General features: G+C 40.1%; 5 protein-coding genes across 6 annotated transcripts in view; 3 read left to right on the forward strand and 2 right to left on the reverse strand.

Moving 5' to 3' along the window:
• The window catches only part of LOC114661841 (zinc finger protein 585A-like), a 12,045-nt gene extending 1,880 nt beyond the window's left edge, over positions 1–10,165 (reverse strand). The window contains exons 1-2 of the mRNA XM_028815055.2: positions 9,635–10,165; positions 1–1,507 (exon numbers count right to left, since the gene is read on the reverse strand). The exon at positions 1–1,507 is cut by the window's left edge and continues 1,880 nt beyond it. Coding sequence (XP_028670888.1) covers positions 312–1,507; positions 9,635–10,037 — 1,599 coding nt within the window. The 5' untranslated portion in view covers positions 10,038–10,165 and the 3' untranslated portion in view covers positions 1–311. The remainder of the gene's footprint in view (positions 1,508–9,634) is intronic.
• Positions 10,166–12,472: 2,307 nt separating this feature from the next.
• Positions 12,473–22,627, reverse strand: LOC114661838 (zinc finger protein 391-like). The gene is made up of 3 exons (XM_028815051.2): positions 21,968–22,627; positions 17,677–18,021; positions 12,473–14,257 (listed from the first exon to the last, which is right to left on the reverse strand). The coding sequence occupies exons 1-3, from the start codon at positions 22,413–22,415 to the stop codon at positions 13,197–13,199; spliced, it is 1,854 nt and encodes a 617-aa protein (XP_028670884.1). The 5' UTR covers positions 22,416–22,627; the 3' UTR covers positions 12,473–13,196.
• Positions 22,628–38,072: 15,445 nt separating this feature from the next.
• Positions 38,073–106,940, forward strand: LOC114642878 (interferon-induced very large GTPase 1-like). 2 transcript variants are annotated; one of them, XM_051934551.1, is made up of 2 exons: positions 38,073–38,208; positions 99,030–106,940. In XM_051934551.1, exon 2 carries the CDS (start codon positions 99,030–99,032, stop codon positions 106,278–106,280), a length of 7,251 nt encoding a protein of 2,416 aa, XP_051790511.1. In that variant the 5' UTR covers positions 38,073–38,208; the 3' UTR covers positions 106,281–106,940. The 2 variants fall into 2 exon arrangements, with proteins under 2 accessions (XP_051790511.1, XP_051790512.1); XM_051934552.1 differs by lacking the exon at positions 38,073–38,208 and adding an exon at positions 91,784–91,902.
• On the forward strand, positions 45,639–53,430 carry LOC114662274 (interferon-induced very large GTPase 1-like). The gene has a single exon (XM_051934901.1). It carries the CDS (start codon positions 45,639–45,641, stop codon positions 52,863–52,865), a length of 7,227 nt encoding a protein of 2,408 aa, XP_051790861.1. The 3' UTR covers positions 52,866–53,430.
• LOC114642886 (interferon-induced very large GTPase 1-like) lies at positions 69,526–73,978 on the forward strand. The gene is given in 4 exon segments (XM_028791637.2): positions 69,526–71,893; positions 71,895–72,622; positions 72,624–72,676; positions 72,679–73,978. Coding segments are annotated over 4 exon segments (4,239 nt in total). The 5' UTR covers positions 69,526–69,592; the 3' UTR covers positions 73,836–73,978.
• Positions 106,941–124,020: the final 17,080 nt, after the last annotated feature.

A 124,020-nucleotide genomic window follows, 5' to 3' on the forward strand; every position in this document is an offset into this window, starting at 1 on the left:
AGTAGCCTTACGATTTCAGGTTGGTCGAAAGTGTTGAGCTCTAGTTCGCTGTCCAGATTTTGCATTTAGTTTCTTGGGGGTGGAAACCATACTCTGGCATGGACTGTTTTGTTGCAGAACATGCAAAGTGCCACAGATATAAAAAAGCAGCTAGAAGATCTTCACATTTCTCCAGTTTCCGAAATAGTGTCTACCACTGTAAAGGGTGAAACCAGATCCTTGGGTTCTACAAGGTGGTCTTCAGAAAGCAGCTCTTCTCCTGTCAGCTGGGTTTTCTCATGTAACACGTAAAGAGTACAAAACATAAGTCTTCATTCTGTCTCACTTTTGTGAGTCAGCAGATGCTCTTGCAGGTGAGACATCTTAAGAAAGTCTTTAGAGCAGTTGGGGCAGGTGTAAGGCTTTTGTCCGATGTGGGTCTTCTGATGTCGTTTAAGGTCTGAATTACAACGAAATCCTCTCCCACACTCCGGGCAGGGAAATGGCTTCTTTCCCGTGTGAACTAAGTCATGTCTTTTAAGAGCATACAGATATCTGAAATGCTTCCCACAGTGGGAACAGAGGAATTGCCTCTCAACCTTATGACTCTTTTTACGGCCTTGCTTCACCGTGCCCGTCTCCTCACAGTCCATGCGCTCATGTGGTTTCTCTACAGGTAGAACTGGCTTTTCTTCTGGGGGACTGGATATCTCGGCATCAGCAACCTCAGAGGACAGACCACTGGTTGGCCACTCTTGAGGGTCAGGATTTTTAGGTGGGGATTCACTGACAGAAGGCACCTCACTTTTAGGCTGCGGCTTAACACTTGACTGCTCTTCCATGTGTATCTTTTGGTGTTTCCTCAGGGTTTCAGCGGTCTTTAACCACTTCCCACACTGAAAACAGCTAAACATTTTCCCATAGATGTGCGCTGTCTGGTGTTTCTTAAGGTGGCTCAGCCGGGTAAAGCGACCATTGCATTTGTCACAGTGAAATGGTTTCTCTCCAGTGTGAGACTGCTTGTGCCTCCTCAGTATTTCTGAAGTTTTGAATCTCTTCCTGCATTCTTGACATTCAAATTTCCTTTCTTCACTATCACTGCGCTGCTTATTTCTGTTCCCTTTGCTAAGTGGTTCCTGAAGGTTTGTATTCTCCAGTTGTGGTTTGTCTACCAGCTCGTCTTTAGGTTGAAATTCCTTCTCACTGCAGGTCCCCAACATATTTTCCATGAAAGGAGCAACAGTGGAGGGATTTTCAGACAATGCCTGCATTTCTAACAAAAAGTGTGGTTTGGGGGCCTTATCTTCAACACGCTTGTATTCCTTGTCTAGATAAACAGTAACCAATTCTGACTTTGTTCCAGACTCACTTGGCAGAGAATTGTCAGCTCTATAAATGCCCCTGGCACGCTGCTCTGGACGCTCCAAACTTACATCTGGTGTACCATTGTGAGTCACCCTTTGTATCTTCTCAGGAATTTCAGCTGTGAGGTGGGAGTTAGATCGTTGAGACTTTGTCTTATCTGAGTCTGGGCAAGCAGGGAAAGAAAAAAAAAACATGTGAGAATGCAATTAAAACCACCAAACAGAAAAGATAGACATATTTCATACTGAAAATGTAATAGGTTTAGTCTCAACCAAAAATTAGACTGAATTGTTTAATATGAAGGGTTGTTTGGAAGTGATTAGTTTATTTTTTTTTCCAAAATAGGCCCAGAAAGCATATTTAATGACCAAACTGCTGTGGTTGCTCTGAGGCTGAGGATTTATGCTGCTACCTGGAAGGTTGCTGGTTCAAGTCTTGCTACTGCAAGAAGGGATCCTACTTCATTGGGCTCTTAAGCAAGGTCTTTAACGTGACAATTGCTCCATGGGCGCTGTACAATGCACTGTGACCCCCAAAAGTCTTGTGAAAAGACAATTTCCCCTTGGGGATTAATATAGTATATCAAATCAAAATAAAAAAAAACCTAAGGAATTCCTCTAAAATGGCAGGTGAAACCTTTCACATGTAGCCTTAAAGGCCAAGTCATGACGACTTTTCCAGAGATTTTCAGTTGTAGCCTTCATTTACATAACCTTAGCTAGATGGAGGCAGTTGGCATCACACTCCTGTAATGGCCTGTTGGCTAGTCTGACATGCCCGGCGACTTACTCCCAATAATGACATAATGGGCAGAGTGGGTAGTGGATGCCACTGTGACGAGGGTGTTAGTCTTTTAACCTCAAACCTAAATTCTGTGTCACCCTGACTCGGATCAGGCGGCACAAGTAACTTGTTTATAGTCATATAGAGAGGGGGATGCTAAGACCTTCAAAGGTCCACTACCAACAACAGTCAGTCAGTCAGTCAGTCAGTCATTCTCCAACCCACTATATCCTAACACAGGGTCACGGGGGCCTGCTGGTGCCAATTGCAGCCAGCACAGGGCGCAAGGCAGCAACAAATCCTGGGCAGGGCACATGCCACATACCAAGCACACACTAGGGACAATTTAGGATCGCCAATGCACCTAACCTGCATGTCTTTGGACTGTAGGAGGAAACCCACGCAGACGTGGGGAGAACATGCAAACTCCACGCAGGGAGGACCTGGGAAGCGAAACTGCGAGGCAGCAGCGCTACCACTGCGCCGCCCCTCCAACAACAGGACATACTGTAATGCTGAAATAGAAACTGAAATGGAGCCCCTGCAGATTTTGTTTTTTTTCTCCAGATGTCTGAAGCTGTTTTTTTTTTGTCCTCCCTGGCCATGTGACCTTACTTTTATTCTATGTTAATTAGTATTGCCAAATTATATTTTTATATTTTGTCTTTTTTTTTCTCTTTCTTCATCCTGTAAAGCACTTTGAGCTACATCATTTGTATGAAAATGTGCTATATAAATAAATATGGTTATTGTTGTTGTTGTAAACAAACTGAAATAAGAGATAAAACCTTCCCAAAAGTCAGGGTTGATGCCAATGATTGATCCTCACTGTGTTGTATCTGATGATCGCATTTATGATTTTTATTTTAAGGTAAGTGTATATTGTCATTCATATTTTGTAAAAATCACATAATATTTCAACATTATGTTGTGTGCTTGTTGTATTTATTGTAGAGCACAATAGGAGAAGTGCACATTAACGTGTGCATTCTTTTTTTTATATATAAACAGCAGCACTATAGACTGATAACTGAAATGAGCAGAGACTAAATTACAGTCTATGCTTTGATTTGTTTTCACCTCCTTTGTATAGATTGCAATTTTGCAATAAAGGCGGAATACGTTCTGACAGAATTTATCTTGGTTTCATTTTTTATTACATAATTTTATTATTAGCTGGTGGTGGATTTTAGGAGGCCCAGGCCCCTCACAGACCCCGTGATCATCAGAGGTGACTGTGTGCAGAGGGTGCAGACCTATAAATACCTGGGAGTGCAGCTAGATGATAAATTGGACTGGACTGCCAATACTGATGCTCTGTGCTCGGTTCACGAACGTCTCGGTACACGTACAACTCGGTTTACGACCAAAAAGTTCGCCAGACTTTTGCCTCGGTTCACGTCCACACACTCAGTATAAGAACAAGCCAGGTTCCCTTTCGGTTTGTTCATGTTCAGTCTCTCCCTGTGCATTTCCTGTGCAGAGAGCGCGACACGCACACACACACACACAGAGGCAGCGCCAGAGACAGAGAGCCGTGCACACACCCACAGGAGCGCTCTAGAGACACACTGTGAGCTGCGAAGCTGATCGAACCCCCAGAGAATACAGACGCCCCTGGGAAAACCCCTACGAAACATGAACAGACTACCTTCACATTCCTCCTTTCCCTTCTGGCCGGCTCTGTCGTGTAATATGCCTCTCGCGCGGTGCTCCGCCTTCTTAAAAAGCCTGCACGGACTTCTTTCAGTTTGTTAAATTGGTTGCTTGCTACTCCTTTCTCTCTCAGACAATCTCTGCTCCTGGCGGAGCTGTCATCTCTGACTTGTCATGGAGCACGTTTAAACTGTTGAAAAGAGACAAATGTTTGTTTGCAGTGCTTTGAATAAAGTTCCTTTTTTTCTACAACCTCCTGTGTCTCTGTGCAAATATGTGACCCAAGCGTGACAACACACACAGGCGCTCCAGGCTCGCAAAAGAGAGACGCACGCACACACACACAGGCGGGGGAGAGACAGGCGCTCGCACACACACAGGCGCTCCAGGCTCGCAAAAGAGGGGGAGGGGGGTGGTGGGGGTGGGGGGGTATGGGGGGTTAGCAGGGGAGAGAGAGAGAGAGAGAGAGAGAGAGCGAGGGACGCATAAGGTAGAGAAGGCTTGTTTTTGTTTTCAGTTCTATTTACAGTGATCGGTTCGTAGCCTGCATTGTTGCAATGTTACTTTTCTTGGTGGTTTATTAAATTATGGATTTTTTCAAATGTTCATTTTTTCCCCTGTGCTTAAAACTCATTAAAAAAAGTGTTTTTAGCGAGCGGCTCCTAGCACTATAGCGCGAACTATTGCAGTGTTAGTTTTCTCTGTTGTTCAAGGTTTTCTCAGTGTTATTCAATGTTTTTACATTTAGTTTACCATTACGCTGTGCATTCTATGGTATAATTAACTATATTTGTGCTTAAAAACTAAAAAAAAATATATATATACATACAGTTTGTAAGGTCTGGAACAGATTAATTGTATTTACATACAATCCTATGGGAGAAATTGCTTCGGTTCACGACCAAAGTTTTGTACTTCCTTAGAAGGCTGGCATATTTCAACATCTGCAATAAGATGCTGCAGATGTTCTATCAGACGGTTGTGGCGAGTGCCTTCTTCTACGCAGTGGTGTGCTGGGGAGGCAGCATAAAGAAGAGGGACGCCTCACACCTGGACAAACTGGTGAGGAAGGCAGGCTCTATTGTAGGCACGGAGCTGGACAGTTTGACATCTGTGACAGAGCGACGGGCGCTGAGCAGACTCCTGTCAATCATGGAGAATCCACTGCATCCACTGAACAGGATCATCTCCAGACAGAGGAGCAGCTTCAGCGACAGACTGCTGTCACCGTCCTGCTCCACTGACAGACTGAGGAGATCATTCCTCCCCCACACTATGCGACTCATCAAATCCACCATGGGGGGGGGGGGGGGGGGGTAAACATTAACATAATACAAAGATATTGTCTGTTGTACCTGCATTCTTATCACTCTTTAATTTAATATTGTTTTTTATCAGGATGCTGCTGCTGGAGTATGTGAATTTCCCCTTGGGATTAATAAAGTATCTATCTATCTATCTATCTATCTAAAACTCTGGTTTTGGCAGGGGTGTGCAGACTTTTCATATCCACTGCACAGGATTTTTTTTACTTCTTGTCAGTAAACATTTTTACCCTTTACAGATTAGTTTAGTTTTAGAAGCACACAGTACAATATTTTATAAAAGCAATGGCGCACTGCACAATAACGTGTAGTGAATACACTTGACTTATATAGTTTTCATCCTCTTTCTCTGTATGTTTATCATTCGTTTGCTCAGAGGTTGATGCGCTTGCCGCTTTGTGAGCAGCTCTTCTTTCTTCACTCTAGCAGCCCACTTCTTCTCTTCTTTCGTCGGCATCTTTTCACGTTAAAACTGATTAAGTCAGAGTTTGTGTTGCAATTACTTAGTATGTTTGTCTTAGTTTTTCACTTAACCTGGCACTTAAATCATTCTTGAGGCAGATTGAACACTTAAGATATGAAGAGGTAGAGGAAGTGATGCCAAAGGTGGTAGGGAATGATAATGGCGCCCGTACACATGCGCTGCATGGCCGCCCTACTGCCCGCTGCCAAGAGTTGATTCTACAACAAAGTAAAAAGAGGAATAACCTTGGAGGTCAATCATCACGCGAAAGTGGATAGTAGACATCATGTAGTATGTGTGTACCAAATTTCAGGTCAACAGGTCAAATGGTTTGTGAGCTACAGATGATTTTAAATCCTGGAAAGACAAATGAACAGCCACGGTAGCATATTACATAAGATGATAATCATACAGCTATGAATGTCAGAGTAATCAGTTTTCTTTCAGACTGTCATAACTGAAATACATTAACATTCTCAAATAAAAGATCAGCTCATCACCAACAAATAGCAGGCCTTGGCAAAGGCAACATGGGCTTTTCACCATTAGCTTTAAAGGCAGGCAGTGTACTTGTCTGTTTGTTTTCCTTTTCGATTTTACTTTGATCCAGTCTTACAATGTTCTTGTCGCTGAAATAATGAAAGAAAAAAAAATATTGGGAGTGGTCTCCCCTCGACTTTCTCATATACTCAGATATGGGGATGGATATTTGATAAGTAAACCACAAGACAAGGATTATATTTTTATATTACGTACATTAAAGAACCTTTAACAACAGATTAATAATATATTGAACATTTATTATATAAATAAAGTTGAATAAATTTGATTCCGCAGCTGCAAGAATAAAAGGTGAAGTACCACTTCTGGTTAGCGGAGATGGCCCAAAAGTTGATAGAAAGCTACATCTTGTACCTAATAATTGTAAGCAAAATTTGGTTGAACGAAGTAAAAGCATACTCAAGTTATCGTGTTTACATACATACATACATACATACATACATACATACATACATACACACATACACACACACACACACACATACACACACACACACACACACACACACACAGACTGGCAGAAATAATTCCAGAAATGGTATTTTTGGACTCAAGGAAGTCTAAAACATTGAGATTCATCAAAATCTCTAAATGGAATTTTTGGAGGATTCCAATATTTTCCCTATACTTTGTATACGAGAAAGTCAGGGAGGTCTAAAACGTTGAGATTCATCAAAATCTCAACATTGAATCTTTGGACTTATGAGAAAGTAATGACTCCTGGGGCCACTAGAGGGTGACACTCAGGACCCAAGTTTTGTAAAAGCAGGCAGTACTGTGTCACACTGACTAGCACTCCTGTCTCATGGACCCAGAGTCCTGGATTGGAATTTGGCACCCAACTGATTAATCCGTGGATTGTTTTACTTGCACACTCCCTCTGTGTCTGCGTGGCACATCTCCAAAGTGTGGGGTGGGTGAATTATCAATTTCATTTTAGCCCTTGAGTGAGTGTGGATCTTGAGATGGATCTGTTCAAGGATTACTCTTCTCTTGTGCAGGATGCTGCTAGGATGGGCTTCATCCACTTACATCCTTGAATTAGATTAAGCAGGTTTTAGAATGTTATACAATATGTTGAGGTCCACAGATGTTACTGGGTATGGCCCCTCACCTTTCTCTAGTCATTAGGGGATTACTGATACTGTTTGTGAAATTTTGAATTCTGACAATTCAAACTATACTGTACATACATTTCCTGTGAAAGGCACAACCACAATATATCCAGTGTTACAACTGCCTGCCATAGATGGTCAACTAATTTGACAAGTACAGTGGATTCAGAAAGTATTCAGACCATTTCACTTCTGCACACTTTATCGTGTTTTAGATTTAGATTTAAATGGATATATTTTGCCATATTTACCCATCAATCTCCACTCAATAACTCACAAAAAAGTGAACACATGCATTCGCAAAAGTTTGCAAGTTTATCAAATGCACAACTTGAAATCTCTCACTTATAAGTATCGAGATCTTTTGCTGTGACACTCCAAATCGTGCTCATGTCCATACTGTTTGTTTTCATGATCCTTGAGATATTTTTAGAACTTGACTGGGGACCCCTGTGATAAACTGAATTGAATAGATTTTGTTTTGTTAGAGAGGCACATTTGTACATATTACAAGTGTATATATTATAATGTCTCACAATTAACAAAAAAATAAAGTCACAAAGTCCAAGAAACTCTCTGTAGACCTCCATTCTCAAATTGTGGTGAGGTACAGATCAGGGCAAGATGATAAAACCACTTCTGAAGCTTTGAGCATTCCTCTGAGCACAATGGCTTCAATAATTGTGAAATGGAAGAAGTCTGGAACCACCAGGACTCTTTCTAGAGTTGACCATTTGGCTAAACTGAATAAACTGGGCAAGAAGGGTCTTCGTCAGAGAGGTGAGCCACAACCCAATGGTCCCTATAAACATTCAGAGATGACAGAACTTGTTGGATGGATGGCCACCATAGCAGCACCTCACCAATCAGGTATTTATGGTAGAGTGGAAGCCACTCTTTAGTAAAAGGCACATGACAGTTTAAAGTACTTGGAGAACATAGGGAGAAAGACTCCCCTTATTGAACATTGAACTGTTTGCACAGAATTCCAAGAACTATGTCTAATGAAGACCAGACACTCCTCATAATCTCACTAATACCAGCAGTATGGTGAAGTATGGTAGTGGTGGTAACATCATGCCATTGAGTTATTGTCAGCAGTAGGGACAAATACAGTAGCCAAATACAGACAGGTCCTTGAAGAAAATCTGCTCCAGAGTGCTACTGTTCACCTTTTAGCACAACAATCACACAAAGCATACAGCCAATATAATGGCGGAGGAGCTTTGGGACAAGACTCTGATTGTCCTTGAGTGGCCCAGAACATCTATGGAGAAACCTGGAGATGGCAGTTTACAGACACATCTCATCCAGTCTAACGGATCTGCACGGAGTGTACAAAGTTTGTGGAGATTTACACAATAAGACTTGAAACTCGAATTGCGGCCAACGGGGCTTCTACAAAGTACTGAATTTAGGGTCCGAATACTTCCATGAACGAGAGATTTTTTTTTAAATTTATCATAAGTTTTCTAAGCTTTTTGAAAACTTTTTTTTCACTTTATCATTATGGATGGGAGGAGTGGTGGCTCCGAGGCTAGAGATCTGCGCCGGCAATAGGAAGTTTCCCGTTACGAATCCCGTAAGCGCCTACTCCGGTGGGCTCTTGAGCAATGCCCTTAACCTACAATTGCGCAGGATTGGTACTCCAGCCGCCGTAAAAATAAATAAATAAACAAACAAATAAATAACTAAATAAATAAAACTCAGACTGTTCCAGTGTGGTGCTGAGGTGTCACCCACAGCATTCGGATCGCATTCCAGGTGGTTCCTCGTGTGGCGGGTGCGGCAACGAGCTATCAGCGCATGCTCTCAACCTCTCTCTCCTCTCTATCATTCTGGGTTATTCAGGGTAGATTTTATGGGCCGCAATAGAAAAATATATCTATGTAAAACTGAATCTACATCACAATAAAGTGTACAGAAAGCCCACTATATCTCTATATTTTTCGGTGAAAGACGCTATATATAACATAGGCAAACAATATTAACTCGCATGAAACGATAAGAATGGCCGATTAAATACACATTCGCAAAACAGTCTCCATTCACCTAAATAGCATTAAGTACAAGTACACAAAATCAAGAATCAATCAACACTCCGTTAACGGGCAGGACAGTGTTAGAGTAAACCGAAAGCTACACGCCCAGCTGGTGTTTTATGCAAATCGTGCAGCTGTTTTTCTTTTGCTTATTCAGGATTCATTTTGCATTCTATTTACGCACCTTCATGTGCCTGTGCGCGAGCATGTCCTTGGAAAAAACGGCGCCCCTACAACTTTTAAGATTCTTATTTTAGGCATTTATTTTACATTACGAACCAATTTGAAATGCATGCTTTTCGTTACTTTCAATTTCCTATTCCCAATGTGGTGAGCAGCGCTTACCTTTTACTGCCCCCTCGCCCCTCAACATGCGCAGCTGTTTCTGGAGCTCTGCACGGACCCTCGGCGCCTCCTCCACAGGATCTGTGGTGTCGCTGCTTGCCTCCTTCCCTTGTCCGTTATCCTTCTCCCCCTGTTCCTCTTCTTCCTCATTTAAGCCTGCACTCGTCTTCTTTTTTTCGTCCACGGAACTCAGGTACTCGTGCATTGCCTTCAGCTCGCACTGGGAGATTTCCAGGCGCAGTTTGAGCCCTTCGATCTCCTTCCCTTTATTTACGATCTCGCGCTCGAAGTCTGCGAACCTCCTTTCCACAAAAGCTGTCAGGTCGCCCAGCATCCCTTGCACTGCCGACTTCATTGTATCGAACTGTTCTTTAAAGCCAGGGAGAGGGTCTGTGCCGGCCATCGTGTAGCGATTCTCCGCAAAAAGAGCGGTTGTGTAGCGTTCTCCACTTTCAAACTACCTTAGCGGGACCACGTGGAAAAAAGACAATAAAAAAGTGGCTGCAGCGGCTGGACTCGGCAGCGGGCGGGTAAGCTTGAGCCACGTGAGGGTGTAACCATGGTCACCATCAAGCGTGCCCTGCTGTACCGCCCCTCTGAGTATGGTGGCTAATTTGGACCAAACTAAGTTTGTTATGCGTATCAGACAACTGAGATTGTTTTGACAATTGAAAACAATGAAACAAGTGCTAACATAATACTTTACACATCATACGGAGATTAAATCATGTTTCTCTGCTCACCCCGACGTCCTGTCTTTTACTCAACATCGAGTTCGTTCTGTGAAGAATTTAAACAATAAATAATAGATGTCCGTGCTTTATGAAACATTTAAAACAAGGCCATTCTTTTCCTTGCGAATTCTTTTTGGCTTCTCAGCGAAACAAGCTTTATTCTCTAAAAAAATCACTCAACAAACTTCTATATAAGGGAAAGATGCTTTCACCTCTTTGCTCAGCAATGGGAGTCTCATATGTTTGGGTTTTTAGTATTTCTTGTGCTCCAAAAAATCAGTTGCCAATTTAGCCAGATTATTTACTGTAGTTTGCCTAAAATCCCTGTGAAGAAATGCCTGCTTATCACTAAAGCGAGTGCTGTCCCAAAATATTCTTCAGCTGTCTTAATGCGGTTTGTCTGTTGTGTTAAATCAGCTATATGCCGATTTTATTGTTCACAGCCTGCAGCCAAGTCTTTGGTCACTAAGTGCTTAAACCTCAAAGGTACCCTGATGGATGCTACTGATAGTAAATCAATGAAATGTGAACTGTGCCACTACTGACATTACATATTATGTCCATTTATGATAGTTTAGGCTCTTGATCCCTACAACCTTTAAATAGATATACAGTACTGTACTGCATAAGAAGTATGGTGAAGGACCACACCAGCTTTGGAACGTCCAGCCTTCCCTAATGTAACCGTTTGCATTGGAGATCTAATGTTTGCCTGTTCATATACTTTGAAAGTCAATTATATCCATGGGGTGTATTTACTTTTCACATACATTTTACACCTAGAGTAAAGGGGTCAATGTCACTTAACTCTGTAAAGGGTATTCATTACAGAAAGGCACTACATAAAGTAAAAGGAAGGGTTGCTATCATGGTATTTTTCTTTTTTAAAGATAAAATAAAATGTGTAAAATGACAATAAATAGAGCTCATCATCATTCGTGCAGCCTTTGTCGATTTTCATAAAGTGTTCCACTCATTTCATCAAGTTGCCCTGTTCGACATCCTGAGACCTCATGGGATCCCCTTGAAGTTGCTGGATGTCATGGCTGGCGTGTACACCAATACTGCGAGTGCTGTGTACAGTGGAGGCAGAACTGCTGCATTCTTCCCAGTTGATTCTGGGGTTCATCAGGGATTTGTTCTTGCTCCTTTTTAATGTATAAATGGACTGGGTGCTGGACAGGGTTATGGGGTTCAGAGGCTGTGGGGCATCTGTTGGTGAAGAAAGATTCACTGATCTTGACTTTGCTGATGCTGCTGTGACCTTCATGGAGTCAATGAAGGCTCTGTTCGGGGCTCTCGAGAGACTGAGCGAGGAGTCTGAGTGACTGGGCTTGTGAAAGGCCTGGATAAAAACTAAGATCCAGGCCTTTAATGACCCTTTGGGCACAGCCATCAGCAGTTTGTCTATTTGCAGAGAGAGTGTCGACCATATTGGGGGCTCGGCAGTGACATTCATGTCTCTGGTCACTCTTCCTATGAAGTCAGTAGATGGATTGGGAGAGCATGGGGGTCATTATGTTGCTGGAAAGGGGTGTGTGGTGCTCCAGCCGTCTTTGCAAAAGGACAAAGGTCCAAGTCTTTAGAGTCCTGGTACGTCCTTGAGTGCTATCTGATCGCAAGACATAGACTTATCCAGTAACCTGAGACAAAGATTGGACTGCTTTGGTACTGTGTCTCATTGGACAGTCCTTGGGTACTTCTGGTTTGACTTTGTGTTGCTCACAGAGTCCCAAATGAGACAAACTACCTGCATTGTGAGGGATCATCAGTTACGACACTACAGCCATGAGTTGTGATTCCCCCGTGGGTGATCCCGCTTGTAGGATCCTCATTGTTGAGGACCTGAGCAGCTGGACCAGACCACAGGTACTCTCACGTAACACCTAGCTGTGGCAGATAGATGGTAAATTCTGGAGGGTGGGGATGGACTGCATGTCTGCCTGGGGGGTCGCCGACCAGGATCCTGTGCTGTTTCGTCAAGTGGTGTTGTGTGGCAATGCACTGTACTGGTTCATGCCCCTCAACTTGACCTAACCTGATCATTATTCTTGTGTGAGGCAACCTATAAAAATGAAAAAATCTAACACTTTAGAGTGGCACATAAGAAAAACACATATGTATTACTGACAAATAAGTACTAAGGAAAACAGAAATCAGGCACCTGAGACAGACAAAACATATCAGTAGAAGGCACACCTTTCAGTGATATCTTGTCTCAAATCATCAAGATTTTCTGAAGTTCAGTTATGTTTAGTTGTTTAAACCAACTCTTTGGGGGTCATGAGGTTGCTGGAAAGGGGTGTGTGGCGCTCCAGATATCTATGCAAAAGGACGAAGGTCCAAGTCTTTAGAGTCCTGGTGTTTCCGGTCTTACTATATGGTTGTGAGAGATGGACGCTATCCAGTGATCTGAGACGAAGGCTGGACTCCTTTGGTACTGTGTCTCTCCGGAAAATTCTTGGGTACCGTTGGTTTGACTTTGTCTCGAATGTGTGGTTGCTCATGGAATCCCAAATGAGGCACATTACCTGCACTGTGAGGGAGTGTCAGTTACAGCACTACGGCCATGTGGTGTGTTTCCCAGAGGGTGATCCATCTTGTAAGATCCTCATTGTTGGGGAACCGAGTGGCTGGACCAGGCCAAGGGTTTGCCCATGTAACACTTGGCTGCGGCAGATAGAGGGTCATTTCCAGAGGGTGGCACTGGAGCGTGTGTCTGCCTGGGGGGTTGCCAACCTGGATCCTGAGATGTTTCGTCGTGTAGTGGGTGCGGCAATGCACTGTACCTGCGCATGATCCCCAACTTGACTTGACTTGACTTTGCATTAAATGGGGTTTTCTAAATGAATCTGATAGTGTCTTTGAAGTACAGACAACTGACTGAAGGGTTTGCCACATGTTTCACAGGCATATGGTTTCCTTCCAGAATGGACCTGCATATGCCGCTTCAGATTAGACAGCTGTTTGAAGGTGCTGCTGCAATGGGGGCAGCTGTATGGCTTCTCTCCTGTGTGAATTCGTTGGTGACTCTGGAGTATGTTCAGTTGTCTGAAGGCCTTTCCGCATTCAGAGCAGTTGTACGGTCTTTCCCCTGTGTGGATACGTTGGTGCGCTTTTAGGTGTGACAACCGATTGAATGAACTTTTGCACACCGTGCAGCTGTATGGCCTTTCCCCAGTGTGGATCCTCTGGTGTTGTTTGAGGTGGCTCAGTTGGTTAAATGCACTGTTACACTGGCCACAAACAAATGGCTTCTCACCTGTGTGGATTCTCTGGTGGTTCTTCAGTGTGCCTGACGTTTTGCACTTTTTTCCGCACTCAGAACACTGAAAGTTCTTTTTTCCCATGTGAGTTCTAGCATCTGATTTCTCTGTTAAATTCCTATTTCCAAATCCACACAGTTGCTTTTTATGATTGTTAAGCCAGTTTCCAAATTGCTCATCTAAATGGACTGTATCTACACCTTCCATGCAATGCATTTGTTCGTTTTCCATGAAAGGCAGACTTCTGTGTAAGGACCCTGACATAATATGTTTACCTGGATCATTAGCAGAGAAGTGCTCAGGGGTGCACACAAATTTAGCAGTCTGTGGCATAAAGGTTAAAACCATGCCATCATTTCCATAACTCTCCTCTTTGATTTGACCAGATCTGTAATCATAGGCTTCCAAGTTATTAGGATCACATTCTCGGTGTGCGTCATCACTTTGCAGATCACCAGACTTCACATTCTCTTCTGAAGAGTGGCTGACCTGCACAAAGACATCACTCGTTTTCTTAAAATGTTCATTCTCTATGCTTCTCTTTACTGCAATGTTAAATTCCTGGCTGAAAGTCTCCTCTGAGTTTGATTCTTCAGTTTCAACGAAAGACACAGCTTCTGTTCCTGTGTAGGAAGAAATTCAGATATGTAAAGGTTTACAACTTGTGTATAAACTGTGATTGTTCTCAATTTATATAACATTTCGAAAAAAAGTTGCATCTAGTAAAAAATAAACAACCTTTCCCATATCCAATATGGATTCCCGTGCAGAGCTCTGCTGAGATCTGCCATCATTCACCCTGTCACCTAAAAAAGCTAGCCCATCCAACAAGGCATGACATGTTTTAAGGTCAGATTTATACGTAGTGACATGCTGGACACCTCCGCACAGCCCTCACAAGGCAAGGAAGCTTCCAGACCCTAAGAGACTCCCCATCAGTTCTTTACAAAGCCAGCCAAATGTTTTGGTCAAACAAAACAGAGAGAAGCTGCTATGTAACGTTGCATCGCATTGTGTGACATTACAGGAAGAAGATGTGCGCAGTGATACTTGAAATCTGCCAAAGATGCAAGAAAGAGTTGCATCATGATAAGAAAAAGAAAATAAGTAAGCAATACTCAAAACAACCCTTAAGCTATACCTAACAAAATATCTACAGGAGTGGCCAAAAATATTTGCTTTGCTACAGTTTTATCAGATAATGTACCAATTCTTCCATAAAATGTATGATATTATAAAATTATATTTCACTTATTTCCATTGGAAGAACACAAAAACATCTGGGGAAAAAGTCAACTCTAATGTTACTTCATACAGAACCCCAAAAAGGGTACTAATTAAATCATTGGCACTCATGATTTAATATTTGGCGACACCCTCTTTGGAAAGGGCAACTGCAGTCAAGTGCTTCCAGTAGCAATGAATGAGTTTCTTGCACCTCTCTACTAGAATGTTTGACCAGTCTTCTTCTGCAAAATACTGAAGGCCTTCCAGATGTGATGGGCGCTCCAAAATTCCTTGGGAACCTTTGGATTTCATGGCGGTTTAAATAGATTTAAGGCAACCTGTGCCATAACCCTTTTCGATCAGGTTATCGATGTGTTGAGTCATGGGATACAAGACCAAATCCCCTGGTGCAGGCTTTCGGCTGATGACATTATGTTGTGTAGCAGCAGAAAAGAGGAAGTGGAAAGGATGTTGGAAGAATGAAGAAGCACTCTATAAGACAAAGTGCCAGAGGCAGCAAAGCAACCCCAAAACATCAGTGATCCACCTCCATGTTTGAGTGTAGGGATACAGTAGTTTTCTTTGAAGGCTTCATTTTTTTTTAACTATGATGTGCTTTAGCAAAAAAAAAAAAGGTTTATTTGGGTCTCATTTGTCCAGGGTACCTTTTCACAGAAGGATTTTGGCTGGTTCAAATGTGTTTTGGCCACTCTAGCCTGGCTTTTTTTATGTTTCTGTGTCAGAAGTGGGGTCCTTTGGGGTCTTCTACTATAGAGATGGTGATAGGTATTGCGAGTTGACATGGATGAACCTTGTGTTTGATGATCAGCTAGTATCTGTTTGGCAGTTGTTTATTGTTTTTTCTCCACCATTCGTGCGATCCTTCACTGCAATCTTTCATAAATTTTTCATTTACGTCCATATGCAGGGAGGTTGGCTGCAGTACCATGGACCTTTAAACATCTTGAAAATGTTGTGTACAGTGGACACAGAAACATGAAGGTCTCTGGGGATGGACATGGAGCCATTCAATTATTTATATTTTTTTTACAATTTTGTTTCTCACCTCTGCAGACAATCCTTTGCTTCTCTGTCTTTTTCTCTATGCTGAATGGGGTACACACAGAACACAAGCCAAATCATCTTTTCTCTGGTGATTTTTAAATTGTTTAAACTTATCACAGGTGATTTGGAATTACCTGCTTAAAAGATACACGTTTGATAAAGAGCCAGTTATTTTATTTCTACCCTTTACAGGATTTCTGTACAAAATAAGATTAGATTTGGCCTTTTCACAGTTTCTTTGTGTTCTTTCAATACAAATAAATGAAATACATATGTTAACACCGATAATTTTGTAGCCTCATACATTTTGTGGAAGAATTGGTGCTTATCTGATAAACCTGCAGCAGTGCCAATATTTTGGCCACAACTATAAAGGATAAGAAATTTCACAAACAAGAAGAGACCATTTAGACCATCAAGCTCATTGTTTTAGTTAATAGCTAACGCTGTCCCAGTATCTCCTCCAGATACTTCCCAAAGGTCAACAAGGCAACTGCAGGTCTTGGTAGTTTATTCCTAATTCTCACAACTGTTTCTCTATTATATTAAAAAATCCTGTGACGAGACTAAACTTTTTCAAGAGATTTTTTCAAGTCCTGCGAGACTTTGGCCATGAGATTTTTTCAAGTCAAGCCCTCCTCTCAACCATATTCAACCACGCACACGGTCCTCTCACTTCTCATTCGTGTAAATGCTTTTGTCAGACACAGTTCCTGTGCTCTCAGCTTTTATAAATTTTAATGTTTTCCTCACTTTAAGTTCCCAATTAAAGAAGACGTATTATGTCCAAATCTTATTGAAGAATTTCATCACAAAGGGTTATCAACAGAAAAACGATGAAGTCAAAAAATGTTGATCAGTTACACCGCAAATTGGTTAAATGCATATTGATAGACTGTTCTGAAACAGTTGGTGGTGATTGTGCGGAACACTATCCTGAAGAATATCTACAACCGTTAACACCATCTGGTCTTCCACCAAACGAATTAATGTAGAAAGAAGGATGTATCCAGGAAAGGTAATGTAGTACATCTTCCGCGGATAACATTGGACAACAAAGGAGATCTTGATATGCCATTCATATTAAAACGTTAACAGTTTTCCGTTGCTTTTGCAAAGACAATTAACAAATCTCAGAGCCAAACATTCGAAAAAGTAATTTTATTTAATAGAGAGAAAGAAATGAAATTCAAATCACGGGCAGTTATACGTTGCGTTGTCACAGTGAACGTCCAAACACAGAATCAAAATACAATGCGATATTGACGAAACTGTAATTCAAAAATTGTTTCTACTGAAGTTTCACAGTAAAAGTGTAAGTTTAAAAAGTATTTCTGTGTTAATTTCAAAGCCAAATGGAACAAAATCGTATTACTCAATGAATAACTCTAATGCAACATAAAACATAATTTACTTTCAAATTATTACGTTTTACTATTTTTTAATATGGTTAATTACTCGCTATAATGTAAAAAAGTTAGTCCTATTATGCATATGTAACAATTCCCATGAAAATAAAAATCTTTTTAAATTGTACATCCGCATCCCCATACGCGAGCAGCAGAAACGCAAAGAAACAGGGGTTGGCGAACGAAGCGAGTAGGGGACAAAGCCCCCTCATTTGTGTAAAGATTGATTTTCTGGTTTCAGTCCAGAAATAATATTTTATTTATACAACACCTTTTCCTTGCTCAAGGCGCATGCATTTTTAGACAAGTGAGTGCACAAGAAGTAACATGGATTTATTTACCTTGATCACGGGTGGAGTAGTGTTCAGGAGCACAAGCAGAATTAGAGGTCTGTGAAATAAAGTGTGAAACTGCACAGTCAGCTCCATAACTCTCCTGTTTGATTGGACCAGACTTCTGTGAATGGGCTTTCACCTTATCAAAGTCACTTTGCTGGTGTTTGTTATTAATTTGCCAGTGGCTCGACTTTGTACTGCCTTCAGAAGCGTGGCTTATATGCACCCGGACACCTCTCTGTCCCTTAAGCTCTTGTTCTAAACTCCTTTCTCCTGGGATGCTGCATTTTGGGTAGAAAATGTCCTTGGAATTTGATCTTTCAGTTTCAAGGAGAGCTGTAACTTCAGTATCTGTGTGAAGGAAATTCGGACAAGGGTTCAATTACAGTTTAAAACAGCAGAAAAACCTTAGCTCAAGTATTTAGAACAGTGTCGTTGTTTCTATATCAGATCAATCACTGTATGCAAATACGTATTACAGTTTGTATATCTGGTTTCAAGTTTGTGGTCAGTTATGTGGCATCTTAAATGACAATGCAGTATCTGCTTTTCTCACAATCTGACTTGACTGTATTCGGATATCACTTCCAGGAAAAGCATTTTGGTAATTTTGTTTGGATAGTTTCTGATGTTAAAAATGAATGGACAGGTTTCTGTCTAAGAAGAAAGAGCTGGGGCAGCTGGTGCCAGATTGTCCATTCTAAGTCAAGTCCAAGGAGGGCCGTGCTCTGTATCACTGGTAACGAGCAGCATACGGTCCCTGACTTGGAGGGAAGATACTGTTGAACTCTGGGCATTCGAGAGGCTCCATGAGGAAGATGGCTTTTTACAGGCAACTACAGACTCTCAAAAGGTAGACAAGACAAGAGAGGAAGAAATGTACAGGCAGACAAACAAGGGGGCAGCAAGGGATGTAGCAAGGGCCAAGACACAGGGTTTGCAGGGGGTGTCTGAAAAAGTGGACACAAAAGAGGGACAGCGAAGGATGTTTAGAATAGCAAATGCTAGGAACAAGGCTGGGAAGGATTTTATTCAGATAAAGCAGATGAAAGATGGGCAAGGTGTGGTCTTGAATGAGCGTGACAGGATCAGGAAAAGATGGAAGAGGTACTTTCAAAAGCTGTCAAATGAAGAAAATACAAGGATAGTATTTTGGGATGGAGTCCCAAATGAAGGGCTGCAAACTTAACCAGCTTGTTCTTATACTGCTATCCAAATCTTTAATATACAGGTTAAAAATAGCAGCGGCCCTAGCACTGACCTGTGTGGAATACCACTCTTAACATCGGCCAGTTCTGATGAGGTTCCTCACACCATCACCCTCTGCTTCCTGTGTCTGAGCCAATTCTGCACCCATTTACAAAACAGCACCCTGAACTCCAACTTCTTTTACTTTAATGCCCAACCTTTCATGTGGCACCTTATCAAATGCTTTCTGAAAGTCAAGATAAATAATATCATAAGCTCCACTTTGTTCAGATCATTTTGTTGCTTCCTTATAGAATTCCTGCATGCGAGTAAAACATGACCTCCCTCTTCTGAACCCGTGCTGATTGTCCAGTAAAACTCCTGTTCTTGCCATGTGTTGCTCACTACAGTAATCCCTCCTCCATCGCGGGGGTTGCGTTCACGAGCCACCCGCGAAATAAGAAAATCCGCGAAGTAGAAACCATATGTTTATATGGTTATTTTTATATTGTCATGCTTGGGTCACAGATTTGCATAGAAACACAGGAGGTTGTAGAGAGACAGGAACGTTATTCAAACACTGCAAACAAACATTTGTCTCTTTTTCAAAAGTTTAAACTGTGCTCCATGACAAGACAGAGATGACAGTTCTGTCTCACAATTAAAAGAATGCAAACATATCTCTTCAAAGGAGTGCGCGTCAGGAGCAGAGTCTGTCACAGAGATAGAGAGAAAAGCAAACAATAATAAATCAATAGGGCTGTTTGGCTTTTAAGTATGCGAAGCACCGCAGCACAAAGCTGTTGAAGGCGGCAGCTCACACCCCCTCCGTCAGGAGCAGACAAAGAGAAAGAGAGAGACAGAGACAGAGACAGAGTTTGTTTTTCAGTCAAAAATCAATACGTGCCCTTCGAGCTTTTAAGTATGCGAAGCACCGTGCGGCATGTTGTTTCAGGAAGCAGCTGCACAAAAGACAGCAACATGAAGATAATCTTTCAGCATTTTTAGACGAGCGTCCGTATCGTCCAGGTGTGCGAACAGCCCCCCTGCTCAATCCCCCTACGTCAGGATCAGAGAAAGTCAGCGCAAGAGAGAGAGAAAAGTAAGCTGGGTAGCTCTTCAGCCATCTGCCAATAGCGTCCCTTGTATGAAATCAACTGGGCAAACCAACTGAGGAAGCATGTACCAGAAATTAAAAGACCCATTGTCCGCAGAAATCCGCGAAGCAGCAAAAAATCCGCGATATATATTTAAATATGCTTACATATAAAATCCGCGATGGAGTGAAGCCGCGAAAGGCGAAGCGCGATATAGCGAGGGATTACTGTATTTCCCTTACTAATTCCTTCTATTAATTTACCTGTTCTCTTTACACAGAACATTCTTGTTTCTTTATTCTCTCCAAGTGTGAGATTGTAGTTTTATTTTTGTTTTGGCTCTGTTTCCCTTTCAGCAGGTTAGTTATTTATGTTCTTTTTCCATCCTTATTTCAACATTGGTTTAATGCAGAGTTTGGATATCTACAAAGATTTTCCTTTCCATTTCTTCCTTTAATTTTGCAAGCACAGTGCATTGCTATTATGGCAGTTTTAAAAAGATAACTTATGTGTCTCTTATGAATCCTTACAATACGAGGAAGAAAAATATTGAAGGCTGGGGTTCAGCTGATCATTGAACTGGAGAGCAATTAATTAATTTTGTCGGAGGTGGACTCCAATCAGATTCTTGAAACATCTCAAGGAGAATTCAATGAAACAGAAGGCACCTGAGCACCATTTGGAGTGCCACAGCGAAAGGTCTGAATACTTGTAGGAATGAGAGATTTCTGTTACTGATTTCTAATAAATCTGCAAACCTTTCCGAAAACATGTGTTCACTTTGTCATCATGGCTTATTAAGTGTGAATCGCTTGTCAAAAACGGCAAATTTATCCATTTAAAATGTAATCCACAACACAATAAATTGTGCAGAAAGTGACAGGGTTTGAAAATGTCCTGAATGCACTGCACTTTGCATCTTTAGAATTTCTCGAATCTCCTACTTTAATAGTAGGTTAATCATTCCTGTTGCATGTTACTATTATTCTATATTAGTACTAATGTGATAAATTTACGAAATCAGTGAAAATTAAAAAGTTTTATCATAAAACTAGCAGTCATTTGTATTGTTATTACACTCTGTCATATGTATGCAGTGTGTGCAAACACATCTTTTGACACTGTTGGACACATCAGTGATGTTCCTGGAATCTTTGGATGTTTTGGGTCTTTCAGCATCATGCCCCTTCAACCAGGTGACCCAGATGGGATTGATCAGACCCCAGCTTTTGTGCAGTTGGCACACCACCTACTTGAACACACTTCTCTCCTCCACCGCTTTCAGTGGTCTTGCAGATCTCTCTCTTGTCTCTCATCCCCTTCAATGCCCAGGTGACTGAGGGCCTTAGTCAGAGAGGGACTGCAAACCCTCCAAAGGGATGAACCTGGCGCTAAACCTAGGTTGCCCCCCAAAAATTTAGGGCTTCCACCGGGTGGAATCCTGCGTGAGATATGACAGGTACACTACGATTCTTCCAGTTAAGCAAAAATTGGTCGGTGCACCAACAATGCAATACGGGACAACACAATGAATTAATCGCTACATATTCAAACGGTATATGACGTTACTTTTAACACAGACAAAAAGTAAAGAAGTAACTGCAAAGCCAACACTGTCTGTGGCAGACAATCAAATATATTCTCCAAAAAGGCCTTAATGTAGAACAGTCCTAAAACAAATAAGGGGGCTGCAGCCACTGCATCATTCACAATTATGGTCCAGACCCGCGTATATTTTGGATAATCTAAATCTAGAAGTACTAACAATATTGTTCTCCTAGCTTTAATAATCAGGGACGGAAAATTAAGGAAGCTATGCGGATCCATTTTTTAACGAAGTCTTTAATTTATAGGCGTGATTAAGGAATTTCGTATACAAGGTGGAGTGGATCAAAAGGTGCGAACACTTCATCAGTATAAAGATCTTTAAAGGTCGAGCTGCCTAAGGACTTCAGTCAATTAAATTACAAGGATCTGGAATATGAACTTCATTTTATCGTATCTTTGCCTACCTCCTGCGGCTGCATCTCGTCCCAAGACGGGCACCGGTGTCCCCTCGTCCTCTTTCTTACAAGCCGCCAGTCCCGGCTCGTTTTGCAGCGGAATCTTTTTCGTCTGTTCTGCTTTTCTCTTTTTCACCGATGGTAAGCAATCGGATTCGGTATCCTTCAAAGTCCGTACAGACAGGGCATTGATGCTCCCCTCCTTTACAGATGTTAACTCGCCATTCACTAACTTGATGCCTCTGCACGCAGGGCTCGAGATCGACTGCTCGTAACCCCTCTCCTTATTGTAGATTTTCAGGCACTGTCTCAGATATTCGATCTCTTTATCTTTGCCAGTAATTTCAAGCTGCAAGTGTGTGAACCGCTTGTTTACAAACTCTGCAAAGTCGCATAGCACAGCATCCACCGCCGCCCTCAGCGAGGCGACCTGCTCTTTAAAGACATTCACGTCCATTATCCGCAGGGTCTCTTACTGAGATTCTTCTTCTTTTGTTATTTGACAGTCTAGATAACCTTGGTATATTCTTACTGAGATTCTATTAGTGTTTCGGCTTTAATACTTTCTTCTTGGTTGCGCTGGGAAACTGGAACTATTTCCGGTTATACAATTTATCAGAATAAAAGTCCTCTTTTAAAAACACGAATGAGGCTTGATTTGATTACAACAGTGGTGTCCAACTTCGATCTTGGTTGGCGACGGTGACTGCAGGTTTTCATTTTAACCATTTTCTTAATTAGCATCAGAAACTGGTTACCAATTAAGTTATTTTGCCTCAATTTAAATTGACTTTCTATTTAAGACATTGATCCCTTAATTGTTCATAATCAAATGAGAGGAATACACCAGTCCAAATGAAATGCTGGGACACCAACAGGGTCGCCCCGTTTACTGAAATCGTACATTCCTGCAAAAATAACTTGCACGGCAGCACAAAACTGAACAAAGTTGTCGTCGGTTTTCTAAACTTGGTGACAAGACTCTATAGGGCGCAGATCATAAGGGGGTAGAAAGTCATCTGCTCGGGTTGGCTACCGAACAATCGGTTGGCGTACTAATGAGTTTGACATAGGGCGCAAAATATCGTGGCACCGACACAATGAAAGAGCTCCAACCGGCGAGTTGCGAGACAGCGCCTTCTGCGAGCGTCTTGCGCTTATAATCCTTGGACCGGAAGGGGCGGAGTCGGTTGCCCTCATTGAGCATCTTCTCGGAAATGTGGGTGGAAAATGAGACATGGCAGTCAGTGAAAGTGTCTCCTCCGTGTACCGAAGTGGTAGAGTTTACCTCTGACGCGCCCGTAAGTTGACCCTCTGAAGTGTATGGTTGACATCATTTTTTCCTTAATTAGGTCCCAAATAATAATGAGATACAAAACGAGCTAACACGTGACCAGCCAGGCTATGTTCATCATACAATATCTGAAAATTAAAAAAGGTGACGGCCTCAGTAATGTTGATATGCTCAAGTCCACAAAACATTTTTAAGGTGCTCTTGGAAAAAATGAACAGTTTTGGAAATATCTGCTGTGGCAGAATGAGAGAAGCAACAGGCCATCGAATTATTAACGGGTTTAAGTAACAACATTAATGATTTTTAAATTAAGAGACTACCTAGAATGAAATTGGTTGGAGTTTGAGCTCCAGACGTAGCCACTCATTTGTCAATTTACACAACTGAAAATCACTGGACATATCACCTTTATCAACTAGGTGCCGATCTACCCGCAAAGTTGGGCTTACCCTTTTTGTTGACAGCCAATAGCGTGATGATTGATGGAGCCGGGGCTGCACAGAGGGTTAACGGGTAGTTTAGTCACAATCTTAGCCCTTCTGTTTTCTTTTTTCCATTTTGTCCTGGTATATAAAACACGAGACACCAGACAGATGAGCTTCTCTTCTGTTTGCAAGGTCCATATCACCTGTGTTGCTTATTCCTCGTCATTGCATTATAGATATTGTACTTCTAGATTTAACATTCATTGGCTGTCCACTCACATGCACACAGAGCCTGCCTCTATGACTAAAGACAAAATTGAAGTGAGTTGTGAAGAAGTTGGAGTGAGCTTCCAGCATTTTACATTTTGCAACTGGCTTCACAGGACCACGCCAATGACTACCCACGACTCGGTACAATTATGTAAAAAAAGACTGAAAATTCATCTAATGATAAATGGTCTTAAAGTAACGGATTTCAAAATAAAAGATCATTCCTTCCTGCCCGTAATGGTGGACTCTTCCCTAAGTCTTTTCTCTACAACCCTTTCCCAAATTTTCATTGTGTGTGACATCAGCATTATGCCTTTATAGTTTCCACAATCCTGAATATCACCCTTCTCCTTATAAATTGGTACAATTCCACCGTTCCTCCACAACAGATCTACTCACTCTTCTCCTTAACTCTTCCACACTTCTGCTGGTATTTCATCTGGTCCTGTTGCCTTTCCATATTTTTTATTCTTTTCAGTGCTTCCTTTACTTTCTCCCCCCTTATGGTATTCTTGTTACTAGCCCTTCATTTAGAGCTCCGATGATAAACACTACCCTTGAATTTTCTTCATTCAACAGCTTTTAAAATGACCTCTTCCATCTGTTCTTGATCCTGTCATAATCACAAAAGACCATACTTTGCTCATCTTTCATCTTCTTTATCTGATTGAAATCCTTTCCAGTCTTGTTCCTAGTCTTTGCTATTCTAAACATCATACCTTTCTATTCTCTTTTGTCTCCAGTTTTTCATACACTTCATCCAAAATCTTTGCCTTGGCTCTTGTCACTGCCATCTTTGCCTCATTGTTTGTCTGCTTCCATTTTCTGTCTTTCTCTCTTCCTAAGTGGTATAATTTCTTCTTTGCCTCCTCTTTATCACACCCTGCACCTCTCTGTTCCACCACCATGTCTCTTTATCCTTGGGTGGGCACTTTCCTGTCGTCTCACCCAGTACCTCTTCACCTGCTCTCAATACAACTTTTCTGTTTTTCTCACATCATTCCTCAACACTCTCAAATGACTGCGCTTCATTTCAGACATTCTCCCTAAACCTGTTCCTAAGGCCTTCCTCTCCACTTTATCCTTGGTGTGGTTTTATTTTCCTGTTGACTCTGATCTCTCAGTCAATCACCACCTTTTTTATACTGCACTGTCACCTCTTCTATTTATGACCTTACATTTCTATATCTCTTTCAAATGAGATTTTCTACACATTATAAATTTTATTTGGCATTTCCTTCCTCTACTCGAATAAGTCACAAGCTGTTTTACTTTCTTTTCAAAAAATATGTAAACTATTACTAAATCAGATGCCATGGCAAAATCTACTATCCTCTCTCCTTCCCCATTTTTCTTCCGTTACCCCCCCCCTCAACCTCCATGTACCCTTTCCATCATCTCTTTACTCCTTCCGACTTGCCCATATAGATCACCACCAAGAATCACCTTTTCTCCCTCTTGTAGCGACCTAAGCTCTTCATCCATTTGTGACCAGAAAATGTGCTTCTCCTCTTTCTCACAGCCCATTTGAGCAGCTGAAGAGGATCCCAGCAGCATTAACTGGGCTCAAACTGTGAATGCCCACCTTTTGCACTTCACACTGACACACGCACATTGAGACTCAGCTAAAGTTTAACCTTCACGAATTTGGAATGTGGAAGCAATCTGGAATATCTGAGCAAAATCTCAAGGTTACAAAGCACTAACAGAGATTGTTGAAGTTAGTCCAGATTGTCACGCGACTCCCTTAGGAAAGCAATCAACATTCAACCATTCTAGACAGTCACTCTTCTTCCTCCTGTCATACAAAATGGACAACCTTTCAGGCCAAAGGCTATAAAACTATGCCACAGCCATCCATATTGACAACTGTATGAGTGTTTCTTGATCAGTATATATAAGCTTTAAAACTGTGCTCTGGATCATTCATTTATTTAACTTGAATGCACATCGCCACAGACCTCTCCTATCATAGCACCATTCCTTTAACCATCCCGAAATACCGTGCAAATAATGAATATGCTGCCTTGTTATCTTAATAGTTCACATGCTTTAGATTTTAAAATGTGTATTTTCTTCATTGTAATATCTCTCTATTATAAAAAAAAAAATCTTGGGAGGGAGATGAGGGAGACAAGATGTGATCTTCTCAGAAGACACTTTGATGTCCCGCAAGACAAGGCAGTGAGACAAAAGGACAGTTGCTGTACAGGCTTTTTAAATGATCGACGCGCAGCGTAACAAGCAGAATACGCAGCTCACCAGCAGCTGATCTAACCGTATCTCCTTAGCGTGCGTTCAACACCCCTTCACAACACGAGCAGCGTTATACATCCCGTGAGAAAGAGATCTAATTGCGCCCAGGGCCAAAAATGAAGGACAAAGCGTAGATAACAAAGTAGAATTTCGTAAAGAAATTTTAAAACGTTGTTGCGGAAGTACGAAAATTCAAAAGTCTCAAAAAATGATAGTAAAGATCGCATTAGTGCAAACAAATGGAAATTATTACTCTGTGAAATAAGGGAACAGCGAAAAGAGATCAAATATATTGTTCAGATTTAAACTTTAAGTCAGATACTTGTAGATCGTCTAATTCGTGTTGCCAGCGCAAATTAAAAAATTCCAAAAATGTTGTTGCAGTATGAAGTCCCGTGAGACAGAGACTTTTAACATGAGATTCTATCAAGTAACGCCCTACTTACAACTATTTTCAAACAAGACCACGGTCATCTAACCTCAGTTGTGTGAATGCTTTTGTCAGACACACTTCCTGCACTCTCAGCTCTTATAAATTTTATCGGGACAATAATTTTATACATTTTAGATGACAAGTCAACAACAAAGCGAAGAAGAAAAAGCATGGACAAACATTCGAGAAAGTCATTTTATTTATTAGAGAGAAAGAAACGATATTCACTCACAGGTAGTTATACGTTGAGTTGTCATGATGTAAGTCCAAATATGGAATCAAAATTCAATGCGATCTTGAAGAAAAGTTAATTCCAAATATTGTTTTTACAAAAATTTTAAAGTAAAAGTGAAAATAATGAATATGTAACAATTCCCATGAAAATAACAATCTCTTTAAATTGTATATCCGGTTAACCAAACCTTGGGTTGGCGAGTGAAGCGAGCAGGGTGCGGAGCCCCCTAGTTAATTCATAATTTGTGAATCATCCACCTGCATGCCTAGTGACTGATGGACCATGTTCCCTCACTTGGCCAGGAGGTCGGAACAATTAATATTCAGGGGAAGGGCAAATCCTGTCTCAGCCAGGCGCTACACACACCATGCCAACATGGATGGACAGGCATCCCAGTGAGATTTAACAGAAGTAACATGCCCAGCCAGGATGCCAGAGTATTGGATGGTCTTAAGGAGTTGGCATACCAACACAACATACATTTCTGGTGCACTGGATAGCAGCTTTCCTGGTCTTGAGTACCCAGATCCACAACCGCAGGGCATATACTGACGCTCTGTGTAAGAAAGGACAGTGCCGGTTATACTTCCTTAGAAGGCTGGCGTCCTTCAACATCTGCAATAAGATGCTGCAGATGTTCTATCAGACGGTTGTGGCGAGCACCCTCTTCTATGCGGTGGTGTGCTGGGGAGGCAGCATTAAGAATAAGGACGCCTCACGCCTGGACAAACTGGTGAGGAAGGCAGGCTCTATTTTTGGCATTGAGCTGGACAGTATGACATCTGTGGCAGAGTGACGGGCGCACAGCAGGCTCCTATCAATTATGGAGAATCCACTGCATCCACTAAACAGTGTCATCTCCAGACAGAGGAGCAGCTTCAGTGACAGCCTGCTGTCACCGTCCTGCTCCACTGACAGACTGAGGAGATCGTTCCTCCCTATGCGACTCTTCAATTCCACCCGGGGGGGTAAATGTTAACATTATACAAATTTATAGTCTGTTTTTACCTGCATTGTTATCAATCTTTAATTTTAATATTGTTTTTTGTATCAGTATGCTGCTGCTGGAGTATGTGAATTTCCCCTTGGGATTAATAAAGTATCTATCTATCTATCTATCTATCTATCTATCTATCTATCTATCTATCTATCTATCTATCTATCTATCTATCTATCTATCTATCTATCTATCTATTGGGAGTTGTAATCCCATGGGGCAGCCCTGTGGGCTTCCGTGTGTGATACCTGGGGGTGCTGCAGGGAATGGCTGTCCCTACTTTGTGAGGCTTCCACCTGACCTGGAAGTGCTTCCTAGATACAATGTGTCACCAGAAGTCTTGTATAAAGGAGGCCACTCTGCCTCACTCAGGCAAGTTGGAGTCAGGAGGTAGGAAACAAAGCTTTCCTGGAGGAGAGTGAAGGAAATTCATTATTACATTGTGGTTACTCATGGGCTGAAAGGAAGAACCCATGAAAGGTCATTTTATATGATAAATTTTCATCTGAATTGAACCCTTGACTGTATATGTGCACTTGTATCTGGGACTTTGGAGTGCCCTCTTTTGGCCACAATGCGTAATTCAGTTTTAATGTCACTAGAAACTGAAGTGGATCCCAGCAGCATTAACTGGGTTCAAGCTGTGAATACCTGTGTCTTGCATTGCGCACTAACACACACACACACTCAGACTCAGCTATGTGGACTGTGATTGCTGATCTCAATAGTCTAACCTGCATGTCTTTGGAATGAGGAAGGAAACTGGAATATGTGAGCAAAATCCATGCAAACGTAAGGAGAACAAGCGTGACACTACTCAGGCAAAACATAATGATAAATTAACTCAGGACTCTTGGATGTCTCATACAAAGCATACATTTACAGGTATGGTAGATGAAGGACTGCCAGGATTTAGTACTTTATTGTCAATTTCGGTCGTCAAATTCCATGAAGACTATTATTTTGCTTACTTTCCAGGGCATATGGACTCCCACAGTCCAAAGACAAGCGGGATAGGTGGATTGGTGTGTGAGGGTTCAACATGCGATTGAATAGCACACTGTGCAGGGATTGTTCCTTCCTTGTGCCTGATGCTTGCTGGGCTGGGCTCCAGCTACGTCTCAACCCTGCTCTGGAAAGGTTCAGAAAATGGAAGGATTCTTAATATCTAGTGTAGTGGCAGCCAAGTCTCAAAAGGGACAGCCTTTAATGAATTCATGTGAAAACCTGATAACATAAATGTTGGGAAAATGCAAAATAATCATTCAAAATTAGTCTTCTTTTGTGAAAAATAACCAAAATAACTACAGATTTGTTTCAGCTTTACTCTACTGAGCGAACAGTAAAAGTCCAAAACTGAAATAATGAGGAATTTAAAAAAGAAATATGATGTTTACTAGACATTGTTTAAATTTTACAGCCATACAAGTACAGACCACCATGATGGTGGAGTGGATGGAGCTCCTGCCTCTGACTTTGTACATGTGCCAATACAATAATACAACACTACTATTACTGTGGTGCAAAATCAGTCACATGAGCTCTGCAGAGACTCCCTACTGACTATGTCTTCAAATGGGCCTTACTAACTGCTACCCCAGTTTACCTGCCTCAACAATAACAAGACACCACAATTATAATATGTAGTTAAATATGAAAACAATTTTGACATCAAACCAAGACACAAAATACAAGATTGATGCACATGTGCACAATTCACAGCCATAAAATGAATGCAAAACAATGTAAATGACAGCTTGTAGTCCAGGAAGCACAAATCTCACTGATGTGAAGGTCAGTCAGTCATTCTCCAACCCGCTATATCCTAACACAGGGTTCTGCTGGAGCCAATCCCAGTCAGCACAGGGCGCAAGGCAGGAACAAATCCTGGGTAGGGTGCCAGCCCACCACAGGGCACACACACACACACACCAATGCACCTAACCTGCATGTCTTTGGACTGTGGAAGGAAATCCACACAGACACGGGGAGAACATGCAAACTCCATGCAGGGAGGACCTGGGAAGTGAACCCGGGTCTCCTAACTGTGAGGCAGCAGCGCTACCACTGCGTCACTGGATGTGAAAGTTCCATCCTTAATCTGATGAAGCTCAGTTAAAGGCCATAGCAGATGGAAAAGCTTTCCAGATTAAAAAAAACAAAAAAACAAAACAAACAAACAAACAAACAAAAAACACTTTTCTTCCATAGCTTTCAAGCATCCAACTCCTCCGGATTAACCCTTCTCAGTTCAGGTAAACAATCCCACTCTGGATTGGTTAGAACAGGCGTCCATCATAATAGGTTGTGCTTTTTCTGGCCACAAAGTTTCTCTCTCCCCACAGTTGCTGAGGTTCTATGTGTTTATAAAAAATAAAAATAAAAAAAATCCTTTCTTTGCTTGGGACTTCCTGTTTCTTTTTTCACAACTTCCTGCCCTTGAAAATAATGACCAGTACACAGTACGTCTCCTTCCTTGAAGGTGCAGATCTTATGTTTTCTTTCAGCGACTCAACACAGGCAAGCGAATATACAAACCAGAAGGCAACACTAAAGACAACACTGATGTGGTAACGGCTACATGTAGTTTCAAATCTCAGCCTCATCACGATCTGAGTGAAGTCTGTAAGTTCTCCCTATGTCAGCAGTCGCTTGTTGTGACTGAGCTTGGTGGGGTCCAGCAATGAGTGCTGTTACCTTAAAGATCCAGCATTGTGAGTTCAACTTCGATGCCTGGTCATTGTATATGTGAATTTGTTCTCTTTCCAGGTGAGTGTGATTTTTCCTTACACATCCAGAAAATGCCAACATAACATTTACTGACCATTTCATGTTGGTCTTGTATATTTACTTTTATACAGTTAACAGATGATTTTATCCAAAGCAACTTACAAAATGGATCAGCATTTCAGTACGAATGTGTGGAGTTAAATGGGAGTTGTGATGGATTTTATATGATACTGGTATAGAGTCCATGCCCTGCCCTAACCTGGATTAAGCAGGATTGGGGAAAATTATTGAGTGTGAGTTTGTATATATCTGATCAACTGATGAATATATGCATGAACACAAAACTCGATGAGGCCAAAAACAAGGTGAGATGTTTGTCTTTTGTGATGGAATGTTAGACAGAACAGACGTCATTTCTTAAGAAGTGAAAAAATATAAGAATTTCAATGCAAACTATAGTAATGCATATATATCATTTCACTTACTCAAATAATTTCTGTGGTGTGATAAAAACAAAAGAATCACAAATGTTTGTTACAATCTTCTGCATGTCTTATTTCTGTGAAACACTGACAAATAAATGATGACAACACCCAATTCATTTTAAGACTGAAATTGGATGTCCGTCCCTTTATATTTGACTTGCGCTTTGTGAACCGCCAGCGGATTAAAGAGTCTGAAGATCCGTCAGGAACAGTTACTTCATACTGCGACATCGAAGAATAAGCAAAAAGAATAATAAAATAAAAAGGTTTGCTGTTTATTCTTCTCTCAGTTTAATGCATTGGGAATCTTATCCTAATTTGAAAATAATGGACGTCACTTTGTACTCCCCACTTTAACAGGTCTCTGCATTTTTAAAGTTTATAGTTTCTAATTTTTGTCATGTGGGAATATAATCAAGCAGAAAGGGGTTGGGTCAGTTCTGAAATACTTCGTCATTACGGAGTGCACTTATTTCTTCTTAGGCATTTTACAGTAAAAGCTAACGAATATTAATTTTGCCGCAGGGCTGTCAAGTAACACGTTAACGACTGCCGCTCCCTAAACCTCTGCAGCTCAGTCTGCTTTAGCGTTATTGTTACTGCATTGCTGTTTTATGCTCGTCCTGACACTCGTGGGGGATTTGCATAATATGTTACTAGGCACTGCCTTATGGTTGTGAGAAACGTATATAGTTACTTATAGACACGCAGTAATATTTGCGTTGGCATATAATTTAACTTTTTTATTTGAGAAGTTGATCACAAAATATCAGTGAACACATACTGGCAGATAGGACGAGCAAATGCTAATGACTCAGGCGCCGCTTTCCAGCAGCTCCGTGTATGACTTTATCTTTCTACCGTTTTCTCTATTTTTCTTTATTTCACTGATCACTCCTACCACTTTCTTTTATGTGGACTCGTCCCTGGACACCTTTTTTACTACTTTTTACTGTGTGAATTTCCCCTTTGGATTAACAAAGTATCTATCTATCACCCAACCCGCTATATCCTAACTACAGGGTCACGGGGGTCTGCTGTAGCCAATCCCAGCCAACACAGGCAGGAAACAAAGGCAGGAAACAAACTCCGGGCAGGGCTCCAGCCTGCCTGTCTATCTATCTGTGACTTTTACATTCGGCAGAATTTTAATGCAGCTGATCTAGAAATCATTGACGATTTTTGTTTTAATGCATACAATCACCTTCATTTTTTTCATTTTAGTTCATCAACATCCATCCATCCATTTTCCAACCCGCTGTCACGGGGGTCTACTGGAGCCAATCCCAGCCAACACAGGACACAAGGCAGGAACCAATCCCGGGCAGGGTGCCAACCCACCGCAGGACACACACACAAACACATCCACACACTAGGGCCAATTTAGAAACGCCAGTCCACCTAACCTGCATGTCTTTGGACTGTGGGAGGAAACCCACTGGGAGAACATGCAAACATGGAAGCGAACCCGAGTCTCCGCTACCACTGCGCCACCGTGCCATCAACATATATTTGAATATGTCTTCGAACAAACTCAGCTATATGGTCCATTTTAATTGTTATGTTTACTGACGTTACTGATGGGTAATGACAACACACTATGGGGAAAGCGATTGACGAAAAAGTATCTACACTGACTGTCAGTACAGGATACGTTCTGAAAGCCTGGCACTTAATAACAAAATGAAAATGTAACTATACAATGCGATTATTTTGTAAGGTGTTTAGAACAGTTATTAAACAGCACAGAATGCAGAGAAGTGCATCAACCGTCCAATTCAGTATCCACTGTTCCCCCTGGTAGAAAATTCAATCAAACCTCAAAATCAGTGATGTTTAAAGATCTGTGATTACACAAAAATCAATAGTAGAGCGCGTTCTTCTCTACGGACCATTGCAAGGTCCAAACTTCATTTCTTAGAAAAATGCAATTGCGAAGGCCCTATACTCGCAGGGAAAAATGTGGGGGTGAGTGGCAGAATTGGCACTCCAGCCGCCATAAAAAAAACCTCACACTGGTTCCATGCCATCTGAACTAGTGTGGTGCTGAGGTGTCACCCATTGCATGCATTCGGGTCTTAATCTGGGATCTGAGTTGATTTGTCATGTGGTGGGTGCAGAAGTGCGCTCTATCAGCGTATGCCCCTAACCTCTAGCAGTAGCGAGCACACACCAGAAGGAGATCAGTTGCATTCCTCATGAGAGCTCAAGATATACGCGCATCTCCTCTGCGTTCTGACAGTCAGGGAAAGGCGTAAAGCCTCATTGTCTGAGTTGGTAAAAAATGCATACATATGTATACAATAATAAAAATAATAAAATTGTAATAATAGACGGTAATAGTATATATTGCTCTAAATGGTCACAAATTGCTTTGATTAGCGTTCATTTTCTGAGTTGAAGTATATTAAAAGTCCCAACAGAGCAACCAGGCAACAAGGCAGGCTGGATGCCTTATGTCTGCTAAGTGAAGAAGCAGATGCGTTACGTAAGATTAGTTGTGAGAATCTGATCAAAGACTTTGCATTTAGTAAAAGCAAGAGAAAAAATTTCAAATATGAACGAACTGGAGCTACACCAAGATAAACATTATTTTCCATCTTACTGTAAGTTTTGTTTCATTAGGAAAAATAAAATCTTATTTCATGGTTTATAATTTTTTATATTTTGAATAAGATATACAGTATATGGGGACACTAAAATCATTTACGTGATTAGGGCTTCTAAAGGTTCTAATCCAGCCCTGGAATTGCCTTAAATATTCGTTGGTTCCTCAGTCAAGTTTTCTTTTATAAATGTCGACATCATCTACAGTGGTTTGAAATAGCAAGGACTCTGTGAGTGAAGCATCTGATTTTGTTTTATTGAAATTCGTTTATCTCATGGGACACTGCGCCTGTCAGAGTTAGTTATACTTTTTTATACATCAGCCACTGGAAGCCTCTGACAAATCCTTTTCGTCCTGCCCAATCCTTAGCTGCGAAAAATAAACAGACATCATTGAACTTTTACAGTTTGTGTGTTGTTTAAACAAAAGCCCATGAGATGGCACTAGAGAGGTGAGTATCGAATGCTTCGAAGCCTTAACACGATTTCTGACATAATTGCTTCAAATGTGCTGATGCTCCATTAGGCCAGCGTTTCTCAACCTTTAGCGACCCGAGTTTTCATAACAGTTTTAATCGCGCCCCCCCAACTTTTTTTTTTTTTTTGAAAGGAGCCCACTAATACCAATTTGTTCTTTTTAAATTAATGATATATCATAGATGCATATTTTATAATACCTACTTAACTTTTATCGAAATTTATCTAACTCTATATTTATTTTTGTAGTATCAGAATGTAGTTTAAGTTAATTTGTTTTGGTTTCAATAGATAGATTTTTCATATTTTTGATTCTTGTTTTCTTTTTTTCACATCTTCGCGCCCCCCTTTTTATTACTTCGCGCCCCCGCCCCACAGATTAAGAACCACTCCATTAGGCTTTAATCAGCCCATCACTATTTTTTTTCCTCCACTCATCCCCGGCGAGATCTTTACTCTTCCACCCGACTCCAGCTCATCTGGGTAAGGCAGAGAAGTTCTGTTTATACTGGACACAGAGTGCTTCAGGTACCAGGACATAGAGAGCACCAGAAAATAGAGATCATAAATCTTCTCAGAACCTTCTGGCAACACCCTCGGAACCCAATTCTCTGCATACCCTGCGGATATATGAATGGGCACCGACACTCAGGCATTTTGTTTCCTAGCAAATCGGGAGAGCAAATAGAGCACATGTCCTCCACCTGTCTCTCTATTATACTGGCAACCCGGTCAGAAAACGATCTTCAGTTCATCCCGGCCTGCACACCAGCATACCCACTCCTGTCAGCCAGGTGGCCAAGGTTGGGGGTTATTTGCCTCTTCTTGTTCAAAACCAGGTAAGTAACCTCAACCCACCCTGGCCTGGACACACAACAAATAGATAGATAGATAGATAGATAGATAGATAGATAGATAGATAGATAGATAGATAGATAGATAGATAGATAGATAGATAGAACAAACAGGGAAATTTGGCTTTTTACAGAAGCTCATTATATATATATATACATATACAGTGGTGTGAAAAGCTATTTGCCCCCTTCCTGATTTCTTATTCTTTTGCATGTTTGTCACACAAAATGTTTCTGATCATCAAACACATTTAACCATTAGTCAAATATAACACAAGTAAACACAAAATGCAGTTTTTAAATGATGGTGTTTATTATTTAGGGAGAAAAAAAATCCAAACCTACATGGCCCTGTGTGAAAAAGTAATTGCCCCCTTGTTAAAAAATAACCTAACTGTGGTGTATCACACCTGAGTTCAATTTCCGTAGCCACCCCCAGGCCTGATTACTGCCACACCTGTTTCAATCAAGAAATCACTTAAATAGGAGCTGCCTGACACAGAGAAGTAGACCAAAAGCACCTCAAAAGCTAGACATCAGGCCAAGATCCAAAGAAATTCAGGAACAAATGAGAACAGAAGTAATTGAGATCTATCAGTCTGGTAAAGGTTATAAAGCCATTTCTAAAGCTTTGGGACTCCAGCGAACCACAGTGAGAGCCATTATCCGCAAATGGCAAAAACATGGAACAGTGGTGAACCTTCCCAGGAGTGGCCGGCCGACCAAAATTACCCCAAGAGCGCAGAGACGACTCATCCGAGAGGTTACAAAAGACCCCAGGACAATGTCTAAAGAACTGCAGGCCTCATTTGCCTCAATTAAGGTCAGTGTTCACGACTCCACCATAAGAAAGAGACTGGGCAAAAACGGCCTGCATGGCAGATTTCCAAGACGCAAACCACTGTTAAGCAAAAAGAACATTAGGGCTCGTCTCAATTTTGCTAAGAAACATCTCAATGATTGCCAAGACTTTTGGGAAAATACCTTGTGGACTGATGAGTCAAAAGTTGAACTTTTTGGAAGGCAAATGTCCCGTTACATCTAGCGTAAAAGGAACACAGCATTTCAGAAAAAGAACATCATACCAACAGTAAAATATGGTGGTGGTAGTGTGATGGTCTGGGGTTGTTTTGCTGCTTCAGGACCTGGAAGGCTTGCTGTGATAGATGGAACCATGAATTCTACTGTCTACCAAAAAATCCTGAAGGAGAATGTCCGGCCATCTGTTCGTCAACTCAAGCTGAAGCGATCTTGGGTGCTGCAACAGGACAATGACCCAAAACACACCAGCAAATCCACCTCTGAATGGCTGAAGAAAAACAAAATGAAGACTTTGGAGTGGCCTAGTCAAAGTCCTGACCTGAATCCAATTGAGATGCTATGGCATGACCTTAAAAAGGCGGTTCATGCTAGAAAACCCTCAAATAAAGCTGAATTACAACAATTTTGCAAAGATGAGTGAGCCAAAATTCCTCCAGAGCGCTGTAAAAGACTCATTGCAAGTTATCGCAAACGCTTGATTGCAGTTATTGCTGCTAAGGGTGGCCCAACCAGTTATTAGGTTCAGGGGGCAATTACTTTTTCACACAGGGCCATGTAGGTTTGGATTTTTTTTCTCCCTAAATAATAAAAACCACCATTTACAAACTGCATTTTGTGTTTACTTGTGTTGTATTTGACTAATGGTTAAATGTGTTTGATGATCAGAAACATTTTGTGTAACAAACATGCAAAAGAATAAGAAATCAGGAAGGGGGCAAATAGTTTTTCACACCACTATATATATCACCACTCTATCTCACCAACCCTCCTTATCAATACACCCCATAAGTTAAGAATCATCTGAGAATTTCTGCATGTGACATGACCTGGTGTTATATTTCTAGTCTGAGGTGTACAGAGTGAAGAGAAAAGGAGACAGGCCTGTTCCTTGAGGTGCTTCCATGTTGCTCACACAGTCTAAGAGTATCGCAAACTGCAGTTTGCCTGCAGAGTTCATTATCAAGGACACCAGAGGCTCATTCACAAGCATATCTCTGAGTTTACCCCTTAACAGAGATGGTATTGAAGGTGCTGTAGAAATCAGAAAACAGAATCCTCACCGCGCAGCCAGCTTTGTTTAGGTGAGAATAAGCCTCATGGAGCAGATGGATAATTACTGTACATCCTCCACTCCAATCTTTGTCCAATAGGCAAACTACAGGGGGTGAAAGTGGTCTACCACATGGACTAACATGGTCCAGAACCAGCCTCTCATAGATCTTCATGATGTGAGACATAAGTCCCACTGGTCTGTAGTTATGATGTGAAGAGGTTCCTGCCTTTTTTGGAACAGAAACAATAAAGGATGTTTTCTACAGCAGCTGCACCTTCTGGAGCCTTAGGAACAGACTGAACAGAATAGTTAACAAATCACCGAATCTGAGCAAACTGAGCATCACAAAAGTATAAATCAGCCAGATCAGCCATACACAAATCCTCCCTCCTTTATTTGTCTTAGCAAAAGCAAAGACAAAAAACAGGGTGAAATGTTTGTCTTTTGTGCTAATGTCTTGACACAGCTGACACATTACCTTTTTTAAATGGTAAAAATTGAATAATTTATCCATCCATCCATCCATCCATTTTCCTAACAGATTTATGCCTAGCAGAGTCATGGGGAAGTTGAAGCCTATCCCAGCAAGCATAAAACACAAGGCAGGAACAATCATGGCGCCAGTCCATCACAGGGTTAACACGCACACACACACACATACACACACACACACAATAGGGACCAATTTTCCTAAACTGCATCCGTCCATCTATTTAACCTGCCTGTCTTTGGACTCTGGGACGAAACACAAAATGGATAACATGCAAACTTCAAACTTCACCCGTGTTCTTGTTCTGCTACCGCTGTCTAAACCAAATTATTTATATGCTATACTGTATATATATATTAACTAACTTACTTCACTAAGTGAAAAACAACAGAATCATAAATGTTATTATGAGAAACAGTGAGAACTTCCTGTAAATGACGTCAACGCCCAGCTCCGTTTTGAAACTGAAAGTGGATTTCCGCCTCGTTTTATTTCACCTGACTTTTGCTTTTGTGATCCATAAGAGGATTGGAGAGTCTGAAGATCCTCCTGGAGCCGTTACTTCATACTGCGACCTGCAAAAATAAGAAAAAGACAAAAAGGTTTGTTGTTTCTGAAAGTCTTCATATGACCCCGTGTTAGGATATAGCAGGTTGGAGAATAACTGACTGAAAATCTTAACGTAATGCGAAAGTCACATGGCGCAGCACATTTCGGACTCTACTTTTTTTTCTTTGAGTTTTAACAAAGTTAAATATGGGAATACAGTGAAGCAAGACGTCTCATTATGGAGTGCACTTCTTAAAATGTTTTGTTAAACATTTTTTATAGTAAAGGCTACTGAACGTTTATTTTGCCACACTGCTGTTCTGCAGCAACGTAATAAACCGCATGCGGGTCAGCATGTTTAGTATTGTTACTGAATCGCAGTTTTATACTCATTCTGGGGTGTTTGGCTGTGGGAAATGTATATATTTATTTCATGAGGTGGTAGAAGGCGCACAGGCACGTACTTTTTTTTAACCTTTTTGTTGGAGGAAATGTCTTCGAACACATAAACATCGGGATGTGGGAGGAGCACAGTATGCGACCTTTATACAGAATGCTGTCCGAACTTAGTTAAACTTCATTAAAAGCAACCGAGGAATAGCTGCCGATATTTTCTTATGAATTCAGTCGCATTCATTTGTGCCATTTTTCTTCTTCGTCAACATTATGCACATTATTTCATTTGAACAATGATCTCAGTTTATTCGTGGTAGTATAGTATGCTGATTTTGTTACTGGCGACCAAGGAGACACGTTTCCATCAGCTTTATATTTTAACTTATTTAAAGCGTATCCGTTTACTCCGTTAAATGTCTTAAAAAACATCGTTCAACGCGCACAAATAAGTCAACGCTGCAGACTGCAGTAAAGTCATTTTGCCCAGAAAAGCGGAGCCCCGCCCTCCCACGTGTGTCTGCTGCAGCGGACAGAGACAGTTATTGGGTATGTGAGCTTGCGTGAGGAGGTGAAGCGAAGCGGTGGTCGGTACTGACGGTGAAACCGATCATCAATGAAAAAATCGAAACCTTAAGAAGCACAGAAAGAGGAGGAAGACAGAGCAGAGGTACAAGGATATCTTCGGGATTTTTCAGAGTTGCGAGCGGGGTGATGTTAATTTGAAACGGCCAAAGGAAAATAAAAAAAAACCAACTAAAAACGGCGTATGCAGTGGCCACAGAAGCATATTTGGCTTCACGTCAGCGTTTTCTTCTTTATAAATGAAATGTATGTTGCCACTAAAGTGCGTTGTATTGTATATTTTTATTGATTCCTACTCTACGGCAAAAAGAAAAAAAAAAACAACAAACAGAAATCCGCTAAACTCTTTCATCACTTGTAAACTTTACAGTCAGTGGCTCTCAAATAATCAAAAAATAATTGCGCTTTACTCCATATAATATAATTCACCACAACCTAACCTAACAGCGTTAAACACATTAAATGTGTGTAAAAGACTTTATAATCAGATAGTAACAAGTGTTCAAGTAATAAAGTATCAATATCCTTTGACTGCGGTGGGTTGGCACCCTGCCCAGGATTGGTTCCCTGCCTTGTGCCCTGTGTTGGCTGGGATTGGCTCCAGCAGACCCCCGTGACCCTGTGTTCGGATTCAGCGGGTTGGAAAATGGATGGATATCCTTTGAGTTTAACATCTTTTTCGCTGTTTATTCATTTTCTGTCTTGTTGCTGCAGTTTTCTATTTGAATTCAATTGTTTTTTGATTAATAACTTTTTGCATTTTCGCATTTAGTTTTTCATTTGATTTGCGTCTTTGCTTTATTTGTCGATACACAAATAATTTAGGTATTTTTGTGTATTAATAAAAAATATACTGTTCTTATGAAGCTAATCTTGGCTGCCCTGTATTTACGTGTGCTGTAATGGACGCATGATGACAAGTTTATAAGGGAAAGCACAATCTGCTTTATCAGACAGGACTCACCAGCTGCAGTCTCAATTTCATTTGTTGCCCTCATGTAACAGGTTCAAAGGAAAAAAAAGCAACCGGTTTAAATACTCTGTCATTCCAATTGTATGTATTATTGTTTTGAATTAGTTCGAATTTATTAAACAGATGCTGGCTTAAATCATAGGATGAACAGTTAGAATTTGCATCAAGCATCAGTCGCGTCTAAATGTTGATTTAATTTTTAGGTCTGATATGTTCGATCTAATGTTTCACCACGAGTATTATATTTATTTGTGCTAAGTTTATATTTGCTGGCTGGGTTTTATATTATATATTATATTATATATTTATTATTTATATATATATATATATATATATATATATATATATATATATATATATATATATATATATATATATATATATATATATATATAAATATAAAATATGTGTGTGTGTGTGTGTTATTATGTCTCTCTCTGTTAAACCTGCTGACAAACCACATAAAACTGATGTGAATGGAATTGCTTTGCATACACATGTGAGCGTTGGTGATGGTCAGTAAAGGGGTACAAGTGGATGTCTGGCCTAGGGTACCAAAATGTTCAGAATCAGCCCTGCGTAGAATAAACGGTAACAAAAAAACAATTTGACTATTAGTGCAGGATTTTACATGAAACCCCAGAACTTTAAAACAATGTCAAGAGTTATAATAAAATATAGAAAATGATTGCTTTATTAGGACAGTTATTAAACAGAACATATTGCTGGACATGCAGAGGGTACAAGCTGTATTCTTTCTTATAAAGATATTCCTGCAATAGAATAGCACCAGACTTGGACCCAGGCTGCTCTGGGACAATATTCTAAATGCAGAAAGACTGCTGTGTGAATCTGAACAAGTATACTGACATGGCTGGAAATTTATTAATACATGTAATGTTTCTAGGGTGGTGCAGTGGTGGCTCTGAAATAGAAAGATAAGCCTGGGAAGGATCTTCATCTTGACAACATTGATTCTCCCTGCTAATGTGAGATGGAGGGTAAACCATCTGTTCACATCTTCTTAAATTTTTTCCATTCTGGTAGCAAAATTGTATTGAAAAAAATCTTTAAATTTACTTCTGATGTTTACCCCTAGGTATTTAGAATGATCAATTAAAATAAGTGGGTAGTTGTCCAGTCTAATGTAGTGAGCCAGAGAATTCACTGTAAAAAGCACACTTTTATTCAATTAATTTAGAGTCCAGATATCTTCTGAAAATCTGGTAGTGCTGGTATGGAAGTTTGTGGATCAGATATATACAGTACCATATCATCTGCATATTGTGATATCTTCTGTTCAAGTCCTTCTCTGGTAATCCCTTTTATCTCTGATGTATTTTGAAAGTGAATGACCAGTGGCTCAATGGTGTTAGGAGGCATCCTTATCTAGTACCACATTCTAGTTTGAAGTTGAAAATAATGTTGTTAAGAAAAACAGAGGTTTCTAGACTGGTATAAAGTAGTTTTATCCATGGAAATGTGTTTGGGCAAAACTCAAATTTGTGCAATGTGCTGAATTGGTATTCCCCTTCAACCATATAAAGTGCTTTTTCTGTGTTCAAAGACAATAGGATTTGATTAGATTTTGTGGGTGAGTATATTACATTAAACAGATGTTGAAGTTTAGAAGCTAAATGTCTGCCTTTAATAAATCTGGTTTGTTCTTGTGATATTATAGAAGGAAGCACTTTTTCTCAGTCCTTCTAAATAGATCTTTAGATAATATCTTAACATTATTATTCAGAGGTGAAACAAATCTGTATGATGCACATTGTAATAAGTCCTAATTTTTATTGGAAAGGCAGTGATTAATGCTTGACAAAAAGTTTGAAGTAGAATTTTGTTTTCTCTAGCTTTTATAAACATTGCTAATAATAGTGGAGCTGATTTATTTGAACTTTTTTTTTATATAAAATTCGACTGGGTAGCCATCAGGGCCTGTTGCTTTCCCACAATATAGTGCGTTTATAGTATCCATTAATTTTGAGATTGTCGAGAGGTTTGTCCAGTTCCTCTACAGTTAGAATAACTGGCTGTGGTATTTGTAATGCACGAAAAATCTCATTAGATTGTGTTCTTGTTTCTTAAAATTAGTAGAATATATGTACATATTGTACTTTCTACATGTGTGGGTTAAATTTTTTATGGTTAATGATTTTTATCACCATCTGTGTTGGCAATTTCTGTTATTGAATTGCAAACTTCCTGCTTGTGGATTTGTTGCACTAAAATCTTATTAACCTTCTCTCCATGTCCATAATAATGATGTTGTGATTTAAAAATGAGCTTTTCCATTTCTTTTGTTGTCAAGACGTTAAATTCTGATGGCAAAACCTGTCTTTTCCTATAAAGTACCTCATTTGATGACCTGTCGTATTCTTGATCAATTCTGGTAATTTTGCTGATTACCTCTGATGCCTTCTTGGTTTCCAAATTATTTTTGTGTGAAACCTACAAAATAATCTGTTCTCTTAAATAAACCTTCAGAATTTCTTAGAGTATTCCCGCAGAGACCTCTGAGGATGCATTTGTCTGTAAAAAATAATCAATTTGCTTGGATATAAATTCTGTACAGTTTTAATCAGCTAATGGCAGGGCATTAAGATGCCAGCTACAATACGAGTGTATAGGGCATAGTGATTTTAAGCTCCATGATGGATATTATTGGACATAACAATCGTGTTGTATTTGCAAGACTTGATAGTGGGCAATAAATTATTATCTATAAAAAAAATAAGCAATTCTTGGGTAACTATGATGTACTGGTGAGAAGAAGGAATATGCTGTTGAGTTTGGATTTAAAAATCTCCATGGGTCTAATAAATTATGATCCATCACAAACTGTGTGATTATTTTTGCAGTATTAGATGTTATCGCTACTGTAATTGAAGACTTATTCAGGTCTGGTTTTAAAACATAGTTAAAAGTCTCGAGCCATTATAATATTTTGAGTGTTCATAGTAGGAACAGATGCAAATACATTTTGGATGAAATCTCTATCATCCACATTAGATGCGTATATATTTATCAAAGTTACTTTAGATTTATACAAATTACCCATCACCATGACATATTGCCCTTCATGATCGAATATTACAAATGAGATTGTTTTATGTATTAAAATTCCCACACCTCTAGTTTTCTTTGTATAGCTGGAATGAAGATTTGGCCAATCCAATCTCTTTGCATTTAAAACTGCTCCTTACTTATTAAGTGAGTTTCCTGTAAAAATACTATCTTAGCATTTAGGCGTGTTAGGTGAGAAAACACCTTTTTTCTCATGATTGAGATCTTTTACGTTCCAGCTCACAAAGTTCACTAACTGCTTTTGAGGACATTTTGTAATCTTAAGTAAAGGTAGTACATTGTTTCATACAATAGCTTTAACCTTGGTATCATATTATTGCCAGGTATTATGGCTAAGGAGCCTATTATGTTGGTGCTTACAGTTGTTGGGGTAAAAAAAAAAAAATAAGAAGTAACGTATAATAATTGAAAAACAATTATTCAACTCAAAATGATATGCTGTATCGAGCACATCTGTCTCGTCTTAAACTGTCCAAAATGTTTCCAGGGCAAGATCCAACCTGCGAACACTGCAATCAAGTCCCAGCCTCACTTGGTCACATGTTTTGGTGCCTGCGCCAAATTAACATTATTCTAGACCAAAATTTTTAAGTGCCTTTCAGACAGCCTTGGTGTCACAATCCCTCCTAACCCATTAACAGCTGTGTTTGGTGTTCTTCCAGATGGGTTTAAAGTGGAGAAGAACAAACAAACTGTGATTGCATTCACTATACTTTTGGCACGCAGACTTATTTTGCTAAACTGGAAGAATCCTAACTTTCCTCTTTTAAGTCAGTGGGTAACCGTAGTTTTATACTATTTGAAATTGGAAAAAAAATCAAATATTCAGATAGAGGATCTGCACAATTTTTTTTTAAAACCTGGCAGGATATAATCAATAAAATTTTAGAATAAGCTCTTAAAGCACAGAGGAAGCAATTATCTCTGCATTTCTTTTTCTTCTCCATTCATCTCTACTGGCCTATTAAACTCATCAATTTAGGTATGTTTACAAGCCTTAAGTTTTACCCCGTTGGCCGTGCTCTCTCTCTTAGGGGTGGGGGTCGACTTGTTTTTCAATCCTATTTTTTGTAAAAATTGATTGATTTGTATGAATGATTACAATAAAATTAATAAAATTACATAAATAAATAAATAAATAATAAATAAATAATTAATTTTAAACACCTCAATCAAGTCACCCCTCAATTTCTGTTTAAACTGCAAATGTTCAACTCCCTCAGTCTGTCCTCATATTGAAGTAGAAGGACATTTTCAGTTTAAACAATTGAAAATTAAGAGGTGACATGATTGAAGTGTTTAAATTTATTAAAGGAATTACTGTAGTACAGTTTTTCAGGCTCTTACTTTAAAATAAATTCTTCAAAAACAACAATTTGTTTTACTGTGTGTTTAAACCCAGTCATATTTATTATATCTGTAGTTTACCTGTAAACTTGTTAAAGCACTTTGAGGCTGTAGTTCATGAAGAGCAACATACAAAAATAAATCCAATAAGTTGAAGCTGCTTTAGAAACTGTTGTCAACTCAAGGTTTGAAAATCCTCAGAGAGAATTTACAAAATCCTCTTTATATGACATACTCATACTGTGGTTAGTGATATTATAGCTCAAGGATTTATAAATAACCATTGAGTAGTCTGTTAAATACTAATGCAGTGTTTGCTTTTTATCTGTCAGATAAAATTCTGAGTTCTGTGATTAATTACACTTTTTTGCTTTCCAAGCTTAGCAGTAAAATATTAAAATTTTTTATTCCAACAAATTACATAACTCGATTGAACAAACGAGTAACTCATTCAAATGAATTATGTAACTCATTTGAATTGATTATTTTAATTTTTTCCTTGACTCTTTTTCAGTTGTATGGAGCCTGTTTTGTATGAATTCATTTGAACAGATTATTATTATTTTTCCCCCTTGCAGTCCAGTTCTTATTACGGAGCCCCATATGGTTATTCAATGAACTGTAAGTGAATTGTAAGGTGTGTGTTAAAATCAGTGAACCGGAAGAGGAACTAGTTTGATGATTACCACAGTTAAAATGGTTACTTTGAGGAGTCCTGAAATGTGTTTGAAATGCTTGAGACATTACGACAATGGATTTATGGGATCTTCTCTGAGAATGTGATATTCCGGAGTCAGTGGTGGAAACGTTAATAGAAGAAAAGGTAAGATTTAAAATCTAGTTGATAATGGCACTGAACAGCCCAGAATAGATGGAAACTATTGGCTGGCTTATGGTTCCGATTCACTAAACTGAATACCAGGAAAAATAAATAGCTACTGAAAGAAGAAAAAAATTAAAAGTAATCTGTTTGAATGAGTTACTAATTCGTTTGAATGGATTTTTTTTTGGTGGCTTGACACCTATGGGGCTCCGTACACAAACAACAGTAAGTAATAATAATAAATAAACATTTTCTTTTTTGTTTCTTTTAAGATGTCCGACAGCTCTATTCCAGAGCAGGAAGCAGAAGGCCTTCAGAAGCATTTTAAAGATGTCGGCCTCGACCCTGCCTATTGGCTTCCAAAATTAAAAGAAAAGCTGGGTATCATTTCTGTCCAAGCCTTGCCATATGTGAGAAGAGAAGACTATGAAAAACTCTTACCATACTGCAAAGCAGATTGGGAGAAAAGAGCACTTAAAAGTGTATTTAATATAAAGGATGACAAGTCTGAAGTTGAAAAATTACAAAAGGAACGATTAGAGAAGGCCAGAAAAAGACAAGAGGAGAGCAGGTGTATGCTGACAGAACTGAGAGCGTTGTATGAGCAGGGCAAGGAACGGAGCGACCATGACGTGAAAGCCAAAAAGCAGAAACTTCAGACAGAACTTGAAATACCCCCCGAGTATTGGTCAACCTCAACTGACCCATTGAAAGCTGTGATAGAAAATATGCAGAAACAGCTGGACTGTATGGAGTCCTCACTTCAAAAGAGTGAGAACCTGTCCGATAGAGAGATTGTTAAGAATGCATCTGGTGGTCTTGCCTTAGAGGGAATTTACAAGACAGATAAACTTGAGGACCTTATGAATAAGAGGGAGCAATTGATAGATCTCCATCAGTCCTTCTCTCTCGCTGGACCACAAGATACTCAGGTCTTTGAACAAGTTGAGGTTTCATCCCATGAATCAGAAGCCACTTTTGGAAAACTGATGGAAAAAATGGGAAGAAGCATTGCTGCTGCAGTTAAAGGTGGTGGATGGGGTTTCAGCTTAGATGCACGACTGCAGCAAAAAACATCTTCAGAATTTACCAGAGCAAGAAGTTCATTGACAGAGAAGAGCTACATCTGCACCACAAAGTATAATTACATTCCACTCGCCTCATGCTTTATTAACAAATCAGATCTGACTCTAACAAAAGCAGCACTTGATGAGCTCAAAAGGATTGAAATACTTGTAATGAATACTAATGACAAAGAGCTTCAGTTGAAAGAGATCCAAACATTTTTTCACAGATTTGGAAGTCATGCAAACCAAGGCCCTCTACATTTTGGAGGTATATACTGGTGGAAGGCCTCCTGTGAAGGATTTCACTCTCAAGAAACTGAAGAGGTGAGAAGGATTGTATCAGAGTCATTAAATACTTACATTGGTGCCAGTTACAGTGGATTTGGCTTAAATGTTTCAGCAGGAGGTGGCAAAGAGATGTCATCTTCAGAAGGATCAGTTACTGGTAAGAAAAAGGATATTCTGAAAAGTAAAATTCAACTTACAGTGTCAAAAACTGGTGGCCCAGAAGCAGCTGATCAGCTTTTACAATGGAAAACTGGACTGACATCCAGTAGCAAGACTTGGTCTGTCATTGACAGAGGACAAAATTTGGTGCCAGTGTGGGAAATAATCTTGTCCAGTCATAGTACAGAATTTAGAAATGTACAAACAGTTGCTAATTGTCTTGCTAAAGGGTATAAAACTTTATCTGGATTAAGGACAAGTGATTTAACTGGTGCAGAGCTGGGCATCATCTTCAAAGAAGTTCAACAGGTCTTGAGTACCATTAAGTCATGGAATGCCTCTGACCCTGAGCAGCACTTGATACAGCTATCAGAACTGAAAAGTAACCTGATTGACAAAACAAAGAGCTGTAAGGTGTGGATCAATGAATGTCTTTCAGACCCTTCACTGCAGAATTTTTTATATTCCATTGTTTCGACACATAAGACATCACCAAATAAAAACAGCGCATACATAAAATCACAGATGCGCTTGCTTCTCCTTCCAGATATTGAGGAATCAGAGAGCTTTCTGGAAAGAGTTTTCATTATGACCTGGCTGAATGAATCAAGACGGGAAACGAAGAAGGAAGAGTCTGTGAAGAATGTATCTCAACTCTGCAAAATTTTACAGCTAGCAAAAACGGAAATTCAAAATACTTCTTCTCTGAAAGACTTGCAGGAAGTGAAGGTAAACCTGACCAGTAAAATCGCATTTTCAGTTTTTATGTTATGCAAACATTTTAGGGAGATGAAGCAAATGGAGGAGTTATCATTGCTACTTTCCATTGTCACCGTTGTGGGATATTTGGACACAGCTAACACATTTAAGTCACTTCTTGATTATCCAGAAATCATCTTCTTACATGATGAGCTTAACAAAGTAATGGAAAAGTATTCATCTTTGAGAAGAGAAAGCATCTTAAAATCACAGGCCTTTGTGATCATCACTGGCCTTACAGTAACAAATAGATTCACAAGAGTGACTCCTGAAGTGAAGAAGAAACGTTTGTTGTTCCTGGAGTCAAATTTAAAGGATGTCTTGCTTGAGGATATTAGAAACCTTGTACAAGAATTCAGTGAGGGGCTTATTGTCTGGAAAAAATTAGAGGACCAGCTTAACTCCATAGTGAATGGAACCTACCAGAAAAATACTAAAGACGAAAGTGCAGAGTACGTCAGGACAAAATTAGGGACTGTTTTGAAGAGAAGACCATGCTCAAATAGTGAAAGAAATGAATCTAAACCAGTGATGCATCCACTCACAGACTCGCCCTGCTGTAATGTGATTGAAAGGCTGGAGCTCAAGTCTTTTTATCCAAAGAAGCTGACCATGTCTGATGTTTTGTTGATTGACAAATTCTCTCTGCACAAGTCTCAGCCATCCTCCGACCATGATGTTCTTTTTTGCTTTCTCCAGAAACTTCTCATGATTGATTACAAAGCAAGACATATTGTATTTAAAACAACAAAAGCAGAAACCGAATCTTCTGAAATTAATGTTCAGACAACCAGCGCAATCAGTCTGGAAGACTTTTTGGATGACCCTGACATTTATAACGATAACACTGATTGCAGTGTCAAACCAGCAAGCCTTCACTTCATGGATGTCCAGATGGCTGTCTATCACTGCTCTGACATGTTTCTCTGGCAGTACATCACATCCAAGCTCTCGATTTGCCAGTATGCTCTTCCATTGTTAGTGCCCAATCTGTCCACTACAAAGATTGAATTGCCAATATGGTCCTTTAGACCACTGAAAAGGAGTTGGAAATGTGCAGATACAGTCAGCAGCACAAATGCTTCCCTGAAGAGCATCACTGCTAACATCTGTAGCACACCAGTGCCTATGGTGACATTCATGCGGTTTGGCCGTTGCACTTCATCAAAGTCCCAGATCATGAATGGTTTATTAAACCATCAAAAACATGACACTTTTTATCACAGGGATTGCAAAGGAAGCAGTAATGAGAGTCTGCTAATGGATGGGGTTGTAGAGATCTCGTGGTACTGTCCAGCTGGAAACAAGGATGACCAGTTTAATGAGTGTATTGCATTTACAAATCTCCGAGGGGATGCACGAAAACATGACAGGCAAGTCCAGTTTCTTTTAGAAACTTCAAGCATCAATGTTGTTGTTCTGATGGAACATCATCTGGATTCAAAATGTAAAGAAATATTAACACAGCTTGTGCAATCTCCAAATCCTCTAATCTGCTTGTATGCAGATAAAACAAACATTGCAAAAGGAAATCATGAGACCAAAGTGAAATTAGGGCTGAGGAATCGAAATCAGTCTGAACTTATTCAAGAAGTGGCAGAGTGCATTCAGGGCCTTCTGACAAAATCCGATGTGAAATTCAGTATTGAAAAGGGTGCTGATGTTGCTAGAAGACTTCATTTTTTAGTAGATGAAGATGACAAAGATTGCACTGCCACTAAAAAGATGGCAGAAACTGCAGTGAAGCCATTAAGAGACATGTCACTGTCAGATGCTAAAGAAAAATTCATTCCACTTCAAGGGAATTTATGGCACAACTGGTGTAAAAAAAATAAAGAAACCAATCGCCTGCTGGCAAATGAAAATCGAACCATTGAGCAACAAAGAGGTGACATTGAAATGGAAAAAAATCGTCTTCGAAAAGAACAGTATAAGAGAGCTTTTCCACTAAATAATGTCATGAGGGAATTTATTAAGAATCTCAACTCTCAATCCACAATAAGACAAAAGTTCTTCCTGGCATGGTTAGGACAAATTCTGAATGATCTAACATCAAGAAAGCTTCAAACACTGAATGAAAAGCATTCTGAATTGTGTGCAAAAATGGAAGAGCAAAAGCAAAAGAGGCAAAATACAGACATCATCGAAAAAGAAATTGAGGTATCTTCAGGCAGACTTGCGGCTTCCACTTTGGGTCTGGAACATCTCCTTCGAGAAGTTGGTCAGATCTATGAGACGTTGGCATCCCAGCATATGAAAAATGAAATGTTTCTGTCTCTACCACAACTTGCTGCTGACCTCATGATTTCTGGGCATCCCATTGAACTGATGGATGGAGACGCTTCTCATGTTGCTATTACCTGGGTGAGTTCAGTCCTTGAACAGGTTATTGCTAAGCTGGGAGACAAAAGAGTTTTTGTTCTTTCCGTTTTAGGAATTCAGAGCACTGGGAAGTCAACTTTGCTGAATGCCATGTTTGGTCTTCAGTTTGCTGTGAGTGCCGGTCGTTGCACCAGAGGAGCCTTCATGCAGCTACTTAAAGTCAAGGATGAAAATAATGAACTCAACTTTGACTATGTGCTTGTGGTCGACACTGAAGGACTTAAAGCTTTAGAGCTCGGAGACAAAGCTACTCTGAAACATGACAATGAGCTTGCAACATTCGTAATTGGCATTGGCAATCTGACTCTGATCAATATATTTGGGGAGAACCCTTCTGACATGCAGGATATTCTTCAAATCTCAGTGCAGGCCTTTATGAGGATGAAAAAAGTAAAACTGTGTCCAAGCTGCATTTTTGTTCATCAGAATGTTGGAGAAATAACAGCAGGAGAAAAGAATATGGAAGGAAGAAGGCGGCTGCTGGAGAGGCTGGATTTCATGACGCAAACTGCAGCAAAACAGGAGATGTGCGACATCTCACGATTTACAGAGGTTATCAATTTTGACATCAGCAGGCACGTCCACTATTTCAGTCACCTTTGGGAAGGAAATCCTCCAATGGCCCCGCCAAACCCAAGATACAGTGAAAATATTCAGAAATTGAAGCAATCTCTGTTTTCTGAAGAAATGCAAGAGGGGATTATAAAGATTTCGGAATTTAAAACCCGCATGGAGGACCTCTGGTCTGCTCTTCTGGATGAGGACTTTGTCTTCAGTTTCAAGAATACACTGGAGATTGCGGCGTATAGGAAGGTGGAAGAAAAGTATGCAGACTGGAGCTGGCGGCTGAGGAGCTGCATGTTAGAGATTGAGAATGAGCTTCGCAACAGCATTGAAAATGAAACACTGCAAGACACGGGAGATTTCAAGTTGGACGAAAAAATTCAGGCGAAATATGAAGCAATTACAAAAGAGATGAATGAGTACTTCGCTAAAGAAAAAGATAAAGACTTAATAATTCAGTGGAAAGCAAAAACTGAACTTGGTTTGAAGGATCTCCAATCAGAGCTTGTCAAAGGGACTGAAAGGAAATTAACTGATTTCATTAAAATGAAGCAGGGTCTGAGAAAAGTAGAAGAGCAGAAAGGAAAGTATGAGTCGGAGCTGATGAAGAGGAGCCAGGATTTGGCACGAGACCTTAAAGGTAAAAATTTGACATTACGAGAACTAGAAAATGCCTTTCAGAAGATGTGGACTCAGTGGGTGACTCGAGTGAAATCAGAGATGCCCGATGTTCAGCCACCCAACATAAAAGCCCATGCTGATGCAGTTTTGTTGGAAAACTTTGAAAGGAAACTAATTGACTCCTGCAAACAGAGCAAGTCTTACACCATAATCCTTTACATTGATGATTTTTCCGCATATGTACAAATGAACAAAGGATATCTGCTTAAACACACCATAAACCAGCAGGACCAGCTCTGTATGAGAAACCTCACCAGCAGCATAATACAGGACATTAATGACTGCATTAAAGAAAAGGAGGCAGCCAGAGTCGATTACAATAAAAGCTTTATGTATGAAGTTGTCAACACAATTTTAAAAGCACTAAAAAACTGTAAGTGTAACCAAAATAGGTTTAAAATTAAGAAGGAATATCCAATTGACTTAGCGTTGCATTTAAGAGGTGATGTCATACGGCGATTTCAAGAGATGAACCATGCATTTCAGAAGGCTAACAATCCTCTGGAATATCTAGAAAATAAAAAAGAAGACTACTTTGGGTGTTTTCAGATTTACTGCAGCGGGGCGAGTGCAGCTACTGTGCTAGCAGACTGCGTCACTCGAGAACTAAAAAAAGCCATCCGTCAGGAAGTCTACAATAAAAGTTCTGCACTTATAGCTACAGAAATACGATGTGGTGACCAAGCGTTAAATGGAAATAAATCCAAGCTTGAGAATCACATCTTACTGTCTCTTTTAGAAAATTTAGATTTCAGAAAATGTGAGCAGTACATTGATCACCCAAAGGCATATTATGAGGCTTTTATTAAAGAACGAGAGGAGGCCTATTTTTCAAGTCGAAGTCCTAGAATTTTTCGTATATGCACAGAAAAACTTGAAAACATCAAGAGCAGCGTTTCTTTGGCCATTTCTAAATCGACTGCTTATTTTGGAAATACTCGTACAAAAGCAACTGCCTGGATAGAAAGGTTTTGCAAAGAACTTAAAAATGAAATTGTTTTCTCTATTAATAATGTACGAGGCTTTGAAGATCAGGATATTCAGAATACGAGTTTCTTTAAAGAAAGAATCAATGACTTACTGAATAGTGCATATTTAGAATTAAAGGAAGAGTTTAGTGGCAAAATCCCTCTCGATAGAAAGCTGTTTAGGTCTCAGCCTCATGAAGAATTGTTCAGACAGTGCTGTGGTTGTTGTAAAAAGTGTCCTTTTTGTTCTGCAATGTGTATAAACACAATGCCAACCCATGAAGGTGACGATCACTGTGCTCAGTTCCATCGGCCCCAGACAATTCGTGGTATAAAATGGTACAAAACTGACAGACTTGTGACTGATATTTGCTCGAGTCTTGTCGCCAGTGACTGTCGTCTAGTGCTTTCAGAAGACAATGAAATTCCTTACAGAGATTATCGGCAGGCAGGTCCCGAGTACGCCTGTTGGTCCATCACACCAGATAAGTCATTGCAGCCGTTCTGGAAGTGGTTTGTATGTCACTTTAAAGAAGACTTGGAGAAGAAATACAATGGGCGCTTAACTGACATCCCTGATCATTGGAAAACCATTACTAAGGAAAATGTTATTCAAGCACTGAAGAAATAGTGGGGAATGATTGATTTTCAAATATTATAAGAATGAAAAATAAATTGTAACACAAATTAATCTTAATTTTGGGTGAGTGGCCTTGTCCCAGCCTAAGAGTGAGTTCAATCACTTTAAATTCACAAGCGGTTACTGGTCCTATGCTGTAATCTAATTCGGACTAAAGTGTGTTTTGCTTCAGTAGTTAGCTCTGCTGCCTAACAACATCACTCTTGGTGAACTCTGCACATTCTCTCTGTGTCTTTGATGATTTTTTTCTTCCCCGTCCCAAAAGTGTGTTGTTTAGGTTCATCATCAGCTCTGAGCTCGTCCAGTTATGGATATTTGCTCGAGTTTGCCTTGTGATTATCTGACACCGTCTCCGGGGTTGGTTCCCACTTTCCCCCAAGATCCTTCATTTTGCAAGTTTGCAAGGTGCTATTGTTATAAACAATATATTTAGATGACCAATAGAATACTCTGCTTCAAGTTTAACACAATCATTTATTTTTGTCCATCATTATATTCTGCTTTTTAATTGTATATGCAATAATTTCTGCTTTGTTTCATAATCAAATAAAATTATTTCAGCATGGTATCATCTGTTGTTACTGTCTTATGAGTGTTTTTCTTACTTATCAGGAAGTAAGAGATTACTGTTATATTGAAAAGAACACAAAGGTCAGCATGTATACAACATCTTTTTACTTGACAGAGACTCTCTCATTTCATAAATTGACTAACACATAGAAAGACAGGACAAAACACGGCACCGTGGAAAGGCTGCACAGATATAATAATTACCTGCTCCTCAAATAAAAACTTCCCATTCCAGAAACTGAATATCAGAAACAATAGAACTACGAAATTTGCCTTGGAATTGCAGAGAGCTGTCTGAATGTGATGTTTGCATTAGGTGGCTAGGAAAGAAGAGGTCTCTTTTGATACAAACTAGGGCTCATTGTCATTGACAGTGGAGGGCAGACCTCAGAGAGCAAACAGAGATTCCAAGAAATCAGCCACTACACATGTTATAACAGACCCTATAGACAGCACTTCAGGTCATTTGGGTACAGATGAGAAACAATGAGAAAACTGTGCCGATGCCGAAGTTCATGGACCTCCCCGCAAATTTCCAGCTGCAGTAGCTCCAAAGGACAATCTGGCCACACTATAGAGGGTGTAGGGTGGGTAGAACCAGAGAACCAGTCTTCCCACTGAATGCAGACAGTGCAGTCGCATGCAAAATGTTCAATATCTCTTGTCTATCATGGACCACCTCACCAGGGGCCTCATGTATAACGCCGTGCGTAGAACTCACACTATAACATGGCGTAAGCACAAAAGCAGGAATGTGCATACGCACAGAAAAATCCAGATGCAGGTATCTGTGCATATGCAAACTTTCACGTTCTTCCACTACATAAATCCCGATCAGCATGAAAAGTAATGCACATGCACGCGCCTTCTGTCCCGCCCCAACTCCTCCCAGAATTATGCCTCTTTGAATTTGCAAATCGATATAAATAGCCTTCTGTGAAATGACAATGGGAAAAGCACAGGGGAAAATATAAGAATTTCAGCAAATACCAAGTGGAGGCAAAGGAAAAACGTACTATTTGTTGGTTTAAACAGTGGTATAATCAACAAAAGAAAGTTGATCGAGTGACATAATGTTGGAGAAACTCAAAAGCTCAAGTTCACAAAGTCGCACAGTGCCCGAAATAAAAAAGAAGTTGTCACATATCAAAGTCGGCGTGAAAAAGCGACTCGTAGCGGACCGTCTGAGTGACATATGAAAGCTTATTAGGGTACAGGGAAAAAAAATAGGCACACAGTGGGAAAAAAGCACGAAATGTCAACTTTAATCTCGAAATTTCCACTTTAATCACGTAGTTTATTTTGTCATTAAAGTAGAACATCATAAACTTCATCTTAAAATCGTTTATTTTACTAGTTCCTCAAATCCCATCGTAACTAAAGTAGGACATTAAATGCTTTATTCTGTGTTTGATCTTCTATATGCTCTATGTGTGTGAATCACTACGTGCTTCCGTTCTTTCTCTTCCTCCGACAGGACACAGAATCCATTACATTCGTGATATTACAGCTCTCTGAATAATTAAAATACTGAGATGTATACGTGGTATCTTTTTCATGATGATAGGAATGAAAGTATGTTATTAAACATGGGAACACAGTGGCGCAGTGATTGTTCATATCTCACGCAAGAGGCTTGCTGCACCATGTGCGACCTTCGATGAAATAATTTATTACAGAAGTACTGTCTCTTTCAAACGTACTAACCTCCAATTCATGTCCTTACTTTTCTTTCTCCAAATACCCAATCGCCACACAATCAGCTCTGTAATAGATGTTAAGCCATCTGTAAGCTTAGAACGCCGATTCTTCAAAACTTTTAAGGAACATTGAAATATCTTCGTAGTACATGTTTAATTATTCTGTCCGTCTATCCTTCCAGAGTCACGTCAGCACCAGCAATAATACAGCGCAATGCAGGAACAATTACTGAACTAGGTAGCGCTGCGGCATCGTGTCCTCACATGTTTAATTATTAACAATACAGATTATTTAAATGAAGTTAAAGTTTTATCTGTATACTATAAGCAACATATTTTGCTGCATTTCATCTTAAAAATGATATCGTCGTCATACACGCTTTATAAAGTGGTGCAGGTTGTGCAATATTATAACTGTAGTGCAAGTTTACAGTGAGGTAATTGTACTTACAAGTACAAACAGTTCTACAAGGAGCACTTGATGGACTGATTGAGTGCATTTATAGTTCTTGGGATGAAACTGTTTCTGAAATGCCAGGTCCGTACAGGAAAGACTTTGACGCGTTTTGCCACGGCTGAGGTAGTGTGTGTTTGAAACTGTATACCGATAATTCTCCTTCCGATCAGCTGCTGCTGCGATTCCCCACTCAGATACAGTGATTTAAATACTCCGAGTGGTGCAGTGAGAGTAATATGGAAAAAGATGATCCACTGTGCCAACCCTTAATGGGAGCAGCTGAAAGAAGAACAAGATGCAGTGAGATTCACAACGCTAAAGCAGTTATGGTATTTGGAATACTATGGCTATTCCCTGGACCATTATATTGCTGCAGGTTAATTACAATCAGATGCATTACACTAATAAACAATATGCAGTTAGTTTCAGTGTTTTTATAAAGCTGTGTCAGGAATATGGGTCTAAGAAAGAAAGGGTAACCACACAGGAACAGTAGCATTGCTTTGACGCTGGATGCCGCCAGTCTGCAAAACCGAGTGGAGAAATTGCGTATGCCAGGGTATGAGGCACCGTGGAAATGTGCGTGGCTTTACGCCAAGTTTAGGTTTTATACATCACGATTTGAGCGTGGAAATGTTCGTATGCAACATTTCTGTGCGTACGAGGCCCCTGATCATGGCAGTGCTGTTTAACAATGCCCAAATTGCCTCCATGAGCCATGGTCAGAATGTGTGATCGGAGGCAGCTAGTAAATACTGTATGAGTCCCAAGGACTACACAAACTTCATTTCAACAGGAGAGCTCAGCACATATTCTGTAGTACTAGGGGGCTCCGCCCCCTGCTCGCTTCGCTCGCCAACCCCTGGTCTTGTGAAATTACAAAGAGCGTGATGTATGAATGAGATATAGCATAGTGTGAAGGTGTAGATGACGCATATAGGAAGCAAATAAAGTTGTCCATGTCCAAAAACGGGTTCAGAGAGGTAGATGCTAACTTTGTGTATGGTTTGTCCTTGTGATTTGTTGATGGTCATGGTCAAGGCAGGTTTAATGGGGAACTGTCGCCGTTTAAGTGTAAAAGGTAATTCCAGGTCAAAACTTGTAAGGTCAATTCTAGGAATTAGAACAGTATTGTTAGCATATGATTCTGTAAGAAGTTTTGCTTCAATAACATTGTGTGGCATGGTGTTGACGACTAAACGTGTACCATTGCATAAACCCTGTTTAGTGTTAAGGTTTCGTAATAGCATGATTATTGTTCCGTTTTTAAGGCTAAGATTGTTTTGTGGTAATCCGGCTGGGTTAATAGTGTTTAAATATTCTAAGGGGAAATTAAGATGGTCATTGTCGTCATCAGAGTCAACTTTGTCAGAGCCTAGAAAGAGCTGTGCCACTCCAGGAAGTAATGAAATGACCTGGGGCCTCATGTATAACGCCGTGCGTAGAACTCACACTATAACATGGCGTAAGCACAAAAGCGGGATTGTGCGTACGCACAGAAAAATCCAGATGCAGGAATCTGTGCGCACGCATACTTTCACGTTCTTCCACTACATAAATCCCGATCGGCGTGAAAAGTAACGCACGTGCACGCGCCTTCTGTCCCGCCCCAACTCCTCCCAGAATTACGCCTCTTTCAATATGCAAATCAATATAAATAGCCTTCTGTGAAAAGACAATGGGAAAAGCACAGGGGAAAATATAAGAATTTCAGCGAATACCAAGTGGAGGCAAATGAAAAACGTACTATTTGTTGGTTTAAACAGTGGTATAATCAACAAAAGGAAGCTGATCGAGCGACAGAGTGTCGGAGAAACTCGATGGCTCAACTTCACAAAGTCGCACAGTGCCCGAAATAAAAAAGAAATCACATATCAAAGTCGCCGTGAAAAAGCGAGTCGTAGCCCACCGTCTGAGTGTCATATGAAAGCTTATTAGGGTACAAACAAAAAAAAGGCACACAGTGGGGAAAAAAGCACGAAATGTCAACTTTAATCTCGAAATTTCCACTTTAATCACGTAGTTTATTTTACCATTAAAGTAGAACATCATAAACTTCATCTTAAAATCGTTTAATTTACTAGTTTCTCAAATCCATTGTAACTAAAGTGGCATGTTAAATGCTTTGTTCTGTATTTGATCTTCTATGTGCTCTATGTGTATGAATCACTACCTGCTTTTTAAACGGGCTTTCTCTTTCTCCGACAGGACACATAATCCATTACATTCGTGATATTACAGCTCTCTGAATAATTAAAATACTGAGATGTATACGTGATATCTTTTTCATGATGATAGGAATGAAAGCATGTTATTAAACATGAGAACACGGTGGCGCAGTGCTTGTTCATGTCTCACGCAAGAGGCTTGCTGCGCCATGTGCGACCTTCGATGAAATAATTTATCACAGCAGTACTGTCTCTTTCAAACGTACTAACCTCCAATTCCTGTCCTTACTTTTCTTTCTCCAAAAACTCAATCGCCACACAATAAGCTATGTAATAGACGTGAAGCCATCTGTAAGCTTAGAACTTCGATTCTTCAAAACTTTTAAGGAACATTGAAATATCTTCGTAGTACGTGTTTAATTATTATATCCGTCTATCTTTCCAGTGTTGCGTCAGCACCAGCAAGAATACAGAGCAAGGCAGGAACAATTACTGAACTAGCTAGCGCTGCGGCACCGTGTCCTCACATGTTTAATTATTAACAATACAGATTATTTAAATGAAGTTAAAGTTTTATCTGTATAATATAATCAACATGTTTTGCTGCATTTCGTTTTAGAAATGAATACCGTCATCACATGTAAATACGCGCTTTATAAAGTGGCGCAGGCTGTGCAATATTATAGCTGTAGTGCAAGTTTACAGTGGGGTAATTGTACTTATAAGTCCAAATATTTCTACAAGGAGCACTTGATGGACTGATTGAGTGCGTTTAGAGTTCTTGGGATGAAACTGTTTCTAAACCGCGAAGTCCGTACAGGGACTAAAGCGTTTGCTGTGGCTCAGGCAGCATCTGCTTCATGCTGTGTACCGATAATTCTCTTTCCAATCAGCTGCTGCTGTGATTTCCCACTCAGATACAGTGACATAAATACTCCGAGTGGTGCAGTGAGAGTAATGTGGAAAAGATGATCTGCTGTGGCAACCCTTAACGGGAGCAGCTGAAAGAAGATGCAGTGAGAGTTACAACGCTAAAGCAGTTATGGTATTTGGAATACTATGGCTATTCCCTGGACCATTATATTGCTACAGGTTAATTACAATCAGATGCATTACACTAATAAACAATATGCAGTTAATTTCAGTGTATTTATAAAGCCGCGCCAGGAATGTGGATTTAAGAAAGAAAGGGTGATCACACAGGAACAGTAGCACTGCTTTGACGCTGGGTGACGCCAGTCTGCAAAACCGGGCGGATAAATTGCGTACTCCAAGGAATGAGTTACCGTGGAAATGTGCGTGGCTTTACGCCAAGTTTAGGTTTTATACATCGCGATTTGAGCGTGGAAAGGTTCGTACGCAACATTTCTGTGCGTACACACCGTTTATACATGAGGCCCCAGGCCTGGAGTTCGCCACCCCTGACCTACGGTAATTGGAGGTGTACATGCCTGGGCATCATTGTGAAATTATAGCAAAAACTAAAATAGCCCCATAGTGGCAAAAGGAAAAAAAAGTTTTAGAGTAAAAGTTACAATTTAATTAACTGCCATACAGATCTAACACGCATCACTGGGAATTGCCTGTAATTCAGCAACCAAACAAAACTTAGGTGTGTAATCTTGTCAGTGGGCAAGCCAGCAAATTGTGTGTGTGTGTGGAGGTGAAGTGAATCAGAGTTTGACACTGACAGTGAAATCGATCAGCTATGAAAAGAGAAGACTTCAGGCAGTACTGGTGGAAGCCCATTTGGTGTTTCTAGCGGGCAGTATGGGTTATCTCTGCATCTAATTTTACATCTTGGGCACAAATGACTATAGATATTTAAACCTATCCACTCTTTTCTTTGCAGTCTGACTTGTGAGTCCTGATCATCATTAAAACCATATATTCTGTCTTCTTATTATTTATCTCCATCTTCCAAAGTCCTTCTTCAGTCTTTCAACTTCCTCTCCACTTCCCCTTGTCTGGTGTTACACAACATAATGTCATTAGCACGAAACATGGACCAGGGGAATTTGACTTTCATCTCACAACTCAACACATCCTTAACAATATCAAAGAGGTAAGGACTTGAAGGAGATCCCTGATGCAGACCTACTCTAACTAGGCTATTGCCTGTTACAACAATGTTGCATTTAACCCATCTCCTTATTCCTTCATGTATAATCCTCACATATTTCTCTGGTACTCCTTTCTATCTCATGCAAGTCCAGACCTCTTGACTTGGCACTGTATCATAAGCCTTCTCCAAATCAATAAACACAATATAAACATCTTTCTGTTTTTCTCGATTCTTCTCCATCAGCTGTCTCAATGCAAAGACTGCAAAAATTGTTCTTCTTCCTAGCATTAAACCAAACTGCTCCTCCCATATGGTAGTCTCTTCAACAAAGCCTTCTCTCTATTGTCCATTCCCAATTTTTCATTGTGTGTTTTATCAGCTTTATCCCTTTATAGTTTCCACAATCCTGAATATCACTCTTCTCCTTATAAATGGGTACACTCACACTGTTCCTCCACTCTTCTGGTGTTCTCTCCTGTTCATAGACCTTCTGCATTAGATCCCACAACACATCTACTCCATCTTCTCCTGAAGTCTTCCACACTTCCTCTGGAATTTCATCTGGTCCTGTTGCCTTTCCATGTTTCATTCTTTTCAGAGCCTCCTTTACTTCCACCCACCTTATCCTTGTAGTAGCTGTTCATTTGGGACTCCATCCCCAAATACTACCTTTGGATTTTCTTCTTTTAACAGCTTTTCATAGTACCGCTCCCATCTATTCTTGATCCTATCATGCATGCTCACTGAAGACTACACCTTGCTGATCTTTCTTCTGTTTTATCTGACTAAAACTCTTCTCTGCCTTGTTCCTAGTCTTTGCTATTCTAAACATCATTCTCTTTCCCTCTTTTGTCTCCATTTTTTTCTTACCACTGCCTTCTTTGTCATCTTGTTTGTCTGGGTATTTATTTCTCTATCTTCCACCCTCCCTGATTGCTACCATTTCTTCTTTGCTTCCTTCTTAGCCTTTGTCATATCCTGCAACTCTCTGCTCCACCAGCATGTTTCTTTTACCCCAGGTGGGCACTTTTCTGTTACCCTACCCAACACCTCTTCACCGACAACTTTTCAGTTCTTCTGAACACCGTTCCTCCACTCCCTAAAATGACTGCACTTCATTTCAGACATTCTCCATAGACCTGTTCCTAAGCATTTCCTCTTGTAATCTCCACCACTTTATCCTCAGTGCTGCTTGCTGTGTTTTTTCTTATTTTTTCCAGTTGATTCTGATCACCACCAGTGAAGCAAAGGAGGACTATACATCTATAAGGAGTTGGAGACATGTAGTGTTCACTCGGCAGTGTCGGTCAGAACACTGGTAAAAGATTCAGACTATTCCACACAGCAGCTCTGAAAGAAATGATGGCTAATTTATTTGGTGATATATAAAGAAGTATACGTGTATTTTAATAGGCGTGTGTGGTCCACAACAACAGAGAATACAGAAATAAACATAAGTAAATACAGAAACCTCCAGCAGATGTCAGCATTATTCTCAAATCAGTTACTGACTTGTCGGCAGTATGAAATTTACAGCAAGAAAGTTTATCGATAAACAGTATCAGTAAACTTAAAGTAATGTATTATATTAAGGTAGCAGAATGCAGTTATTATTGAAATAAATGTTGCTGTATGTAAATAACACCGAGGCGACATTCTTAATACATAAACACTAAACAGTACACTTTAAACAATGTTACATCTTACCTGTATAACAAGAGGTAAAGCAAAATAAAAACAAATGAAACTTACTTTGGTCATTAAACACAGTTTCTTATTTATTCGGTATAATAAGGTCTCTTAGTTATTACAAATAACTATTTCTCTATGCGGAAATGACTTGTGCACATGCATCTCTTTCTCTCAGCGAACATCCCATAATACGACATGCTCTCGTGCATGCTGGGACATGCAACATGAAATGTGAGATGTGTCTCCCGACTGGTGTTGTCTTTCTAACAACCACTTTATCCTTCTCTTTCACATTTGCCCCATTTATAACTTAGCAATTCATTATCTGTTTCAAATGTGATCGTCTACACACTAGGAAGTCTTTCCTTTCCTCAACAACTGTAAGTCACAAGCTGATTTACTTTGTTTTCAAAAAATGTGTTAACTATTACCAGACCAGGTTCCATCACAAAATCTACTATCCTCTCCCTCTCCCCACTTCTCTCCCTTACGCTCCACCCTTCACATACCCGCTCTGTCATCTCTCTAGTCTTTCAGACTTGCCTGTTTAGATCAACACCAACAACCACCTTTGCTCCCTCCTGTAGTGCCCTAAGCTCGTCATCCATTTGTGCCCAGAACTGGTCCTTCTCATCTTCCTCACAGCCCACTTGAGGAGCTGAAGTGGATTCTGTCAGCATTAACTGTGCTCAAGCTATGAATGCCCATCTCTTGCACTGCACACTGACAAACACACTCAGACTCAGTTATGCAGATTCTAATTACTGCAGGTAACCTGCAAGTCTTTGGAAGGAAATTGGAATATCTGAGCAAAACCCCTAAAAACATAAGGAGAACAAGCAAACATCACACAGACAGACCGGACTGATAAATGAACTCAGAACCCTTGGATGTCTAATACATAGTGTATAATAACAGGTATGATGGCTGAAGGACTGCCAGGCTTTACTATTTCATTGTCCATTTTACTTGACAAATTACACAATACCAATGATTTTGCTTGCTTTCCAAGTAATATGGACTCCCACAGTCCAAAGACATGCAGGTGAGGTGAATTGGTGTGTGAGTGTTTTCACCCTGTGATGGACTGATGCCATGTCCAGGGGTTGTTTCTGCTTTGTGCCGATGCTCGGTGGGATATGCTCCAGCTTCATCGCAACCATACTTTGGATAAGTGGGTATAGAAAATGGATGAATGGATGATTAATATCTAGTGTAATGGCAGCCAAGTCTCAAAATGTTCAAAATATAAATCTTTAATTCATGTTTGCAACTAATAACATAATGGGCGGCATGGTGGTGCAGTGGTAGTGCTGCTGCCTCGCAGTTAGGATACCCAGGTTTGCTTCCCGGGTCCTCCCTGTGTGGAGTTTGCATGTTCTCCCCGTGTCTGCGTGGGTTTCCTCCGGGCGCTCCGGTTTCCTCCCATAGTCCAAAGACATGCAGCTTAGGTGGATTGGCGATTCTAAATTGGCCCTAGTGTGTGCTTGGTGTGTGTGTGTGTGTGTCCTATGGTGGGTTGGCACCCTGCCCGGGATTGCTTCCTGCCTTGTGCCCTGTGTTGGCTGGGATTGGCTCCAGCAGACCCCCATGACCCTGTGTTCGGATTCAGCGGGTTGGAAAATGGATGGATGGATAATAATAACATAAATGTTGGATGATTTTCTCATTTCTTTGCTTTTGCTATGGTCTAGTCCACAGTCCATTTCCTCCCTTGAAGGTACAGATCTTACCAATATTTTGTGCCAATAAACACAGGCAAGCAAATAAACAAACAATAAGGGAAGACAGCAACACTGATGACATCACTGATATGTTGTATTTGCTACAAGTGGTTTTGATTCTAAGCTTCATTACAATCTGAGTAACGTCTGTAAGTTCTCCCCATCTCTGGAGTCACCTGGTGAGTGACCTTGGGGCGGTGAGTGCTGTTGCCTCACGGATGCAGCATCCTGAATTCAAATTTCATGCTTGGTCTTTTTGTATGTGTGAGTGCGTTCTCTCCCCATTTGTGTGTGAATTTTCCCTCTACATGCCAATGATGTCAACATTATGTTTACTGATGATTCCATGTTGACCCTGTACATTTACATTTACTCATTTAATAGACACTTTTATTCAAAGCAACTTACAAAATGCGTCACCATGTGGGTTTCAGTATGCAGAGTAAAGTGCGTGCAGTGATGGATCTTTGTCTGCAACCATACACCACAGTCACTCAAGAACAGGTAATCCACTTGAAGGTAATGATGTTCAGGCCTGACCAGTACTTGGATAGGAGACCATCCAGGAAAAGCTTGGGCTGCTGCAGAAATAGAGGTGTTGGTGATGTCAGCAGGGTGCACTTAACCTGATGTCTGCGTTGATCTCAAAACCCCAGTGCAGTGATGGGGACACCTTGTTGTTAATACAGCACTGTCCTTTACATGAGACATAAAATGGAGGTTTTGTGGTCATTAAAGATCCCTGCGCCTCCTTTGTAAAGAGTAAGGTTAATCTCAATATCCAGGCTAAATTATTCACCACTGCTTAATCATTCTGGACCCCTAAACCCTAACACTGTCCCCCTAATCTTTCCCTGTCCCTTATTGGCTAACTCACACTCCTTCACCATCTAATAGCTAACGTGTGGTGAGCGTACTGGTGCTGGAATGGCTGCCGTCACATCAAAGAGGATGTTGCATATTAGAAGTGTTTGAAAAGGCTCTCCAATCTCCATGTAAAATCACATTGAGTAGTAAGAAAAGTGCCATAAATGTAAAGAGTTATTTTTGTATTATTATCTGATGCTAGGGTGGACTCCAGGCTCTACCCTGAAATGGATTAGTGAGATGGAGAATATTAATAAGAAATTCTGGGTTTGTATGTTTCTTCTGATCTAGTGAATACAATGAATGAATGTTTTAAAATCACCTCAGATGATCAAAATGAACACAAAACTCCAAATCAGCTAGATCAGCTTTGATCAGGCCAAAACCAAGGAGAAATGTTTGTCTTTTGAAATAGGATGTTAGACAGAACAGACGTATTATCTTTTCTCAAGCAGTGAAAAGAAAAAAAAAAGCAGAATTTTGATGCTAAATATGGCAGTATAACATATATTTCAGTTAACTCACTTAACTAATTTCTGTGCTGTGATCAAAACAAAAGAATAAAAAATGTCCACCCTTCCTTTTAGGCTGATTTCTGTGAAACGTTGACAATTTCCCATAAATGAGGACAACACCCAACCTAATTTTAAAACTGAAAGTTGATGAATGATAAGAAGATTGGAGAGTCTGAAGGTCTGCCAGGAATCGTTATTTTATACTGCGACTTGGAAAACTAAGAAAAAGAAAGATTGCTGTTAACTTTTGCTTCTTATTCTTCTCTGCGTCTTAGTGATAGAGAATGTTAACATAACTTGAAAATAATGAATGTCACTTTGCACTTCTCACTTTAACACGTCTATGCGTGTTTAAAATTTAGTTTTCATTGTTTGTCATGGGAAATGTAGGAGTGCAGTTAAAGAGAACTTTGCTTGGGTCACTTTTGAAATACAGGTCTTTTTCATCACGGAGTTCTCTGTCTTTTTTCAGACATTTTTACAGTAAGAGCTACTGGACATTTATTTTGTCTAGGAACAAAATAATAAATGGCATCTGCTTCCTAAACTGCTGCTGCACAAATGATTTAGTGTTAATGTTACTGCATCGCCGTTTTATACTCATCTTGAACCTCAAGGTGTGCTGGTCTAATGTGATCTACGCACTGGTACGTTTGGTTGGTGAAGCGTATATTTGTTTAAAGATGAAGTAATAGTTGTGTAGGCATGTAAATCAACATTTTTCTTACAGAAATTGATCACAAATGTTGGTGAACACATAAATATTTGTATCTTAATGCATTTAATAGCCGTTGTTTTTTTTTAATCATTTTTCATCAACGTACATTCAGCGCAGTTATATAGTCAATTTGAACTGTTATGTTGTTTTAGTATGTTGATTGTGTTACTTGTGGTTAATGACGACAACTTAAAAGGAAAGTGATTTAAGAAAAAGTATGCACACGTGCAGTATAAGGGGGCCAATTCAGTCCCGTCCCCCGGCAAAAGTGTCAATCAAACCTCAAAATCAATGACATTTCACAATTAGAGCTAGCACAAAAAAATAAATAAATAGTAGCACTCCCTTGTGTATGGATCATTGCATGATCCAATTGTAGTCACTTACTAGTTAAGTTCTTGATTCCTGATTGTTTTGAGGTGTAGAGATCAGGATATGAGGGAAGTATCACGCAGAGGTGCCTTTATGTATAACATAAATACACTAATTTTACAGTTTCTACTAGAGGAGAACAGAATGATTCACCTGTCTTGTCCCGAATTCAGAAAGCATCAAATAACAATGCATGTACTGTACGTGTCTGTTCTTCACACCTGTGCTTGAAATAAGTTAAAAATAACCATTTCTTTGCAAACGTGAATAATTTGCTTTTTTTTTGGTTGTTTTAGACATGACGTTTAAACACTTACGAGGCACAAAGTGCTACCATATACTTCATGTCAGGGAATCTGCCACTGCCAAAATTCAAGTTCCTCCTTTAGTTGCAAAAATTCTGTTCTTATACAGCTTAAGTGAATTAATGTGTAAAAACTTAATGAATAATTTTCCTTATTTCTTCTCATTTGCTAAGGAAGCCATATTGGTGTATTCTTACTGTTACTTACATTTGAAAATTATGCGCTCATGGAAATTCTTACTCTCCTATCTTTTATTAACTGTAATGACACTTATCTGGATCTGTTTTTGTAAACCTTATTGGTAGTTTAAGTGACACACATGCATGCTGTCTGAGTCCACTTAATATTAATTTACTCCATTTTATGCTTAGGGACATAAATATGAAAAAAAGTCAGTTATATAAAAATGCAGCCTTTGCCTTCAGTGAATGTCCACCTTTAACTAACAGCATTTTCTTATTAAATTATTGCAAACATCAAGTGGTGAATAGATATAATTTTCTTAAAAATTAAGGGCAACTTATGATACATTGCAATATTTCTGTATTCTTTTTTATTTTATTTCTGTAATTGAAGACTCATTAGTATATTATATAACTTAAACATAACCTCTCTTGACTTGTAGCGTGATCGTATATAACCTAACATCCATTAAAATTTTCTTGATCACCACACTGTCTGTCGTACATTGAAATGGGTCCACTATGACTCCTAAGTCCTTCTCATAAGGTGTACTTTCAAGTTTCACACCTCCCATTGTGTATTCACATCTAAGATTGTTCCTTCCTATGTGTAAATGCTTCAAATTTACTTACATTAAATTTCTTTTGCCTCACATCTGCCCAAGCCTGTATGCTGTCCAATTCTCTACATAACATTTCTGCTGATCCTACATTATCTGCTCTTCCACCTTTGGTAGCCCCTGCAAACTTAATCATCTTATTATTATATTCCTTTCCAGATCGTTAACATATATTGAAAAGAGCAGCGGCCCCAGCACTGATCCCTATGGGACTTCAAGTTTAAAATCACCTGATTCTGTAAAAGTTCCCATCACAGTAACCCACTGCTTCCTATGTTTGAGTTAATTTTGTACACATCTTCAAAACTGCACCCTGAATTCCCACTCCTTTTAGTTTTATTATTAACCTTTCATGTGATACTTTATCAAAAACATTCTGAAAATCAAGATAAATTTGAACATATGCCCCTCTCTGATTGTGTTGTTTTGTTGCTTCCTCAGAGAACTCAGGCGTATTCCTGATAAACAGCCTTCCTCATTTGAACCCATGTTGAGTATTTGCTAACATACTTGTTCTAGACATGTCTTGATCAGCCTTTTCCTTAGTAATTCCTTCATTAATTTACCTGTAATGCACATTATACTTACTGGCCTGTACTTACTTGAATCAGCCTGATGACCCTTTTCATAAAATTGGATAATGTTTGCTTGCATCCAGTCTGTAGGAATTTCCCCAATGTGCAGAGATTTTTGAAAAATATGTGCCAAGGGTTTATATGCAGTAATGTACTTATTGTACATATATACAGTATAAAGTATGTACTAACTCTTAAGCACTCAAGGATAAAAGTTATCTGGTCCTGGTGATTTGTTAGATTTCAGCCAGTTTAATCCAAACAGTATTTCTCCCTGTGTGATTTGCAATTTACGAAGTACCTCTTTAGTGGTTCCCATTATAAAATAAAATTAGCATATTTCCTTCCAGGAAGGGTCTTTTTGATATAAAATTGGGTTTTTGAGTTTGAAAGTTCCCAATAAGTGGAAAAAACCAGAAATCTTTAATGTATAGCAGGCTGGAGAATATACCAGCTCAATTAAACATGGACGTAGCCTGATTGTATTGTAGGCAACAAGAGTTCTTTTACAATCTGGAACACCTTGGTAATTAACAATCTGTTATTATCTATTTACAGCTATTTATGGAACCTGTTATGGATCTAAATAAATAAAGGTCTTTACTGAAACCTTCATGAGGATGGCAGTTTAGAAAATCAAAACTCTGTTCCTATATTGCATCACTTTGAAGGGCCACTTTGGAACCTTTTAAGAAAGACTCACTAGTGTTTAGGTTAAGATCATCTCCTGGGTTCAAATTTATAAAACATGCACAAAAAAGAGGACTGAAGGGTGTGTTTACAACTTTCCTTTCAAAAGTTAGGATCTATAAAAACAAACTTGATAGAAGATCTTTTACATATTTACAGCAACTCTGACCCATCTGTACATAACCTTTCAGAGAAAGTGGGAAATGACGACACCCCTGACGAAGTAGGAAGATGCAGCCAATGAAACCAACTAAATGTTGAGTCTTTCTTATAATATGCTTTGATAATGCCAAAATATTAGAAGACTTAGACACTAGACAAATAGTCATACATGAAAAGAGGGAGTTTTTAGGAATTGGAATGATGCGTCAGGTGGGAGGCTACTCCACCAGCCAAAGAAAGTCTTGCAGGATTGTAATTGCATGTGTATAAAGTGGATTAGCACAGTCCATACATTGTTTTTTCAGGTGGACAGATTTTGAGGTGCATTGATGTGCGCAGTTATTCAAGATGACTGTGATTTATTAAGGGTAAATTGCATAGATACAGTATGTGAATATGAATTTTTGTGCACGCATTTTCCAGTTTTTTGGCTAATGCATTCTTTTTCAGTTGAATCCACACAAACGTTTCCCTGTGGTGTGGTATATATTTTGGAATTGTTGATTAGGGATACTGAACCTGTAAGCTTTTCATTTATTAAATTTTGAAGAAATAGATCAGTATTAAGAAACTGAGCTCTTAATGTGTAAAGTATATTTTGTTCTGAACATCAGAATGGAACAGACAGGCTCACCACACAATATTAGAAATTCTGCACATAAATAAGTAAATGTATTTATAATTTCATTAAACTAAGGCACACACTAAGCCACTGTTGTTAGGGCCATATTGGGACACCTTAAAACCCACAAATATGGACCTTAACAAAGGGAACAGCCATGGCTGACCTTGTTTTGTCCATATGAATGTGTGATGATTGCTTATCAACTCTGCTGCACACCCGTAAATGAGATGTTGGACTCCTTGTTAGTCCTGTTTGGCATGCCATCTGTCTATAGACTCACCAGATATCACTTCTAAAAAGCTGTGGAAAGATGAGAGGCATTTAAAGAATTCATAATCACTAACAAGTAACAGTCTCTACCTCTTTTCAGTTTCTGGAGATTGCAACATCAATATTTCATCATTTTATAAAAACAGGTGACTGGAATGCTATAGAAAAAATCAACAATTTACTTGCCTAATTAAAATATATTTTTTGACTGTCTTACTGTTTCTGTATAGTCATTTACACTTGACTTTAATGTACATCAAAATATTATTCATTTACAGACAAACTGGGACTGTGTTTAAGGTCTCTTAGGTCATGTATTCTCGAAAATATTACTATTCTGGAAGTTGTTATTTTCCTTGTAAATGTGACCTAATCTCTATATCTTACTGAAGCTACAGACACACAAATCAATAAGTAACATTCATTTCTGTTTCTTTTGAGATGTCAGAACATACTGAATATGAGCAGGAGACAGAAGGCCTTCAGAAGCATTTAAAAGAATTTGGACTTGACCCTGCTTATTGGCTTCCGAAGTTAAAAGAAGAGTTGGGCATTGTCTTTGTTCAAGCTTTGTCATATGTGGGAAAAGAAGACTATGAGGAACTTTTACCGCACTGCAAAGCAAATTGGGAGAAAAGAGCACTGAAGAATATGTTTAAATTGAAACATTACCCCTATCAAAAGACTAACGCATGTACAAATATCCAAAATTTTGAAACAGAATTAAAAGCAAATTTTACAAGATATCCCCTTATAAAGAGAAAAATAAATGAATATTCTGCACTCACTCATTCACCCTTCATTGGTGTCATAGAAAGACTGGGGCTCAAACGTTTTTACCCCAAGAAACTGACAATGTCTGACATCCTGGTGATTGACAAGTTCTCCTTACACAACTCTCAGCCATCCATAGAGCAGGAGCTTCCTTTTTGTTTTCTTCAAAAACTTCTCATCGTTGACTACAGAGCAAGAGAAATCACAATTGAAACAACAGAAAAACAGTCAAAATCCTCTCTAAGCAACCTTCAGATGACAAGAGTAATGAACGTGGATGATTTCTTGGATGAAGACTGCAGTATTCAAGGTGATGATATTGCCACTGAAGATCCAACAAGCCTTCACTTCATGGATGTCCAGATGGCCGTCTATCACTGTGTTGACATGACCGTCTGGCAGTATATCACATCCAAGTTGTCATTTTGTCAGTTTGCTCTTCCTCTCTTGGTTCCAAACCCTTTTGACAATCACATTGAATTTCCTTTATGGTCGTTTCAACTGCTCAAGAAAAGCTGGAAGAACTTAATTAAATAAGAAAGTGGATTGAAAGGAAGAAATAAAAATGTGTGTAAGACTCCTGCGCCAGTTGTTTCATTTCTACGTTTAGGTCCCTGCTCTTCCTCCAAGTCACAGCTCTTAAATGGCTTACTGAACAAAGGTAAGCACAACACTTTTTACCATCGGGATTGTAAGGGTGCAAGAGAGAAGAGTCTGTTCATGGATGGTGTTGTGGAGATTTCATGGTATTGTCCGGCAAGTAAAGAGGACGATCAGTTCAATGAGTGCATTGCATTTATGAATCTGCGTGGAAACCCAAAAGAACATGACAAACAATGTGAATTTCTGTTTGAAGTTTCATCTGTAAATGTTGCAGTTTTCAAAGATTCTCATGCAAAGGATAGTAAAGGAAAAGAAATTTTACACAAACTGTTGAAATCACCAATTCCACTGATCTGTCTGCTTGATGATAAAGAAAAAGTATCAAAAGTGAGTAATGAGACTAAAGTGAAGATACCACTTCTAAACAGAAACCATGCTGATCTTCTCCAAGAATTGACAGCTTCCATACAACATCTCCTCGTCAAGTCACAGTGCTCTTTGAATATCCAGCAGTGTGCTGATGTCGCCAAGAAACTTGGTGTTAATGTGGATGAAGACGATAAACAATGCAAAGAAGCCAAGGCTGCAGCAGAGAGCCTGGTGAAGCCATTCAAAGGTCAACCCCTATGCTCAGTTAAAGAGAAGTTCTTCCCTCTACAAGGAGATCTGTGGCAGAACTGGTGTAAGAAAAATAAAGAGCTCACCCGTCTACAAGTGAAGGAAAACCGAAGCCTTGAGCAGCAGAGAAGTGACATTGAAAATGAAAAAAAGAAACTAAGAAAAGAACAGTGTAGGAGAGCTGATCCTCTAAATATGGTAATGAAGTGCTTTATTGAAAATCTGAATCCAAAGTCATTAAAAAGTAAGAGACTCTTTCTTAATTGGCTAGCGAGTGCTTTTGATGAGTTAACATTTGATAAACGTTTTAAAATAGAACAAGAGCTCTCTTTGATGTGGTCACAAATGGAGGAACTAAAAGAAAAAGGTGAAAAGACAGATGCAGTAAAACAAGAATTTGAGGAGAAATCAGCAATACTCATGGCTTCATCCTTTGGCGTAGAACATGTGCTTAGAGAACTTGGTCAGATGTATGGGGCAGTATTAACACAACATGAGAAGAAAGAAAAAGTTATGTCTCTACCAGAACTTGCTGCTGACCTCATAATCGCTGGATATCCCATTGAGCTAATGGATGGAGATGTGTCTCACGTTCCTGTGACCTGGGTGAGTGCTGTCCTTGAACAAGTTATTGAGAAGCTGGGTGACAAAAAGATTTTTGTCCTTTCAGTTTTGGGAATTCAAAGCACTGGGAAGTCCACTTTATTGAACGCCATGTTTGGTCTTCAGTTTGCCACAAGTGCAGCCAAGATGCACCCGAGGAGCCTTCATGCAGCTGATTAAAATCAAACAGGACCTGCTGGATCTCAACTTTGACTACTTGCTGGTGGTCGACACTGAGAAACTTCGGGCTTTAGAGCTTGGAGACAAAGGCACACTGAAACATGACAATGAGCTTGCAACGTTTGTGATTGGAATTGCTAATCTGACTCTAATCAATATATTTGGGGAGAATCCATCTGACATGCAGGACATTCTTGAAATTGTCGTTCAGGCCTTTCTGAGGATGAAGAAAGTAAAACTGTCACCAAGCTGCTGTTTTGTTCATCAAAATGTTGGTGAAATAACAGCAGGAGAAGCAAATATGGTAGGAAGAAGACGGCTGGAAGAGAGACTGGACTTCATGACTTGGATAGCAGAAAAGCAAGAGGTGTGTGATGTCACTCGCTTTTTAGATGTCATCAGGTTTGACATCAACAGACACATTTATTATTTCAGTCACCTTTGGGAGGGAAATCCACCAATGGCCCCTCCAAATCCGAACTATAGTGAAAATGTTCAGAAACTGAAACAAATGCTGCTTTCTGAGGAAATGAAAGAAGGGATCTTAAAGATTTCAGAATTTAAAACCCGTGTGAAAGATCTCTGGTCTGCTCTCTTGGATGATGACTTTGTCTTCAGCTTTAAGAACACACTGGAGGTAGCAGCATACAGACGGCTGGAAGAAGAGTATGGGAAATGGAGCTGGGAGCTGAATAGACATGTTAAAGACTGAAAATGAATTGCACAACAGCATTGAAAATAAAAAAATTAAAAAGAAAAGAGGAATTATGAGACACTTGCACAAGAAATGGAGGAGTATTTTGCTAAGGATAAAGACAAAGACTTGATGGTTCAGTGGAAAGAAAGGACTCGACTAAACTTTAAGGACCTGAAAACAGACCTGGTGAAAGCAGATGAAAGAATATTGAATGAGTTCATGAAAATGAAAGAGGGTGTCAGAAATCTAGAAGAGCAGAAAGGGAAATATGAAGAAGAGCTGATGAAAATGAGCCAGGAGTTGGCACTGGAACTAAAAGGTAAACACTTGCAGGATCAAGAACTTGAAAACAAATTTGAGAAAATGTGGACGGAGTGGGTGACTCGAGTGAAAGTGGAGATGCCTCCTCCAATAGAGCCACACATAGAGATGGATGTGGAAAAAGTTCTTAATGAGAAATATGACATGAAAATCATTCGCTCCAGCAAAAACACAAAATCATACAAAAAGTTAAAAGAAATTAAATTAAATGATTTTTCTGTTTATATAAATATAAAACTACAATACAAGATTGTAAATGCTGTCATGTATGTATCACCATTTAAGAATGATGATCAGGATCAGCAGTGCATGAGTGACCTCACTAGCAGAATAAAACAAGACATTTATGGTTACATTAAAGAGAAAGAGGAGGTCAGAGTCAATTACATTCAATGTTACATTCATGAAATTGTGATGAAAATTGAGGATCACGTCAAACTTTTTGACTGTAATGGAGGGAGATTTGACATCAAAAATGAATATCCTGCTGACATGGCTTTGTTATTATGTGAAGAGGCAGTGATACCGAGATTTAAGGAGATGCACTGCATATTTCAGAAAGCTAATAATCCCTTAGCATATCTTGACAACAAGAAGGAGGAGTACTTGAAATGCTTTAAGTTGTTCAGCACAGGAGCGACTGCCACAACTGTGCTTGCATTCATTGTTGCTGAAAAACTGAAATTAGCCATCCGGGAGGAGGTTTATAAAAGAAGCCTTATCACGATCACTGACCAAATAAAATATAATGACCCAGCTCTGAATGGAAACCGATCCAATCTGGAGAATCACATCTTATTGGCTCTAGTGAAAGAGCGAAACTTTAACAAGTTTATGCAGTACATACGGTCTCCAGAAGAGCATTTTGCTGAGTTCATTAAGACATGAGAGAAGGAATATTTTGCACGGACAAATGAAGAGATCCTTTCGATATTTAGAGATCACATAAATCAGATAAAAGTAACTGTCTGTACAGCATTTCTTAAGTCAGTTCAAAACTCAGAAACTGAAAATATTCAGATATCTGCCTGGCTGGAGAGATTTTGCTCTGCCCTTGGAAATAAGATTGTCTTCTCCAAATCAAACATGAGAGGCTTTGACAGTGACACAATTCAAGATGTCAGATTCTTTAAAGAAAGAATGACCACTTTGCTAGAGACAGTCGCTGCTGATTTAATATCAGAGTTTAATGACTTGGATTCTGTTGATCGTACAGCCTTCAGGCGACAACCTCATGATATTCTAACAGAGCAGATCAGTGGATGTTGGGTACAGTGTCCATTCTGTCTGGCTATTTGTGAAGCTACAATCCCAAATCATGATGGTAAGCACAGTGTTCGCTTCCACCGACCGGGTGCACTTAAGGGTTGTCACTGGCACAAAACAGATCACTTTGTCACTGATATTTGTTCCACTCTTGTAGACAGTAACCGAAGGTACTTGATTCATGAGGACAAATACATTCCTTATAGACAGTATCATTTAGGAGGCCCCAAATATGCAAGCTGGAGAATTACACCAGAAAGAGAATTTCAACCAATCTGGAAATGGTTTGTCTGTCAGTTCAAGTTTGACCTGGAAGAATATTATGAACTGCGATTTACTGATATTCCAGAGCAGTGGAATGAAATCAAAGATGAAGAAGTAATTACATCACTTAATAAATAGATAAATGCAGTAATCTATAAAAATAGCACATAAACATTTTCATACTATATATTCTTTCATTTTAAACAACTATAATTTCTTTTATATACATAGCAATGTATATAATAGTTTTATTAGGAGATAAAATTGGACAATGCAGTGTTCCAAATGTGATGTGCATTTCTCATTAATAACACATTCTAACGCCAACTCATTGTTAATGCTAAATGTTTGCTTGACCTGATGCCACACTTTTTTATCATTGCTGTTTTACAGCTTCTGGGTCCTGTGTTTGAATCCCGACTCAGTTGTTGTCTGTATGAAGTTTGTATGTTCTCACTATGTTCTCCCTCTGGGTACTCCAGTTTTCTGGCACATCCCATAGACATGTATGTTAGGCATATTAACGTAATGTAACATTCTCAGACCAACTTAATCCAATCCAGTGTTTTAGGGGGCTGGGGTCTCTCCTGGCAGTATGGTGTGCTAAACTGGAAACAATCCTGGACAGGACACCATTCTAGCCATTTACACAGACCCTCACACTAAGCCAGCACTAATTTAAAGTAAGCAGTTAACCTAATCTGCACCTTATAGGGGATGTGAGATGAAAATTAGAAGACCCACAGAAAAACCTTCACATGCAAACTCCACAGCAGATGACTTCCAGGTACAGAAGTTTACCAGAGGGCACTGAATTCCTATGCCAGCAGTGCTACCCACTGTGCCACCCAGCACATTTTACACTATAAATTACTATGTGATTAGTTATTTTAGGTCTGATTTTAATTGTGCTATTTAATGGACTGACGTCTCATCAGCTGGGCCTTCCTTCATTTTTCCCAGTGTTGTGAGATGAGAACCCACCACCCCCAACCCCCCATGACAACAATCTTTGACTGAGCTGTTTTGATGATAAGTGGAGAGATGTTTAACTTCAAAATTTTCATTGAGGGAAGACAACCATTGTCATTACTGCATGTCATTTATTGAAATTGTCACTTTTTAAAACGTATTTAAATGTGTAATATAAAGCATACAATTATTATGTAACATATCTCAAGATGCTTTGAATCTAACAACAGTTATATTTTCTTGGCTGTTTTTCAACAATATTAACTTTTACCTTAAATTCTCAACTGTTTTATTGCTGACTTTAACCATTTTCAACTATTTTCCTTCCTTCATCTTCACATAAGCAGAAAGATGAAAAAGCAAAAGGCAGCTTTGATACAAAAGATAGCATCAAATTTGCCAACAGGATTGCCTGTTCTTTGTGGGCATCTGCTCTTTTAGGCGTCAGTACCCAGAGACTAGTGGCCATTTTCAGTACAGTACATGGGGAGCAAGCCGACTGCTCTGGCAGTCGGAGAAATCAGTGTTTTGTGTCAAAGAAACTGAACACATTTGAATTATTGGGAGTGGAGTGAAATGTGATGACCAGAGCTGTGCTGTGTGTTTGTCCTTCAGCAAATTGATGAAGATCCTCAAAGTTCGGATCATTCTCTTTGTTTGCCAAACATCATTGAAACAGCTTGAGCTGTTATCTGGTGATTCATGTATTTATAATAATATTAATATGCAATTAAGCTGCTTTGATAATATTTGAATTGAATCAGTCATGTTGACTTTCAGGCCAGATTCTGAATTTGTTTCAATATGTTCTTCTTTATTTTTCTCATTTAAACATATATTTGTAGAAAATGTCATTTATTTGACCAAATAAACTAATTTCTAAAAATCTCTTCTTTGTGGAGAAAAATATGTGAAAAATGAAAAAATGAATCCGCAGTTTAAAAATGCAATATGGTACCAACGATTCCCTTTTTAATTTCTTGTGGATAGGGAAAGTATTGTAATTGTTCAAAGAATCAATGTCGAGGTATCTCAAAATACCATTTTTGGAATTATATCTGTGTGTGTGTGTGTGTAAACACGATAACTTCAGCACGTTTTCACTTAGGTTAACTAAATTTTGCATACAAGTATTAAGTACAAAACGTAGGTTTCTGTCAACTTTTAGGCTATTTCCGATAACTGGAAGTGGTACTTTACATTTTATTCATGAAGCTCCGATTTATTCAACTTTACTTTTAAAATAATCGTTCCGTATATTATTAATTTGATTTGATTTGTTGTTGATGGTTCTTTAAAGTACATGGTATAAAAATATGATAATTTTCTTACGGTTTACTTCTCAAATATCCATCACCATATCTGAGTATATACGAGAAAGTCCAGAGGAGACCACACCCGATTTTTAAAATTAGATTCCATGTAGTGGAGAACACACTTAAAGAAACAGAAAATATTTATTTTACACGTATTCTAACAAAATGATAGACATTCTTATATTTTGGGGAATTTGCTGTACCAATGCCCCACTCCCGGTGTCTTGGAAAGTCCTGACATCCATCCATCCATTTTCCAACCCGCTTAAACCGAGTACAGGGTCACGGGGGTCTGCTGGAGCCAATCCCAGCCAACACAGGGCACAACGCAGGAACCAATCCCGGGCAGGGTGCCAACCCACCGCAGGACACACACAAACACACCCACACACCAAGCACACACTAGGGCCAATTTAGAATCGCCAATCCACCTAACCAGCATGTCTTTGGACTGTGGGAGGACACCGGAGCACCCGGAGGAAACCCACGCAGACACGGGGAGAACATGCAAACTCCACGCAGGGAGGACCTGCGAACCCAGGTCCCCAGGTCTCCCAACTGCGAGGCAGCAGCGCTACCCACTGCGCCACCGTGCCGCCCAAAGTCCTGGCATCTGTGTGGTATTTTGATTTGCACAGCATCCACTAAATTAAGCAGCTCTCATCCCCACGGCTGTTGTTCAGAATCAACCATATTACGTGAGCTGATCCATTTGATTTTTATCGGGTTTCTTAAATTAAAAAAAGCAAAAACAAAACAAAAGAAAAAACAACAGATATAGATATGCTGCATGTTCCTTCTGTCGCAGTAACACACTCACAATGGCAAATCAGGGATCGGTTTTACAGTTTGAGACCTCATTTATAAAACTTTGTGTGGATTCCTTTGTGAACATATGCGTAGAGAAAATAAAAAAAAAATACACACACACACAAATATAAAAAAACCTGACGTACGCATACTTGTACTCATCTTACCATTTACAAATCACAATCGCCTTGCACCACAGTCCTAATCAGCCTCATATATATGCAGTCACAGTGCTGCAGAACTTCATTGGCTGGTGGAGCAACCTCGCTCCCGACGTGTCGATCTTCTGCCTCCTGCATTCAAGAGTATCAGGCTGCATTCCTCAACTGAGAGCGCAAGATATACGCGGCATTACAGCGCCTCTCGTCTGTGTTTTGAGGGTCTGGGAAAGGCGTAAAGTGTCATTGTCTGAGTAGGTAAAATGGAAAACAAAATGCATATGTATACAGTAATAAAAATATTAATAAAACTGTAATAATAGAAGTTAATGGTATATATTGCCCTCAATGGTCACAACTTTCTCAGCTTATCGTTCATTTTCTGAGTTGAAGAACATTAAAAATCCCAACAGAACAAACAGGCAACAAGGCAGGCTGGATCCCTGACCTCTTCTATGTATACTGTAGAAGCAGATTTGTTATGTAAGATTAGTTGTGAGATTCTGATCAAAGACTTTGCAATTAGAAAAAACAAGAGAACATTTTTTCAAATATAAATAAATTGGAGCTATACAAAAATAAACATTATTTTCCATCTTACTGTCAGCTTTGTTTCATTTCGAAAAATAAAATCTTATTTTACGGTTTATAATTGTTTATATTTTGAATCCAAAATATATGGAGACACCAAAATCTTTTAAATGCTTAGGGCCTCTAAAGGTTCTAATTCGGCCCACCGTCAAATTTTCTTTTATAAATGTCGACACCACCTACAGTGGTCTGAAAGAGCCAGGACGCTGTGAGTGAAGCATCTTATTTTGTTTTATTGAAACTCGTTTGTCGTATGGAACATTCCATCTGTCCGAATTAATTACATTTTTTAATACATCAGGCATTGGAAGCCTCTGACGAATTCTTTTCGTCATTCCCAGTCCTTAGCTGCGTAAAATAAACAGTTTAACAGACATCATTGAACTTTGTCAGTGTGTGTGACGTTAATACAAATGGCCACGAGATGTCACTAGAGAGGTGAGTATCAAATGCTTCGAAGCCTCGAGACGATTTCTGACATAAATGCTTCAAATGTGCTGATATTCCATTAGGCCTCAATCAGCCCATCACTATTTTTTCTCCTCCGCTCCTCCCAGGCGAGGTTTGTACTCTTCCAGCAGAAGAGGCAGAGCAGTTCTGGAGTGCTTCTGGTGCCAGGGAATAGAGAGCAACCAAAAGTAGGGATCATAAATCCTCTCAACACCCTCTGGTAGCACCCTTGGAACCCAATGGTTGCTCAATGACCCAACAATTCTCTGCATACCCTGTGGTTATCTGAATGGGTACCGACACTCAGGCATTTTGCCTCCTAGTGAATCGGGAGAGCAACTAGAGCACATTTCCCCCACCTGTCTCTCCATTATACTGGCATCCCGGTCAGATAACAATCTTCAGTTCATCTCTGCCTGCACACCAGCATACACACTTACGCATGGGCAATGCCTCTCAGCCTCCTAGCCAAGGTTGGGCGTTATTTGCCTCTTCTTTTTTATGCTTCAAAATCAGGTAAGGAACCTCAACCCATCCTGGCCTGGACACACAACAGATAGATAGATAGATAGATAGATAGATAGATAGATAGATAGATAGATAGATAGATAGATAGATAGATAGATTGCGGTGGGCTGGCGCCTTGCCCATGGTTTGTTTCCTGCATTGCGCCCTGTGTTGGCTGGGATTGGCTCCAGCAGGCTGGATAGATAGATAGATAGATAGATAGATAGATAGATAGATAGATAGATAGATAGATAGATAGATATTTTTATTTTTAAAACCAAACTTTATTGAATTAACACATAACATAAATCATAACAGTAAACCAAACGCAAACTTAAGTCTTACAGAAAACATTTACACACATTCCTATTGATGAATATCTATCTATCTATCTATCTATCTATCTATCTATCTATCTATCTATCTATCTATCTCCTTCCTGTTTCGCTGTCGCTGTGCATGCTGGGTGGTTGTTTCGAGTGTGTGCGAGACTGCGAGTGTACCTCTTGGTGGACGCGGTGCGGTGAGTGTGATGTTTCTTTTTTCTTCTGATATTCTACTTTCTTATTTCTATCTTTCTTTGGTGTAAACAGATAAAACTTGTTTTGTACTGAGTGACTTAGGCCACGGCAGCCGCAATGGCTGCGAATCTTGAGCGTCTGAGCCGCCGCCATGGGATTAAACTTTTATCGGAGGAGTTTGTCCCTTTGGAGGCGGGGGTGTTGGCGGTAGGTGAAGTGGTAGGCGGTGAGAATATCAAGTCGGCTTCAGGAATGAGCGGGTCTATCGTTGCTTTCCTGAGCTCTGAGGATTTAGTTCCCATAGTGGTTGAGAAAGGGGTTATTATTAATGGCTCCTTTGTACAGGTTTCCCCTTTAGCCGTCCTGTCACGCAGAGTAACGATTTCGAATGCGCCGCCTTTTCTTAAGAATGAAACCATAGCAAAAGAGTTAGAGCGGCATGGACGTTTGGTTTCGAAAATTCGTTATATCCCTTTAGGCTGTAAATCGCCGGATTTGAAACATGTCTTTAAGGAGACAATTTTATATGGTTTTAAATAGAATGGACGATGACTTAAACGTGACAATGAAGTTCAGAGTGGACGGTTTTGATTATGTAATTTTTGTCACTTCGAATGAAATGAGATGTTTTGGGTGCGGGAGTGAAGCCCATTTAATCAAACAGTGTCCTGAGAGACAACATGGGCACAAGAAAACTGACCATGCAGTTACGGTAAAAGAGGGGCAGGAAGTGAAAGATCGTCCAGTAGTGGCTGATGGCGCAGAGGCGCTTGTAGAGGCGCGGGGTATTAAGAATGGAAATGCCTCAAGATCTGAGGGGTTAGAGGATCAGGTGCCTCTCAGGGATGAGCCGAATGAAGGCGGTAGTGAGACTGTAGGTCAGACAGCAGCAGCAGAAAGTGTGTGGGGTGACATAGATATGGACGAGGGAAGCAGCAACGAGCCTGAAGAAAGAGGTGAATTTAAACATCCTGCTCAAAAGAGGCAAGGTGAAAGAGAAGAGCGGGCACGTAAGAAACTTGTTTTAAGTCAGGGCTCGGGGGTCATTGGAGAGGATCCCGCCTATGGTCCTTGTCAGGAGGATGTTCCCGTCTTCGCGTAGACGGCCGATGACGGTTCAATTGCGGGGAATGTCGGGGAAGAGACCGATGACGGTAATATCTCCGATGGGTCTGCTGCCTCGGAGCCTCCAGAGTTAAAAGCCAGGGGGGGGTTACAGCGCTCAGAGTGTAAAAGAGTTTTTGGTGAACACCGCCGGTAAAAAGGGGGTGGACGTGGCTGAGTTTTTCCCAGACATTGAGCTCTTTATATCGTCTGTCCGCGGGTTGCGGCGGGACAAAGCAGCCTCCGCGATGTTTGATGTTAAAGAGCTCGTGAGGCTCAAGAATTTAACCAGCAAACTGAGGAAACAGTCTAATTTAAACACCTCCTAATGGCTAAGCCCCCTGTGAAATCCACTCCACAGTATTTGTGGTGGTCCCTGTGTTTCATTGTGTGTTCATCTATTTATTCAGGTATCATGGCAAGTGTACAAATACGAACCCTAAATATTAATGGGGGGAGAAGTCCTGATAAGAGGGTCGCACTTTTTGATTTTATAAGACAAAAAGATTTGAATGTCACCTTTCTACAAGAAATTCACATTGATGAGCAAAATCAGTGGGAGTGGAGCAGGGATTGGAAAGGGGACATTTTCCTTAGTAATGGGACAAATGTTAGTGCTGGAGTGGCCGTTTTATTTCTTGGTGGGTTTCAAGTAGAAGTCTGCAGGACTGATGAGTTGGTGAAAGGGAGACTCTTGAAAGTGACAGTAAAACTTCAAGGCAGCGTTGTCACTTTTATTAACGTGTACACCCCGAATGAGGGTGAGGAGAGGCTCCAGTTCTTTACCAAGTTAAGAGATCTTTTATCAAAGTGTGACCCTGAGGAAGTGGTGGTGTTAGGAGGGGATTTTAATTGTACACTCGACTCAAGGATGGATAGAAATAATGGACTGGAACCGCACCCTCGCTTAGCACGAGCTCTGGGAAAAATAATTAAGGACGTTGGGCTGGAAGATGTATGGAGGTCAAAAAATGGGGCCTGTCGGCAATACACGTGGGGGAGGACGAGTGGAAACATGATCTCAATGGCGAGACTTGATCATTTTTACAGTTTTAAGCACCTGTTAGGGTTATTTAAAGTGTGCTCTATTGTGCCTACTGGATTCTCCGATCACAGTCTGGTGTGTTGTTCACTTCTTTTTAATGTGTACAGACCCCGTAGTCCATACTGGCATTTTAACACACTCCTTAAAGATCAGGGGCCTCATGTATAAACGGTGCGTACGCACAGAAATGTTGCGTACGAACCTTTCCACGCTCAAATCGCGATGTATAAAACCTAAACTTGGCGTAAAGCCACGCACATTTCCATGGTAACTCATTCCTTGGCGTATGCAATTTATCCGCCCGGTTTTGCAGACTGGCGTCACCCAGCGTCAAAGCAGTGCTACTGTTCCTATGTGATCACCCTTTCTTTCTTAAATCCACATTCCTGGCGCGGCTTTATAAATACACTGAAATTAACTGCATATTGTTTATTAGTGTAATGCATCTGATTGTAATTAAACTGTAGCAATATAATGGTCCAGGGAATAGCCATAGTATTCCAAATACCATAACTGCTTTAGCGTTGTAACTCTCACTGCATGTTCTTTCAGCTGATCCCGTTAAGGGTTGCCACAGCAGATCATCTTTTCCACATTACTCTCGCTGCACCACTCGGAGTATTTATATCACTGTATCTGAGTGGGAAATCACAGCAGCAGCTGATTGGAAAGAGAATTATCGGTATACCGCATGAAGCAGATGCTGCCTGAGCCACAGCAAACGCTTTAGTCCCTGTACGGACTTCGCGGTTTAGAAACAGTTTCATCCCAAGAACTCTAAACGCACTCAATCAGTCCATCAAGTGCTCCTTGTAGAAATATTTGGACTTATAAGTACAATTACTCCACTGTAAACTTGCACTACAGTTATAATATTGCACAACCTGCGCCACTTTATAAAGCGCGTATTTACATGTGATGACGGTATTCATTTCTAAGACGAAATGCAGCAAAACATGTTGATTATATTATACAGATAAAACTTTAACTTCATTTAAATAATCTGTATTATTAATAATTAAACATGTGAGGACACGGTGCTGCAGCGCTAGCTAGTTCAGTAATTGTTCCTGCCTTGCGCTGTATTCTTGCTGGTGCTGACGCGACACTGGAAAGATAGACGGATAGAATAATTAAACACATACTACTAAGATATTTCAATGTTCCTTAAAAGTTTTGAAGAATCGAAGTTCTAAGCTTACAGATGGCTTCACGTCTATTACATAGCTTATTGTGTGGCGATTGAGTTTTTGGAGAAAGAAAAGTAAGGACAGGAATTGGAGGTTAGTACGTTTGAAAGAGACAGTACTGCTGTGATAAATTATTTAACTGAAGGTTGCGCATGGCGCAGCAAGCCTCTTGCGTGAGACATGAACAAGCACTGCGCCACCGTGTTCCCATGTTTAATAACATGCTTTCATTCCTATCATCATGAAAAAGATATCACGTATACATCTCAGTATTTTAATTATTCAGAGAGCTGTAATATCAAGAATGTAATGGATTGTGTGTCCTGTCGGAGAAAGAGAAAGCCCGTTTAAAAAGCAGGTAGTGATTCATACATATAGAGCACATAGAAGATCAAATACAGAACAAAGCATTTAACATGCCACTTTAGTTACAATGGAATTTGAGAAACTAGTAAATTAAACGATTTTAAGATGAACTTTATGATGTTCTACTTTAATGGCAAAATAAACTACGTGATTAAAGTGGAAATTTCGAGATTAAAGTTGACATTTCGTGCTTTTTTCCCCACTGTGTGCCTTTTTTTTGTCTGTACCCTAATAAGCTTTCATATGACACTCAGACGGTGGGCTACAACTTGCTTTTTAACGGCGACTTTGATATGTGATTTCTTTTTTATTTCGGGCACTGTGCGACTTTGTGAAGTTGAGCCTTCGAGTTTCTCCGACAGTCTGTCACTCGATCAACTTTCTTTTGTTGATTATATCACTGTTTAAACCAACAAATAGTACGTTTTTCCTTTGCCTCCACTTGGTATTCGCTGAAATTCTTATATTTTCCCCCGTGCTTTTCCCATTGTCTTTTCACAGAAGGCTGTTTATATTGATTTGCATATTCAAAGAGGCGTAATTCTGGGAGGAGTTGGGGCGGGACAGAAGGCGCGTGCACGTGCGTTACTTTTCACGCAAATCGGGATTTATGTAGTAGAAGAACGTGAAAGTATGCGTGCGCACAGATTCCTGCATCTGGATTTTTCTGTGCGTACGCACAATCCCGCTTTTGTGCTTACGCCATGTTATAGTGTGAGTTCTACGCACGGCGTTATACATGAGGCCCCAGAACTATAAAGAGTTGTTTGTTCATTTCTGGGGAGGTTGGAAGGCTATGAAGAATGAGTTCACCAGCTTACAACAGTGGTGGGAGGTTGGGAAGAGTCACATCAGGGCTCTGTGTCAGGAGTATACCAGAAATGTCACCCAAGTATTGTGGTCAGAAATGGCAGCTTTGGAAAATCAAATAGCTGAGCTTCAACAACAACTAGAGGAGGGTCCAAATGAGCAGCTGCAGGCGAGCCTGACTACTGCTAAACTGGGGTTGGCCCACCTGCTTGAGACCAGGGCTCAGGGGGCTTTAGTGAGGGCCCGCTTTCAGCGGTTGACTGAGATGGATGCACCAATGCAGTATTTTTTTTGGTTTAGAGAAAAAAAACTCGCAGAATAAGCTCTTACATTGTATAAGAACACCTGATGGCAGAGAGACACAAGAGCCCAGTGAGATAAGGCAGGTGGTCCGTGAATTTTATGAACTTTTGTTTGCTGCAGATGGAGATGGTGGCAATGAAGACCAACAGGCCTTTTTGCTGGACTTACCACAGCTCCCCAACGCAGACGTGGCAGATCTAAATAGTGAGGTGACCTTCGCAGAACTCACCCCAGCCCTGGGACAGCTGAATACAGGGAAGGTACCGGGAATCGATGGCATTCCAGTGGAATTTTATAAAGAGTTCTGGGATGTCATTGGTCTGGACTTGTTAGAAGTGTTTCGGTGGAGTTTCAAAACTGGTTTGTTACCTCAAAGCTGCCGTAGAGCTGTGATCACGCTGCTGCCGAAGAAGGGAGACTTGTGTCTCATTAAGAACTGGCGGCCAGTGTCTCTCTTATGCGCAGATTATAAAGTTCTCTCCAAAGCCTTAGCCAATAGGATGGTCCAAGTTTTGGGGAGAATGGTGCATCCTGATCAGAATTACTGCGTGGCTGGCAGGTCCATTTTTAATAACATTTTTTTAATTCGGGACATTTTAGCTGCTGCAAAACTGTTTGGTTTTCGGACTGGTCTTATATTTCTGGATCAGGAAAAAGCTTTTGATAGGGTCAGTCACTCTTTTTTATGGAATACCATGAAGGCTTTTGGGTTTGGGGAGTCTTTTATTAATTATATTCGATTACTTTACAGTGACATTTCTGGTATAATTAAGGTCAATGGTGGTTTGTGCGCACCCTTCAGCGTCAGAAGAGGAGTCAGACAGGGCTGCTCTTTGTCCGGTATGTTGTATGCTCTGGCGTTGGAGCCTTTCCTGGTGCACCTGAGGAAGGTGCTGACTGGTCTCACCATCCCCAACTGCAACATGGACCCTGTGAAAGTCACTGCTTATGCTGATGATCTCGCAGTAGTCATCACAAACCAGAAGGATTTGGACAAACTAACTGACTGTCTGCGGAATTACAGTAAAGCGTCATCGGCCAAAATTAACTGGAATAAAAGCAGTGCAGTGCTGGTTGGGAACTGGACAGGATGTAGTCCTCCTCGACTGGAAGGGAGTCTGCAGTGGACCACTGGGGGTTTCCTGTACTTGGGAGTCCATCTCGGAGATGACCACTACATCCAAAAGAACTGGGAGGGTCTGTTGGACAAGGTTACAGCTCGGCTTGCTAAGTGGAAGTGGATACTCCCTCAGTTATCTTATAGAGGACGGATGCTGGTAATTAATAACCTGGTGACCTCCAGCCTGTGGCACAAATGTATTTGTCTGCAACCTCCACCTGTGCTTGTTCAACAGATACAGGAAGCGATCATAGATTTCTTTTGGAATGGTACCCATTGGATACGGAAGGGCATTGTATTCTTGCTGTTGGATGAAGGCGGACAAGGACTTATTGACATTACCAGCAGGATTGCTGCTTTCCGCTTTCAGACCATTCAGAAACTGCTGTACCCTGTTGAGCAGAGCCAGTGGATGAACTTGGCCATACTTTTCTTTAAACAGGCCAGGCATATGGGACTTGGTAAAAGTTTACTGCTCTGCCATTTTGATAAGATCGGGACTTTACATGTGCCACAGTTTTATAAAAGCCTTCTAGAAGCGTGGCAACTGCTGTCGATAAAAATGGACTGTGATGACCTTTCATCTTTTTGGGTCCTTGATGAACTGCTGCTCTACAATCCTGCTGTTGGCACTGCTACAGGACTTTCTGAAAACTTTATTCATCATTTCATAATACATGGAATAACCACAATAAAGGACATAATTGACTGGGAAAATTACACTTGGAAAAGTGCACAGGTGGTAGCAGAGGAGACAGGAGTGCACTCAGTGCGCCTCATGGAGAAGTTTCTGTGTAAGATAAGATCATCACTGGACAGGGAATCCATGACACTCCTGAATAGAATGTTCACCTCACGACTGAAGCCAACTGCCGAAATGCCTTTTCCAACACTTACTGTATGTCCAGCTGTTGAACTGAGGGACGGTGAGACCGATGTTTTAGCCTTATGTTCTCTTGAGGCGTTATCTCTGCCTACGGTGCCGGGGAAGCAGCTCTATAGGATGTGCGTGAAGGTGAACAACCTGGAACAGCTGAGGACACGAAAACACGACACACCTTGGAGAGACAAACTCGGAGCTCCTCAAGGACTGAACCCTGCCTGGAGGTCGTTGTACAAGCCACCAATGGAAAGTAGGGTGGGAGACCTGCAGTGGAGGTTGGTGCATGGGATACTAGCGGTGAACTCCTTCTTATCGATTATATGTCCGGGGGTTTCTGATTGCTGTCCTTTTTGTGGTCTGAGGGAAACTGTTTATCATGCTTTTATGTACTGTGAGAGACTCAAGACCCTCTTTAGTGTAATTGAAAGAATAGTAGAAGGGCTGGGGGTCCCGTATAATGGCACGGTGTTTGTGTTTGGGGTGAAAATTACTAAACACACCAGAGAAAAAATGAGCTTAATTAATTTTATTATTGGGCAAGCAAAATTGTCAATATGGAAGACCCGTAAAAACAAAATTACTGGGAGTGGGACTGAAGATGTTGTTGTCTTGTTTAGAAAAGTGTGTGAAAGTAGAATATTAGTGGATTTTAATTTTTATAAGTCTACGAATAATTTAGCACAGTTTAAAGAATTGTGGTGCGTAAATAATGTACTTTGTAAATGTGCTGATGATAATAATTTACAATTTGTACTCTGAGTTGGGTGTTTTTTTGTTTTTACTTATTTATAAATTTGAGATAATAAAGAATACGAAGGAAAAGTGGGATTGGAGGGTGGAAACAATGGGAGGGATTAGATAGATATATATATAGACTTTATTCTAAGAACAATTTTAAGTATGTAATGTTTTGAAACTGAATATTCATCAATAGATAGATAGATAGAACGAACAGGAAAATTTAGCTTTTTACAGAAGCTCATTACATGAGCCGTCGGTGCCTTCTGTGATCCTGGGAAATGTGAACTCAATATCAAATAAGATCGACGAACTGGCTGCTCTAATCGCTGGAGACTTTAACCATGTGATGCTGGACAAAAATTACCTGCCTTCTCCCATTACCAAAATATTACCTGCCACCCCGCTGCCTGCGCTTGGGAAAGCAGATCATAACCTGGTTCTGCTTCAGCCTCACTACAAACCAAGATTGAGGGAGCTACCTACAACCACGCGCTCATTCAGGAAGTGGTCCCCTGAGGCAGAGCAGGCTCTGAGAGACTGGAACTACGGACTGGGATATCCTGCAGGGGTCACATAGTGAGAACATTGAGGAGGTTGTTGACTGCACTACTGACTACATCAACTTCTGTATGGACATTGTAGTTCCAGTAAGAACAGTACGCTGCTATGCTAACAACAAGCCATGGATTACAAGTGACATCAAGGGCCTTTTGAACCAGAAGAAAAGGGCTTTTAAAAGCGGTGATCAGCATGAGCTCAAGCGCGTGCAGAAGGAACTCTGAGTCCAGCTCAGGGTGGTGAAGGAGCAGTACAGGAGAAAGCTGGAGCAGAAGTTGCAGAATAACAGCATGAAGGAAGTGTGGGATGGGATGAAGATCATCACTGGCTGCAGCTCGAAGTGGGGTGCCACCATTGAGAGAGACATGAAGAGAGCAAACCAAATGAACAACTTCTTTAACAGGTTTGACCACCCTAACCCACTCTCACCTTAGAGTACTGCACCCTCCACCCATCCTTCTGCTGATACCAGCAAAGGAGAGACATCCCCACCCACAATTAGAGCAGCGCAGGTGAGCAGAGAGCTGAGGAAACTTCGTGCCAGCAAAGCAGCGGGTCCAGATGGAATATCGCCATGACTGCTGAAGGCCTGTGCGCTGGAGCTGGGGAGTCCTCTACAGTGCATCTTCAACCTGAGCCTGGAACAGGGGAGAGTCCCAAGGCTTTGGAAAACATCTTGTATCACCCCAGTCCCAACGGTATCACGTCCTAGTGAGCTGAACGACTTCTGGCCTGTCGCTCTGACGTCACATGTGATGAAGACCATGGAGCGGCGGCTGCTTCACCACCTGAGGCCACAGGTACGCCATGCCCTCGACCCTCTGCAGTTCGCATACCAGGAGAAGGTGGGAGCGGAGGATGTCATTATCTACATGCTACACCGATCCCTCTCTCACTTGGACAGAGGCAGTGGTGCTGTAAGAATTATGTTTCTAGACTTCTCTAGCGCTTTCAACACCATTCAACCTCTGCTCCTTAGGGACTAGCTGACAGAGATGGGATTAGATTCATACCTAGTGGCATGGATCGTGGACTATCTTAAAGACAGACCTCAGTATGTGCGTCTTGGGAACTGCAGGTCTGACATTGTGGTCAGCAACACAGGAGCGCCGCAGGGGACTGTGCTTTCTCCAGTCCTGTTCAGCCTATATACATCGGATTTCCAATACAACTCAGAGTCCTGCCATGTGCAAAAGTTCACTGACGACCCTGCTATTGTGGGCTGCATCAGGAGTGGGCAGGAGGAGGAGTATAGGAACCTCATCAAGGACTTTGTTAAATGGTGCGACTCAAACCACCTACACCTGAATACCAGCAAAACCAAGGAGCTGGTGGTGGATTTTAGGAGGCCCAGGCCCCTCCTGGACCCTGTGATCATCAGAGGTGACAGAACTGGATGATAAATTGGACTGGACTGCTAATACTGATTCTCTGTGCAAGAGAGGACAGAGCCGGCTATACTTCCTTAGAAGACTGGCGTCCTTCAACATCTGCAATAAGATGCTGTAGATGGCGAGTGCCCTCTTCTACGCCATGGTGTGCTGGGGAGGCAGCATTAAAAAAGGAAGCCTCACGCCTGGACAAACTGGTGAGGAAGGTAGGCTCTATTGTTGGCATGGAGCTGGACAGTTTGACATCCATGGCAGAGCGATGGGCACTGAGCAGACTCCTGTCAATAATAGAGAATCCACTTCATCCACTAAACAGTGTCATCTCCAGACAGAGGAGCAGCTTCAGCGACAGACTGCTGTCACCGTCTCTATCTATCTATCTATCTATCTATCTATCTATCTATCTATCTATCTATCTATCTATCTATCTATCTATCTATCTATCTATCTATCTATCTATCTATCTATCTATCTATCTATCTATCTATCTATCTATCTATCTATCTATCTATCTATCTATCTAATTAAATTAAAAAAAAAGAAAAATTCCTGACTTGAACTTTACAGTCCCAGTGAGGCATTATACAAGTATATTGCTGTGTGTATAAAGAGCCCCAATTGCCCCAGTTGCATTTCATCTAACACTTCTGCTGAGTGATTCCTTGTCTGAAAATCCTCAGTGTTAGTGTGCCAGAGAGAGGATGTGCAACATTGTTCATAATGGCACTCAGTTTTGTTTTAATTCTCCTTTCCTTGTCTACCTCCGGGGTGTCTAGAATGTGTCTCATACCTCAGCCTACCATTCTGCTTAGCCTGTTGATTTGGTGGGCCTCTCTTGAAGTGATGTTATCAGCCCAGCACACCACAGAATAGGAAATCACACCGGACATCACAGAGTTGTAGAAGATGTGAAGGAGGTTACTAATCACATTAAAATAATTCAGTCCCCTCATATAAAAGAGCCTGCTTTGCCCTTTCTTATATATTTCCTCTATGTTAAAGGATCAGTCCAGCCTGTCCCTGATGTGGACCCCCAAGTACAAGTAGCAATGGACCACCTCTATATCCTCCCATTGAATAGTCACCAGGCATGGAAACTCTTTTGTGTGGCAAAAGTCAATTCCCAGTTCACTGGTTTTGCTGATGTTAAGAGGCTGACAGTTCTCTTTGCACTAAGAAACAAACATCTCCACCTGACTCCTCCACTCTATCTCACCATCCCTCCTTATCAATACACCCCATAAGTTAAGAATCATCTGAGAATTTCTGCATGTGACATGACCTGGTGTTATATTTCTAGTCTGAGGTGTACAGAGTGAAGAGAAAAGGAGACAGGCCTGTTCCTTGAGGTGCTTCCATGTTGCTCATGCAGTCTAAGAGTCTCGCATACTGCAGTCTGCCTGCAGAGTTCATTATCAAGGACACCAGAGGCTCATTCACAAGCATATCTCTGAGTTTACCTCTTAACAGGGATGGTATTGAAGGTGCTGTAGAAATCAGAAAACAGAATCCTCACCGTGCAGCCAGCTTTGTTTAGGTGAGAATAAGCCTCATGGAGCAGATGGATAATTACTGTACATCCTCCACTCCAGTCTTTGTCCAATAGGCAAACTACAGGGGGTGAAAGTGGTCTACCACATGGACTAACATGGTCCAGAACCAGCCTCTCATAGATCTTCATTATGTGAGACATAAGTCCCATTGGTCTGTAGTTATGATGTGAAGAGGTTCCTGCCTTCTTTAGAACAGGAACAATAAAGGATGTTTTCTACAGCAGCTGCACCTTCTGGAGCCTTAGGAACAGACTGAACAGAATAGTTAACAAATCACCGAATCTGAACAAACTGAGCATCAGAAAAGTATAAATCAGCCAGATCAGCCATACACAAATCCTCCCTCCTTTATTTGTCTTAGCAAAAGCAAACCCTAAAACAGGGTGAAAGGTTTGTCTTTTGTGCTAATGTCTTGACACAGCTGACAAATTACCTTTTTAAAATGGTAAAAATTGAATCATTTATCCATCCATCCATTCATTTTTCTAACCCATTTATCCCTAGCAGAGTCATGGGGAAGCTGAAGCCTATCCCAGCAAGCATTAAAACACAAGGCAGGAACAATCCCTATATGGCGCCAGTCCATCACAGGGTTAACACACATACACACACACACACAATAGGGACCAATTTGCAACCTGCATCCGTCCATCTATTTAACCTGCCTGTCTTTGGACTCTGGGACAAAACACAAAATGGATAACATGCAAACTTCAAACTTCACCCGTGTTCTTGTTCTGCTACCGCTGTCTAAACCAAATTATTTATATGCTATATATATCTATATATATTAACTAACTTACTTCACTAAGTGAAAAACAACAGAATCATAAATGTTATTATGAGAAACAGTGAGAACTTCCTGTAAATGACGTCAACGCCCAGCTCCGTTTTGAAACTGAAAGTGGATTTCCGCCTCGTTTTATTTCACCTGACTTTTGCTTTTGTGATCCATAAGAGGATTGGAGAGTCGGAAGATCCTCCTGGAGCCGTTACTTCATACTGCGACCTGCAAAAATAAGAAAAAAACAAAAAGGTTTGTTATTTCTGAAAGTCTTCACATGACCCCGTGTTAGGATATAGCAGGTTGGAGAACAACTCAATGAATGAAAATCTGCCTGAAAGTCACATGGCGCAGCACTTTTCGGACTCTGTAACTTTTTTTTCTTTCAGTTTTAACAAAGTTAAATATGGGAATACAGTGAATCAAGACGGCTCATTACGGAGTGCACTTCCCTTTTCTTAAACATATTTATAGTAAAGACTACTGAACGTTTATTTTGCCACACTGCTGTTCTGCAGCAACGTAATAAACCGCATGCGGGTCAGCATGTTTAGTATTGTTACTGCATCGCTGTTTTATACTCATTCTATTCTGTTTGGTTGTGGGAAATGTATATATTTATTTCATGAGGTGGTAGAAGGCGCACAGGCACGTACTTTAACCTTTTTGTTGGAGGAAATGTCTTCGAACACATAAACATCGGGATGTGGGAGGAGCACAGTATGCGACCTTTATACAGAATGCTGTCCGAACTTAGTTAAACTTCATTAAAAGCAAACGAGGATAGCTGCCGATATTTTCTTATGAATTCAGTCGCATTCATTTGTGCCATTTCTCTTCTTCGTCAACATTATGCACATTATTTCATTTGAACAATGATCTCAGTTTATTCGTGGTAATATAGTATGCTGCTTTTGTTACTGGCGACCAAGGAGACACGTTTCCATCAGCTTTATATTTTAACTTATTTAAAGCGTATCCGTTTACTCCGTTAAATGTCTTAAAAAACTGCGTTCAACGCGCACAAATAAGTCAACGCTGCAGACTGCAGTAAAGTCATTTTGCCCAGAATAGCGGAGCCCCGCCCTCCCACGTGTGTCTGCTGCAGCGGACAGAGACAGTTATTGGGTATGTGAGCTTGCGTGAGGAGGTGAAGCGAAGCGGTGGTCGGTACTGACGGTGAAACCGATCATCAATGAAAAAATCGAAATCTTAAGAAGCACAGAAAGAGGAGGAAGACAGAGCAGAGGTACAAGGATATCTTCGGGATTTTTCAGAGTTGCGAGCGGGGTGATGTTAATTTGAAACGGCCAAAGGAAAATTAAAAAAAAAAAAAACTGAAAACGGCGCATGCAGTGGCCACAGAAGCATATTTGGCTTCACGTCAGCGTTTTCTTCTTTATAAATGAAATGTATGTTGCCACTAAAGTGCGTTGTATTGTATATTTTTATTGATTCCTACTCTACGGCAAAAAGAAAAAAAAAAAACAGCAAACAGAAATCCGCTAAACTCTTTCATCACTTGTAAACTTTACAGTCAGTGGCTCTCAAATAATCAAAAAATAATTGCGCTTTACTCCAAATAATATCATTCACCACAACCTAACCTAACAGCGTTAAACACATTAAATGTGTGTAAAAGACTTTATAATCAGATAGTAACAAGTGTTCAAGTAATAAAGTATCAATATCCTTTGAGTTTAACATCTTTTTCGCTGTTTATTCATTTTCTGTCTTGTTGCTGCAGTTTTCTATTTGAATTCAGTTGTTTTTTGATTAATAACTTTTTGCACTTTTCACATTTAGTTTTTCATTTGATTTGCGTCTTTGCTTTACTTTTCGATATTCAAATTATTTAGGTATTTTTGTGTATTAATAAAAAAATATACTGTTCTTAAGAAGCTAATCTTGGCTGACCTGTATTTACGTGTGCAGTAATGGACGCATGATGCCAAGTTTATAAGGGAAAGCACAATGTGCTTTATCAGACAGGACTCACCAGCTACAGTCTCAATTTCATTTGCTGCCCTCATGTAACAGGTTCAAAGGAAAATAAAGCAACCGGTTTAAATATTCTGTCATTCCAATTGTATGTATTATTGTTTTGAATTAGTTCGAATTTATTAAACAGATGCTGGCTTAAATCATAGGATGAACAGTTAGAATTTGCATCAAGCATCAGTCTCGTTTAAATGTTGATTTAATTTTTAGGTCTGTTAAATTTGATCTAATGTTTCACCACGAGTATTATATTTATTTGTACTAAGTTTATATTTGCTGGCTGGGTTATATATATATATATATATATATATATATATAGTCGCACGTGGCCAGGATTATTACCTGGCCGGGACGCCAGAAAGGACCGGAAGGTGGCAAGAATAACTTCCGGGCCACGAGGACACAACTGCCACGGAGCAGGAGAGGACCACGGGAAAGGAGAACGAACTGTCGGACTTGTTGGGACCCGTGGCCACCGCCGGGGGGCACTTTACACCTCGTGGGACCCGGATGTTGTTACTTCCGCCACACTCTGCAAGATGGTGGAGGGATCGGCCAGGGACGCCCGGAGTGTTTCCGGGTCAAAGGGCAGCACTTCCGCCACACCAGGAAGTGCTGCAAGATGGACGTCATCAGCCACCTGGAGCACATCCGGGCAGGGATAAAAGGGGCCGACTCCTTGCTGTCATTGAGCCAGAGTCGGGAGTGGGAGAAGGACGAAGCTCCCTGGAGGAGTAGAGGCGGCAAAGGACTGAGACAGAGTATTGAGTGGTGATTATTGCTGAGTGCATTGTGTGGAGTGTTGGAATTGTTTATTTAATGTTTAATAAATGTGCGTGTTTTATAAAGATGTGGTCTCCGACTGGTGGTGTCCGGGCAACTATCACAATATATATATATATATATATATATATATAATATATATGTGTGTGTGTGTGTGTGTGTGTGTATGTTGTTATGTCTCTCTCTGTTAAACCTGCTGACAAACCACATAAAACTGATGTGAATGGAATTGCTTTGCATACACATGTGAGCGTTGGTGATGGTCAGTAAAGGGGTACAAGTGGATGTCTGGCCTAGGCTTCCAAAATGTTCAGAATCAGCCCTGCGTAGAATAAACGGTAACAAAAAAAAACAAAACAATTTGACTATTAGTGCAGGATTTTACATGAAACCCCAGAACTTTAAAACAATGTCAAGAGTTATAATAAAATATAGAAAATGATTGCTTTATTAGAACAGTTATTAAACAGAACATATTGCTGGACATGCAGAGGGTACAAGCTGTATTCTTTCTTATAAAGATATTCCTGCAATAGAATAGCACCAGACTTGGACCCAGGCTGCTCTGAGACAATATTCTAAATGCAGAAAGACTGCTGTGTGAATCTGAACAAGTATACTGACATGGCTGGAAATTTATTAATACATGTAATGTTTCTAGGGTGGTGCAGTGGTAGCTCTGAAATAGAAAGATAAGCCTGGGAAGGATCTTCATCTTGACAATATTGATTCTCCCTGCTAATGTGAGATGGAGGGTAAACCATCTGTTCACATCTTCTTAAATTTTTTCCATTCTGGTAGCAAAATTGTATTGAAAAAAATCTTTAAATTTACTTCTGATGTTTACCCCTAAGTATTTAGAATGATCAACTAAAATAAGTGGGTAGTTGTCCAGTCTAATGTAGTGAGCCAGAGAATTCACTGTAAAAAGCACACTTTTATTCAATTAATTTAGAGTCCAGATATCTTCTGAAAATCTGGTAGTGCATTAAGGAGTACTGGTATGGAAGTTTGTGGATCAGATATATACAGTACCATATCATCTGCATATTGTGATATCTTCTGTTCAAGTCCTTCTCTGGTAATCCCTTTTATCTCTGATGTATTATGAAAGTGAATGACCAGTGGCTCAATGGTGTTAGGAGGCATCCTTATCTAGTACCACATTCTAGTTTGAAGTTGAAAATAATGTTGTTAAGAAAAACAGAGGTTTCTAGACTGTTATAAAGTAGTTTTATCCATGGAAATGTGTTTGGGCAAAACTCAAATTTGTGCAATGTGGTGAATTGGTATTCCCCTTCAACCATATAAAGTGCTTTTTCTGTGTTCAAAGACAATAGGATCTGATTAGATTTTGTGGGTGAGTATATTACATTAAACAGATGTTGAAGTTTAGAAGCTAAATGTCTGCCTTTAATAAATCCGGTTTGTTCTTGTGATATTATAGAAGGAAGAACTTTTTCTCAGTCCTTCTAAATAGATCTTTAGAGAGTATCTTTACATTATTATTCAGAGGTGCTTTTTCTGTGTTCAAAGACAATAGGATCTGATTAGATTTTGTGGGTGAGTATATTACATTAAACAGATGTTGAAGTTTAGAAGCTAAATGTCTGCCTTTAATAAATCCGGTTTGTTCTTGTGATATTATAGAAGGAAGAACTTTTTCTCAGTCCTTCTAAATAGATCTTTAGAGAGTATCTTAACATTATTATTCAGAGGTGAAACAAATCTGTATGATGCAAATTGTAATAAGTCCTAATTTTTATTGGAAAGGCAGTGATTAATGCTTGACAAAAAGTTTGAAGTAGAATTTTGTTTTCTCTAGCTTTTATAAACATTGCTAATAATAGTGGAGCTGATTTATTTGAACTTTTTTTTTATATAAAATTCGACTGGGTAGCCATCAGGGCCTGTTGCTTTCCCACAATATAGTGCGTTTATAGTATCCATTAATTTTGAGATTGTCGAGAGGTTTGTCCAGTTCCTCTACAGTTAGAATAACTGGCTGTGGTATTTGTAATGCACCAAAAATCTCATTAGATTGTGTTCTTGTTTCTTAAAATCAGTAGAATATATGTACATATTGTACTTTCTACATGTGTGGGTTAAATTTTTATGGTTAATGATTTTTATCACCATCTGTGTTGGCAATTTCTATTATTGAATTGCAAACTTCCTGCTTGTGGATTTGTTGCACTAAAATCTTATTAACCTTCTCTCCATGTCCATAATAATGATGCTGTGATTTAAAAATGAGCTTTTCCATTTCTTTTGTTGTCAAGAGGTTAAATTCTGATGGCAAAACCTGTCTTTCCCTATAAAGTGCCTCATTTGATGACCTGTCGTATTCTTGATCAATTCTGGTAATTTCGCTGATTACCTCTGATGCCTTCTTGGTTTCCAAATTATTTTTGTGTGAAACCTACAAAATAATCTGTCCTCTTAAATAAACCTTCAGAATTTCTTAGAGTATTCCCGCAGAGACCTCTGAGGATGCATTTGTCTCTAAAAAATAATCAATTTGCTTGGATATAAATTCTGTAGTTTTAATCAGCTAATGGCAGGGCATTAAGATGCCAGCTACAATACGAGTGTATAGGGCATAGTGATTTTAAGCTCCATGATGGATATGATTGGACATAACAATCGTGTTGTATTTGCAAGACTTGATAGTGGGCAATAAATTATTATCTATAAAAAAATAAGCAATTCTTGGGTAACTATGATGTACTGGTGAGAAGAAGGAATATGCTTTTGAGTTTGGATTTAAAAATCTTCATGGGTCTAATAAATTATGATCCATCACAAACTGTGATATTATTTTTGCAGTATTAGATGTTATCGCTACTGTAATTGAAGACTTATTCAGGTCTGGTTTTAAAACATAGTTAAAAGTCTCCAGCCATTATAATATTTTGAGTGTTTATAGTAGGAACAGATGCAAATACATTTTGGATGAAATCTCTATCATCCACATTAGATGCGTATATATTTATCAAAGTTACTTTAGATTTAAACAAATTACCCATCAACATGACATATTGCTCTTCATGATCGAATATTACAAATGAGATTGTTTTATGTATTAAAATTCCCACACCTCTAGTTTTCTTTGTATAGCTGGAATGAACATTTGGCCAATCCAATCTCTTTGTATTTAAAACTGCTCCTTACTTATTAAGTGAGTTTCCTGTAAAAGTACTATCTTAGCATTTAGGCGTGTTAGGTGAGAAAACACCTTTTTTCTCATGATTGAGACCTTTTACGTTCCAGCTCACAAAGTTCACTGACTGCTATTGAGGACATTTTGTAATCTTAAGTAAAGGTCAAGTCACCCCTCAATTTCTGTTTAAACTGCAAATGTTCAACTCCCTCAGTCTCTCCTCATATTGAAGTAGAAGGACATTTTCAGTTTAAACAATTGAAGATTAAGATGTGACATGATTGAAGTGTTTAAAATTATTAAAGGAATTACTGTAGTACAGTGGATTCAGGCTCTTACTTTAAAATAAATTCTTCAAAAACAACAATTTGTTTTACTGTGTGTTTAAACCAGTCACATTTTAATCTGTATTTTACCTGTAAACTTGTTAAAGCACTTTGAGGCTGTAGTTCATGAAGAGCAACATACAAAAATAAATACAATAAGTTGAAGCTGCTTTAGAAACTATTGTCAACTAAGGGTTTGAAAATCCTTAGAGAGAATTTACAAAATCCTCTTTATATGACATACTCATACTGTGGTTAGTGATATTATAGCTCAAGGATTTATAAATAACCATTGAGTAGTCTGTTAAATACTAATGTAGTGTTTGCTTTTTATCTGTCAAATAAAGTTCTGAGTTCTGTGATTAATGACACTTTTTTGCTTTCCAAGCTTAGCAGTAAAATATTAAAATTTTGTATTCCAACAAATTACATAACTCGATTGAACAAACGAGTAACTCATTCAAACGAATTATGTAACTCATTTGAATTGATTATTTTAATTTTTTTCCTTGACTCTCATTTCACATGTATGGAGCCTGTTTTGTATGAATTCATTTGAACAGATTATTATTATTTTTCCCCCGTGCAGTCCAGTTCTTATTACGGAGCCCCATATGGTTATTCAATGAACTGTAAGTGAATTGTAAGGTGTGTGTTAAAATCAGTGAACCAGAAGAGGAACTAGTTTGATGATTACCACAGTTAAAATGGTTACTTTGAGGAGTCCTGAAATGTGTTTGAAATGCTTGAGACATTACGACAATGGATTTATGGGATCTTCTCTGAGAATGTGATATTCCGGAGTCGGTGGTGGAAATGTTAATAGAAGAAAAGGTAAGATTTAAAATCTAGTTGATAATGGCACTGAACACGCAGAATAGATGGAAACTATTGGCTGGCTTATGGTTCCGATTCACTAAACTGAATACCAGGAAAAATAAATAGCTACTGAAAGAAGAAAAAAATTAAAAGTAATCTGTTTGAAAGAGTTACTAATTTGTTTGAATGGATTTTTTTTTTGGTGGCTTGACACCTATGGGGCTCCGTACACAAACAACAGTAAGTATTAATAATAAATAAACATTTTCCTTTTTGTTTCTTTTAAGATGTCCGACAGCTCTATTCCAGAGCAGGAAGCAGAAGGGCTTCAGAAGCATTTTAAAGATGTCGGCCTCGACCCTGCCTATTGGCTTCCAAAATTAAAAGAAAAGCTGGGTATCAGTTCTGTCCATGCCTTGCCATATGTGGGAAGAGAAGACTATGAAAAACTCTTACCATACTGCAAAGCAGATTGGGAGAAAAGAGCACTTAAAAGTGTATTTAATATAAAGGATGACAAGTCTGAAGTTGAAAAATTACAAAAGGAACGATTAGAGAACGCCAGAAAAAGACAAGAGGAGAGCAGGTGTATGCTGACAGAACTGAGAGCGTTGTATGAGCAGGGCAAGGAAAGGAGCGACCATGACGTGAAAGCCAAAAAGCAGAAACTTCAGACAGAACTTGAAATACCCCCCGAGTATTGGTCAACCTCAACTGACCCTTTGAAAGCTGTGATAGAAAATATGCAGAAACAGCTGGACTGTATGGAGTCCTCACTTCAAAAGAGTGAGAACCTGTCCGATAGAGAGATTGTTAAGAATGCATCTGGTGGTCTTGCCTTAGAGGGAATTTACAAGACAGATAAACTTGAGGACCTTATGAATAAGAGGGAGCAATTGATAGATCTCCATCAGTCCTTCTCTCTCGCTGGACCACAAGATACTCAGGTCTTTGAACAAGTTGAGGTTTCATCCCATGAATCAGAAGCCACTTTTGGAAAACTGATGGAAAAAATGGGAAGAAGCATTGCTGCTGCAGTTAAAGGTGGTGGATGGGGTTTCTGCTTAGATGCACGACTGCAGCAAAAAAAATCTTCAGAATTTAGCAGAGCAAGAAATTCATTGACAGAGAAGAGCTACATCTGCACCACAAAGTATAATTACATTCCACTCGCCTCATGCTTTATTAACAAATCAGATCTGACTCTAACAAAAGCAGCACTTGATGAGCTCAAAAGGATTGAAATGCTTGTAATGAATACTAATGACAAAGAGCTTCAGTTGAAAGAGATCCAAACATTTTTTGACAGATTTGGAAGTCATGCAAACCAAGGCCCTCTACATTTTGGAGGTATATACTGGTGGAAGGCCTCCTGTGAAGGATTTCACTCTCAAGAAACTGAAGAGGTGAGAAGGATTGTATCAGAGTCATTAAATACTTACATTGGTGCCAGTTACAGTGGATTTGGCTTAAATGTTTCAGCAGCAGGTGGCATAGAGATGTCATCTTCAGAAGGATCAGTTACTGGTAAGAAAAAGGATATTCTGAAAAGTAAAATTCAACTTACAGTGTCAAAAACTGGTGGCCCAGAAGCAGCCGATCAGCTTTTACAATGGAAAACTGGACTGACATCCAGTAGCAAGACTTGGTCTGTCATTGACAGAGGACAAAATTTGGTGCCAGTGTGGGAAATAATCTTGTCCAGTCATAGTACAGAATTTAGAAATGTACAAACAGTTGCTAATTGTCTTGCTAAAGGGTATAAAACTTATTCTGGATTAAGGACAAGTGATTTAACTGGTGCAGAGCTGGGCATCGTCTTCAAAGAAGTTCAAGAGGTCTTGAGTACCATTAAGTCATGGAATGCCTCTGACCCTGAGCAGCACTTGATACAGCTATCAGAACTGAAAAGTAACCTGATTGACAAAACAAAGAGCTGTAAGGTGTGGATCAATGAATGTCTTTCAGACCCTTCACTGCAGAATTTTTTATATTCCATTGTTTCGACACATAAGACATCACCAAATAAAAACAGCGCATACATAAAATCACAGATGCGCTTGCTTCTCCTTCCAGATATTGAGGAATCAGAGAGCTTTCTGGAAAGAGTTTTCATTATGACCTGGCTGAATGAATCAAGACGGGAAACGAAGAAGGAAGAGTCTGTGAAGAATGTATCTCAACTCTGCAAAATTTTACAGCTAGCAAAAATGGAAATTCAAAATACTTCTTCTCTGAAAGACTTGCAGGAAGTGAAGGTAAACCTGACCAGTAAAATCGCATTTTCAGTTTTTATGTTATGTAAACATTTTAGGGAGATGAAGCAAATGGAGGAGTTATCATTGCTACTTTCCATTGTCACCGTTGTGGGATATTCGAACACAGCTAACACATTTAATTCACTTCTTGATTATCCAGAAATCATCTTCTTACATGATGAGCTTAACAAAGTAATGGAAAAGTATTCATCTTTGAGAAGAGAAAGCATCTTAAAATCACAGGCCTTTGTGATCATCACTGGCCTTACAGTAACAAATAGATTCACAAGAGTGACTCCTGAAGTGAAGAAGAAATGTTTGTCGTTCCTGGAGTCAAATTTAAAGGATGTCTTGCTTGAGGATATTAGAAACCTTGTACAAGAATTCAGTGAGGGGCTTATTGTCTGGAAAAAATTAGAGGACCAGCTTAACTCCATAGTGAATGGGACCTACCAGAAAAATACTAAAGACGAAAGTGCAGAGTACGTCAGGACAAAATTAGGGACTGTTTTGAAGAGAAGACCATGCTCAAATAGTGAAAGAAATGAATCTGAACCAGTGATGCATCCACTCACAGACTCGCCCTGCTGTAATGTGATTGAAAGGCTGGAGCTCAAGTCTTTTTATCCAAAGAAGCTGACCATGTCTGATGTTTTGTTGATTGACAAATTCTCTCTGCACAAGTCTCAACCATCCTCCGACCATGATGTTCTTTTTTGCTTTCTCCAGAAACTTCTCATGATTGATTACAAAGCAAGACATATTGTATTTAAAACAACAAAAGCAGAAACCGAATCTTCTGAAATTAATGTTCAGACAACCAGCGCAATCAGTCTGGAAGACTTTTTGGATGACCCTGACATTTATAACGATAACACTGATTGCAGTGTCAAACCAGCAAGCCTTCACTTCATGGATGTCCAGATGGCTGTCTATCACTGCTCTGACATGTTTCTCTGGCAGTACATCACATCCAAGCTCTCGATTTGCCAGTATGCTCTTCCATTGTTAGTGCCCAATCTGTCCACTACAAAGATTGAATTGCCAATATGGTCCTTTAGACCACTGAAAAGGAGTTGGAAATGTGCAGATACAGTCAGCAGCACAAATGCTTCCCTGAAGAGCATCACTGCTAACATCTGTAGCACACCAGTGCCTATGGTGACATTCATGCGGTTTGGCCGTTGCACTTCATCAAAGTCCCAGATGATGAATGGTTTATTAAACCATCAAAAACATGACACTTTTTATCACAGGGATTGCAAAGGAAGCAGTAATGAGAGTCTGCTAATGGATGGGGTTGTAGAGATCTCGTGGTACTGTCCAGCTGGAAACAAGGATGACCAGTTTAATGAGTGTATTGCATTTACAAATCTCCGAGGGGATGCACGAAAACATGACAGGCAAGTCCAGTTTCTTTTAAAAACTTCAAGCATCAATGTTGTTGTTCTGATGGAACATCATCTGGATTCAAAATGTAAAGAAATATTAACACAGCTTGTGCAATCTCCAAATCCTCTAATCTGCTTGTATGCAGATAAAACAAACATTGCAAAAGGAAATCATGAGACCAAAGTGAAATTAGGGCTGAGGAATCGAAATCAGTCTGAACTTATTCAAGAAGTGGCAGAGTGCATTCAGGGCCTTCTGACAAAATCCGATGTGAAATTCAGTATTGAAAAGGGTGCTGATGTTGCTAGAAGACTTCATTTTTTAGTAGATGAAGATGACAAAGATTGCACTGCCACTAAAAAGATGGCAGAAACTGCAGTGAAGCCATTAAGAGACATGTCACTGTCAGATGCTAAAGAAAAGTTCATTCCACTTCAAGGGAATTTATGGCACAACTGGTGTAAAAAAAATAAAGAAACCAATCGCCTGCTGGCAAATGAAAATCGAACCATTGAGCAACAAAGAGGTGACATTGAAATGGAAAAAAATCGTCTTCGAAAAGAACAGTATAAGAGAGCTTTTCCACTAAATAATGTCATGAGGGAATTTATTAAGAATCTCAACTCTCAATCCACAATAAGACAAAAGTTCTTCCTGGCATGGTTAGGACAAATTCTGAATGATCTAACATCAAGAAAGCTTCAAACACTGAATGAAAAGCATTCTGAATTGTGTGCAAAAATGGAAGAGCAAAAGCAAAAGAGGCAAAATACAGACATCATCGAAAAAGAAATTGAGGTATCTTCAGGCAGACTTGCGGCTTCCACTTTGGGTCTGGAACATCTCCTTCGAGAAGTTGGTCAGATCTATGAGACGTTGGCATCCCAGCATATGAAAAATGAAATGTTTCTGTCTCTACCACAACTTGCTGCTGACCTCATGATTTCTGGGCATCCCATTGAACTGATGGATGGAGACGCTTCTCATGTTGCTATTACCTGGGTGAGTTCAGTCCTTGAACAGGTTATTGCTAAGCTGGGAGACAAAAGAGTTTTTGTTCTTTCCGTTTTAGGAATTCAGAGCACTGGGAAGTCAACTTTGCTGAATGCCATGTTTGGTCTTCAGTTTGCTGTGAGTGCCGGTCGTTGCACCAGAGGAGCCTTCATGCAGCTACTTAAAGTCAAGGATGAAAATAATGAACTCAACTTTGACTATGTGCTTGTGGTCGACACTGAAGGACTTAAAGCTTTAGAGCTCGGAGACAAAGCTACTCTGAAACATGACAATGAGCTTGCAACATTCGTAATTGGCATTGGCAATCTGACTCTGATCAATATATTTGGGGAGAACCCTTCTGACATGCAGGATATTCTTCAAATCTCAGTGCAGGCCTTTATGAGGATGAAAAAAGTAAAACTGTGTCCAAGCTGCATTTTTGTTCATCAGAATGTTGGAGAAATAACAGCAGGAGAAAAGAATATGGAAGGAAGAAGGCGGCTGCTGGAGAGGCTGGATTTCATGACGCAAACTGCAGCAAAACAGGAGATGTGCGACATCTCACGATTTACAGAGGTCATCAATTTTGACATCAGCAGGCACGTCCACTATTTCAGTCACCTTTGGGAAGGAAATCCTCCAATGGCCCCGCCAAACCCAAGATACAGTGAAAATATTCAGAAATTGAAGCAATCTCTGTTTTCTGAAGAAATGCAAGAGGGGATTATAAAGATTTCAGAATTTAAAACCCGCATGGAGGACCTCTGGTCTGCTCTTCTGGATGAGGACTTTGTCTTCAGTTTCAAGAACACACTGGAGATTGCGGCGTATAGGAAGGTGGAAGAAAAGTATGCAGACTGGAGCTGGCGGCTGAGGAGCTGCATGTTAGAGATTGAGAATGAGCTTCGCAACAGCATTGAAAATGAAACACTGCAAGACACGGGAGATTTCAAGTTGGACGAAAAAATTCAGGTGAAATATGAAGCAATTACAAAAGAGATGAATGAGTACTTCACTAAAGAAAAAGATAAAGACTTAATAATTCAGTGGAAAGCAAAAACTGAACTTGGTTTGAAGGATCTCCAATCAGAGCTTGTCAAAGGGACTGAAAGGAAATTAACTGATTTCATTAAAATGAAGCAGGGTCTGAGAAAAGTAGAAGAGCAGAAAGGAAAGTACGAGTCGGAGCTGATGAAGAAGAGCCAGGATTTGGCACGAGACCTTAAAGGTAAAAATTTGACATTACGAGAACTAGAAAATGCCTTTCAGAAGATGTGGACTCAGTGGGTGACTCGAGTGAAATCAGAGATGCCCGATGTTCAGCCACCCAACATAAAAGCCCATGCTGATGCAGTTTTGTTGGAAAACTTTGAAAGGAAACTAATTGACTCCTGCAAACAGAGCAAGTCTTACACCAGAATCCTTTACATTGATGATTTTTCTGCATATTTACAAATGAACAAAGGATTAGTGTTTAAACACACCATAAACCAGCAGGACCAGCTCTGTATGAGAAACCTCACCAGCAGCATAATACAGGACATTAATGACCGCATTAAAGAAAAGGAGGCAGCCAGAGTCGATTACAGTAATAGCTTTATGTATGAAGTCGTCAACACAATTTTAAAAGCAGTAAACAACTGTAAGTGTAACCAAAATAGGTTTAAAATTAAGAAGGAATACCCAATTGACTTAGCGTTGCATTTAAGAGGTGATGTCATATGGCGATTTCAAGAGATGAACCGTGCATTTCAGAAGGTTAACAATCCTCTGGAATATCTAGAAAATAAAAAAGAAGACTACTTTGGGTGTTTTCAGATTTACTGCAGCGGGGCGAGTGCAGCTACTGTGCTAGCAGACTGCGTCACTCGAGAACTAAAAAAAGCCATCCGTCAGGAAGTCTACAATAAAAGTTCTGCAGTTATAGCTACAGAAATACGATGTGGTGACCAAGCGTTAAATGGAAATAAATCCAAGCTTGAGAAGCACATCTTACTGTCTCTTTTAGAAAATCTAGATTTCAGAAAATGTGAGCAGTACATTGATCACCCAAAGGCATATTATGAGGCGTTTATTAAAGAACGAGAGAAGGCCTATTTTTCAAGCCGAAATCCTAGAATTTTTCTTATATGCACAGAGAAACTTGAAAACATCAAGAGCAGCGTTTCTTTGGCCATTTCTAAATCGACTGCTTATTTCGGAAATACTCGTACAAAAGCAACTGCTTGGATAGAAAGGTTTTGCAAAGAACTTAAAAATGAAATTGTTTTCTCTATTAATAATGTACGAGGCTTTGAAGATCAGGATATTCAGAACATGAGTTTCTTTAAAGAAAGCATCAATGACTTACTGAATAGTGCATATTTAGAATTAAAGGAAGAGTTTAGTGGCAAAAACCCTCTCGATAGAAAGCTGTTTAGATCTCAGCCTCATGAGGAATTGTTCAGACAGTGCTGTGGTTGTTGTAAAAAGTGTCCTTTGTGTTCTGCCATGTGTATAAACACAATGCCAACCCATGAAGGTGACGATCACTGTGCTCAGTTCCATCGGCCCCAGACAATTTGTGGTATAAAATGGTATGAATTTCGTGGTAGCAAATGGTGTCCTACTAACAGACTTGTGACTGATATTTGCTCGAGTCTTGTCGCCAGTGACTGTCGTCTAGTGCTTTCAGAAGACAACGAAATTCCTTACAGAGATTATCGGCAGGCAGGTCCCGAGTACGCCTGTTGGTCCATCACATCAGATAAGTCATTGCAGCCGTTCTGGAAGTGGTTTGTATGTCACTTTAAAGAAGACTTGGAGAAGAAATACAATGGGCGCTTAACTGACATCCCTGATCATTGGAAAACCATTACTAAGGAGAATGTTATTGAAGCACTGAAGACATAGTTGTGAATGATCGATTTTCAAATATTATAAGAATGAAAAATAAATTATAATGCAAATTAATCTTTATTTTGGGTGAGTGGCCTTGTCCCAGCCTAAGAGTGAGTTCAATCACTTTAAATTCACAAGCAGTTACTGGTCTTATGTTGTAAATCTAATTAGGACTAAAGTGTGTTTTGTTTTAGTAGTTAGCTCTGCTGCCTAACAGCATCTCTCTTGGTGAACTCTGCACATTCACTCTGTGTCTTTGGTGACTTTTTTCCTCCCCATCCCAAAAGCGTGTTGTTTAGGTTCATCGTCAGCTCTGAGCTCGTCCAGTTATGGATATTTGCTTGAGTTTGCCTTGTGATGGACCGACACCGTCTCCAGGGTTGGTTCCCACTTTCCCCCAAGATCCTTCATGACATGCATTCTTTGTTTTATCTGCAAGTTTGCAATGTGCTATTGTTATAAAAATATTTAGATGACCAAAACTCTGCTTCAAGTTTAACACAATCATTTATTTTTGTCCATCATTATATTCTGCTTTTTGATTGTATATTCAATAATTTCTGCTTTGTTTCATAATCTAATAAAATGATTTCAGCATGACTTCCTCTGCTGTTACTGTCTCATGAGGGTTTTTCTTACTTAAATGTCATTTAACCAAAGTATAACTAAAATTATTGTTGAATGTATATAGTGGAATAGTTTCATTTTCAATGAAATTTAAACCCATTAAATTCACATGGTCAGTCACAACATTATATTGAAGAGAACACAAAAGTCAGCATGCATTCAACAACTTTTTTACTTGACAGAGACTCTCATTTCAAAAAATGCACGCGCTTCACTAACACATACAAAGTCAGGACAAAACACGGCACTGTGACAAGGCTGCACAGATATAATAATTACCCGCTCCTCGAATAAAAACTTCTCATCCCAGAAACTGAATATCACAAACAACAGAACTGTGACATTTTCCTTGGGATTGTAGAGAGCTGTCCGAATGTGACGTATGCCTCAGGTGGTTAGGAAACAGGGGCTCATTGTCATTGACAGTGGTGGGCAGACTCCAGAGGGGAAACAGAGAATGCAAGAAATCAGCACTTCAGGCCACTTGGGTACAGATGGGCATCAATGAGAAAGTGGTGGAGATGCAGAACTTCATGGAACTTCTCACAAATATCCACCTGCAGGAGCTCCCCAGGCCAATCTGGCTGCACTATAGGCTGTAGTGGTGGTTGGAACCGGAGAACCAGTCTTCCCACTGAACGCAGACAGTGCAGTCGTGAACAAAATATTCAGCATCTCTTGTCTATCCCAGGCCACCACACCAGATCGCAGCTCTGTTTGACAATGCCCAAACTGCCTTCATGAGCCATGGTCAGGATGTTTGATTGGAGGCAGCTAGTAAAGACTGTATGAATCGAACACAATCTTCATTCCAACAGGACAGCTTAGCACATATTCTGTAGTATGAAGACAGTTCCTCCAAGAACTTTGCTGAAAATGAAAATCTCCAGCTGGGAGAGGGAAGGGTCATATTGAATTGCCTGTTGAAGCTCCTCTCACAGTGGACAGTAGAGCATTTGAAAAAGTTCATATTCATTGATGTCAGGTTCTGGGTGTGTGATGAAGTTGAGGGAAGCCCGGGGCAGAAGATCTGCCAGCACATTTTCACAGCCAGGGATGTAATGTAAAATTAAATTGCTGCAGTGCCCAGTGTCTCATGTTGAAAGTAACGCTGTGAGTGCCTCATAGTCAATGTGTAACGTAAATGAATGCCCATAAAAAAAAAAACAAAAAAAAACACAAACACACACACCATTGTTCACAATTCCAGACATAAGCTAGAGATTCATGCTCACCCACAGAGTGCTTTTTTTCAGCTGGACTTAGAGCCTGGGAGGTGAAGCCAATGGGTCATTCAGCACTAATCTGTAACTGGGACAGCACTGCTCCTAGCACTATGCTGGAAACATCACTGAAGACAAAAGTGAGCTAGGAGGAGATGTGAGGTGTATCTTCAAGAGATGGGCAGCTTCTGAGCAGGTGGGAGTCCAAGATCAAGGTACGTCCTTCTTCAGTAGTTGATGTATTAGAACATTAGAACACTCTAGATGAGAACAAGCAATTCAGCCCAACAAAGCTCACCAGTCCTGTCCACTTATTTCTTCCAAAAAAACATCAAGTCGAGTTTTGAGAGTCCCTAAAGTCTTACTGTCTACCTCACTACTTGGTCACTTATTCCAAGTGTCTATCATTCTTTGTGTAAAGAAAAATTTCCTAATGTTTGTGCAAAATTTACCCTTAACAAGTTTCGAACTGTGTCCCCGTGTTCTTGATGAACTCATTTTAAAGTCACCATCTCGATCCACTGGACCAGGGATGCTGACACTTTTTTGGCTTGCGAGCTACTTTTAAAATGACCAGGTTGAAATGATCTACCTACATTAAAAATGATATATGTGTACTGAGTATACTTTATACATAAAATATATGCTGCCGTTCCTTGTATAACTGAATAACCCTTATGGCACAATAACAATTCAATACATTTATGGTCACTACAGTATTTGGATTTAATAATCTTCATGTGGGAACAGGCTGACTCGCATAAATAAGTAGAGCCGAATAATGCAGTCAAGGAGGCAACACATTTCCTCATGTTTGGGTAGTTTTCCTCTATGAGTAATTTCCAAAACTGTCCATGAGCCCCAGACTTCAGCTGAATGTCATCCTGTAGTGTCAAAATCTCATCCTCCACTGTAGAGGAGTTTTAGGTGAAACAGTGTTGCAATTTTTGATGCAGGTGAATCCCTCAACATCTTCCCTAAATGGATAGCACTTAAATGTAGCGATTGGCTCAAGTAAAGCTGAGTCTTGAAACCGTCTGTCAAAGTCTGACAGGCAATTTTCAATCTGCTTTGTGTAGCGTATGCTGTCAGGTTGCGCACACGCCTTCCATTAAGTCTACAGCTCTGATGTGAGGTTTTAGATGTTCCCCAAATGAAGGCGCTGCAGGTTTGAGGACAGATGTTGCATTTTTCATTTGAAAGCATTAACTGAGCTAATCATATTGACCATAGTTTTGTCTTTTCCTTGCAGCTGTAAATTAAGCTCATTCAACATGTTGGTCAGATCGAAAAATAAAAGCCAAGTCTAACAGCCATTGATCGTTATTAAGTTGCTTGTATTCTGCATGTTTAATGACAAGGAGAAATCTCAGCAGGAATGTCTCCTTAGCCATCTGCCTCAACGAAGGCCTCTTTTATCATCTCTCCATCTTGGAAGGACTTCTTATGCTTAATGATTGAGTGATTCACCCGGAATGATGCTTCGGTGTGTCTGCCTTTGCATTTGAATTCAGCCGAGTGAAAAATGACGGCTGACTGATTAACTGCGATTTTAGTTCCCTCTCCTTTCTCTTTCTAAGATTGCCTTTCGGAAGGAAGTCAGTTTCATAGTTTTTATGAACAGTTCGAAAGTGCCTTTCCACATTTTCCTTCTTTGGAATAGCAATGATAGATTGACAGATCAGACAAACACACTTCGATTGTGACATTGTGAGAAAAAAAAAATCCTCTTCCAATTGCACATCCAGCCCATACCCTCCAAAAACAATTTTTTTTTTTTTAAATCCCTTCTTTAGTCTTTAAATTGGAAGGCTAACTAGATCACTTAGATAGCCGGAGTTTTGCAGTAGCTTGTGTGTTTGATTGTGCGTACAGGATGACCAGTGTGTTAGAAGAAAAGAGATCTCAGACTGGCCATCCTGCATGTCAAGCAAATGGCAAATGCCATAGGAAGGATATATGATAGACTAACATTTAAAAAAAAAAAATTTTGAATGCAACGCGATCTACCTGCACTACCTTTTTCCGATCTACCGGTTGATCGCGATCGACGTATTAGGCACCGCTGCACTGGACTAATTCTCTTCATAATTTTAAACACTTCAATCATGTCACCTCTTAATCTTCTTTTGCTTAAACTGTAAAAGCTAAGCTCTTTCAATCTTTCCTTATAATTCATCCCCTGTAGCCCCTGAATCAGCCCAGTCGCTCTTCTCTGGACCTTTTCTAGTGCTGCTATGTCCTTTTTGTAGCCTGGAGACCAAAACTGCACACAGTACTGAAGATGAGGGCTCACCAATGTGTTATAAAGCTTGAGCAGAACCTCCTGTGACTTGTACTCCACATATTGTGCTATATAACCTGACATTCTGTTAGCCTTCTTAATTGCTTCTGAAAACTGTCGGGAAGTCGATAGTTTATAGTCCACTATGTCTTCTAAATCCTTCTCGTAATGTGTACTCTCGATTTTCCGACCGCCCATTGTGTATTTACAGGGGCTGTGGTGGTGGAGTACTGCAGCAGAAATTAAAGATAGTAAGTGGCCTTTTCCAGAAGTGAGGCCACCTGGGCCATATTTGTGGCCTTGGGGATGTGCTGGAGTGCTTCCATATGAGAATGGAATGGAGAGAGGCCATTGGCAGTAAGACAAAATCCCACAAACTCAATGGAAGACACAGAAAAAAACCATTTATCATCATTCGATGTGAGGTGATGAGTAGATAATACTTTTAAGACTCTGTGTAGGCATTCATCCTGGGCAGCTGGGGTTGGGCCATGCGCAGCAAAATCATTCAGATAGATGACCACCTCAGGAGTCCTGACAAAGATGGACATCACCATGGAAGATGGAAGCACTTTGAGCTGCTTTTTCTGTATGAAGATGTGCTATATAAATAAATGCTGTTGTTGTTCAGAAAACAGCTGGGGTCAGAGCCAAGATCAAAGAGGACCCTAGTATGACAATACACCCCATTGTGCGTAACAAAGATATTTAAATATCTGCTTTCAGGGAGGAGAGGAATCTGTAAGTACCCCTAGTGAAGGTACAATTTGGAAAATACCTTAAAGCCATTGAACTGGATGATAAGCTCCTCAGTGGGTGGCAGTGGGTATTTACTTGTTATTAATGCTTTGTTCACAGCACTGAGCTCAATGCAGAGACACAAACCCCCACTTTTTTGCTATCACTAAGCTTGAGACCACACGGTGAGGCACTATACTGTTCAGTGATGCTCGCCTCCAACAGGTTGTGTAGTTTAGCAGACACAACCTCCTAGTGGGCCAGGGGAACATGACAGACAGGTTGGATGACAGGGTGTAAGGATGAATCAAGCAGTGGCTCATTGGGTGAAAGCTGAGAGATAAACCAAGTTCGTGAAAAGAGTAAGCCATGGAGACCTGAGTGTTTTGGAGTGTAAATCCCAGATCTGTAAATAAGTCCAAACCTAACAAGTTAACACGGGCAAGAAGAAATGTGACTTTAGGCAGTACTTTTGGCCATAACGTACAGGCGGGGAGAGTGTTGTCGTTTTCACAAATTGTGAAAAATGAAATGATGGCGAGACTTTCTTTTTAAGTATGCAGGGGGACTTTATTTATCACAGTTCTTACATCCACGGCATCCGTGCTCTAAATTAACTCTAAAACAAAAACATCGAGGTCCCTTTTCTGGTGTTTTCCTGATGACATAGGTGTCTAAACAATGCCTGATAATAATAATACATTTCAATGACACATCTTAATATTTTGCTGACACATAAATATTACACTGCGGTGGGCTGGCGCCCTGCCTGGGGTTTGTTTCCTGCCTTGCGCCCTGTGTTGGCTGGGATTGGCTCCAGCAGACCCCCGTGACCCTGTAGATAGGATATAGCGGGTTGGATAATGGATGGATGGATAAATATTACAAGTGTGTCCACTATTTTAATTTCAGCCCCGCTATCACCGCATGAAACAGCAGAGGAGCAGTGATAGGTGAATGAGAACAAAACTGACCGTGGCCAAATGAAGTAGAAACACCGCTGCTCTCCGTGTCCAACAGCAGAGGATGATACACATCGTCCAACTCTAGAGTAGAAGTTTTAAAGGTGGTGACAGTGGAACTGGAGTAAATGGTTGTTTATGCAGTTTGAGTGGAAGGCGATTGTTCCCTTGGTACAGAGGAAGCAGGAGCCGAAAAACTGACTTCAGCAAAGTTGTTCAGCTTCTCGCAGTTCAGACAACCATGTCTCTCTGTAGAGCAGCTCGGCGTGCTAGACTTACAATCGGCCACAGTTCCCATAGCACTTTCTAGAAATGACCTGCAGCTGCCTCGTATGATAAAAATCGGAGCTGTCCCGAAATGAAATCACGTCCTCGCCTAGCCTCAAGTTCGTCGGGTGGTTCAATTTAAAAAGCCCCGTTGATTGCTTGCGCGAGAGTCGTGTGATCTGGTGCTATCAGGAAACTTTCACGAACTTTGGGGTTACGAGCATTTTCCGCAACTCGCTCCCCGCTAAATTCGCCATGTAACTCACCAAACCTGTAAAAGCTGACTATAAACCCCATACGTCCGCCACGATCTGGAGAACTGACTCGTATGAATGCTAAAGGATGATGGCGCTGACTGAAGAGGATTCGTCAGACGTTCACAATTTGCGGAATATCCAGTCTCAGTTTCGGTGCCTAGGCAGTATTTAAGTACGACTTTTATTTTTATTTTTTTTACCAGCATCACTCACTTCGTCCAGACCAACAGCTGTTAAATATGCCTCAAAAGATTCAGTCCAGTGAGTCCACGGCACCCGGGACTTGCGGTCAGGGGAGGCAGGTCCTGTCATCATTAAAAGTTGAAAAATACTAATTACGATAACATAAAATAAATGTGTCTACTGGTCTGTGCTATACATTTGTATGATTCCAATAATTTTGATAATTCTTATAGTCAAAATCGCTGAATTGGCGCATTTCCCGTCCAAATACAGTGGAGAAACGCGAGGTGTGGCAGCGAAGAGCCTCATCTCACCTCAGACTGCGCTATCCCGCACACTCTGGGTTGATGCCTGCAATTGGCGCGTGCCTGTTGCTGTCTTTCTGTATGTCGCCAATATAGATTTTGCAGACACATTTATTATATAGAAAGAAATTGTCTACTTTGCTTTGTCATTTTATAGTCGGCATGGACACCAAAGCCTAATTTCACCTTAATTGTAGTGGTAGACGTTTACTAGGTGTAGTGCTGAAGGCGTGACTAACACGAATAATCTCTCATTGGGCCTATTGTATTAGCTAGGAATGCATTCAGACTGTTGTAATAAAACCATTGTCATGTTCCAAAGTACCACACGAGGGCGCAGATCTTTAAAGGATGCAAAATAAAACTCCAGCTCTTGAGCTTTTCATCTGTCAATTCATTTTATGCTCCCATATTCGCTACATTTCCTCTTTAGATAATTGCAGCCTTCTTAGTCACATCTCATTTAATACCTTTTGTTTTTATTTCTGGTTTCTGTAAAACATATTCTGATAGTGGAATTGGAGCAAGTTATTAAGCATTTTTACTACATTTAAATTAAATAAACTTTATTAATCCCAAGGGGAAATTTAGATGCATACAGAGCAGAAACATTACAAAACAAAGATGCAGACTCAGAGGGCTTCTACTACATTCAATCAATCATTAAATACACGAACAGTTAAATGTATATTGTGTAGATATTGTAAAATGAACTTAAAGAGTTTACTGTAAGCATTTAGTGTGAGTCATTGGGGGGGGGGGGGGGGGGGGGGGGGAGCAATGAATAATGCCCGAAAGCAGCCAGCAGAAAGACCCCCAGAGGCACTTCTTAGCACACCTTGAAGAAATTAACCTGTGACTAAAAAGTGCTCCCAAAGAGCGCCTCCTGAAGGGAATGGAGGTGATTGCTTATGATAACATGCAATTTTGTCACCATTCTGTTTTCTACAACAGCTTTCAGTGTATCCAGGGGTAAACCTGTGATGGAAAAGGTTTTCTTGATACGTTTGTTCAGATATTTTGCATAATTTGTACTCAACTTGCTTACCAAGGAGACCACAATGTTGACAAACACACTGGCTACTTTGAGCTGATAGATCACTTCCAGCAGTTTGCTGCACACATCAAAAGACCTGAATCTCCTCAGGAAGTCCAGTCTGCTCTGGCCCTTCTTCTTGTCTGTGTTGTCAGACCAGTTCATTTTGCTGGCTCTGTAGACCCCCAGGTACTTGTAGCTCTGCACCACTTCCACATTCTTCCCATGAATGAGGAGAGCAAAGGCTCTTTGGCACACTGGAAGTCCACCACCAAAACATTTGCGTTGCTTGTTTTTACTGTGAATCATCTTCATTATTCATGTAGCCTATGATGGAGGAGTCATCTGAAAATATCTGTAGATGGCAAGTGCTGGTATTGTGCTGCAAGTCTGTTGTGTGGAGGGTGAAGAGGAAGGGGGAGAGGACAGTTTCCTGAGGTGCTCCTGTATTACACACCACCATTTCAGATACACAGTCAGTGAGCCTCACAAACTACTGTCTTTGGGTCAGGTAGTCCAGAATTGTAGACCCTGCCTGTATTTTGGAGTGTGTGCCCCCAACATTTCTTAGTTTACTCTTAGCTCCTCCAACATTGCTTTGCTTTTTATTCCAAGATCAACCATAAAAACTGGAGAGGTAGCTTTCCATACTCATGTAATAAACATCTGGAATACTACGTCAACAGAGTGGTGCCAGGCTACAAATGTCAAGCATTTCAAAAAACTTCAACAACCCCACTGGATGGTGGAGAGGAAAAAAGTTCACAAGATACCCGGAAAAGAAATTGCATCAGTACCTCATTTTAAACATGTTTTCTGTCATGAAAATATTTTTATTGTTCTATCTGAAAAAAATGTCTTGAAAGAAAACAGAAGCTATAAAGTAACTTTCAGTTAAAGTGGGCACTTCACACACTTTTGCATGATAGGCATTTGAGATGTTGTACCTCCAGAAACACCACATTTATGGAGTGATAGCTGATAGATAATCCACAATAACGAAGTCCTACGAGCACAGTCATTCTGAAACTGAAACTTTTTTTCAGGTATGTTTTGATTGCTCTTCATTTTTCTTTAATTTGTCTAAGTAATCAGTAATACAACATTCCATTTCAATGGACCTCACACCTCTGGCAATCTTACCTGCACATTTTTGCAGAAGAATTCAATGCTCTGTCAATTTAATTTTTAGAATACGTCAGAAGTAAGAATAAAATTATTCTTAAGTGTTCTACAACATCTTGGGCTTTGGACTTTAAAGTTTACTGCACCTGTAACTCACTTGTGTGACCCTTAGCAGTCCTGCACTCCAACTGATATGCTGACAAGTACAGTAGGGCACAATCTATTGTCATGCATGTGTGCATAGTGGACAGCTTAAGGAGCACTGTGTCCTAATTCCTCTTCTTTTCCTCCTTCTGCAGACCAAAAGATTGACAGCTATAACACCATAACACCACTTCCAGTGTCCATCCACGTGGACCAGCATCTTCTTGCTGGAAGGGCATAAAACCGGAACAGCCACCACTTTGAGACAGTTCAATTGGGAACTCATATCTGGAAAAACATTGCTGCAATTATTGTGCATGTTTATGTTGAGATTATTTTATTTTGAAACTCTTTATCATGGTCTGTTAATTCTCTTACAATATTAACGAAACAAATTTTATTGTATACTGGATGTTTCCAATGGATACATGAAAAAGGAAAAAAAGTTATATTGTCAGAAGTTATTCTCTGTCAAAACAAAATGTCTAATTAATTATTATGACAAACAGACCAACATGAAAGCAAGATGTGAAGATTTATTCTAAAATTCACATAACAAGGTTAATGAACTCCACACTCTTCAAATATCTGCAATAGCTAAAAAAATAATTATCTGTGCATTCCAAATACAGCAGCCATTTTGGAAATTATACGGGTACAGCCAGTGCTTCAAAGTAAAATTGTGATTTGTTTGCTGCCTTCTAACAGCTTGACTGAACTTCTCTCAGCTCTGCGAGCCAATATGGTGGCAGCTCTACCAAACTGAATATTTCAGAATTGCTCCAGCTTTTCACTCTAGTGGCATAAGGAAAGAGATCCATCTGAGTCCACTGTTTAAAAATAAAAATAAGCAGGACCACTGGACAATACTACCTGACTACCCCTCGCCTTCCCCACAAACTTCATTCATAAGGTCTGTAGTTCGACTAAATTGGCCAGCCAGTGTACTGGCCCACTGGCAAAAAGCACTACACCACCATGAATTGGCCCTGTGCATCCACACAAACCCAATGTGCATTGCTTTTCTCATGCTCTTCTGTCCTAAGGTGTTCATACTTAAGTTTGTTATGAAATACACTGTCACCCATACAAAATGCTACATCTTTCATTATGTTCTGTTAATTTCATTAGCAATAGTCAATGTATAAGCAGATGAAGATATTTGGGTGAATAGCTTGCTTATTTTTGAATAATTGGGTCCATGAAAATTGTACAATTTTTTGACGATTGCTTTTCAGAACCACCCCTAAAAAAGATTAAAGTTAGATGAACCTGATGATGTAATAATTCTAAGAAACTGTGTGTTTTTTATCTTCAAAGATAAACATATTTTTAAATACATATTTATTTTTTAATAAATGAAAGATACACTTTGAGGGAAGAATTTACAGTTAATCACAGTCATTTTGATTTTCCACACAAGATCACAGATGTCTCATCTACATACTGATTTCCACCTTCATGTTGGACGAGTCAAACGTCATCTTGAGGGGTCTCGATCGACTTGCTTCTAAGATGATGGAGAATGCCCATACCAGTCTGAAGAAAATTCTGGCAGAGGAAATTTAAACTATGAACCCCACCGCTGCCCAGGCTCTTTGGGTCGACGATGTCACATGCACAGTAGGTTAGAGATAATGGAAGTATGAAAATTCGAAAGTCTCAAAAAATGATAGTAATGATTGCATTAGTGCAAACAAATGGAAATTATTACTCAGTGAAATAAGGGAACAGTGAAAAGAGATTGAAAATACTGTATTGTTCAGATTTAAACTTTAAGTCAGATACTTGTAGATCGTCTAATTTGTGTTGCCAGCGCTAATTAAAAGATTCCAAAAATGTTGTTGCAGTATGAAGTCCCGTGAGATGGAGACTTTTAACATGAGATTCTTTCAAGTCACGCCCTACTTACAACTATTTTCAAAGAAGACCACGGTCATCTAATCTCAGTTGTGTGAATAATTTTGTCAGACACACTTCCTGCACTCTCAGCTCTTATAAATTTTATCAGGACAATAATTTTGTACTTTCTAGATGACACGTCAACAACAAAGCGAAGAAGAAAGAACATGGACAAACATTCGAGAAACTCATTTTATTTATTAGAGAGAAAGAAACGATATTCACTCTCAGGCAGTTATACGTTGAGTTGGCATGATGTAAGTCCAAACACGGAATCAAAATTCAATGCGATCTTGAAGAAAAGGTAATTCCAAATATTGTTTTTACTAAAATTTTAAATAAAAGTGAAAATAATGAATGTGTAACAATTCCCATGAAAAAAACAATCTCTTTAAATTGTATATCCGGTTAACCAAACCCTGGGGTTGGCGAGCGAAGTGAGCAGGGTGCTGAGCCCCCTAGTTAATTCATAATTTGTGAATCATCCACCTGCCTAGTGATTGATGGACCATGTTCCCTCACTTGGCCAGGAGGTCAGAACAATTAATATTCAGAGGAACGGCAAATCCTGTCTCAGCCAGGCGCTACACACACCATGCCAACATGGATGGACTGGCATCCCAGTGAGATTTAATAGAAGAAACATGCCCAGCCGGGATGCCAGAGTATTGGATGGTCTTAGGGAGTTGGAATACCAAGACAACATACATCTCTGGTGCACCGGATAGCAGCTTTCCTGGTCCTGAGTACCCAGATCCACAACCGCAGGGCATATTGGGAGCTGTAATCCCATAGGACAGCCCTGAGTTTAGATGCTGAAGTTATGGCTTCGCAGCCTCATCACTCTACTGGCACACAGCTTTGGCATGGCAGACTGGGTCTCAGCTCTCAGGTTCACAAAGACAAGAGTTTGTTGGATTCAGCTCTTCAATGAAGAGTGCCTCATACCTTTTTAGGTTTCAGAAGGTCATTTTGCATATCTTCCCCCTGCTCAAGAGAGTCCCAGAGTGTTCAATGAATGTTCAGTGAATATCCCAGAGTTTCTCCTTCTACGCCCTTTGAGTGATGGGGTGCATGTGCTTCTAAAGGGAGGTTGAACCTTCTCCTGATTGGATTAAAGTCCCTTCCAGTTAACAAAATCAGTGCCTTTTAATAGGTGGGCTCTACTCTCCATACCTTAGTTGTCATCCCATGAATTAGAAGTCTTTGTCCTTGTTTGAGTCCATTTTGCACTTTTGACTGAAGAGGTCCACAGAGGGTCCTCTGGAGAAATCAGTTCTGATTTACACCTTTTGTTATCAGATGAAGTCCAGGAAGATCCTGGTCAAAGCTGGAGTTCAGTCACTTAGTTTGAAATACAGGTTTGAGAAGGTGCAGCTGGATGTCTGAACCCCTGTTAAGTCTGTTTTCTTAATAGGCCTGGTGTGCCACAAAAGTCTAGCAGACTGGGCAATGCCCACTTTGTCCTACAGTAGTTTGCTCCCACGACTCTTTGTGCAAAGAAGGTAAACCACCAAGAAACTGACTACTATACTTCACAGGTAAAATTTCAGATAACCTCAAAGGTAGCCACCGTCTGCTCTGTTAACACCTTTCAGGAAACCATCAGTCCAGACAAGTTGGTTCTTCCACACCTTTCTGTTCCTTCAAATCTCCAGCATTGAGAAGACTTTTGCTGAAGATTCAGTCCTCAAGCTTCAAATAGTTCATCTTCTCGAAGGGGTTCTCTTTGCCATATAACACTATGATGTTAACCTAATGAATGATAGAGAATATTATTATATACTGGATATGCAGGCAGAACATAAGTAGACCATTCAGTCCATGTGTTGCTCATTTGTTTACCTACTAGCTAAGTTGTCTGTATATCTCACCCAGATCTTTCTTACAGGTTTTTCAATGTTTCTACTTCAACTCAATGCACCAGTTGTTTATTAAAGAAGCGTTTCCTGTCTTCAGCCCTAAATGTCCTTCCCCTTAACTTCTGCTGATGTCGAGTACGTGATTCAAAGTTAAGTTCAAAAGGCAAAATGTTAGGACCAGAATAGGCCCTTCACCCATATTCACCTGAGCTGTTGAGCGGTGAAATTCGGCAAAGTGTTTTTTGCAACAAATCTACTGTATTCTACGAATATATTCCTGGAAATTAGCCGTGTGGCTGGTTTAGATGAACATTATATTTCCCTGCACCCCATGATGCTTTGCTAGGCCAATGTGACATCACAGAGCTGTAGCAACCATGTTCAGAACTTTGGCTTAAGCATACATTAAGATCTTTCTTTGCCAAGATTCTTCTGGCATGAGTGATGTCACGATCAAAATCAGTACTCCAGCCTTCCACCCTATGTGTATTAAAAAGAATAAAACATGTGTGGTATTTACATTTGAGGGGTACATTAGCGGACCATAATGAGAATGTTATGAGTAGTGCCACTGATCCCTGTGAACTGACAGCGCAGCACAACATGGCTAATTATACAATGTGTCAGAGCTAAAGGAGTCCTCTTCATGCTGCTTCCAGAGAAAGAAAACATAGGTGACATTGTGAAATAATGATTATAATAATAATAGTGAAAGATTTATTACTGTTTACAGGGTATTTATACCTTCTACATGGAATAAAAAGTTCACGCATTTATACAGAAATAGGAAACAAAGAAAAAATTTTGCTGCTGCCAGCTCCACGACTTTATAATAGAAGGAGGTAGTGTCGCACTGCTAATGTAATTTATATACAGTCTATATTTAACTAATTACTGAGTTTTGGCTATGTGTTGTATTTTGTTCATGGTTGTCATTCCATCTACGTCTTTTGTTGTTTGAGTCACGGTGGCGGAGTGGTTAGCACTACTGCCTTACAGCTTAGATCACATTTTTGGCCACAGTAATCTGTTCAGACCTAGCTGGCAGATGCTCCCATAGCCCTCAGGGACACATAAAAGATGATTGCTCCATTATATTCCACTCCAATAATAATAATAATAATAATAATTTTTTAATTGATTTGTAACATGTAGTTTAACTTGCATGTCCATTCAACATGTTCCAGTTGCATAAAATAAAAACAGACAGATATTTGTCAGCCATGTTCCATGTATAAAATGAACTTAGTGGATGTGAGGTGTGTGCCCTTATGCTGACAGTGCCCTCATGCCCACATCACCGCGGACCTCCTCAAGTCCCATTCCCATATTTCTGACTTTACCTTCTTAAATGATTCGATCATGTTGGAAGAGAGGCAGCCCACCTCCTTCAGGTCCTCCACCTGTCAAAGAGACACAGGGTATATGGGGTGAGTATTTAATATGGCACTCTTCAGTTGGTCATTTACTACTGGTGGGCACAACATCACAGACCCTGAAACACATTTACTAGTCGGTCCCTGCGTCTCTATGTGGGATTCTCTAAGCAAACCAATTACTGGTGATCCCAGTTGGACCAACCATCTTATACTTCATTGCAAATCTTTTCCATCTAATGGCTTGCACTTAGGCTTACATGAACTCTAGCCATCAGTAGGAACATTTGAACAATTTTCATAAGAACATCTTAACAAGACTCCCCAGCCCTGTTTGAATAACTGTTCCAAAATAACATCAATTCAAGTTTTGAAGGTCCCAGAGGTCCTACTCTCCACCACACTACTTGGTCAATTTATTTCATGCCTCTATGGTGATCTATGTGAGGAAAAGCTTTCACACAAAATGTCCTCTTAACCAGTTTCCATCCACACCCCAGTGTTCTTGTTGAGGAACTCATTTTATGGTAATAGTTGGGATCCACCATACTATTCCCCTTCAATCACATCACTTCTTATTCACTTTTAGTTTATAATTAGGCCAGTCACCTTTCGTATCGAGTCAACATCTTCCTGCCACCCAAAATTAGCAAGGCCTTTTTTTCCCCGATTTTCTGCAGAGATTTCAGCTCCTTTCCTGTCCTGTTGTTGAGGATGTGTTAAATGTTTCTCCTCCATTTTTTTCTGGACTTCACTGTTCAGCGGAAATGGATCCTGGTCTCCTGATGCTTGAGACTTGTGATGCTGAAACACAGACAATAGAAGGTCAGTTAGCCAATCTAAACCACCATAGTGGAAAGTCTCGACAGGGATATCCCACCGCCCCACCACACACACTTGATCATCTACTTCATGTAGATTTGAAGAAGGGGGATGATTTGGCCAAAGATGGAGGGGGTCATCATCACTTAAGCATCTTCATAAATTGGAATCTGTCACTGCTATTGTATCTGTGGAGTAAAATGACACAATAAACCAGAACATACAGTATGAGTGAGGAGATGGATCTGGACCAGAGGCGTACGTTTTCTTGGGAGCTGCAATGCTTTGTGGTGGTAGGCTGCAGGTTTGAATGAGGAAGGTTCTGTACAGGAGCAGGCAGGAGCGGGATGATGCCGGTGTCATAGAATTTAAATAAAATAGAAATTAAAATGTATATTTCTTCCCCAAGAGCAAAATAATAAATGTACTCATCAAGAGTTGTTCTTGAACAAGTTGAACGTTTTTTTTGCATTTGTTTAAATGAGTTCTCTTTATCTAGTTTTAGGACTTGCGTAAAAATCATATCACGTATTTAGGTCATATTTTTGCAGGAAAAGAGAGAATTCAAAAGGGTTCCAAGACCTTCTAGATTCATAGTATGTTCAGCATTTTTAAGGTTATTTTTGTTCACCATCATAGCAAAGATTCATTTGTTTATGAATTTAAAATGTGCTTCTCTCCCATTGGCTCATGGTTGTGGCACCAAAAGAAACGTCAAAGTCACCCAGATGAAGAAAACGTGACATGGCAGTGGCTAAGCAGGAGAGACCTAAACAGATCTACCATTTCCTTATGTAGGGTTGCTATTGTGTCAGATACCTGACTTTCTGATCTATCCTTGAGCAGTGAGGGGAGACGCTCATCGGGCATGGTTTTCTTTTCCTTGGAGTTCTCTTCCTGTTTGGAATCACCTATCAAACAAACTCATAACCTTCTTTGATTGTAAATGCGGCAAATGGGAATTTCCATCCTCCAGACATCTGCTGTAGCTTGACGAGATACTTGTGCAACACGCATATGCAGTTCATGTGCTAAGACGCATTGGCACAGGTAAGAGCTCTCAGCTTACCGCTCCCAGGCACAGCGAGTCTCTCATGGCATGACCGGCTTTTTTCACGAGCACATTGGAGCAGATTTCTTGCTTCATTGTTAAAACAACATCGTTTGAGGACAGCGACCATTACATGGACCACCTTGGCTTCAGTGCAGTAGCGGATGAGCAGGTCATCACCTCTGTCTTCAATTGCTACACGAGGAATTTTGGAGCCATCTGTCAGCTCATGGTCGCTCATCCTGCCTTTGAAGCTCCTCAGGTGCGACATCTCCAATTCATTAAGCGACTGTAGGAGGAGGTCCCGGACGGTGGGTGCCATGGATAAAATCCTAACGTGCTCTGCTTGATTGTCCCGCCGCTTAGCTCTGAGTGCCAGTCTCTATTCAGATCTCAACAGTACTGGAGGTTTGTTTAGTCAAATTAAAAAAAACGACCAATCAATTACTCCACCCTTTTTTGAGCCAATAAGCTTGCAGGAAGTCTTGCCTTGTCCCACCTCCTGAGTAATTACGGTTTGGGTTTGAAGCAGAAGGAGGCAGGGAGTTAGGAGAGGATTACTAGGAACCCACTGGAGGAGGAAAACAAGAGGGAAAATGGCAGAACTTGAATGAGTGGGACGGCTTTGGAGGATGTCAATCACACAGCAAAGTTGAGCTGGGGTGGGAGGGGGGTGCCTGGAAGGATGAAGAACATGGGGAGAACACACAGGTGAACCACATGTACATGTACAGCATCCAAAAACCGGTCTGGGTGAAGATGCACCAGTGAACAGGGCAGTGGTGCCCACTCTGGAGTGACAGTGTGTGAAAGTAGCAAGAAGCAACTGCCAAGACGAGTCACACTTTCACCTACCCACAAACTCTCTGGAGATGTAGAAATAAACAGAATGGATTTTCACTGCGTTCTTTGAGACCACATCCTGATAGATCAAAATCTGGGACGGCAAAACGTTCATCTTTAAAATGTCACAAATAAACAACATGTGGCAAACGAGTGGGAGGGAGGAGGATCATCAGACATCGACGCACACAGACGCTCGCACTTTAGACAGCTTGTTTACAGTCAAGAGGGCAGCAGGTTCATCTGAGCAGAAGAAGGCCATTCTGATGGAGGTGGCTTTGGTCATCAGACATGAGACGGAGCTCCCCAAAATCAGAATAATGAGCTGAGTCAGTCTTTTACTGCTCTAGACCTTCTAGATGGGGTCATAAGATGTTGAGATGGTGCAGACATTTAGAGGAGACATGCTGGGTACATAGGCTGGGACAAATTCAGGATTTAAAAACACAATTCAACGTAACCCTTGGAGGAACACTCCACCCAACAATGATATCTTTATAAGTTACATAGCCTGTGTGGTTTGTTATGACGACTGAGAAAACATTTTCATGAAGAGAGAAGATAACAAAATTTCCCATAGAACAGTAGCCTATGATGACAGAAGATGGCAGCATTTTGCGCATGCATGGAGTTTGATGAAGTTAAGCTTAATTAAAACAATTAAAATCAGTTTCTGTTGTTCTACAACAGTGTAAATTCAAGTTATACGAATAAATTCTATTAACTTACAGAGCTTGTCCTTAAA

The sequence above is a fragment of the Erpetoichthys calabaricus genome, chromosome 12 (genome assembly GCF_900747795.2).
Source record: "Erpetoichthys calabaricus chromosome 12, fErpCal1.3, whole genome shotgun sequence".
Taxonomy (NCBI): Eukaryota; Metazoa; Chordata; class Cladistia; order Polypteriformes; family Polypteridae; genus Erpetoichthys; species Erpetoichthys calabaricus.

Bases quoted from the DNA above. Each gene is read 5' to 3' on its own strand.
- LOC114661838 (XM_028815051.2), bottom strand. From the start codon at position 22,415: ATGGACGTGAATGTCTTTAAAGAGCAGGTCGCCTCGCTGAGGGCGGCG. The intron at 18,022-21,967 runs GTAGGCAAAGAT...TCCTTCACACAG, and splicing joins ACGAGATGCAGCCGCAGGAG to ATACTGAAGTTACAGCTCTC. The intron at 14,258-17,676 runs GTAAATAAATCC...CTTCCTACACAG, and splicing joins CTACTCCACCCGTGATCAAG to GAACAGAAGCTGTGTCTTTC.
- LOC114662274 (XM_051934901.1), top strand. From the start codon at position 45,639: ATGTCCGACAGCTCTATTCCAGAGCAGGAAGCAGAAGGCCTTCAGAAG.
- LOC114642878 (XM_051934551.1), top strand. From the start codon at position 99,030: ATGTCCGACAGCTCTATTCCAGAGCAGGAAGCAGAAGGGCTTCAGAAG.